The sequence below is a fragment of the Drosophila arizonae genome, chromosome X, assembly GCF_054131065.1.
Source record: "Drosophila arizonae isolate 15081-1271.41 chromosome X, UAZ_ARI_1.0, whole genome shotgun sequence".
NCBI classification, from domain to species: Eukaryota; Metazoa; Arthropoda; class Insecta; order Diptera; family Drosophilidae; genus Drosophila; species Drosophila arizonae.
In genome coordinates this window covers 34,067,064-34,193,230 of record NC_142927.1, presented here as the reverse complement: position 1 = coordinate 34,193,230, position 126,167 = coordinate 34,067,064, and the positions used below count along the sequence as shown (strand labels likewise).

The following is a 126,167-nucleotide window of genomic DNA, read 5'->3' as shown; positions in this document are numbered from 1 at the left end:
GATTAAACTCAGTGGGCAAAATGGGATGCGATTTTCGATCCCTATGGTCTCTCCAATAGCAGCAGCGCATAAAATTTGAAAATTGTTCGCGACGATCCCAGCTGTTTCCTTTTGAGTGAAGGGTATACCTATATCATAAAAGCGTTTGCCACACGCATGCAAACAAAATGTAAGCGCTTCGATGGTTATTCGTGGGAAGGGTATGAAAGTTTTAATAAACAATATGATTTCGCGACGGGCAATTAACGGTAAATTTTGGGCATTATAATTTTCTCAGGCAATTTTTGCCAAATCGCCTCAGAGAGTTAATTAAGATGAAGGGTTATCCCACTATATATTCAATTTGAAGTTTGAATATATAGTGCTTACGTATTGGTGGAATGCACAAATATGTGACATTCGCGGTAGGTCAACATTTTTCGAGAAACAATTAGCCGAACTATACAGTGTATGTTTAATTCAGGAAACGTTCCTTGTGGCATGGAAAATTCAGAACCTGGTATTGCTACCCAAGGCTAACAACCAGATGAGCCATCTTCATACAGACCGATCTGTCTCTTAGACACCATTGGAAAGATGTTTGAGAAATTGATCTGCTCTAGACTGGAGACTGCTATTGCTAGTGTTGGAGGCCTGTCATCAATCAATTTGGTTTCCGGAAGGCCCGGTCAACAACAGACGCGCTAAATAAAGTTGTTGGTCTGGCTACTTCCGCCATCCAGAGAACAAGATGGAACCACGGAACGAAGCAAGACTGCATTCTTGCGACTCTCGACGTTAAGAATGCCTTAAACACAGCTAGTTGGGATATGATATTGGATGCGCTGTCACAATATAATATCCCTAAATATCTAAATGAGACAACAAAGAACACAACACAAGTGAGGGTCCCCAAACTCATACAGTGTCAGCTGGAGTACCCCAAGGCTTAGTGCTGGGGCCTCTCCTATGGAATGTCATGTACGACGGCGTACTGCGCTTGGAACTGACCTGCTGGCAGGCGCACACCATTGGCTTTGCTGATGATGTAGCTGTCGTCGCCATAGGCAAGGATCTTAATGATACAGAGGATATGTGTAACGAAAGTATCAATCGCATACGAAACTGGTTGACAGGAGCTGGACTCGAGCTAGCGGCGCACAAAACAGAAATCGTCCTAGTAAGGAGTCGCAAAAAAGAACTACCAATATGAGGATGGGCAACGCCACCATCGCATCAAAGAGGCCGATAAAGTATCTTGGCGTCATGCTAGACACAAGATTAACTTTCCGCGAGCATTTAAAATATGTGCATAAAAAGGCAATAAAAAGCGCAATCAGAGTCAGCTGCGCTTTCAGGACTGTCTCCGATGACGCGGCGCTCGTCATAGCTGGCATGGTGCCACTGGAGGATTTGGTCGACGAAGCCGTGGAGTGGAATTCACACGCGCCTCCGCGAGGCAACGCTATTAGGGCGAACGCACGATGGAAAAGATGGTGGAATAGCTAAACTAAAGGGCGATGACACACACGCTCATCCCGGAGCTTGAGCCATGGGTAAACCGTAAACACGGCGAGGTTAATTTCTACCTTTCACAGATCCTCTCGGGACATAGATTGTAACGAACCTTCGGTTTATCCCGAGTCTAAGCTGGGCTAGTTTCAGCTGACTGTGGATTCGTTGCCAACAAATTTTATTTGTTGAAGCCCCTGCGATAATTAATTAGTCTTGTGGTTTAGGTTTTATAGCGCAATGGTATATTTTCTTAAATAAATATGATATGTACACGTCACTTATGTAAATGTATGCTGGCTCGCTGGTTTGCTTAGCGACGCACACCTACTGAGCGCTTGTTCAACGCACTCCGGCTGGGAGAGTGTTGTGCTAAACACGCTAGCTCACCGTAAGGATTTGAGAAACGCCAGGATCTGGATCTGTAAACTCTGGCGGTTCGCCAGCTATGCAGATCTCTTCTACTAACTCGCTCACTCACAGCACAACACTAGCTTCGTTCACTCACAAGCACTTCTCTTACGCACGGCTACGCGAACTCACCCAGGTGTGCAGGCCTCGCTTACGTTGTTGATATGCACCGATGTCCTGATCGGCGCCTGCTGATGATCTGCAAGGATTCCCACTGGATGTCCTTGTAGTTCCCACGATGTCCTTGCTGTTCCCACGATGTCCTGGGAGTCCTGTTTGCTACTCGCGTTGACTTGATTTCGATACTTTCTTCACTTTCACTGTGTATAACTTTCGACAGCAACACTCTCTCGTATCGTTTTTCGACCCTTTTTCCCTCCTTTTACTTATGGAGCCGCTGGTGGCCTTTTATACCCCAGCCACAGGCCCTGCTTCGTGTGGTAACGGAGCCTGTTCGGCTCTGGAGCGGGGCCTTTTTGCTGCTCGTGCCCATAAAAACGGTAAAGTGCCGTGATCTGGGTGACGCCACTTTCCCGCCAAATTGCGTGGCAGCCTCCCATTGGCCGAAGTACCGTTGTTGCCAAGCGAGTGAAAACGTCCACTGCTATCACCCGGCCCGAACGGCACCTCGACTAACGGTCACCGATGATCGTCGTGCGTGCGACGCGAACCCATTGCTGAATCTGTAGGAGCGAAAGAGCCCGCCTCTAACAGGACTTTGACCCCCTTTCCAGTGCGAGGGTCGCTCCTATAGTATTCGCGTCGCTTGTGTGGAGTAATATGTATATGCACGTATATACATATAAACGCACAGCAAATACGTACGTTCATATACACTCATACGTGCATACCTATATTGCTCCTCACAAGATGCTTTCGGAGTTATTTGACGCGCTTTGGTCACGACGAAACTAACGAATGCCCCTGGTGCGGATAAGGGCATGTTGAAGACGCCAGACACATTTTATTCGAATGTCGGCGGTTCCTGGAGGAGAGGCGTCCTCTAAAAGAGGCAGTGGGCCGCTCCATCAGAGCGGACAACATAGCCAATGTCATGCGTGATCCATCGTGGACAATAGCTTGTTTGTGTTTTTCCCTGTGAAAGTGGAAAGAACTGTAGACAACGTGTTTGCTGTTGGCGCGACGCACCCAGCGACGGCAAAAACTATCAAAGACTTACTTCGCGGCGGTCTCGCGGAGTACCATCCGGTGGTGCAAGAGAGGGGGGCAATAGCGTCACTGTTTTGGCGTCAGGGCTTTCCTCTTTCCCTTTCTTTTTTTAAGCGCGAAAAGATTTGTCACTTTAGGCGTCAGTCTTGTGCAAATAATAAAAATCATGTGCATTCAGTCTAATAGCTGTTAGTAATGCTGGAAATTGCAGCGGACAACCAGCCGCTCACTAACTTTGGTGAGTTGCTAAGTCTCAGCAAAGACAGCAACCTGCTGCTGGTGTGAGGTAGCAGGTATTAAAAGTAGTGCATACTTTCGGGCTCTCGCTGTAGTTAAGTTGGGTTTAAGTTACTGCGGGTTGTAAACTCAGATTATATTAGTAGCCATTGCCCACTACAGGCTTCACGCCGTGGTAGTCGGAGCAGAAATGGATGCCATGATGGAGGACGAGCTGCAAGCTTGCGCGCGCCGTTCCTCGTTGCAGCGATCGCCGCAGCAAAAACAGAGGGCGTTGCCGCAGCCGTCGACTTGTAATCAGTCTCCAGTGGCTGAGTGCCAGGCACCCAAGTCTTTAAAAGAAGCGTTAGCTCAAATAGGAGTTACGCTAGAGGGTTGGTCTGCCCTATTTGGGGGGCAGCGGCATATAAATGCACTAATGAGAGAGGAGGCTAGGCTGGTCAGGCTCCACAAGACGGCCGAAGCGTTCTGCAACTGACCGGTCAAAGACTGCGAGGTGCAGACCACGCTGGTCAAGAAAGTAGCTGAGAAGGCTAAGACAGCGAGCGTTAGTGCTACAGCAGGTAGTAATACGCCCAAGCGGTCGAGGAAAGTTGCCACTGAGCAGAGGAAAACTCCCTCGAAAAAGCCAAGGCACAATAAAAGCGCAGCAAACCCAATAGAGCCAATGGCTCTACGGGCTGCAGCCGCTAAAACCAACCAGGCAGGTCGACAGACGAGTTCGAACAGCTGGACGGTTGTTAAGGGATGCAAGCCGCTGCAAAAACGTTCCAGAAGTGACGCCATCGCGGTTTCAGGTGTAGGTGGTTGCAGCTATGCGGACATGCTTCGCGTAGTGAAGAGCGACCCAAATTTAAAGCATCTGAGCGGCGACGTCCAAGGTATTAGGAAGACAGCTAAGGGGGACCTTTTGTTGCAACTTAGTAGGAAGCCGGAGCATAGCGCTGAGGCTCTGCACGAAGCTGTAGGCAAAGCCTTGGGTGACCGAGCGGTAGTTAAAACACTTACCGAATCGGCTCAAATTGAGATTCGGGACCTAGATGAGTTAGCAAGCAAAGAAGAGATCTTGGAGGCAATTAGGGTGGAGTTGAAGGATAGCTCACTCCCCATTGAGGCTATCAAATCGCTTCGGCCAGCTTTTGGTGGACAGCAAAGAGCTACGGTTGCTCTTCCAATTGGGAAAGCTAAAACTCTGCTCGAGCTGTCCAAAATTAGAATAGGATGGGTAGTATGCCGGATCCGAGCCGTGGAACAGCCTAAACGCTGTTTCAAGTGCCTCGATTACGGTCATATGGCAGCAAACTGTCGCAGCGACTGTGACCTAAAGAGCGCCTGTTACAGGTGTGGAGAGATGGGTCACAGTGCAAAAGCATGCACCAAGCCGCCAAAATGTAGTCTCTGCATCCGGAAAGGTGAAAAGCAGACGGACCATTCAGCAGGCAGCTTCAAGTGCCGTGAAGCTGCTCGTAAAATGAAATGTTAAGGTTCTTGCAGCTTAACTTAAATCATTGTATTGCTGCCCAAGATCTTCTAGAGCAGACCATTAGGGAAAAATGTATAGACGTAGCTTTTCTCAGTGAGCCCCACCACTGTATAACCAGCTGCCCTAGGACATGGTCAAGAGACGTTCATGGCAAAGCTGCGTTGTGGGTATGCGGCAACTCAACGAACGTACTTTCGAATGTTAAGTCATTCAATGGGTTCGTACGCGGCCGATATGGTAACTTATGGCTTTACAGTTGCTATCTGGCCCCCAGCATGCAGCTCAGTGAATTCACGACGGTGCTCGACGAGCTTGCCGAGGATGCTAGGGGTCGGAAGGCCATTATAGCTGGAGATTTTAACTCCTGGGCGTTAGAATGGGGTAGCCCCACAACAAACGCCAGAGGTCGTATCCTACTGGAGATCTTCGCGACACTAGATGTTGCACTGCTCAACACTGGCCACGAGTACACCTTCAGTCGGGCGGGATACGGATCTGTTATCGACATTACTTTTGTCACTTCATCCCTCTTTCGGGGAGCAACATGGAGCCATTGCGATAGCTATACGGGCAGCGATCATACGGCACTTCTATTCACAATAGGTGAGCCACCTGCCAGAGCGTCAACCTTGTGGAGGGAGTCGTATCGACTAGATACTTTTGACCCCGCGGTTTTTTCAGAGGCCATTCAGTCTCTGGGCACAATTGGTAATGCTGAGGCCAGAGCATGCCAAATGGTAGCCCAAATACAGAGTGCTTGCAATAGCAGCATGTTACGCCGCAAGCAGCTCACGCGGCAACAAGAGCCTACGTATTGGTGGAATGCACAAATAGGTGGCATTCGACGCAAATGCATCCAGGCGAGAAGCAGCTACCAACGGGCTCGCGATAGGTCTACATTTTTTGAGAAACAATTAGCTTACCAGGCAGCTAGAAGACAGCTGAAGAGGGCCATTCGGGCCAGCAAAAGAGAATGCTTTTTAGAGTTGTGCGACTCAGCCGAATATGACCCTTGGGGCAGGGCATATAAGATAGTAGTTAAAAGACTATACGCAGGTAGACAGGTGCAGCCGACGGATCGTCTGGAGCTTAAATCGATTGTGGAAACACTCTTTCCAGAACGTTTAAGCTCCATTCACGCCCCTGGGACCGAGTCTGCTGATCAGGGCTCAACGAACACTGAAATTGTTTTAGTCACAGAGGAAGAAATCATAGTAACTCTCCGGGGTATTAGAACCAACACTGCTCCAGGGCCGGACGGGATCCCAAATCGTGCGCTAAAGCTAGCCCTCGCCTTGCACCCTAGTACGTTCGCTGAATTATTCAACGAATGTCTAATTCAAGAGACGTTCCCGGCAAAATGGAAAGCCCAGAACCTGGTGTTGCTACCCAAGGCTGGCAAACCACCAGATGAGCCATCTTCATACAGACCTATCTGTCTCTTAGACACCATGGGAAAGGTGTTTGAGAAATTGATCTGCTCTAGACTGGAGACTGCGATTACTAGCGCCGGAGGTCTGTCACCAAATCAATTTGGATTCCGGAAGGCCCGGTCAACAACGGATGCGCTTAACAAAGTTGTTGGTCTGGCCACTTCCGCCATCCATGGCACAAGATGGAAGCATGGGACGAAGCAGTACTGCATTATTGCGACCCTGGATGTAAAGAATGCCTTCAATACAGCTAGTTGGGATATGATACTGAATGCGCTGTCACAATATAATATCCCTAAATATCTTAAAGAAACAATAAAGAGTTACTTCAGAGGAAGAACACTGGTATATAATACGAGTGAGGGTCCCCAAACTCATACAGTGTCAGCTGGAGTACCCCAAGGCTCTGTGCTGGGGCCTCTCCTATGGAATATCATGTACGACGACGTACTGCGCTTGGAACTACCAGCAGGTGCGCACACCATTGGCTTTGCTGATGATTTGGCCGTCGTCGCCATAGGCAAGGAGCTTAAAGATACAGAGGATATGTGCAGCGAAAGTATCAATCGCATACGAAGCTGGTTGACTGGAGCTGGGCTCGAGCTAGCGGCACACAAAACTGAAGTTGTCCTAGTCAGCAGTCGCAAAAGAGTGGAAACTGTCAATATAAAGATCGGCAGCGTTACCATTGCGTCAGAGAGGGCGGTATCTTGGTGTCATGATAGACACAAGATTAACTTTCCGCGAGCACTTAGAATATGTGCATAAAAAGGCAGCTGATTCTTGTAGAGCTCTCTCGAGAATCATGCTTAACACGCGGGGACCTAAACAGCAACGACGTCTCCTTCTAATGAGCGTCATTAGGTCCGTCATCCTCTATGATGCGCCAATATGGGCAAGAGCGATGGCAACGTCGAGCTACAGCCGGGGCATTTGCGCGATCTACAGACTGAGCGCAATCAGAGTCAGCTGAGCTTTCAGGACTATCTCCGATGACGCGGCGCTCGTTATAGCTGGTATGGTGCCACTGGAGTATTTGATCGCCGAAGCCGTGGAGCGGAATTCGCACGCGCCTGCGCGACTCAACGCTATCAGGGTGAACAGCATTGCACGATGGCAAAGAAAGTGGAATAGCTCAGCTAAAGGGCGGTGGACGCACAAGCTCATCCCGGAGCTTGAACCATGGGTCAACCGTAAACATGGCGAGGTAAACTTCTACCTTACGCAGATCCTCTCTGAACATGGATGCTTTCGGAGCTATTTGAAGCGCTTTGGCCACGAGGAATCTGACGAGTGCCCCTGGTGCGAGCGAGGGCATGTGGAAGACGCCAGCCACATTCTTTTCGAATGTTGACGGTTCCTGGAGGAGAGGCGTCGTCTGGAAGAGGCAGTGGGCCGCTCCATCAGAGCGGACAACATAGTCAACGCCATGCTGGAATCGGAGGAAGCTTGGGAACTAACAAGCACCTTCGCGGCCACAGTGATGATGGAGCTCCGCAGAATCGAGCGAATGAGAAGACGAGCGATGCAATGCTTTACGGCCGTCCCGCAAGCATAACGCACTATCCAAGCCACCACGCAACTTGCAACTTGTATTATAAAGATTGTCAATAAACGAATATAAAAACAAGTAAGAAAGCTCTAGTCGAGACTACTCGACTACGAGAATCCCTGAACCCTTGGAGTAATAGCTATTTCAATAATTTTTCGCGCCTTTCAGCTTACACAAGAAACACGCACACACACACGCACATACATACACACACACGCATACAGACTCACATACACACACACACACACGCATACACACACAAACGCATACACAGACACACATACACACACACATACACAAACACATACACACACATACACAAACATTTACATACATATACACACACAAGCATAAACACGCATGGGCGGCAGTGAGCGCTTACTATGAGAACTTAATTGCTTAATAACTTTTTATGATTATAACATGGATATGCATGTAATTGCCAAAGCACAAGTCTCTCGTATTTGAAATACGCTTTTTACAAAAGTGAGGGTGTGGGGGTGAATTTAAGGGTGGGGGTAAGTTTTAACAAAAACCGAAATTGTATAAATTGCATATAAGCATACATTAAAAATTTGGAGACTCTAGCAATAAAGGTGTAGAAGATATAATTTTATAACTGGTTTTCGATAAGGTTTTTATCGATAAAAAAGATCGGGATGAGTTATCGATTTTTAATTATAAACTTGATATGCGCGCTGTAATTACGGACATTTAAGAAAAATTTGAAGTCTCTAGCTCTTATATCTTCTGAAATCGACGCGTTCATACATACGGACGGACGGACGGACGGACGGACGGACGGACGGACGGACGGACGGACGGACGGACGGACGGACAGACGGACGGACGGACAGACAGACGGACTTAAGGGAACAGCCCCGCAAATTGAGACTTATACGGAAATACAAATAGTACCAAGCACCAAGTGCGATGAGCCTCTAAACATTGTAAAGTCCATTCCGGAATTTGACGGGAAGCAGGAGGGCTACGTTTCATGGAGACAGGCCGCCAGCGCAGCCTACAGGGTATTCGAGCCTTATGATGGCAGCTCTAGACATTATCAGGCAGTTGCTATAAAGACTCACACTCCTAACAAATAAAACTTTAATGACTCTTGATCCAGCAGCAGCGGCTGTTTTAAATGCAAAATTCATGAGCGATGCTCTACATACTTTTGTCTCGGGACTAAGAAAGTCATTAAGATGGGCTCTGGCACAAGAAGCCGAGTCAAGCAATGAAAGAGGCATTTTTGCAGCCAATTTCGCAAAATACCTCGAAGAAAAGCCACAGAAAAATAGTAGCCAAAGGACCCAAAACTGGCGTCAAAACGGCCAACAAGAAAATGACTGCGGTTTTCAGAGAAAGAACCCCCATTTTCAAAAAACTCAGAAAAATCAAAGTCAACAGAAACCAAACAGTTCAAAGCAACGCTTTCAATTTCAGAAACCACAGGGGCGTGGCCCCGAACCAATGGAGGTAGATACCTCGTCCCGCTTCAGACAACCCATACAGGGTTATCCGGGTAATGCAAACTATGTGGATCAGTCCATGAGGACCCAGCAAAACATTAACCACTTGCCCCAAGAAGAAAGTAGCGAAGGTAGTTATGAGTCATGCTCACAACATGAAGTAGAGGAGGTCGAGGACGACCTGTCAAATGCAGAAAGTTGCAATTTTTTAAGTGGAAAGTCCCTTCTACCGTTTGTAAGACGCACGGTTGCAGGGCGGGAAATAAGGCTTCTCATAGACACAGGAGCATCTAAGAATTACATAAAACCCCTTCCCGAACTAGCACATTGGAGGTCAGTCGATAGCCCATTTCAGGTCAAATCGATCCACGGGCACACAAAAATTTAACAGAAATGTCCTATATATCTTTTCAATACAAAATCACATTTCTTTATGCTAGACTCATTAAGGGACTTCGATGGTATAATCGGCCCCGACTTGTTAAAAAAAAGTCAACGCCCAAATAGACTTAAACAACAATATTATTAAATATGACCTGGGAATGGAAAAAAGAAAGTTCACGGCATGCCAACAAGTGAATCACTTCCAAATAGATGACGTGGATATTCCCGCCGCGATCAGACCCACTTTCAATCGTATGATTGACCGGATGATTAACGCAGACGTTAACAAATCCCTTCCTTATAACATTAACACTATCGCCACAATCCGAACGGATGGCGAACCAGTATATTCTAAATTATACCCATACCCAATGGGTGTGTCGGAGTTTGACAATGCAGAGGTTAAACAACTTCTGGCAGACAGCATAATTAGACCATCAAAATCTCCGTATAACAACCCGATATGGGTTGTGGATAAGAAAGGTGTTGACAACTCCGGTCATAGAAAGAACCGTCTTATAATTGATTTTCGAAGGTTAAATAAAACAAGTAATAAAGCTCTAGTCGAGACTGCTCGACTACGAGATCCCCTGAACCCTTGGAGCAATAGATATTTCAATAATTTTTCGCGTCTTTTAGCTTACAGAAGAAACACGCACACACACGCACATACGCACACACAGGCATACAGACACACATACACACACACACACGCATACACAAATTGCATATAAGCATACATTAAAAATTTGGAGACTCTAGCAATAAAGGTGTAGAAGATATAATTTTATAACTGGTTTTCGATAAGGTCTTTTATCGATAAAAAGATCGATCAAGCAAAGAAGACCACGTAAAACATATTGAATGGGTCTTAAAAAGTCTTAGAGACGCAGGCATGCGGGTTTCCCAAGAAAAATCTAAGTTCTTTAAAAAAAGCGTAGAATATTTAGGATTCACTGTATGCAGAGGTGGAATCCAGACGTCGGCCGATAAAGTACAAGCCATAAAGGATTTCCAACCGCCTAAAACATTGTTTAGCCTTCGATCATTTCTCGGGCTACCAAGCTACTATAGGTGCTTTATTGCGGGTTTCGCCAACATCGCAAGACCTCTAACGGATATATTGAAAGGTGAAAACGGGAAAATAAGCGCCAACCATTCGAGAAAAGTTACACTCGAGCTCACCCCAGAGCAATTAAATGCCTTTAACAGACTAAAAGAAATGCTAGCGCCAGAGGATGTGATGTTGTCCTATCCCGACTTCAAAAAACCATTTGATCTTACAGCAGACGCGTCAGGTCACGGGCTCGGAGCGGTGCTGTCCCAAGGCGGCCGTCCGATTACAATGATCTCGCGCACATTGCGAGATAATTAAATTAATTTCGCCACAAATGAGCCAGAGCTTCTTGCCATTGTGTGGGCACTAAAGAATCTCAGAAACTACCTGTATGGAGTAAAAAATTTGAACACCTATACAGATCATAAACCTTTAACCTTTGCCGTATCGGAAAAGAATACGAACGCTAAGATAAAACGTTGGAAGGCTTTCATTGATGAGCATAACGCTAACATCATTTACAAGCCTGGCAAAGAGAATTTTGTGGAAGATGCCCTGTCTCGCCAAAGTATCAAGTGAGCAGTCTATTACTTACACAATTGAGACGACAGACAAGCCAGTCAATTGCTTCCGAATCCAGATAGTACTGGAGGAAAGCCCCATTCCACAGCATAGTGTAGTATGTCCACTTTATTAAATGTTCACTGTATTCAAGACATATATATATTTACATACACAAAGAATGTCACAAATACATTGTTACAATTAAATATACATAAATAAGAAGTAATATGATCACTCTCAAGTGCATTGGCCTCAACAGTGCACTAACTCCGCTGAGTCGGCATATTTTGCATGCGCGACTGTTTCGTAAACAAGTGGACACATTACCCCCCTCTCCGTCTGCGACTCTCGCCAGACCATTAAGCTAATATATAAACACTTATACTTAAGCATATATGTATATGAACGAAGCCGCTCTGCTGCTGGCGTAACCGGCAGCACAGCTATGCGGCTCTAGCTATAAGAATATAATATACATTCTGTAAATTCATTATAAAACGAAGTCTAAGAAGGCACGGACGTGCCATCATAAATAAATGCTTTTATCAAACAAAACAATTCGACTAATAATTTCTCAACATGGCGACCGTGACAGGACCTTTTAAGGACTAACCGGATCAGCAACAACAGCAGCAGCAGGCCCAGAAGTACAGCAGCAACGTCGACAAGGACGACAAGTAGCCGCGCACATCCAGCGAGGAGGACTACAGCGAGAAGGCCAAGAATGCCAACAGCCGCATCAACTGAGTGAGTAGAGGCTCTGAGCTATGCCTAAAAATAGGCGCAGTGGAGTTAAAAGAAGGCTTAAGAATAAAAAAGCCGAACTCCTAAAGCTGTTATTTGCCACCAACACGAAAATAAGTTGGGAAAGAGGCAATAACATACAAGCTGAAATCGACAATATCGAGTCGATTCAGCAAAAACATAAAAGCTCAACCTCTACAAACGAAAATAAAACCAAGAAAATAAAAGTTATTAATGAAATTAAATTTCAAGATGTACCACAAAAAAAGCAACTAAAAACAAAACCGGAAGAGACATGCCCTGCTGACTGCGCTGGACCACTAGAGAGCCCTCACTGCGTATATACATGCATGAGAAGGACCAGCACCGGCGCCCCAACAGCCTGTGCGGAACCAGCACCGGCGCCCCAACAGACCAAGTACTATAGGGCCGGCAGCGCTACATAGAGCGCGCAACATATTTCTATATATATATAAAAATAAATTTAAATTTAAAAGAAAAATTGTTAAACTAAGAATTAAATTAAGTCATGAAATGTAAAGATATGTTTGTAATACTGAGCGATAATTGCGTTGCTCGTAATAGAGTGTGGCCTGACAGCCATACGAAACATTAGACAGGAGATCACTGCGCTGATCGAATAGGGAAACTATATTAGAATGAAAATATGACGAAGTGAAAAAAATTTATTTTATATTATAAAAAAAATTTAAGTTGATTATGAATTTAAAAAAAATATATATATATATATAATAAATATATAAGAAATTTATCGAGAATTATTATATTATCGTTTCATACTTCTATGCGAAGTAATAGCATAAGTAAATTTGAAGAGATATCAGAAAAATTAGTCGAATTAGGAGTAGCACCCAAAATGGGACTCGTAGACACAAAGGTAGTGGATTCCACTGCTAACGTAATAAACAAAATTGAGTCAAATAATATGGACTCTAAAATAACAAATATATTGCTGTTTATAATCGTCATTATTATGAGTGCATATGTAATTTATAAAGCATATTTGCTGCATAACAAATGCATTACAAAGAGGGCCTTAAGCCAAGCTAATGATCTAGACAAGATCTAAATAAATGCACAGACGGTCTAAACAGGAATAAGTTTAAAAAAAAAAAAAAAAAGAGAGAAAACTTTTATATATGTCTAATAATAAAAACACACTCAAAACACAAATATTTGTCTAATATATAGGAAACAACTAAAATGTCAAACGCACGTATTAGAGACCTATGTCAGCAAGTCCTCAGCAGAGAGCCAGAATACCTAGTGAGATCATTAAATGTGTTTCAAAAGCACAAAAAATTTATAAGCGTATATGAATTCTCAGGAGAATATATGGAAATGTTCGGTGGTGTTACATGTCCATTATATGGTCTGACCCAAATCGAGCAAGGTCTTGTCTTAGCGACAACAATTCCTTATTTACAGGCTAAAATGGTAACTGAATATAACCCCATTCTAGGACAATCCAATAAAGTTATGGTGCGATTGCATCGCTAAAAAGCTTTTAAATCCTAAGAATGAATTGGGAACAACTCAGCCTCCATATACGCGAAATAAAAGAAAAATTTAGTAAGTCTTATAAATGTGTAACACAGAATAGGACAATACAAAAAGAAACATTATATAAGCATGCGAAAATTCTCGTTGATTCATTCAACGACGCACGAACGTTAGTAAATGACAATAGAGAAATAATAGACAAATCAAATTGGACAAAGATTTCAAAACTATTGATCAAACTACGTTCGAACCTTATAAACGTAAAAGAAAAATATAAGTTAGATATATTCATACCAACCGTATTGAACACACCTCTAGCTATATTCACTAACATAGAATCAGCTGACGAAAATTCCGATTCTGAGTCCGAAACTCAGATAAAAGAAAAAGATCTAAACGATCTAACAATACCAGCCCTATTTACATTATCGGAACCCGATAATGAAATAGAAGAATATTCAGACATAGATTCTAATACAAGTATAGTAGATAGAAAAATAAACATAATGGCAAATATAAACGAACAAAGAGCCTATATAAAGGACATTTCAAATGCCATTCCGGAATTCAACGGACAAAGAATACATCTTCAAAGATTCATAAGAGCTTTGAAGTTAGTAGATCTTACAAAAGGCACATTTGAAGATATAGCTGTTGAAGTAATAAAATCAAAAATTGTTGGCTCAACACTATATAAAGTCCAAGACGAAACAACTATAAAGGCTATAATAAAGAAACTTCAAGATACTATAGTTGGTGAAACATCCGACGTAGTAAAGGCCAAACTATCTAAAACTATAAAAAAAGGAAAAACGGCCGAAAAATTCACGACCGAAATAGACAATTTACGAAGGCTTCTTGAGGCTTCGTATATTGATGAAGGTTTACCAGTAGAACATGCTGATAAATTCAGTACCAAGGAAGCCATTGACGCAATGATTAAAAATTGCGAACAGAGTAAATTAAAAACAATCCTTGAGGCTGGCAACTTCAAAACAATGAACGATGCCATAGCCAAATATGTACAATGTAGTACAGAAATGACCGGAAATCCCAACACGGTGTTCTACACCCAAAGGGGTCGAGGTAATTTCAATAACAGAGGTCGTGGTAGAGGCAATGGCCGCGGTTATTATAATAATAATAATGATCGCTACAGCTACCAAAACACCAATCAAAATAACTATAGAGGAAACAATAGAGGAAATTATAATAATAGAAGTAATAGAGGAAACAGTAGAGGAAATAACCAGCAGAACAGCGGTTATAACCGATACAATAACAACAATAATAACAACAATGTTAGGGTGGCCCAAAACACATCGGGAAACTCACAAAACCCTTTAGAAAATCAGCAGTAAAGATATCGGAAATTCACACTATCAATCTCAGCAAAAATATATATGTAAAATTCACAAACGCTAGTACAGGAAATGAATTAGTCTTTTTAGTCGACACCGGCGCAGACATCTCAATATTAAAAGAAAATTCGGATGTTTATCAAAACATCCAAACAAACAATATAATTAACATACAAGGAATAAGTAAGGAAGTTACTAAATCCAAAGGATTTACGTCTATAGAAATACAAACTTCAAAATATATAATTCCACACGATTTTCACATCGTGAATACAAACTTCGCTATTCCATGTGATGGAATACTAGGAATAGATTTCATAAAGAAATATAACTGCGTATTGGATTTCAATCCAACTGAAGACTGGCTAATAATTAGACCAAACAATTTAAAATATCCCATTTATGTTCAAATAACATACAGTTCTGGCAACAACTCCTTAATTCTGCCAGCAAGATCTCAAGTAATCAGAAACATTAAAATAAACTCAGAAGAAGAAAGTATACTTATTCCAAATCAAGAAATTCAGCATGGTGTTTACATAGCAAATACCATAGTAAATTCTCAAAACGCATTCTTAAGAATACTAAATACAACTAACGAAGACCAATTAATTAGCATAAATAGTTTAAAACATGAACCACTTTCAAACTACGAAGTAGTTACAACAACTCCAGAAAAAAGAGAAAAAATTGTACTAAGCCAGCTATCAAAAAATTTTCCGCCATTATTCCATAAACAGCTAACGTCACTGTGCGTACAATATAGTGATGTGTTTGGTTTAGAAACCGAACCAATGACCACAAATAATTTCTATAAGCAAAAACTGAGATTGAAAGATGATGAACCGATATATATAAAAAATTATAGAAATCCTCACAGCCAAAAAGAAGAAATTCAGAAACAAGTCAAAAAACTAATTGACGACAAAATAGTCGAACCGTCCGTATCTCCCTATAATAGCCCACTTTTATTAGTTCCCAAAAAGGCCCTTCCGGGCACTGAAGAAAAAAAATGGCGATTAGTAATTGACTATCGCCAAATAAATAAAAAATTGTTGTCCGATAAATTTCCACTCCCTAGAATTGATGATATTTTAGATCAACTAGGTAGAGCGAAATTCTTTTCATGCCTAGATTTAATGTCAGGTTTTCACCAAATAGAACTCGAAGAAAGATCAAGAGATATTACTTCATTTTCAACAACCAACGGTTCATATCGCTTCACGCGGTTACCATTCGGTTTAAAAATAGCGCCAAATTCGTTTCAGAGAATGATGACTGTAGCATTCTCTGGACTTGAACCCTCTCAAGCATTCCTTTATATGGATGACTTAATAGTCATTGGTTGCTCCGAAAAACATATGCTCAAAAACTTAACTGATGTTTTTGAGAAATGTAGGCAGCACAACCTAAAGTTACATCCAGAAAAATGTTCATTTTTCATGCATGAAGTCACTTTCTTAGGACATAAATGCACAGATAAAGGAATCTTACCCGACGACAAAAAATACGACGTCATTCAAAATTACCCAGTCCCACATGATGCGGACAGCGCTAGACGATTTATAGCTTTTTGTAATTACTACAGACGATTCATTAAAAACTTCGCCGACTATTCTCGTCACATAACAAAGCTATGCAAAAAGGATGTCAAATTCGAATGGACGGCGGATTGCCAAAACGCCTTCGAACATCTAAAATCGGCATTAATGAATCCAACACTCCTCCAATACCCAGACTTCAGCAAAGAATTTTGCATTATAACGGATGCTAGTAAGCAAGCTTGTGGAGCAGTCCTGACACAAAACAAAGATGGACTTCAACTCCCGGTAGCATACGCATCAAGATCTTTTACTAAAGGAGAAAGTAATAAAAGCACAACAGAACAGGAACTAACAGCCATACATTGGGCAATAACGTACTTCAGGCCATACATTTATGGTAGACACTTCACTGTCAAAACAGATCACAGGCCACTCACATATCTATTTTCAATGATAAATCCGAGCTCCAAACTCACCAGAATAAGACTTGAACTAGAGGAATATAATTTTACGGTAGAATTTCTAAAGGGAAAAGACAACTACGTAGCCGATGCGCTATCTAGAATAACAATAACAGATTTGAAAAATATACAGACAAATAATAAAATTCTGAAAGTCACTACCAGAAATCAAATTAAACAGTTAAATTCCTGCGCAGGAAAAGAAAAAGAAAAGGAGGTCTTGCAAAAGCAGACTCCAAATGCTTCTAAGCCCAACGTATACGAAGTCATTGTAAATGACGAAGTACGAAAAGTAGTGACCTTGCGAATAACAAATTCTTTATGTTTATTAAAACAAGGAAAGAGTGTTATCGCAAGAATTGATGTTAGCAATATGTACACCAATGAAACTTTTGACTTAGGTCAGTTCTTTCAAAGGCTTGAATCAGAAGCCGGTATACTTAATATTAGCAAACTCAAAGTGGCACCGAGCGAAAAGATCTTTGAGATTATCTCAATAGAATCTTTTAAATTAATGGGCAATAAATATTTAAAATCTTTAAGAGTAGCGCTACTCAAGCCGGTGACCCTATTATCAAACGATAATAATAAAGAAAAAGAAGCAATACTGTTTACGTTCCATGACGACCCAATACAAGGAGGTCATACTGGAATAGCCAGAACGATAGCCAAAATAAAAAGGCATTATCACTGGAATAAAATGACAAAAGATATATCGAATTATATAAAAAAATGTGAGAAGTGTCAAAAGTCTAAAACGACTAAACACACAAAGACTCCATTAACTATTACCGAAACTCCACAGAGAGCTTTCGACAGGGTAATTGTAGACACGATCGGTCCTTTACCCAAATCAGAATACAGAAACGAATATGCAGTAACTTTAATCTGCGATCTAACAAAATACCTTGTAGCAATCCCAATTAAAGACAAAAGTGCGAAAACAGTAGCAAAAGCTATATTTGAAAATTTTATTCTGGTATACGGTCCAATGAAGACGTTCATTACGGACATGGGTACAGAATATAAAAATTCAATAATTGAAGACTTATGTAAAAATCTTAAAATTAAAAACATAACTTCAACCGCACACCATCACCAGACAGTAGGTACCGTGGAACGAAGCCACAGAACACTTAACGAATTCATACGATCTTATATATCAGTCGATAAGACAGATTGGGACGTATGGTTAAGATACTTCGTATATTGTTTTAACACAACACCCTCTATGGCACATGACTATTGTCCATATGAGCTCGTGTTCGGCAAAACGTCAAACTTGCCAAAAGATTTTAATAGCATAGATAGAATTAAGCCACTATATAATGTAGAAGACTATGCTAAGGAATCAAAATTCAGACTAGAACAGGCATATAAGAGAGCTAGGCTAATGCTAGAAACAAATAAGAAAAAACAAAAAATTTATTACGATAGCAATAGTTTAGATTTTGAATTAAAAATAGGCGATAGAGTTCTACTAAATAACGAAACAGGTCATAAGTTAGATTTCAAATATACAGGACCATACAAAGTAGAAAGCATAGGAAACAAGTAAGAAAGCTCCAGTCGAGACTGCTCGACTAGGAGATACCCTGAACCCTCCAAGCTGATATTCTAATCATTCTGCACTTCTTTTATGCACACATACATACACATGCATCCACACGCACGCATAAGCCTGCGCTCTGCTAACTGCGCAGTAAGCAGCGACTGCGCTTGGGCTGCGCTGCAGTGTGGTCAATATTATGAGAATTTATTTGTTAAATAATTTCTTTTGTAGACATACGATCTTAATGAAACTTTTAGAGCGTAATCATATGGTGAATATGTGTGTATATTCCAAAGCCCAAGTCTCTAGTATTTGAAATACGCTTTTTACAAAAGTGTGGGTGAGGGGGTGAATTTAAGGGTGGGGGGTAAATTTTAACAAAAACCGAAATTGGATAAATTGCATATAAGCATATATTAAAAATTTGGAGACTCTAGCAATAAAGGTGTAGAAGATATAATTTTATAACCGGTTTTCGATAAGGTTTTTTATCGATAAAAAAAGATCGGGATGAGTTATCGATTTTTAATGATAAACTTGATATGCGCGCTGTAATTACGGACATTTTAAAAAAAATTTGAAGTCTCTAGCTGTTATATCTTCTGAAATCGACGCGTTCATACATACGGACGGACGGACGGACGGACGGACGGACGGACGGACGGACGGACGGACAGACAGACAGACGGACAGGGCCAAATCAACTCAGCTCGTCGCCCTGATCAAGAATATATATACTTTGTGGGGTCTGCCACGCCTCCTTCTGCCTGTTACATACTTTTAACAAAACCATTATACCCTGATTTCCCATTTTCAATGGGTTCAGGGTATAAAAACGATAATATAACAAGTAAGAAAGCTCTAGTCGAGACTGCTCGACTACGAGATCCCCTGAACCCTTGGAGCAATAGATATTTTGTTGATATGGCAATTCTCATATTAGTGGCAACGCTATCATGTACTTAGCTATTAAGAAGCATAATAAAATCAGTCTCACTTGAACAACCAAACGTTGCGGTTCTTCTCATCCACTCGCGCACAAATACTCGCCAACAGGTTATGGGCCCAGGGCTTATGTATGTGTGCAAAGAAACAGTGTAAAGCAGAGAGAAGAAAGTGAGCTCGAGAAGTTTCTGTGCATAACGGACATTGCAAGCAGAAAAGTAAAACTGAAAATGAGTTCCATGTACAATATAGAAAAGCTGGATGACACCAACTATGACTGTTGGAGTGTCATGGTAGAAAGTGTTTTGGTTCATCAAAACTTATGGGCCGTGGTTTCAAATGAGTTTGTGAAGCCAGAAGATGAAACGAGTGAAGCGTTCAAGACATGGAAACGAGAGAACGACAAAGCAAAAGCAGTGCTAATTTTGTCGATGAGTGCATCGCAAGTAAACTACGTGAAGAGATGCATTTACGCAAAAGATGTATGGAATGAACTGAAAATGTTACATCAATCATCTGGACCTGTGCGTAGGGTAACATTGTTTAAACAGCTTTTAAACAAGAAAATGGCAGAAGGAGAAAATTTGCAAACGTACATCATGGAGTTTTCAAATATTGTTGAAAATCTATCAGCAATTGGAATTACGTTGCAAGAAGAGTTAATCGTCATCATGCTACTGGCAAGTCTTCCATCATCGTTCGAGAACTTTGTGGTTGCATTAGAAGCTCGTGATGAGTTACCGAATTTCAGCAGCATAAAATGCAAGTTGACAGAGGAGAGTGAGAGGCGAAAAATCAGCGATCAAAAAGAAGCTACGCAATCATTTTCGGCAAGGCAGACGGGACAAAGAGCCAAAGAACGGGGAAGAAATGAGACGACAGACAGACGCCGGTATTTCAAATGCTATAAGTGTGGTCAGCAAGGCCATTACGCAGCGAATTGTACGACGAAAGAGGCAAACGAAAAATACGGCAAGGAACGGCGCGGGAAAAGCGAAAGTGTAAATGGAAAGAATAAAGATGCGCATTCAAATCAACGATCGTTTGCTGGCATGATGGGAAACTATTGTATGAGTCAAGATGCTTGGGTTATCGATAGCGGAGCAACATCGCATATGTGCGCACGTCGTGATTTATTCGATAACTTTGAGCAACACAACGAAAGTATCGAATTGGCTGGAAATAATTTTACGACGGCTTGTGGCAGAGGCACAGTAGTTATCAATAGTCTGTGTGGCTTTGAAATTACTCTAAAAGACGTGTTATTTGTACCAGGGCTGCAGTGTAATTTCATATCAGTTGGAAAGGCAGTCGCAAATGGATGCTCTGTTGAATTTAATTCAGGTTTTTGCAAAGTTTTTGACAGCGAAAATATAGTCATATTAATTGCCAAAAGAATCAGCGGACTGTTTCTGTGTGAAACAAAAAATAATGAAAAGTTGTGTTTATCAAAAGGTGCTGATGATATCAAGAAATGGCATGCACGATACGGCCATTTAAATGTGCAGAGCCTTCGTGAACTGAAAAGTAAAGATATGGTGCGTGGACTGGCAGTAAGCTCTGACATAGATCATTTTGATTGTATAAATTGCTTGAAAAGTAAATGTCACGCTAGACCATTTGAAGATTCAGAGAATAGATCAAAACAAATATGTGAGTTGATACATAGTGACGTGTGTGGACCTATAAGGCAAGTATCGAATGGCGGCGCCAGATACTTTCTCACAATGATTGACGATAAGAGCCGTTACATCCATGTTTACTTTATAAAACAAAAGTCTGAGGTGACCAAGATATTTAAAGAACATGTAACGATGCTAGAGCGTCAGAAAGGTCTGAAAGTGAAAATCATTAGAAGCGATAATGGTACAGAATATGTCAACAAAGACTTTGACGAATATATTAAATTGGCTGGTATTAAACGGCAGCTGAGTGCACCGTATACCCCGCAACAAAATGGTGTTGCTGAGCGCTGCAATCGGACACTGGTGGAGATGGCAAGAGTAATGCTTAATAGTGCTGCATTAAACGAGAGTTTCTGGGCGGAGGCAGTCGCGTGCGCTGCATATCTAAGAAACCGATCACCAACGAAAGCTCTGGATGGTATAACACCTTTTGAGGCGTTTACAGGGCTGAAGCCAGTTGTCAAGCACTTGAGAGTGTTTGGATGTACAGCAATTGCACTGGAAAAGGGTCCAAAGAAGAAGTTCCAGGAAAGAGGAAGAGAGTATACTATGGTCGGATACTCTGAGTCGTCAAAGGCATATCGACTGTTCGACAAGAACACAGGTGACGTGAAGATCAGCAGAGACGTTTATTTCATCGAGGATAGCGTACGTGAGTCAACCGAGAAAGCTAGCGCTACGATAATGGTTGAAGATGATAATGATGATCAGGAAGGTATACAAGAGGATCATTCTAATACAGAGGAGCAACCTGACGATGATGCTGACGAAGCTGAACAGCCAAGAAGAGGGCCAGGCAGGCCTAAAATAATCAGAACGGGCTTGAAGGGACGGCCAACTAAACAATACAACGTGGCAAATGTAATGTTAAGCAATAACATTAAAGTTCCTTTAACCGTGCAGCAAGCACAATCGAGTCCACAAGCAGATGAATGGAAAGCGGCAATGCAGGAAGAGTATAACGCATTGATGCGTAATGACACATGGGACGTGGTTCAGTTACCACATGGTCAGAAGCCCATAGGCTGCAAATGGGTGTTTACTTTAAAGACGAATTCATCTGGAGAAGTTGAGCGCTACAAAGCGCGCTTGGTTGCAAAAGGATGCGGCCAAAGGTATGGCATAGACTTCAAAGAGACGTATTCTCCAGTAGTGCGCTATAGTACAATACGTATGATCCTGGCTATGGCTGCAGAATACGAGCTTTATGTACATCAACTTGATGTTTCGACGGCATACCTAAACGGCATTCTGGAAGAAGATATCTACATGCAACAGCCAGAACTCTACGACGACCATTCTGGATGTGTGTTGAAGCTTAAAAGGTCGCTGTACGGCCTGAAGCAAGCTGGTCGGGTTTGGAACACTAAGTTGGATGGCGTTCTAACCAAAATGGGATACAGGGCATGCGAGAGCGAGCCATGTCTGTATACCAAGTGCTCAGATGACCAGACGATAAACCTGATTGCAGTATATGTAGATGATATGTTACTGGCGTGTTCAAGCATGGGTGAGATGCGAGCTACTAAAAAGGCTATATCTTCTGAATTTCAGGTAGTAGACAAGGGTCAAGTGACGAACTTCTTGGGCCTTGAAATCCAACGAGAAGGAAGGACTGGTGCGATACGCGTGAGCCAGAGGAAGCATATAGTGGGTCTGCTCAATGAGATGGGCATGTCCAACTGCCGCACCACGTCAACGCCATTGGAAGCTAACTTCCAAGTGAACTGCGAGAGAGAGTCGTGTAAGCGTGTTGATATCACAGAATATCAGTCTGTGATTGGTTCGCTAATGTATATTGCGCTATGCACACGGCCGGACATCTTACATTCGGTGTGCAAGCTGGCACAAAGGAATTCGAATCCACATAGCGAACATCTTGCAGCAGCAAAGCAAGTTTTGAGGTATCTGCACACCACAGCAGATCTAGCGTTAGTCTACGAGAAGACAGGAGAGGAAATTGCTGGCTATGCAGATGCAGATTGGGCTGGAGACTCAACTGATAGGAAGTCTTTCACAGGATATGCCTTCATGTGGGGAGGTTCGGCATTTTCATGGACCTCGAAGAAACAGAAGTCGGTGGCGCTGAGCAGTACTGAGGCGGAGTATATGGCGCTCTCTGATGCTGCAAAGGAGGCGATTTATTTAAGAAAGCTAATAAGCGAAATGAATCCGTATTTTAAGAGAAATTGTATAAGAATTTATGAAGATAATGTAAGCGCGTTAAATCTTGTGAAGAATCCTATATATCATGCACGAAGCAAACATATAGATACTAAATATCACCATATACGAAATTGTTATGAGAATAAGTTAATCGATTTATCTTATTGTCCATCAAATGAAATGATTGCCGATGTATTAACTAAGAATTTGTCAAGAGTAAAACATATGAAATGTATAGCGTTGATCGGCCTAATGAAAATATAAGAATTGAGGAAGAGTGTTGATATGGCAATTCTCATATTAGTGGCAACGCTATCATGTACTTAGCTATTAAGAAGCATAATAAAATCAGTCTCACTTGAACAACCAAACGTTGCGGTTCTTCTCATCCACTCGCGCACAAATACTCGCCAACATATTTCAATAATTTTTCGCGTCTTTCAGCTTACACAAGAAACACGCACACACACACACACAGGCACGTACGCACACACAGGCATACATACACACACACGCATACAGACACACACACACACGCATACATACACAAACGCATACACACACACATACACATACACACACACATACACAAACACATACACACACAAGCACCCACGCATAAACACGCATGGGCTGCAGTGTGCGCTTACTATGAGAACTTAATTGTTTAATAACTTTTTTTGTGGACGTACGATCTTCATGAAACTTTTAGATTATGATTATAACATGAATATGCATGTAATTGCCAAAGCACAAGTCTCTAGTATTTGAAATACGCTTTTTACAAAAGTGAGGGTGAGGGGGTGAATTTAAGGGTGGGGGGTAAATTTTAACAAAAACCGAAATTGTATAAATTGCATGTAAGCATACATTAAAAATTTGGAGACTCTAGCAATAAAGGTGTAGAAGATATAATTTTATAACTGGTTTTCGATAAGGTTTTTTATCGATAAAAAAAGATGGGGATGAGTTATCGAATTTTAATGACAAACTTGATATGCGCGCTGTAATTACGGACATTTTAAAAAAAATTTGAAGTCTCTAGCTCTTATATCTTCGGAAATCGACGCGTTCATACATACGGACAGACGGACAGACGGACAGACGGACAGACGGACAGACGGACAGACAGACGGACAGGGCCAAATCAACTCAGCTCGTCACCCTGATCAAGAATATATATACTTTGTGGGGTCTGCCACGCCTCCTTCTCCCTGTTACATACATTTCAACAAAACCATTATACCCTGATTTCCCATTGAAAATGGGTTCAGGGTATAACAATTTCAAATAATAAAAATAAAAAACAAGTAGTACATAAAGATAGATTAAAAATGTTTAATTCATAATCAATTAATTGCAAAAAAAAAAGGGAACAAAAATAAAAATATAAATAATTAAACTAGTAAAAAAAAAAAAAAAAAAAAAAAAAATCAAGAACAGGAATGATCAACCTGCTTGAAACAAAACACAAAAAAAATATATTTGGATAAGTAATATAACTAAGAAAATAACTCCATTAAAATTACGTTATTTTTCAAAAGGAGGGAGATGTAGTATGTCCACTTTATTAAATGTTCACTGTATTCAAGACATATATATATTTACATACACAAAGAATGTCACAAATACATTGTTACAATTAAATATACATAAATAAGAAGTAATATGATCACTCTCAAGTGCATTGGCCTCAACAGTGCACTAACTCCGCTGAGTCGGCATATTTTGCATGCGCGACTGTTTCGTAAACAAGTGGACACATTACCCCCTCTCCGTCTGCGACTCTCGCCAGACCATTAAGCTAATATATAAACACTTATACTTAAGCATATATGTATATGAACGAAGCCGCTCTGCTGCTGGCGTAACCGGCAGCACAGCTATGCGGCTCTAGCTATAAGAATATAATATACATTCTGTAAATTCATTATAAAACGAAGTCTAAGAAGGCACGGACGTGCCATCATAAATAAATGCTTTTATCAAACAAAACAATTCGACTAATAATTTCTCAACAATAGGACATACATCCTGTTCAAAACAAAAACCAGACATGTCATACAGTTTTCCGATCGGAACTCACTGTTCCGAACTCTGCGAGAAGCTGTGAACTCAGAAGTGACCAACGCAATATTTTGCGAGCTTCCCATTTTGGCCCTCATACAGCACAAATTGGTCGAAGAATTCCCCTCTGCTACTTTTCGACACTCCAAAAGTATGGTCATAAACATCTCAGACACAACAGAACAAAGAGAAATTGCTATAGTTGAGCATAATCGTGCTCACCGCGCGGAGCAAGAGAATGCGCAACAAATACTTCGAGACTATTTTTTCCCAAAAATTGGTGGTCTTTCAACAGAAATAGCGGAAAACTGTCGGATGTGCACGATGAACAAACACAATCGTCACCCAATTAAACAAGAAATAGGGAAGATCCCAATACCATTTATTCCACTGACCAGAAATACTTTTTGACTTGCATTGACAAATTTTCAAAATTTGCAATCGTCCAACCCATTCATTCACGTGCGATCGTCGACATAAAGGCTCCACTGCTACAACTCCAGAACGTCCTCCCAAAAACAAAGATGATTTACTGTGTCAACGAAAGGTCTCTAAATTTAGAGACCATTAAATCAATGTTGTCAAATAACTTTGACATCGCGATTGTAAATGCTCCGCCCCCACATAGCACGTCGAACGGGCAAGTAGAGCGTTTCCACGGTACTTTAGGGGACATAAGTAGTTGTCTTAAAAACGGGAACCATATTGAAGACACTGTCGACAATATCCTCCTCGCGACGATAAAATATAATAGGTCGATTCACTCGGTTACGAAAAAGAAGCCGATATAAATTATCCATTCAATCCCTATTGAAGCTGCTGTGAAAATAAAAGAAAAAATCACGGCAGCTCAAGAAAAATCTTTGGAGCACCAGAACAAGAACAGGGTCCAGAAAAATTATAAAGTAGGTGAGAAAGTATGGTTAAAAACGAACAGAAGATTGGGAAATAAACTTTCGCCCCTATTCACTGAAGCAACAGTGGAGGCGGACCTGGGTACGACAGTTCTAATTAAAGGGAGGGTGGTTCATAAGGACTGCCTTAAGTAGAAAAAAACTTTTTCCTCAGAAGTTAAACTTTTAGACGAATAAGTTTTAAATACATCTTACTTTAGGTTACGATACTTTTTAGCTCTGATAATGACAACGCTGACTGTGACCGAAGCGACACTAAGACTTAATGACTATTCACACGCGGACTACATTCCCATAGCTGACGGAGACGTGACAATCTGGGACGAATACAGGTACTTGGGACACACGACGAACTTAACATCATTCAAAGCTTACGTTGACGAAACAAGACAGCTAATAGACAGCCTACCCAAAGACCACATGAAACAGGCACTGAAGACCGACATTCAACATATAACCACATTAATTACAACTTTAAATGTTCACCATAGGCAATCGTCGTCAGGAATCGTCGCACAATGCGCCACACGCCCCGGGCATTTAGAGCCGATCGAGGATGGCATCATTATCATCAACAGCGCAACAGTAAACGTGGTGGACAATACTGGAACAAGTTACGGGAACCTTCCTGGCCACTTTTGACGATTAGATCTCGCTGAACGGCACCCATTATGACAATCATCGAGACATCATAAAAAAGAAATCCGTTTCTACGTCGGCCATAGTAAACATCACCCTTTTCAGGGAACATTTAAGCCTTCCATTCCTGCACGACCTCAGTCTGAGAAATCTCAAATCTCAACTCAGACATATCATCAAGGTCGTTTGGCTGCTCTTCTCCTCCTTCTCTTAAGCGTATGGAAACTATACCACCGCAAAACATTCAAAGAGAAACCCGAGGACAGTTTCAGCCTACCCGGGGAGAAGCTAATACGCGCACGGCCGGAGTTGCTGAAGGAGCAATTGCACCGGATGCCGTTGCGAAAGAATCGTAAGCAGAACTTGACACTACCACGCCTAGATGGTTTGATCGTAGCCAACACGCGCACGGCTGGAGTTGCTGATGAAGCAATTGGGCCGGATACCGTGTGAAAGAATCGCGAACCTGATATCACCACGCCTAAGTGGCCTGATCGTCGATGGGAAGCGTCGACTTAGCGGTCTGCCGGTCGGTCTGCCAGCAATGGCAGCTATATAAATCCATTTACTTTAAGCTTTAGTTTTCATTATAACAATAATGTGATTTAGTTTTAACTACTGTTGGTCGAAGCGACATGGTGGTGCTGTAGGCTGAAGCGCCGGCGATCTTTATATTAGTTATTTTGACAAACATGCTATTTGGCTTGGGTGCGAGTTCAAATCCCGCGGAAAACTCTTTTTTGTAAATAGCAAATTTTTGTTATTTTAGCTTCTTTTATATTTTTTAGCTTCTTTTATATATATTTTTAATTTCATAAAAATGTTTCTTTCCGTATTATGAATATCTATTAAGCTTATTTATATGTACAAATACATAAATAGAGTCTAGTGGCCGTAGACTCCTCATTTTTGGCCAGTTCTTAGATCGAGCAACCGGTAACCTAAATGCAAAATTTGAATTCTTACGCTCAAAAAATATGAAAATTACAGGGTATTTTTCGATATGCCACGCCCCTAAAGAGGCTTAAAAATTATTTTTGGGGCATCGATAGAGGAGGTATCAGTAACTCAACTATCCAAATTTTAAACTGTAGGAGATATAAACTTTAGAGGTTTGCCATGCCCCCTATGGGGCATAGCTCGTGATCTCGTGATCTTCGGTGGTCGACGCGGACCTACATACCAAATTTCAGCATTCTAGTTCTTCCACTAACATGATTTCTCGTATATCGAAAAATGCATTTTCGGATTTGCCACGCCTCTAGTGGGCGGATCAGAAAAATTTTAACATTTTATAAAGCGGATATATACACGATTATGTGTTATAAATTTCAAGTCTCTAGCTTCAATAGCACCGAAATAGATTGCGTTCGGACTGACAGCAAGACGGACATTGCACAGTACCAATATACTCATTTCACTTTCGTGAATGAGTATAAAAATTAAAAATTATTCACAATTAGCTATAGTGGCATCTGATTTGAACTTTAATGTTTTTATTCGATAAAAACATAACATCCGCGCTGTATATACGGTCATTTTAAAAGTCTCTAGCTTTTATATCTTCTGAAATCAACACGTTCAAATATACGGACAGACGGACAGACAGACAGATGGACAGGGCCAAATCAACACAGCTCGTCGCCCTGATCAAGAATATATATACTTTGTTGGGTCTGCCACGCCTGCTTCTGCCTGTTACATACATTTCAACAAATCCATTATACCCGGATTTCCCATTTTCAATGGGTTCAGGGTATACAAAAAAATAAATAAATGTAAATAAATGAATAAAAGTGAAAATGAAAAGAAACTAAAATAAAATAATATAAAAGCAAAGAAAAAGAAAATCAATTGGAATAAGAGAAAAAAAGCGAATGAATAAAAATAAAGAAACGGATATAGATAGAATAAGCAAGTAAATAAAATAAGCTATAATAAGATAAGACTAGAATAAGCGGATAAGAGTAAAGACACCATCGAGACACCAAAATGGAAGATGCCGAGTACCATAACCCAGGATTAAGCGTCTCTTGGATCTACCTGCGGTGCAAGGAGGAGTTGATCGCGATAGCTTGAGAGCTCGGGATAGACAGCGAAGGACCAGTAGAAGATTTGAGGAAGAGGCTCTCAGCATTTGTTCAGAGCAACAACTACTCGACGGAGACTAAGGCGAGATTGGCCGAGATTGAAGAGCGTTTCTCAGAGGGGTCCGAACTCGCTCTGGGAGGCGCCGCGCCAAACATGGGCAGCCGCGCCAAACATGGGCAGCCGCGCCAAGCATGCCCGCGGCGAGCAGCATGGTAGTCCGGCGGTGCGGAAAGCAGAAGGAGTTCAACGATGGGTGAGCTGGGGCTATCGAGCCATCGCGGGGCCCCCACAGTGCGCCCATTGTCTTAGAAATGAAAAAGACCGGAGATTGTAGCTTATGTGTGGACTACCGGCAGCTAAATGCACACTCGATCCCGGACGCCTACCCCGTTAGCGGATTAATCACATCCTTGAGAAGTTGCCAGGGAGAGGGTTATTCCAATGGCGATTGATGCCATTCGGCTTACGTTCTGCAGGCGCTACGTTTCAGAGAGCGTTAGATACAGTCATAGGGCCGGATATGAAGCCGCACGCTTTTGCATATCTGGATGACATCGTGGTGATCGGCGCCACAAAGGCGCAGCATGTGGCGAATCTAAGGGAGGTCTTCCTCCTGTTGAGGGATACAAACCTCCGAATGAAATGGAAGAAATTCAGTTTCTTCAGAGAAAAGTTAGCTTATCTCGGATATGTCATAAGAGTAGAGGGGATTTGCATTGATCCTGCAAAGGTCGAGGCGATCCGGAGTTTCCCGGCGCCCACGAATCTCAAGGAGTTACGGCAGTGCCTGGAGATGGCGTCGTGGTATAGTGCTGCTGCAGGTGGCGTTTGGAGAGCGCATCTTGAGTCGATTCGGGGTGCCCAAGACGTTCGTCTGCGGTCAGAGAACCTTGCCTGCCGTCCGCAGACGTCAAAGGACCAGGGCAGGTAGTATAACCTACGTCGGCGCGAATGGACGCCCGCGCTGGGGTCAATGGTCCTTCTACAACAGCACCAGTTGTCCAGCGCGGCGGAGGGTTCTGCGGTGAAATTGGCACCCAAATTCGATGGTCCCTACAGAGTCACCCACTTCCTTTCTCCCAATGTAGTTCGACTTGCCCGAGCGGGCGAACGGAAAAGGAAATTGGCCAATCTCTCTCAGCTTAAGCCTTTTTACGTAGAGGAGGAAGAGACTGGCGGGACGGCTACGAAGCTCGTTACAGAGGAGGGGGGAGGACCTGGTTAGCCCGGATCGGCCGCGAACGCGTCCGAAACTAGGCTGCGGAACCATTCGGTTTTGGCGGCTTCAAATCTCGTTTTTTCCTTTTTTCCTTGTAGAGAAGCCCCACTAATCTCAATACTAACGCACTAATCAGAGAAACCCATTTTGGTCAGGAGGAGATTCGAGAAAGAATGATTATTAATGTTCTGATTTGCAAAGAGAGTGAAATGGAGGAGGAGACGATAATTGTCAGTAGCAACGAAGAGTGGGAGGAACCGCAGACCGCATCGGCGCGCATAGAGGACGCCAGTAGCGATGAGGCAGTGACGTTTTCCCAAGGACCGTCGCTGGGAGAGCAACCGCACGCTCACCTCTTCCGCACTATTCACCATTCCACGGTGCGCATCGTTGCAGCACTGGGGGACATGCTCATGGTGATGAAGTCACATTATACAACAATGTACATGCGAGTGCCCGTGTTGCGGCGGACTACGCCGTATGTGGAAGAGTCACCTTCCCCTCTCGGCTCACCGACCCCATCGGAGTCGGGGGGCCGCGCTAGCTCGGCGGAGGGGGAATCGTAGAGGTGGGCCAGCCCGATACCGTGGACCGCCAGTGAAGAGGAGGTCGCCGAGTGGCGACCCAAGAGGCGGAGACCGGACACTTCTCGTGTAGGCGGAACAGACCCCAGGAGGGAACTGTATGATGTCCTCAAAGGATGGCCATCTGACAAGTCGTCCCGGCGGAGCAAGCGATGTTCCCGCTCATCCCACGAACCTGGAGAGTGCACCCGGCGCGGTGTTGACGAAAGAGGTCGTCGAATTACTAAAAAAAGAAGGTTGACGCCTGCGATCGGCGGCATCGCCGCACCCGTTTCAAACTATTGGCCGCCGGCGTTGCCTACAACATCACAGTGGCGGCCACAGGAGCCGTGGTCGTCTCCCTACTAGGTAAGAGGGGTGTAAGGCGGCTCGCCGATCGCCACCTCACAAAGCACTAGACGTAGTAAATTAATTTAAACAAGTTGATCAAAGCTTGTAATTTACCTCATAATATCAATTAGAAAAATTCTAAAATATGTAACAAATATTTCGAACGGAGGTATTTTGGTAAATTTAAATTAAAAGTCAATGTAGTCCTAACTTTAAAATTGTGCATATTGTAACGAACCTTCGGTTTATCCCGAGTCTAAGCTGGGCTAATTTCAGCTGACTGTGGATTCGTGCCAACAAATTTATTTTGTTGAAGCTCCTGCGATATTAATTAGTCACTTGTGATTTAGGTTTTATAGCGTAAATGTATATTTTTCTGAATAAGTTTGATATGTACACGTCACTTAAATTTATGCTGGTTCGCTGGTTGGCTTTAGCGAAGCACACCTACTGAGCGCTGGTTCAACGCACTCCGGCTGGGAGAGTGTTGTGCTAAAACACGCGAATTTACCGGGACGATTCAGGAAACGCCAGGATTTCGATCTGTAAACTCTGGCGGTTCGCTCAGATATACAGGCCTCTCCTACTATCCCACTCGTTCACAGCGCAACACTAGCTACGTTTCACTCACAAACACTTTTCTTGCGTACGGCTACGTGAACTTACTCAGATGTGCAAGCGTCGCTTAAGCCGCTGATATGCACCGATGTCCTGATCGGTGCCGCTGATGATCCGCAAGGATTCCCTCTGGATGTCCTTGCTGTTCCCACGGTGTCCTTGCTGTTCCCACGATGTCCTTGCTGCTCCCACGATGTCCTGGGAGTCCTGATTTACAACTCGCGTTGACTTCACTTGACTTTGGCACTTTCTTCACGCACTTCGACTTTCACTTTAAATCTTCTCTTCACTATAGTTTCGACCCCCAGTATGGAGCTGCTGGTGGCCTTTTATACCCCAGCCCCAGGCCCTGCTTCGTGTGGTAACGGGGCCTGGTCGGCTCTGGAGCGGGGCCTTTCTGTTGCTCGTGCCCATAAAAACGGTAAAGTGGCGTGATCTGGGTGACGCCACTTTCCCGCCAAATTGCGAGGCAGCCTCCCATTGGCCGAAATACCGTTGTTGTCATGCGAGTGAAAACGTCCACTGCTATCACCCGGCCCGAACGGCACCTCGGCTAACGGTCACCGATGATCGTCGTGCGTGCGACGCGAACCCATTGCTGAATCTGTAGGAGCGAAAGAGCCCGCCTCTAACAGGACTTTGACTCCCTTTCCAGTGCGAGGGTCGCTCCTATAGTATTCGCGTCGCTTGTGTGGAGTAATATGTATATGCACGTATATGCATATAAACGCACAGCAAATACGTACGTTCATATACATAAATACGTGCATACCTATATTGCTCCTCACAATATCAAATTTTCATTCATATAATATTGCTGGCTCCAATGATGAGACTTGCTCAATAGATATTCATGAAGAGTATATTGGTCCTTATAGATACCAAAAGAATAAATAAGATAAAGAAAAGAATAATAGTAATGATAATAATGTACATGAGTTTGTTAAGTTATGTTCCACAGAAAAGCAGAATAAAATCATTTAGAGTGAAAGTGACAAGGAAATAAATTTGAAAATCTTTTGAGCATCGACAGCAATTTAAACAAGTAAGAAACGAGATCCCCTGAGCCCTTCCAGCAACTGATATTTCAATAATTATTCACACATGCACACACATGCAAACACACAGGCATACGCACGCACGTATTAACGCATAATCAGAGATATGATAGTCACGCGTTTTCGAGGAGTACGGTTGACGTCATCGTGATCCATCGTGGACAATAGCTTGATCTGTGTTTTTCCCTGTGAAAGTGAAGAGAACTGTAGACAACGTGTTTGCTGTTGGCGCGACGCACCCAGCGACGGCAAAAACTATCAAAGACTTACTTCGCGGCGGTCTCGCGGAGTACCATCCGGTGGTGCAAGAGAGGGGGGCAATAGCGTCACTGTTTTGGCGTCAGGGCTTTCCTCTTTCCCTTTCTTTTTTTAAGCGCGAAAAGATTTGTCACTTTAGGCGTCACTCTTGTGCAAATAATAAAAATCATGTGCATTCAGTCTAATAGCTGTTAGTAATGCTGGAAATTGCAGCGGACAACCAGCCGCTCACTAACTTTGGTGAGTTGCTAAGTCTCAGCAAAGACAGCAACCTAGCTGCTGGTGTGAGGTAGCAGGTACTAAAAGTTGTAAGGTTACAATTCTACAGGTTATGTTTTTCAGCCGGGGTCAGAGTCTCAGTCTGCCCAGGGCCACAACTTACAAGACATTTGTAAATTAATACGGGACTACACGTGGTTAGAGAAATGGGAGAGGGTGGGGGAGTCATTATGTATTAAATGGCCGCGCAGCCCGAACTCGCCGACCACGCCCGCACACGCTTGCACGTGGGATGGCTGCAGCGATCGAGTGGCGCGATCAAGCGCACTCTAGATTGCTGGGGTCGGGGCTACAAAGGCATATTGCGGGGTGTTAGTGGGGCTACTATCATTGGCGGATCGCAGATCGAGGAACGCCCAGCGTTGTCGCCGGCGTTCACTCCAGACCATGCGATTTTGTGTGCCAGAGTTTTGGCCTTCTGGCGAACAGGATTGCCCTCGTTCTAACCACCAGTTAGTGTTGTTATTATTAGTAGGTTAGTGTTGCCAAATCAACTACAAATGAGTACGCAATCATTTCTATAGATACATTTAACATTTTTATTCCATGTTACCTTACGCTCTTTACCCCTCGTCTATCTGTTTCTTATTTTTCTCCGATATCAACTGCTCACATCGAGAGCTCAAAACTCACTAAATACTGCTCGCAGCTTTCAAGCCTCTTCTGCCGCTGTGCAGATTTTACCACGCGACCAGCAATGCAATTCACCACCGCGAGCTTTCGAGCTGCACGGTTGCATTGCTGATCGCGTGCCCGCCTACTAATTTGAATTTTGCCTACTATCTAAAGCTAACGACTATGACACCTATATCTACTTAACTATCTAACACTTAGCCTACTTACTATCTACCAAAATAATCAATGACTCCAGAATGTAAACTTAATGGCTACAAAACTACAGATATAAACTTAATGACTATAATCCAATTCATTTCTTTTCACTATCTTACATGCTACGAATATAACTCACTAACCAACTTACTTACTACAAATATAACTTACTACTAACTTACTCACTACAAATATAACCTACTACTAACTTACTCACTACAAACTCCAGTAAACTCGACAGCTAGAATGCAATATGTAAGGTGGGCAAAAAGGCCACCTTACACCCCCCCCCCCCTTACTTCGACAGAGCGACTGTGACGCCCCCCGACGAATTGATGGTCACCGTGTATGACCGTTCCCCCGCCGCAACCCGGAAACGGGTTCTCCTGTGCTGCCGTCTGCGGTTTCTTCATCTTCTTGATGGAATGGCTTCAACTGCGCGATGTTGGCCACCCTCCTCTTGCGTTCGCCCTCCTTCGTCAGGCGCACCACGTTGGGGGACAAGAACTTAACGACCTTGTAGGGGCCGTCGAATTTGGGCGCCAGTTTCGCCGCGAATCCTTCCCCCGCGTTCGACAGTTGATGTTGCCGTAACAGCACCGCCGAACCCAACGCTGGTCTCCAGTCACGCCGTCTCAAGTTGTATTGCCTGCCTTGATCCTTTGACGCTCGCTGCAAGTTACTGCGCACTATGTCGAAAATCTCCTTCATTTTGACTCCTTTGGCCTCGGGCCGGGTCTCTCTAGTCGCCGAACCGGGAGTGACTTCCTCGTACAAAGCGGCGGGTAGGCGTGGCTCCCGCCCCAACATCAAAAACGCTGGAGTGAAGCCCGTGGAGTCGGCCACGCTCGAATTGACCGCCAGCGTTATCTCCGGCAACAGCTCGTCCCACGAGCTCTGGTGGCCTTCGATGTATTGGGCGATCATGGTCTTCACCGTGCGATTCGTTCTCTCCGTCGGGTTCTCTTGTGGTGAATAAGGCGCTGTGTACTGGAGTGTCACCCCCAGGGATTCCATGAACGCCTTGAAACTTCTGCTCGCAAATTGTACGCCGTTGTCGCAAACGAATGTCCTGGGTATTCCAAATCTGCTGAATATACGTTCCCGGAACGCCAGTTGCAACAGAGCGGTAGTCGCTTTCCTCAATGGCACCAGCTCCACCCATTTGGCAAAAGCGTCGTGGAACACCAACAACATTGTGTTCCCACGCTTGGAACGAGGCAAAGGTCCCACGAAGTCTGCGCACAAGACCGCCATTGGCTCCGCCACCTGCCTGGTGAGCATATGCCCGGCCGGCTTTTGTTGCTCGCATTTGAATTTTTGGCACGTTTCGCAACACCTCACGTACTTGGCGGCATCTCGGAACATGCCCGGCCAATAGTACCTTTGCGCAAGTCGTGCTGCCGTCTTCCTCACTCCTTGATGTCCGGCCGTGGGAGCGTCGTGACACTCCCTCATCACTCTGCCCCTCAAGCCGCTTGGGACGCAGAGCTTCCATGGGATAAAGTCCTCCTCGTCTATCCTATGGCCTAAATTCCGGTATAACTGCCCGTTCTCCTCCACGTAATCCTGGAACTTCTCGGGCTCCTTCACGATCCTCTCACGCATCCTCTTTATCCACCCGCAAGGGGGATTTTCTTCCACGGCCTGCTCGCAACTGTCTATGGGCTGCCGGGACAATGCGTCTGCCACTACGTTTAAGCTTCCTCGACGATAACGTATGTCGAACTGGTATTGCTGCAACTCTAGCGCCCACCGAGCGATCCTGCCCGTGGGACTCTCTATGGAGTTGAGCCATTTCAGCGCTAGGTGATCCGTAACCACGTCGAATCTGTAGCCTTCCAGGTAGCATCGCATCTTTCGGATCGCCCAGACGATCGCGAGGCACTCCTTCTCCGTGGCCGAGTAGTTTAGCTCCGCCTTCAGTAACTTCCGGCTGGCGTATGCTATCACCCGCTCCTGCCCCTCGACTTCTTGCGTCAGCACTGCGCCGAGGCCGTAGTCGCTGGCGTCGGTTTGCAGCACGAACTTGGCCGAGAAGTCGGGACAGGCCAGAATAGGTGCGGTTGTCAAACTCTCCTTAAGCTTCTGCAACGCCTCCTCCTGCTCCTCGCTCCAGATCCACTTCTGGCCCTTCTTTAGCAGCTTCGTCATCGATTGTACCAGTGACGCGAAGTTTGGTACAAAGCGTCGATACCACGATGCCATCCCTAGGCACTGCCGCAGCTCCTTGAGATTCGAAGGTGATGGGAGGCTCTGGATCGCCTCGACCTTCGCGGGATCAGTACAAATCCCCTCTCCGCTTATCACGTGGCCAAGGTATGCCAACTTCTCCCGAAAGAAACTACATTTCTTTCTGTTGAGTCTGAGATTGGCCTCTCGCAACCGCCGGAAAACTTCCTTCAGGTTGGCCACGTGTTGCTCCTTCGTCTCTCCGATGACCACTATGTCGTCTAGATACGCAAACGCGTGAGGCTCCATGTCGGGCCCGATGACCGTATCCAATGCCCTCTGGAATGTCGCCCCCGCCGAATGCAAACCGAATGGCATCACTCGCCATTGGAACAATCCTCTGCCTGGTACGGTGAACGCCGTGTATTCCTTGCTATCCGCCGCCATTGGGATCTGCCAGTAACCGCTCTTTAGATCCAGCGTGGATATGAATCGTGCGTGTCTTAACTTCTCCAGAATGTGAAGAATCCGCGGAACAGGGTACGCATCCGGGACCGAGTGAGCGTTGAGCTGTCGATAATCTACGCACATGCGCCAATCCCCAGTCTTTTTCTTGACCAAGACTATGAGTGCGCTGTGTGGGCTCTTCGACGGTTCAATCGCTCCAGCTTGAAGCAGCTCGTCCACCTGTTCGTCGATCACCTTTTGCATAGCCGGATTTTTAGGGTAGTACCTTTGCTTCAAAGGCTTGTCGTCCTTCATCCGGATGCTATGCTCAGCGATGTGCGTCACGCCTCTGAGATCCTCGAACAATGCCAACTCTGCCTCAAGGAATTCTTGCAACTCTTTCTCTAACTCGTCCGGCCACTCCTTGCTATTGGGCGCGGATCGTTCATGTCCTCCGTATTCGCTCTCTGCTGCCTCTCTTGTCAGTGGGCCGCCCTCGGGCTCACCTTCCCTCTCCAACTCGACTGATTTAAACTCCGGCGACCGCTCCTCGGGTCCGCTCCTCAAGTCCTCGCTCTGCTTCACAGCTCTCGCGGGAGGCTCAGCTCCCCTTTTGTCCTCCATTATCTCGCTTCTGTCCTTTTTATCTCTCCTTGTCGCTGGGAGACTCCCTCTAAGTCTCTCCTCCGGCGTTCCCTTTTCCATTCTTTTCCTCTTGTCTCTGCTTTTCTTCCCCTGTTTCCTCTCTCCTCTTTTCTTGTCGGGCGGTGCGCCTTGGCTCGACGATTCCTGAAAGCCGACTGTCGACACCGTGATTGCCGACCTCGGATCCTCCTTCGACGTCGCGGCCTCGCGCGACACCTCTGGGCCCGACTCCTTCACATATCCTTTGGTGAGCTGGCCTTGCTCTCCAAAGCCGCTGCTGCCTTTCTCTCCTCTTCGTTCACTCGGTGGCGACGCCCCTTCTCCCACGTCGTCCACCATCCTCATTTCCAGCTCCGCGTTGCCACAACGCACCGTAGTGCCGATGGCGCATAGGAAATCCATGCCGAGGATGACATGGTCCAGCATGGTCGGCATTATCAGCAAATTTACTTCCGCCGTTTTTCCTGCCAGGCTCACATCTGTCCTCACCATCTCCGTCACGTTCAGTGCTGATCCATCGGCCAACCTGATCCGCGACTCGATCTGGCAACGCTCGCCTCCTATCGTCCGCCGGCGCGCGCAGCCTTCACTGACAAAACTGCGCGTGGCCCCGGTGTCGATCGTGGCGGTCATCCTTTGACCCCCGACCGTCACCGTCGCGACGATCTTCCACTCCTTCACTCGGAGCGGGTTTTCTTCCTCATCTCTCGTGTTTAATTGGCGCCGCTCCGCTCTCTTGGAGGGCGCCCCTGGCCGTTTCCCGAGCCGTCTCGTTCGCAGCACTCCCTCGCAGTCCGGCCTCGCTGACCACAGTGTCGACAAAACAACACCTGTGCGTTATGACACTCTCGCGCGAAATGTCCGGGTTGTGCACATCGATAACAAACTCGGCTTGGCCTAGATCCAGCGTCCTGGGCCATCATCCGGCTAGTTGCCTCCGCCGGCTGTGTCGCCGCCGGCGTCTCTGTCCGCCCCTCGGCTTGTCCTCCGGATCGGGGATCAGATGTCTTTGCGCGGAAGGGATTACTCTGCCGCACCTCCACCGGCTTGGGCCAGCTGGTCTCCACCGTAGCCTTCCTTCCTTGTTCTCTTTGTTGACTCCTCACGTTCTCGAACTCCGCGGCCATCTGGGTAAGCTGCGTTAGAGATGAGAAATCGTGCCTCCGTACGTACAATCTGTATTCTGGGGATGCGTTCTCGTAGGCCCTATTCAATTCTTGGGCCGGGCTGTATCTAGCCTGACGCATCAATAGACGCAGCTCAATCAAGTAGTCCTTGAAGGGTTCGCCTTCCCGCTGCCGGCGCGCCCGGATCTGATCCTCCAAACGCTCGAGGTATTGGGGAGGTAAGAAAAAGTCCAAGAACTCCTTCTTAAATTCCAACCAGGGCACATCTCTTAGCCCGCTGGTCAGGAACCACTTGGCTGCCTTGTCTACCAACACCTCGCTCAGTGCCCTCGGCATCCTGTCCAGCTCGATTCCATAAGTTATGGCTCGCTCCTCCAAGATCTCGACGAAGCCGAGGGGATCCGACCGACCGTCGTACTTCATTCCCCACTTCCTGACTTGCTCGGCGATATTCCAAGGCGGGTGCCTCTCTGGTGGCGGTGAGAGCGCTGGAGTCCGACGCTCAATACTCATCTCGCCTCCATTGCCGGACCCCTTCGACTTTTCGTCCCTCCGGCTCCCAGCCATGCTGCTCGCCGTCGGTACGCTAAGCCTCAGCGGCGCCGTCGAACTAGAACCACTCTCCTGGATCTTTCGCAGATCGGGTTCTGACTTTTGGTATGCGCGGCCGCCCATGCTCGACATCGCACCTCCCGAAGAGAATCGTGCCTCCCATTCGGTCAGTCGCCCTTTGACCTCCGCTGAATAGCTACCGCCCTGGATGTAGGACGACAATCTCTTTCTTAAATCCTCCACGCGGCCCTCGTCGTCAAGGCCGAGATCTCGTGCAACCGCTATCAATTCTTCTTTGCAGCGCTGGTAAACCCAGCCGACGTTCAGTCCCGAACTGTGGGATGCCGCTCCTTCCATCCTTGATGCCTGGGCGCTCTGTGTTACTTCGGTTACTTATACTAACGATCTCCAGTCGTTTAGCTCTTCTTCTCTTTTTTTTTCTCTCTTTCCCCCTTATTTATTTATTTTTTTTTCTTTTTTTTTTCCTCTTTTTTTTCCCTTTATTCTTTCTTTTCTTCTTTTTCTCCTTTATTGTTATTATTTATTTATTTATTTACCTTTTTTTTTTTTTTTTTTTTCCTTAATTCTTCATTTATTATTATATATTTTTTCCCCAAATTTTCTTATCTTATACAATTCTGGTTGCTTTCACTGTCTTAATCTATCTTATATTACACTTATTCTAGTTATGGTTTACTTTCTTTATTCGTCTTAACCTATTTCGTTCTCTTTAGTTTTATTCTCTTTTTTCTTTTAATCCCCCTTTTTTTTTTTTTTTTTTTTTTTTTTTTTTTTTTTTTTATTTATTTATTTTTTTTTTCAATCTATCTTGCTTTATTTCGTTTTCTTTATTTTTCTTAGTATATTTTGTTTTATTTCGTTTTCTTTATTTTTCTTAGTATATTTTGTTTTATTTCGTTTTCTTCATTCTTTCTTAACCTAGTTTAGATTATTTTACTTTGTTTCATTTCCTTTTTTTTCCCAATTTTACTTCTTAATTGATCTTATTTTATTTTATATATATATTTTTTTTTTTTTTTTTTTTTTTATTAGTTCTTTTGCTTTTCTCTTCTAATTTTTCGTTCTTATTTTAATTTCCGTTAGTTTATCCAACTCAACTTTATCCCTTTATCCTAGTTTGTTCGCTTCACTTGCTTTGCTTTCACTACCGTTTACTTGACTTACTCCTCTTCTCTTTACTCTAGTCTTTATTACTCCGCTTTTATTCTGTTTCACCCCGCTTCAGCTCTCCTTGTTGCATTTTCTCTTCACCTTATCTCATATCGCCTCACTTCATCTTCCCTTGACTTGGCTTCGCTTTATCTTCTTAACCTTGCTGTGTTCCGCTTCGCTCCGTTCCAGTGCGTTTTTATTTTATTTTATTTTATTTTATTTTATTTTATTTTATTTTCCCTGCTCGGGCGCCACTAAACTAATGTAAGGTTACAATTTTACAGGTTATGTTTTCCAGCCGGGGTCAGAGTCTCAGTCTGCCCAGGGCCACAACTTACAAGACATTTGTAAATTAATACGGGACTGCACGTGGTTAGAGAAATGGGAGAGGGTGGGGGAGTCATTATGTATTAAATGGCCGCGCAGCCCGAACTCGCCGACCACGCCCGCACACGCTTGCACGTGGGATGGCTGCAGCGATCGAGTGGCGCGATCAAGCGCACTCTAGATTGCTGGGGTCGGGGCTACAAAGGCATATTGCGGGGTGTTAGTGGGGCTACTATCATTGGTGGATCGCAGATCGAGGAACGCCCAGCGTTGTCGCCGGTTAAGGTTACAATTTTACAGGTTATGTTTTTCAGCCGGGGTCAGAGTCTCAGTCTGCCCAGGGCCACAACTTACAAGACATTTGTAAATTAATACGGGACTACACGTGGTTAGAGAAATGGGAGAGGGTGGGGAGTCATTATGTATTAAATGGCCACGCAGCCCGTACTCGCCGACCACGCCCGCACACGCTTGCACGTGGGATGGCTGCAGCGATCGAGTGGCGCGATCAAGCGCACTCTAGATTGCTGGGGTCGGGGTTACAAAGGCATATCCCTGCTCGGGCGCCACTTGTAAGGTTACAATTCTACAGGTTATGTTTTTCAGCCGGGGTCAGAGTCTCAGTCTGCCCAGGGCCACAACTTACAAGACATTTGTAAATTAATACGGGACTACACGTGGTTAGAGAAATGGGAGAGGGTGGGGGAGTCATTATGTATTAAATGGCCGCGCAGCCCGAACTCGCCGACCACGCCCGCACACGCTTGCACGTGGGATGGCTGCAGCGATCGAGTGGCGCGATCAAGCGCACTCTAGATTGCTGGGGTCGGGGCTACAAAGGCATATTGCGGGGTGTTAGTGGGGCTACTATCATTGGCGGATCGCAGATCGAGGAACGCCCAGCGTTGTCGCCGGCGTTCACTCCAGACCACGCGATTTTGTGTGCCAGAGTTTTGGCCTTCTGGCGAACAGGATTGCCCTCGTTCTAACCACCAGTTAGTGTTGTTATTATTAGTAGGTTAGTGTTGCCAAATCAACTACAAATGAGTACGCAATCATTTCTATAGATACATTTAACATTTTTATTCCATGTTACCTTACGCTCTTTACCCCTCGTCTATCTGTTTCTTATTTTTCTCCGATATCAACTGCTCACATCGAGAGCTCAAAACTCACTAAATACTGCACGCAGCTTTCAAGCCTCTTCTGCCGCTGTGCAGATTTTACCACGCGACCAGCAATGCAATTCACCACCGCGCGCTTTCGAGCTGCACGGTTGCATTGCTGATCGCGTGCCCGCCTACTAATTTGAATTTTGCCTACTATCTAAAGCTAACGACTATGACACCTATATCTACTTAACTATCTAACACTTAGCCTACTTACTATCTACCAAAATAATCAATGACTCCAGAATGTAAACTTAATGGCTACAAAACTACAGATATAAACTTAATGACTATAATCCAATTCATTTCTTTTCACTATCTTACATGCTACGAATATAACTCACTAACCAACTTACTTACTACAAATATAACTTACTACTAACTTACTCACTACAAATATAACCTACTACTAACTTACTCACTACAAACTCCAGTAAACTCGACAGCTAGAATGCAATATGTAAGGTGGGCAAAAAGGCCACCTTACAAAGTAGTGCATACTTTCGGCCTCTCGCTGTAGTTAAGTTGAGTTTAAGTTACTGCGGTCTCTAAACTCAAATTATATTAGTAGGCAGTGCCCACTACAGGCTTCACGCCGTGGTAGTCGGAGCAAAATGGATGCCATGATGGAGGATGAGCTGCAAGCTTGCGTGCGCCGTTCTTCGATGCAGCGATCGATGAGAGAGAAGCTGGCTAGGCTGGTCAGTAGGGCTGCAAATCTATCGATGAATGTTACCGATCTATCGATGGATATTAAATATCCCGATAGATCGATGTTTTTTTTGCACCATGGATATATATTTTTCCTTGTGACATTTGATTGTAGGATTGTAATATGGATAAATTCCTAAAACCGTCAAGTAGGTAATAATAAAAGCAATGGATAGTAGTCGCCTCAACTTTATTAATAATTATTAAATATGAAAGATAAGAGAGATGCGACCGGTGATCCGATGTCTGATGCTGATGAGGCGAAAAAACGAAAAAAAGACATCGCAGGTTTGAACACATTTTGACAAGTGACAAAACAAAATGTTTGCCAAGTGTCGCCTTTGCGGTAAAGAATACAGAACAAGTGGCAATACGTGCGATTTGCTAGAGCATCTCAAACGTGCTCATCCAATGAGATCAAATGATTCATCTAATTTAAACAAAATTAATTTGTAAAATGCCATGACACATATGAAATGTCATCATCAAATGAAATTAATATCAACAGAGCGGTTGCTCGAATGGTAACTCGAGATGTACCACCGTACAGTATCGTGGAAGACGAAGGCTTAAAATATTTAATAAATTTATTGCATCCACGCATACCGAGGAAGTACTTACTTCCAAGCCGCACAACGCTACAAAATGTGCATATTCAAAATATGTATGATGAGCTGAAAACTAAAGTGAAGACTCAGCTTAAGCAAGTAAATTATTGCTCTGTCAAAACGGATAGCTAGACTTCCCAAAGTGGCATCAAGTGTTTTATGCTAATAAGAATGATGTTTGAGAAAATCAGCTAAATATAATATTGTTAAAAAAAACACGAAAATACAAAATTTTTAAAATTCAAATACAATATAAATTGCGAAATATTTAAATGTAAATAATATAAACGGTTGAATAGCTAAGTACTCAAACTTCAAAAAATGTTCTCTTACAGCTTCTTAAATTTTCTATGGAACCATCGATATACTCGATAGTTTTTTCCATCGATGGAGAAATTACCGAGTGGAGCCACCATCGATGGATTTGCAGCCCTACTGGTCAGTCTTCACAAGGCGGCCGAAGCGTTCTGTAACCGATCGGTTAAAAACTGTGAGGTGCAGACCACGCCACTCAAAAAAGTAGGCGAGAATGTTAAGGCAGCGAGCATTAGTGTTCCAGTAGGTAGTAATACTCCCAAGCGGTCGAGGGAAGTTGCCTCCGAACAGAGGAAAACTCCCTCAAAAAAGCCGAGGCCAATAGAAGTGCAGCGAACCTAAAAGAACCAATGGCTCTACGGGCTACAGCTGAAACTTCAAACCAGGCCGGTCGTCAGACAAACCAGAGCAGCTGGACAGTCGTTAAAGGACAAAAGCCTATGCAAAAACGTTCCAGGACTGACGCGATTGCTATTTCAGGCGTAGGTGGTTGCAGCTACGGGGACATGCTTCGTGTAGTTAAGAGCGACCCAAAGTTGAAGCATCTGAACATCGACGTTCAAGGCATTAGGAAGACAGCTAAGGGGAACCTTTTGTTGCAACTGAGCAGAAAGCTGGAGGAGGCCCTGGAGGAGGCCCTTCACGAAGCTGTAGGCAAGGCCTTGGGTGACCGAGCGGTTGTTGAAACACTTACCGAATCGGCTCAAATTGAGATTCGTGACCTAGATGAGTTAGTGAGCAAAGAGGAGATCTTGGAGGCAATAAGGACGGAGTTGGTGGCTTTTGGTGGACAGCAAAGAGCTACAGTTGCTCTTCCAATTGGAAAAGCCAAAACTCTGCTCGAGCTGTCTAAAATCTGAATTGGATGGGTTGTATGCCGTATCCGCGCCGTGGATCAGCCTAAACGCGGTTTCAAGTGCCTCGATTACGGTCATATGGCAGCAAGCTGCGGCAGCGACTGTGACCTAAGGCCGCCTGTTTCAGGTGTGGAGAGATGGGTCACAGTACAAAAGCATGCACTAAGCCACCAAAATGTAGCCTCTGCATCCGGAAAGGTGAAAAGCAGATGGACCACTCAGGACATGGACATGGGCAACAGATGCTAATGGCAAAGCGGTGTTGTGGGTGTAGCAGGCTAGTATAAGATTTAAGGGAACAGCACTATGGTTAACCATAGATAGATACACATCTATCGATAGTTAACCATACCAGCTGGGAAGGTCGTCGATACGTAACGTGCCTTTTTGAGTAATGGAAGAAGAAGAAGAAAGTGACCGGTAGATTTAAGCTTGATTGGAAGTAGAGAAGACGTTTGTGTGGAAATAAGAAACTTAGAAAATAAATAAAAGGCCTCTTACAATCTCAGAAGTGGGATAAGGAAAAAATTTTTTCAAGTAAAACAAAATGAATTTAGACATAAACGAAGTATCTGTAAAGCAGTTAAAAAATTGGCTATATGCTTTGGGCCTGTCGACCCAAGGGTGCAACACTGAACGTCGCTCGCCTTAATGGCGTGCCTGCAAATTTACGCGGCGGCGCCCCCGAATTGGAACAGAGTGAGGAGGAGTCAGCTCAAACTGATGAATCTCAGACATGGCTGATTCAACAGGAGAGAAAAGACAACAACGAAGAAATTTTACGAGAGCGAATCAAGCAGATCGAGGTAGCAAAAAAGCAGCTAAATAATTTTCACACACGGCAGTCAGACAGAGACAGCAACAGCAAGCGTGACGAAATTAACTCAGATGACGACGATGCAGACACCGAATTCGCAGAACGCGTTACTGACGCGCGCCAAAAGGGCGCCGGTGAAAATTGCGAAATAAAAGAAGCGAACAATGATGAACAAATTAAAAGGGAAAGCCATGCAGTGGATACATGCAGATCCATCGAGGATTGTACAACCGTTGGGCAAACTGCTGGACGGATTGGCAGCAGCAGGCTGAAATCCGTCGCAAGTTTGGGGCACGCATATGGAACGTCGACGAGAAGTTTGCCCTGTACTATGAAGATAAGACACGTTTAGCAAGAGAAATCCATTTAGAAGTAGACGAGCTATTGGACGGTCTTATCGAAGGAATCCCGTATGCAGTCTTACGCGCACAAGCCAGGATACAGTGCTTTGAAGACCCCAGCAAAATGGCAAGGGCCTTCACAGAGGTGCGTCTGCCACAGCAACACTCTAATGGAGGAAAAGGGACAACATCAGTTGAGCCAGGGCCCAACACCGTAATGAAGGAGACGCGTTGCTTCAACTGCAACTACAAGGGACATTGGGCAAGAGATTGTCGAAAGCCTAAGAGGGAGAAGGGTACGTGCTACCACTGCGGCGCTAAGGACCATATGGTGCCACAATGCACTAAGAGGAAGGTCGATACTGAAAACAATAATCGTAAGACTAATTAAGATATATTTTAAGAGCAGAGATAAAACTTCAATCATTGTAGAATGCCTCATAGATTCAGGAAATCCCATTTATTTTATTAAAAAATCATGTGTACCATTTGGAATAGAATTTGAGGCACACGCAGAAAAATACTTTGAGCTGAATGAAAGCCAGCTAAATGTCATTGGAAAAACATTTGTTCATATTTTCAAGAAGTCTACTATAATAAATTTTTGGTTAATAGTGGTGGCTGATGAATCTATGAGGTGGGGAGTAATATTAGGAAGGGATTTCATGGAAGCTTGTAGCTTGTATGTTGACCCAAGCGCTCTGAAGGTGATTTCAGTGGAAAAAACAGCCAGCACGATGGTCGAATCGAAGCCTATTATTGCAAAACTTAGAGAAAACAACTATGCGGAAAAAGGAAAATTAAGTACGTTAGAGAGTAAATTGTTAGAAAATACATCGTTAGGAAACACATCATTAGATAAATTGTTAGATACTAAAGAATTAGAAGAGAAACTGTTAGATAAATTGTTAGATATTAAAGAATTAGAAGAGAAACTGTTAGATAATAAAGAGTTAGAAGAAAAATTGTTAAGCAAAAAAGAGAACGATTGTTCAAAAGAGTGTTTAGAAAAGCCAATGGAAATAAATAGCAAAAGCGTTTTCGACGATAATTTTGAGAACAGCATGCTTCAAATCGATATGGTAGAAGAACACAATGAAAAAGAGACATATAATAACGGTGAAAACATTAGTTATGACATACATATGTAGATGCCGACTATTATGGACCAGTGGATAATGGCAGATCGAAGAAATACATTTTTGCAGTAGTAGATGGGCAAAGTTTGTCAGATTATTCACTACTAAAACAACAAGCACCAAGGAAGTAGTAAAGGCATTGGGAGAATATTTTAGAACATACAGTAAGCCCGAATGTATTGTATCGGATAGAGGAAGTTGTTTTACATCAACGGAATTCGACCAATTTCTAGTAGAAGCAAAGGTAAAACATATTAGGATTGCAACAGGATCGCCACAAGCAAATGGTCAGGTGGAGCGAATAAACAGAAGTTTAGGTCCGATGATTGCTAAACTAAGAGAAGTTGATAATGGACAGCATTGGGATACGATAATTGAAAGTGTGGAGTACGTTTTGAATAACACTCAACTCTGTAGCACCAAGCAATTTCCAAGCGTAATGTTATTTGGAATAGCGCAAAAAGGGGAAATTAGTGATAGTTTGGGAGGACAATTAGAGAAAATAACAGGATTAGATACATCCAGTTCACAGAATTTAGAAAATATTAGAGAACAAGCACAACATTATCAATCTGCATCACAAGCACGAAACGAAGAGAACTTCAATAATACTAGAAAAGCTGAAAACGTATACAAGCCAGGAGACTACGTAATGGTTAAAAAATTTGGCAGCACAGTGAGGAATATCAAGAAAGTTGATACCGAAATCTAAAGGACCGTATGACATCCTTATCAGGGCGTTTGGAGTGCAAACTATCGATGGTGGGCCCCATCGATTGAGGACGATAGTAATTTTCAAACTATCAATAGCGGTCGATATTACCATCGATGGTGGTCGATAGTAGTTATGTTTTTTATGTCAGTGTTTATGACTCACACAATAAAAAAGACTCAGACAGAAATTGTTTTTGTCGCGTATGGTTTAGCTCGCTCGCGCTGTGAGCGAGACAGTTATTTCAGTTTTCGTTTCGCTCAAGTCAAGCACTTATCGTTAGCTTGAGTTAAATGAATTGTCTTTTGCGTAAGTATGGGTAATCACACGCGATTTTTGCGTTCTGTTATATATGTACAATGGAGGACAAAAGTATTTTGACAACATATTGCAAAAATAAACCGCTTATTTCTGCGTGCTGACACGGAAATACCGGCATTATTCTTCGTGACTGATTGATTTTTTAAAGATTTCACTTAATCACGTATTTGCCTATCATTTACCGATAAGTATGATCAAATAATGATCAAATAATAACTTAAAAAAATAAAAATACGTATTTTTTAATCCAAGCGAATTATCGAAAATGAATTTGAAAAGGAATGTCAAAATACTTCTGTCCACCCAAATAATTATAATCCGCAATGCAAATAATTATAGAAAAATAATGAATTATGAGGTATTTTGGTCACTTATAGCTTTTTATACCCTGACCCCATCTTCAATGGGAAATCAAGGTATAATGGTTTTGTTGAAATGTATGTAACAGGCAGAAGGAGGCGTGGCAGAACCCACAAAGTATATATATTCTTGATCAGGGCGACGAGCTGAGTCGATTTGGCCCTGTCTGTCCGTCCGTCCGTATGTATGAACGCTTCGATCTCAGAAGATAAGAGACTTGAAATTTTTTCCTAAGTCCGTGTATATCACGCGCATATCAAGTTTTTCTTTATATATCGATAACTACTTCCGATATTTTATTATCGATCAAAAACTTTATCGAAAGCTAGTTATTTAATTATATCTCCTACATCTTTAGAGCTAGAGCTCGCAATTTTACATGTAGACTTTTATGTATTTTGTTTTTGGTTTTTGTTGTAATTTACCCCCCACCTCTATATACACCCCCTCACCATCACCTTTGTAAAAGGCGTATTTCAAGTATGGAATGTACATACATTTTCACCATATGATTACGCGCTCAAAGTATCATTAAGATTGTACGTCTAGAAATTGAATTATTCAACAAATAAATTCTTATAATGTTGACCACACTACAGCGCAGTCCAAGCGCAGTCGCTGCTTACTGCGCAGTTAGCAGAGCGCGTTCTAATACGTGCGTGTGTATGTATGAGTGTCGAAAAGAAGTGCAGACTGATTAGAATATCAGTTAAGAGGGTTCAGGGTATCTCCTAGTCGAGCAGTCTCGACTAGTCTTCTTACTTGTTTTAAATGTAGTACCTCATTAATCCCAGTGAGGCGAAGAATCCCCTTTCAGTGGAGGAGGGGAAGATCGTAGCGGCGGTGGTGATTGGGGGTCGGGCGATGGACATCTTGTGCGCCATAGACACCACGGTATATTGTGGCAACGCAGCGCTCACCATGAGGATGAAGGAGGAGTCGAACGAGGGGACGTCCCTGAGAAGCGGGTCAAATATATCGAAAGAGAGCGACCGGTCTGGGGGGCCACAACCGCTTGCTCGATCAGGGATTCGCGGATAAGAACGGAAGAGAGGCCCCGAGGCACCGTGTGGTTCCCCGACGCAGAAGGGGGGCGCGGCGTCGGCGGGCGGAGGATTGCCGGCAGGGCACGTCAAAGAGTGGCGGGCTACCTGCCCAGTCGATCAAAAGAGGTCGCCGGACGCCGAAGGAAGAACTCAGGAAGTGTCCTCAGCTAGCGAGGACGAAGGATCTGGAGGAAGAGCCGAAGGAGTGGCCCCCGGAAGTTAAGTTGGCGGGAGGACGTAGGCGAAATTCGGAGTAGCCAGTCACCGGGGGGCTCAATAGGCCGAGAAGACGATGAGGAGACTACGGAGTTTTCCCCTGACGGCGCAGGGTGGCCGGAGGACCTGGAGGACGAGTTGAAGGAGTTCTTGGAAGCAGAGTTGGCGCTTTTCGAGGGGCTCGACGGAGTCTCAAATATCGCCGAGCATAGCATAAGGATGCGGGATGATAAGCCTCTTAAGCAAAGATATTACCCCAAGAAACCGGCTATGAGGAAGGTGATTGACGAACAGGTAGACGAATTGATTCGAGCTGGAGCTGTCGAGCCGTCGCGTAGTCCGCATAGTGCACCCATCGTCTTAGTAAAAAAGAAGACCGGAGATTGGCGAATGTGTGTGGACTACAGACAGCTAAATGCACATTCAATCCCAGACGCCTACCCCGTTCCACGGATCGATCACATCCTCGAGAGGCTGAGACACGCACGATACATATCCACCCTGGATTTGAAGAGCGGATACTGGCAGATCCCCATGGCGGCGGACAGCAGGGAATGCACGGCATTCACGGTGCCAGGGAGAGGATTATTTCAATGGCGAGTGATGCTACGTTCCAGAGAGCGCTGGACACAGTAATAGGACCGGACATGGAGCCGCACGCATTTGCATATTTAGATGACATCGTGGTGATCGGCGCCACGAAAGCGCAGCATGTGGAGAACTTGAGGGAGGTCCTCCGCCGGTTGAGGAAAGCCAACCTTCGAATAAACCGGAAGAAGTGCAATTTCTTCAGGAAAAGGTTGGTCTATCTTGGACATGTCATCAGTGAAGAAGGTATATGCACGGATCCCGCAAAGGTCGAGGCGATTCGCCGTTTTCCGGCACCCTCGACCCTCAAGGAGTTACGACAGTGTTTAAGAATGGCGTCGTGGTACAGGCGATTTGTGCCGAACTTTGCGTCGATGGTGGAACCGATGACGAGACTCCTCAAGAAGGGCCAGAAATGGGAATGGAGCGACGAGCAGGAGGAATCATTGAAGAAACCCAAAGAAAGTCTCACGACCGCGCCAGTGTTGGCGTGTCCCGACTTTTCGGCGAGGTTCGTGCTGCAGACGGATGCCAGCGATTACGGCTTGGTCGCGGTGCTCACGCAAGAGGTCGAGGGCGAGGAGAAGGTGATTGCATACGCTATTCGGAAGATGTTGAAAGGGAGCTCGATGACGTTCTCGAGGGTTGGCAGTCGGACGAGGCGTCCCGGTCAAGCACGGAGGATGACACAGAACGGGGGGCGTTCCAATCCATCCGGCGAAATCGGACAGTGCGTCCGGATGGCACGGATTTGGCGGAGGAGGTTGTGGAGCTAGTGAAGAGGGAAACTGACGCCTGCAGTCGGCGACACCACCGCACGCGCTTCAAAGTGTCGTCGGAGAACGGCGTGTATAATGTCACGGTGGCGGCCACAGGAGCCGTGGTCGTCTCCTTGTTAAGTAAGGGGGGGGTGTGAGGCGGCTCGCCGATCACCGCCTCACGATGATTAACAAATTGGAGTTGTAGTTCTTAGTTTAGTTGAATTAATGAGTGAATTGAATTGCTAGTTTTAAGTTGGATTAATACGATTATCAAGTTGGAGTTGTAGTTCTTAGTTTAGTTGAATTAATGAGCGAGGAAAAATGAACCATTAAATTGAATTTCTAGTTTTAAGTTGGATTAATATGATTATCAAGTTGAAGTTGTAGTTTTTTTAGTTTAGTCGAAGTAATGAGAGAGAAAAAATGAAGTATCAAATTGGAATTTTGGTTATAGAAAAAGTTGCTTACGTTAAATTAGAGTCATAGAATTTCTTTTAAGTTTAGTTTGTTAAGATCTAGACGTAGTAATTAGAGATTAAGCTAGTGAATTAAGTAGTGTTAGTATTAGTATTAGTATTGTTAATAGTATTAGTAGTATTATTGCGTTTAAATCTGCATTTGAAAAGGCCATCCAAAGCGCTGAGGGTTTATCGGCGATCGGCGGCGCAACCCTGCGCGGAGAGTTTTGAGCGGAGAGTTGCGTCGCCGATGCCGAGCGTTGTGGGCAGGGCAGAAAGAAAAGCGAGAGTTAGTCGAGATTGAGCAGCGAAGGTCGTCGGACGGGGAGTCGGGATCGAGCAGCAGAAGTCGTCGGATGAAAGAAAACTAAACTAAATTGTGCGAGTAATTTTCCTTTAAGTGCGGTTAAGTTAGTCAAAAGTGTAAAATAAAATAACTTGGCGGAAAACGAATAAAACAAAGATGAGTTTTCATTGAGAGAGGCGACGGCGAAGCTAGCAGTGGATCGGACGGCGGCGAGGCGACGGCGAGTGCAAGGCTGGATTATAACGCAAGCGGTGCACGTGAGTGGCGGTTCCCATACTGAATTTCTTTCCCCCCCCCCCCCCCCCTCTTTCCCTGTTCACGGTCATATTACTAAACATCCCCCCCTGGTGTCTCACGATTCAAATAAATTTCTTGTGAGTACACCCTGGGCAGACTGAGTCTATCCCAGCTGGAAAATTTACTACTTTACAACATATGTATGTGAGGACTTCACAAGATGGACCAAATGCAAATGCTGGACTGTAAAATTGCTACAGGCGGCAAGAGCTTCGCACACAGGCATACAAATGCTCATAGTACATGTAACAAGCGAGAGTGTGTGTGTGCATACTCATCGCGAAAACATTTTCATTATGCGCACCAACGCTTTCATACCCTTCCCACAAATAATAACGAAAACGCAAATATTTTCTACGAGCTTGGTAAACGGTTTGAAGAGTTCGGAATACTCTTCCCACGTAAGGGTAGAACCGGCAGTCTAACCCGAAGAAATTTCAATTTTCGTGAGCTGCTGCTTGTGCTCACATGCATACATACATATACATATTTGAGAGAGCAGAGAGCAGAGAGAGCGAGAGAGCAAGAACAAAAATTTAGCATAGAGGTAGGGCTGCAAATCCATCGATGGTGGCTCCACTCGGTAATTTCTCCATCGATGGAAAAAACTATCGAGTATATCGATGGTTCCATCGAAAATTTAAGAAGCTGTAAGAGAACATTTTTTGAAGTTTGAGTACTTAGCTATTCAACTGTTTATATTATTTACATTTAAATATTTCGCAATTTATATTGTATTTGAATTTTAAAAATGTTGTATTTTCGTGTTTTTTTAACAATATTATATTTAGCTGATTTTCTCAAACATCATTCTTATTAGCATAAAACAAAAACAATATCATATCGCATATCGCAACACATAATGGCACGTCGCAGTCAAATAATTGATGCCACTTTGGGAAGTCTAGCTATCCGTTTTGACAGAGCAATAATTTACTTGCTTAAGCTGAGTCTTCACTTTAGTTTTCAGCTCATCATACATATTTTGAATATGCACATTTTGTAGCGTAGGAAGTAAGTACTTCCACGGTATGCGTGGATGCAATAAATTTATTAAATATTTTAAGCCTTCGTCTTCCACGATACTGTACGGTGGTACATCTCGAGCTACCATTCGAGCAACCGCTCTGTTGATATTAATTTCATTTGATGATGACATTTCATATGTGTCATGGCATTTTACAAATTAATTTTGTTTAAATTAGATGAATCATTTGATCTCATTGGATGAGCACGTTTGAGATGCTCTAGCAAATCGCACGTATTGCCACTTGTTCTGTATTCTTTACCGCAAAGGCGACACTTGGCAAACATTTTGTTTTGTCACTTGTCAAAATGTGTTCAAACCTGCGATGTCTTTTTTTCGTTTTTTCGCCTCATCAGCATCAGACATCGGATCACCGGTCGCATCTCTCTTATCTTTCATATTTAATAATTATTAATAAAGTTGAGGCGACTACTATCCATTGCTTTTATTATTACCTACTTGACGGTTTTAGGAATTTATCCATATTACAATCCTACAATCAAATGTCATAAAGAAAAAATATATCGATGGTGCAAAAAAGCCATCGATCTATCGGGATATTCAATATCCATCGATAGATCGGTAACATCCATCGATAGATTTGCAGCCCACATAGAGGCATCTTTTATTCAACATTTGACCATCTCGGTTGAGCGCATGAAGCGAACCTAAAAAGTGAAGAGCCGAGCAAATACGAAATTGATAGGCCCTAGGAGACAGATTTTTCGGTGTTGAAAAACTTTGTACTACATGTCTAGTCTATGTGTTCTCTGGTCAGTGCCAATATAAAGCCAGTAAATTTAGTGGAGGTAACATTTTTACAAAACATCGAGCGTCGAACAAAAAAATCGATATTTCTCATTATATTTGAAACGTCGATGTTGCGCCACTAACCAGAGTCACTGACCAGAGAACACATAGACTAGACATGTAGAACAAATTTTTCTACAGCAGAAAATGTTAAGTTGGTCGACCACTTTACTTCGTATTTGCTCGGCTCGGTCGCTGGAGGTTCGAGCAGTGAAAATATTGGTCGACAAAAACAGTGCGCTGTGAGCGCTCAGACGAAATGGTCGTGATTATGTATGAAGCACATCTATGTGCCATTTGTCCTACTCTCTCTCTCTCAGTTCCTCTCTCTCGCTCTCTATGGTCGCTGAAATCATCACTCTCAGCGGCGCACAAAAATTGAAATATTTGTTCGCGACGATCCCAGCTTTTTCCTTTTGAACGAAGGGTATACCTAAATCATAAAAGCGTTTGTAAGGCTCATGCAAACAAAATGTAGCGTTTAGATGTATATTCGTGGGAAGGGTATGAAAGCGTTGATACGCATAAAGAATATGATTTCGCGACGGGCAAGCACACACACACTTGCAGTCTCTGGAAACATGTGTGAGCATTTGTGGCCTGCGTGCGTAACTCTTGCTGCCTGAGCAAATTGTAATGCCCAAAATTTACCGTTGATTGGCCTTTGAGGGAGCACATACATTTGCATACATATGTGTATGTATGTCTGAGATGGGATAATAATTGTCTGGCGATTCAGTAGTTTGTCAATTTTGTATTGTTTGAATTGTAGAGTGACTGTCAAATGAGCCTTTATGACTTAATCAGTAATTTTGGCAGTAAAGATCATTGTGCCACTGGTTGGTTGGTGTTACGGATATTTATAGTCCACTAGCCAATATATTGTAAAGCATTTAATAAACATATATGTAAGTGTACCCCGATAAAATTTTTTCGGTTGAAATTTGAATAAAATATTTAATTATAATTATATATATGTATATATATATGATTAGATAAATTAGTATATAAATGTACGTAAATACATATGTACATATACATTTGCGTGAAGTGGATATCCAACCAGTTAATATTAAGTTAAGAAAATAATTATAATAATTAATAACTGAAGTGTCAATGGAATGTATAGGAGCATAAACATTTAATTGTTGATTCTCTTATTTTAGGTTAGTAACCATGTGCTATTATCTTTTCGTTGTAATAAAAAAAACTCTTATTTTAGATGAATCAAATTGTGTCGTTGCTCTAATTGAGTTCCAACATATTATATATATATTCTTGATCAGGGTGACGAGCTGAGTTGATTTGGCCCTGTCCGTCCGTCTGTCCGTCTGTCCGTATGTATGAACGCGTCGATTTCAGAAGATATAAGAGCTAGAGACTTCAAATTTTTTTTAAAATGTCCGTAATTACAGCGCGCATATCAAGTTTTTCATTAAAAATCGATAATTCGTCCCGATCTTCTTTTATCGATAAAAAACCTTATCGAAAACCAGTTATAAAATTATATCTTCTACACCTTTATTGCTAGAGTCTCCAAATTTTTAATGTATGCTTATATGCAATTTATACAATTTCAGTTTTTGTTAAAATTTACCCCCCACCCTTAAATTCACCCCTACCCCTCACTTTTGTAAATACCGTATTTCAAATACTAGAGACTTGTGCTTTGGCAATTACATGCATATTCATGTTATAATCATAATCTAAAAGTTTCATGAAGATCGTACGTCCATAAAAAAAGTTATTAAACAATTAAGTTCTCATAGTAAGCGCACACTGCAGCCCATGTGTGTTTATGAGTGGGTGCTTGTGTGTGTATGTGTTTGTGTATGTGTGTGTATGTGTTTGTGTATGTGTGTGTGTATGTGTGTGTGTGTATGCGTTTGTGTGTATGCGTGTGTGTGTGTGTGTGTGTGTGTGTCTGTATGCGTGTGTGTGTATGTGTGCCTGTGAAATATCTATTGCTCCAAGGGTTCAGGGGATCTCGTAGTCGAGCAGTCTCGACTAGAGCTTTCTTACTTGTTTCATACATATTTCGTTTTTTATACCCAATCAATGGGAAATCAGGCTATAATGGTTTTGTTGAAATGTATGTAACAGGCAGAAGGAGGCGTGTCAGTATATATATTCTTGATCAGGGCGACGAGCTGAGTTGATTTGGCCCTGTCCGTCTGTCTGTCCGTCTGTTCGTATGTATGAACGCGTCGATTTCAGAAGATATAAGAGCTAGAGACTTCAAATTTTTCTTAAATGTCCGTAATTACAGCGCGCATATCAAGTTTATAATTAAAAATCGATAACTCATCCCGATCTTTTTTATCGATAAAAACCTTATCGAAAACCAGTTATAAAATTATATCTTCTACACCTTTATTGCTAGAGTCTCCAAATTTTTAATGTATGCTTATATGCAATTTATACAATTTCGGTTTTTGTTATAACTTACCCCCACCCTTAAATTCACCCCATCACCATCACTTTTGTAAAAAGCGTATTTCAAATACTAGAGACTTGTGCTTTGGCAATTACATGCATATCCATGTTATAATCATAATCTGACATGAAGATCGTACGTCCACAAAAAAAGTTATTAAGCGATTAAGTTCTCATAGTAAGCGCTCACTGTCGCCCATGCGCGTTTATGCTTGTGTGTGTATATGTATGTAATTGTTTGTGTATGTGTGTGTGTTTTTTTTTTTTTATACCCTGAACCCATTTTCAATGGGAAATCAGGGTATAATGGTTTTGTTGAAATGTATGTAACAGGGAGAAGGAGGCGTGGCAGACCCCACAAAGTATATATGTAAGCTTTGTGTACATGTACATTTACATTTCTCTAATCATATGTTTTGATCTAATCATATGTTTGTGAGCTTTCACATGCATATCTGGGCCACATATCGATGAATAAGATGAAAGAGTGAGATTTGTGACAAAGTGAAGTTAATAAACTTAATAATAAATTAATATTAAACTACATTAAAAATAATTAAATTAATATTAAGTTAAGAAAATAATTATAATAATTAATAACTGAAGTGTCAATGGAATGTATAGGAGCATAAACATTTAATTGTTGATTCTCTTATTTTAGGTTAGTAACCATGTGCTATTATCTTTTCGTTGTAATAAAAAAAACTCTTATTTTAGATGAATCAAATTGTGTCGTTGCTCTAATTGAGTTCCAACATATTATAAATCAACAATTATTACGTTTATGGGCAAATAAAAAAAAAAAAAAAAAAAAAAAAAAAAAAAAAAAAACACTATGGCAAAGCTACAATTTGGATTTGAATTGGCTGCTGACGAAGATCAAAAATCAAACATTATACTAATAAAATCCATAACAGACGAAGATGGGAAGATATACAGCGTTCCACAAAATTACCAATCATGCAAAGCTCACCCTGAACTTATGTAGCTACCAGAATTCCGGAACGTTGCAAAATCATTGCAAAAACGGGGACAATACAGGAATGTGTGGATGAAACTAAATGACGAGACTTTACAGCTATACAGAGATGGAAGTGGTAATATGATAATCAATAACTATCTGCTACAAGACATTTCTGGCATGGAACAGAGCAAAGCAAACACCTCTGCAAATCAAATAGATACAACTTTAATAAAGCTTCTTGAAAAATTATGTGAAAGAGAAAGTGAATCTATGAAAGATTGTAAAAGCACAAATTTGAACAGAGTATGTGACAAATTTGTGCTTGATAGATTTGAAGGTAAAAAAATGAATTCAAACCAATGGTTACAGACATATGAAAGTGAGTGTAATAGGTTAGGTATTAGCAAAGATGTAGAAAAAATTGAAGCTTTAAGACTATTCTTAGATGAAGCAGCAGAGGAGTGGTTTAATTCTATGTTAATTAAACATACAATAACTTCTGAGTGGGTAACATGGAAAGACAATTTTTTACAAACTTTTGCAGATAGAGGTTGGTCTTCTGTCACCTATGCGTTGAATTACAAATATATCTCTGGCTCACTTCTTGATTATGCATTAAAAAAAGAACGTTTATTACTTGAAAATGATAAAAATATGAATAACGTAACTTTAATAAACCTAATTGTCCACGGACTTCCACAGTTTATTAGAAACAAAATTGACAGACAAGATGTCACAGCCCCAGTTGCTTTATTTAGTGAACTAAGAAAATTTGAGGACATTCTCGAAACAAAATATGTCAAAGCAAATGATAATAAATCTAAAATATTTAAGACAAAAGTGAAACCCAAGTTTAAACAACCTTGTACGATTTGTGAAAACAGAGGGAATAAGAATAGATATCACCCTGTAGACATGTGTTGGTTCAACGTCAGGAAAAACAAAAACACTGAATCAAATAAAAGAATAAACTCAGTATTGGAAATTGACACTACTGAAGACCAAAAAAACTAAATATTCCCCCACTAATTGAAGTTAAAGTAGTACTAAATGGAAAAACTGAATGCAGGGGTATTTATGATCCTGGCTCAAATGTCACACTTATAAATTCTAATTTAGTGAAGATTAAAGATTTGTCAGAAGATAACCATAAAAGTACAATAAAAACAATTAGTGGCAGGGGTAAGACTGATGGCTTGATAGCATTAAATGCAAGAATACTCGATACGGAAGATAGAATCAATGCGTTTGTATACAACAATATTGATTTCAATTATGATATGATCCTCGGATTAGACACTATAAAAAGATTTGGATTGACCCACGACTCAAATTTAAACATCCATATACATAAAGAATTAAAATCGGAAGAAAATAATAAAAATAAGTTGAGAGATATCAAAATAACTAATAATAATAATAATAACAAGAGTCAAAAGGAAAAAGAAATTAAGATTGAAAATGCATTTAATAAAATTCAAGTAAATTTCAATGAAGGCATTAATGTAAATGATTTCAATATTAATATTAATCATTTGAATAGTGACCAAAGAAGTAAAATAAATTCCTTGTTAAATAATTATAAACATATTTTTGCCAAAGATAAGTACGATGTCGGCAAAGTAAGGAACTACGAAGCGTTTATAGACCTACAGCTAGAAAAATACTGTTACAAAAGACCCTACAGATGCTCGTTAGATGATAAAGTTGAAATCGAAAAGCAAGTGGCTCAATTATTAAAACATAACCTAATTGAGGAATCCTATAGTCCATTTGCAGCACCAGTCACATTGGCTTATAAAAAGGATGAAGGGAAGAAGAGTAGACTATGTATTGATTTTAGAGATTTAAATAAACTAATTGTACCTCAATCACAACCATTCCCTTTAATTGAAGATTTAATGGTTAAGACAGTTGATTGTAAATTTTTCACAACGCTGGACATAAACTCAGCCTTCTGGTCTATACCATTGAGAATTCAAGATAGACCAAGGACTGGATTTGTGACACAAGAAGGTCATTATCAGTGGACATGCCTCCCTTTTGGATTGAAAACATCTCCTGCAACATTTCAAAGAATTCTGGTGAATATAATTAGAAAGTACAACTTATCAAATTTTGTTGTAAACTACATAGATGATATCATGATATTCTCAAAGACGTTCGATGAACATTTAATTCACTTGAGACAATTGTTAGATGCTATAGTAAAGGAAGGATTCCGCTTAAAGTTAACAAAATGCAATTTTGCGGCAAGTTCAGTCAGATATTTGGGTCATTTTATCGCAGAGAATTTAGTGACTCCTCTAAGAGATAATTTAAAATCGATAATAGACTTTCCTTTACCACAAAATAAGAAAAACATACGACAGTTCTTAGGTAAAGTGAATTTTTATGGGAAATACATTCCTAACGTCTCAATTTTGCTCAATCCCCTACACAACTTGCTCAGGAAAGATGTAAGGTTTGTTTGGTCAACTGATTGTGAAATAGCCTTTAGTAAAGTAAAACAATACTTGTGCTCGAAACCAATTCTGGCCATCTACAATCCAAAAGCTAAAACTTTTATATACACAGACGCAAGCACAAAAGGTATAGGAGCGATCTTAAAACAACAGCAAAACGATGGTACGCAAAAACCAATAGCCTATTTTTCAAAAAAATTGAATGATTCGCAAAAAAAGAAGAAAGCAATTTTTTTAGAATGCTTGGCCATTAAAGAATGCTTAAAATTCTGGCAACATTGGCTGATTGGAATCGAATTCATTGTTTACACAGACCACAAACCACTAGAGCGCTTGAACATAAAAAACAGAACAGACGATGAGTTGGGTGATATGACCCACTACCTTTCTCAATACAATTTCAAAATAATATATAATCCCGGAAAGAATAATACCGAAGCTGACTGCCTTAGCAGAAACCCTGTTTACGAATTTTATGAAAATAATGATGACAAATTACAAACAGTAAATATAATAAGTATGAATGATATAAAAAATGACCAAAAACAAAACGCAGATTTAAAAGACAAGAAACATATTATTATTGAAAATGATATCTATTACAAGCAGAATGGAAAGAATAAGAAAAAAATAGTTTTGAGTGAAGAATACAGTAAAATACTTATAAAGAGAATACATAACGAATTCTGCCACATTGGAGTAAGTCAAATAGAAGCGAAAATGACACCATTTTATACAGCACCAAATTTATTAAATAATATAAAAATGATCTGCAAAATATGTGAAACTTGTATAAAAAACAAGACAAGACTAAACAAGAAGTTTGGATGTTTGTCATATTTAGGTCCTGCAGAGAGACCATTACAAATAATGTCTTTAGATACAATTGGAGGCTTTGGTGGACAACGATCGACAAAAAGATATTTACATTTATTGGTAGATCATTTTACTAGATTCGCATATATATCATGTTCGAAAAACCAACTCGCATGCGACTTCGTAAAACTAATTGAAAAAATACCGAAGGCGAATTCGATTGAAATCTTGCTTGCAGATCAGTATCCGGCCATAAATTCAAATGAATTCAAAAGATACCTAAAAGAGAAAAATATAGATTTAGTTCTAACCGCAGTAGATGCCCCTTTTTCTAACGGTCTGAACGAAAGATTAAACCAGACCTTGGTAAATAAGATAAGATGTATGCTCAATGATAATGGTGCAACAAAAAAGGCGTGGTCGAAAATCGCAGAAGAATGCGTAAAAAAATATAATAGAACGGTGCATACAGTAACAGGATTTTCTCCTATCTATCTGATGGACGGAGAGGTCACTGACTTACTACCTCTGGAACTAAAAAATATGAACAACTATTCGAGAAATTTAGAACAAGATCGGAATTTAGCACTGCTCAGATCAAAAAAATCGCATGAATATAATAAAGCACTATTTGATAAGAATAGAAAAAAACATGATTTTCAAAAAGGCGATATGGTCTATATAACCAACGGCAATAAGCTAAACAGGAGAAAAATGGATGAAATAAGAATTGGTCCTTTTGAAATAGAAGAAAAAATTTCTGATTCGATTTGTAAAATAAACACTGGTCGTGGAAAAAAATCTATATCTCTTTACCACGTCACAAAGCTCATTCCCATGGCTGATTAATCCATAAGTTCTAGGCTTAATTCATACTTCATAGGAAATTAAGCAACTCGGGGGCGGAGATGTAAGCTTTGTGTACATGTACATTTACATTTCTCTAATCATATGTTTTGATCTAATCATATGTTTGTGAGCTTTCACATGCATATCTGGGCCACATATCGATGAATAAGATGAAAGAGTGAGATTTGTGACAAAGTGAAGTTAATAAACTTAATAATAAATTAATATTAAACTACATTAAAAATAATTAAATTAATATTAAGTTAAGAAAATAATTATAATAATTAATAACTGAAGTGTCAATGGAATGTATAGGAGCATAAACATTTAATTGTTGATTCTCTTATTTTAGGTTAGTAACCATGTGCTATTATCTTTTCGTTGTAATAAAAAAAACTCTTATTTTAGATGAATCAAATTGTGTCGTTGCTCTAATTGAGTTCCAACATATTATAAATCAACAATTATTACGTTTATGGGCAAATAAAAAAAAAAAAAAAAAAAAAAAAAAAAAAAAAAAAAACACTATGGCAAAGCTACAATTTGGATTTGAATTGGCTGCTGACGAAGATCAAAAATCAAACATTATACTAATAAAATCCATAACAGACGAAGATGGGAAGATATACAGCGTTCCACAAAATTACCAATCATGCAAAGCTCACCCTGAACTTATGTAGCTACCAGAATTCCGGAACGTTGCAAAATCATTGCAAAAACGGGGACAATACAGGAATGTGTGGATGAAACTAAATGACGAGACTTTACAGCTATACAGAGATGGAAGTGGTAATATGATAATCAATAACTATCTGCTACAAGACATTTCTGGCATGGAACAGAGCAAAGCAAACACCTCTGCAAATCAAATAGATACAACTTTAATAAAGCTTCTTGAAAAATTATGTGAAAGAGAAAGTGAATCTATGAAAGATTGTAAAAGCACAAATTTGAACAGAGTATGTGACAAATTTGTGCTTGATAGATTTGAAGGTAAAAAAATGAATTCAAACCAATGGTTACAGACATATGAAAGTGAGTGTAATAGGTTAGGTATTAGCAAAGATGTAGAAAAAATTGAAGCTTTAAGACTATTCTTAGATGAAGCAGCAGAGGAGTGGTTTAATTCTATGTTAATTAAACATACAATAACTTCTGAGTGGGTAACATGGAAAGACAATTTTTTACAAACTTTTGCAGATAGAGGTTGGTCTTCTGTCACCTATGCGTTGAATTACAAATATATCTCTGGCTCACTTCTTGATTATGCATTAAAAAAAGAACGTTTATTACTTGAAAATGATAAAAATATGAATAACGTAACTTTAATAAACCTAATTGTCCACGGACTTCCACAGTTTATTAGAAACAAAATTGACAGACAAGATGTCACAGCCCCAGTTGCTTTATTTAGTGAACTAAGAAAATTTGAGGACATTCTCGAAACAAAATATGTCAAAGCAAATGATAATAAATCTAAAATATTTAAGACAAAAGTGAAACCCAAGTTTAAACAACCTTGTACGATTTGTGAAAACAGAGGGAATAAGAATAGATATCACCCTGTAGACATGTGTTGGTTCAACGTCAGGAAAAACAAAAACACTGAATCAAATAAAAGAATAAACTCAGTATTGGAAATTGACACTACTGAAGATCCAAAAAACTAAATATTCCCCCACTAATTGAAGTTAAAGTAGTACTAAATGGAAAAACTGAATGCAGGGGTATTTATGATCCTGGCTCAAATGTCACACTTATAAATTCTAATTTAGTGAAGATTAAAGATTTGTCAGAAGATAACCATAAAAGTACAATAAAAACAATTAGTGGCAGGGGTAAGACTGATGGCTTGATAGCATTAAATGCAAGAATACTCGATACGGAAGATAGAATCAATGCGTTTGTATACAACAATATTGATTTCAATTATGATATGATCCTCGGATTAGACACTATAAAAAGATTTGGATTGACCCACGACTCAAATTTAAACATCCATATACATAAAGAATTAAAATCGGAAGAAAATAATAAAAATAAGTTGAGAGATATCAAAATAACTAATAATAATAATAATAACAAGAGTCAAAAGGAAAAAGAAATTAAGATTGAAAATGCATTTAATAAAATTCAAGTAAATTTCAATGAAGGCATTAATGTAAATGATTTCAATATTAATATTAATCATTTGAATAGTGACCAAAGAAGTAAAATAAATTCCTTGTTAAATAATTATAAACATATTTTTGCCAAAGATAAGTACGATGTCGGCAAAGTAAGGAACTACGAAGCGTTTATAGACCTACAGCTAGAAAAATACTGTTACAAAAGACCCTACAGATGCTCGTTAGATGATAAAGTTGAAATCGAAAAGCAAGTGGCTCAATTATTAAAACATAACCTAATTGAGGAATCCTATAGTCCATTTGCAGCACCAGTCACATTGGCTTATAAAAAGGATGAAGGGAAGAAGAGTAGACTATGTATTGATTTTAGAGATTTAAATAAACTAATTGTACCTCAATCACAACCATTCCCTTTAATTGAAGATTTAATGGTTAAGACAGTTGATTGTAAATTTTTCACAACGCTGGACATAAACTCAGCCTTCTGGTCTATACCATTGAGAATTCAAGATAGACCAAGGACTGGATTTGTGACACAAGAAGGTCATTATCAGTGGACATGCCTCCCTTTTGGATTGAAAACATCTCCTGCAACATTTCAAAGAATTCTGGTGAATATAATTAGAAAGTACAACTTATCAAATTTTGTTGTAAACTACATAGATGATATCATGATATTCTCAAAGACGTTCGATGAACATTTAATTCACTTGAGACAATTGTTAGATGCTATAGTAAAGGAAGGATTCCGCTTAAAGTTAACAAAATGCAATTTTGCGGCAAGTTCAGTCAGATATTTGGGTCATTTTATCGCAGAGAATTTAGTGACTCCTCTAAGAGATAATTTAAAATCGATAATAGACTTTCCTTTACCACAAAATAAGAAAAACATACGACAGTTCTTAGGTAAAGTGAATTTTTATGGGAAATACATTCCTAACGTCTCAATTTTGCTCAATCCCCTACACAACTTGCTCAGGAAAGATGTAAGGTTTGTTTGGTCAACTGATTGTGAAATAGCCTTTAGTAAAGTAAAACAATACTTGTGCTCGAAACCAATTCTGGCCATCTACAATCCAAAAGCTAAAACTTTTATATACACAGACGCAAGCACAAAAGGTATAGGAGCGATCTTAAAACAACAGCAAAACGATGGTACGCAAAAACCAATAGCCTATTTTTCAAAAAAATTGAATGATTCGCAAAAAAAGAAGAAAGCAATTTTTTTAGAATGCTTGGCCATTAAAGAATGCTTAAAATTCTGGCAACATTGGCTGATTGGAATCGAATTCATTGTTTACACAGACCACAAACCACTAGAGCGCTTGAACATAAAAAACAGAACAGACGATGAGTTGGGTGATATGACCCACTACCTTTCTCAATACAATTTCAAAATAATATATAATCCCGGAAAGAATAATACCGAAGCTGACTGCCTTAGCAGAAACCCTGTTTACGAATTTTATGAAAATAATGATGACAAATTACAAACAGTAAATATAATAAGTATGAATGATATAAAAAATGACCAAAAACAAAACGCAGATTTAAAAGACAAGAAACATATTATTATTGAAAATGATATCTATTACAAGCAGAATGGAAAGAATAAGAAAAAAATAGTTTTGAGTGAAGAATACAGTAAAATACTTATAAAGAGAATACATAACGAATTCTGCCACATTGGAGTAAGTCAAATAGAAGCGAAAATGACACCATTTTATACAGCACCAAATTTATTAAATAATATAAAAATGATCTGCAAAATATGTGAAACTTGTATAAAAAACAAGACAAGACTAAACAAGAAGTTTGGATGTTTGTCATATTTAGGTCCTGCAGAGAGACCATTACAAATAATGTCTTTAGATACAATTGGAGGCTTTGGTGGACAACGATCGACAAAAAGATATTTACATTTATTGGTAGATCATTTTACTAGATTCGCATATATATCATGTTCGAAAAACCAACTCGCATGCGACTTCGTAAAACTAATTGAAAAAATACCGAAGGCGAATTCGATTGAAATCTTGCTTGCAGATCAGTATCCGGCCATAAATTCAAATGAATTCAAAAGATACCTAAAAGAGAAAAATATAGATTTAGTTCTAACCGCAGTAGATGCCCCTTTTTCTAACGGTCTGAACGAAAGATTAAACCAGACCTTGGTAAATAAGATAAGATGTATGCTCAATGATAATGGTGCAACAAAAAAGGCGTGGTCGAAAATCGCAGAAGAATGCGTAAAAAAATATAATAGAACGGTGCATACAGTAACAGGATTTTCTCCTATCTATCTGATGGACGGAGAGGTCACTGACTTACTACCTCTGGAACTAAAAAATATGAACAACTATTCGAGAAATTTAGAACAAGATCGGAATTTAGCACTGCTCAGATCAAAAAAATCGCATGAATATAATAAAGCACTATTTGATAAGAATAGAAAAAAACATGATTTTCAAAAAGGCGATATGGTCTATATAACCAACGGCAATAAGCTAAACAGGAGAAAAATGGATGAAATAAGAATTGGTCCTTTTGAAATAGAAGAAAAAATTTCTGATTCGATTTGTAAAATAAACACTGGTCGTGGAAAAAAATCTATATCTCTTTACCACGTCACAAAGCTCATTCCCATGGCTGATTAATCCATAAGTTCTAGGCTTAATTCATACTTCATAGGAAATTAAGCAACTCGGGGGCGGAGATGTAAGCTTTGTGTACATGTACATTTACATTTCTCTAATCATATGTTTTGATCTAATCATATGTTTGTGAGCTTTCACATGCATATCTGGGCCACATATCGATGAATAAGATGAAAGAGTGAGATTTGTGACAAAGTGAAGTTAATAAACTTAATAATAAATTAATATTAAACTACATTAAAAATAATTAAATTAATATTAAGTTAAGAAAATAATTATAATAATTAATAACTGAAGTGTCAATGGAATGTATAGGAGCATAAACATTTAATTGTTGATTCTCTTATTTTAGGTTAGTAACCATGTGCTATTATCTTTTCGTTGTAATAAAAAAAACTCTTATTTTAGATGAATCAAATTGTGTCGTTGCTCTAATTGAGTTCCAACATATTATATATATATTCTTGATCAGGGTGACGAGCTGAGTTGATTTGGCCCTGTCCGTCTGTCTGTCCGTCTGTCCGCCTGTCCGTCTGTCCGTATGTATGAACGCGTCGATTTTAGAAGATATAAGAGCTAGAGACTTCAAATTTTTTTTAGAATGTCCGTAATTACAGCGCGCATATCAAGTTTATCATTAAAATTCGATAACTCATCCCGATCTTTTTTTATCGATAAAAAACCTTATCGAAAACCAGTTATAAAATTATATCTTCTACACCTTTATTGCTAGAGTCTCCAAATTTTTAATGTATGCTTATATGCAATTTATACAATTTCGGTTTTTGTTAAAATTTACCCCCCACCCTTAAATTCACCCCCTACCCCTCACTTTTGTAAAAAGCGTATTTCAAATACTAGAGACTTGTGCTTTGGCAATTACATGCATATCCATGTTATAATCATAATCTGAAAGTTTCATGAAGATCGTACGTCCATAAACAATTATTAAAGTTATTAAACAATTAAGTTCTCATAGTAAGCGCACACTGCAGCCCATGCGTGTTTATGCGTGGGTGCTTGTGTGTGTATGTGTTTGTGTATGTGTGTGTATGTGTTTGTGTATGTGTGTGTATGTGTATGTGTGTGTGTATGCGCTTGTGTATTGTAACGAGTTACATTATAAAGCGCTGATGGTGGAGTAGGAGGCTTGGAGCAGTGCACGCGCTGGATCCGGCCAATGGGTCATCGGGAGAAGGGAAGGGGTAAGAGGAGGGGAACTGCGACTCCTAGCGCTGCCAAAATATATTTATTAATAAAAATCGCGTGCGAACGATTGTCTTCGGCCACTTACTTCGAAGAGAGGAAAGAAGAGAGAGAGAGAGAGAGAGAGAGAGATAGAACAGATTTATACACACACAAACATACCCGTCCAAGCTGGGTCTCGCTTCGCAAGCAAATATGTGCTTGCTCAGCGAACGTCGGCCTTTGATATTTAAGGCGACCGACCGTGCCCACCCTACCTTGGTCGCTGGCTACCTGCATATATTAACAGCGACCCCATACCCAGCTTGGAGAGCTAAAAACCTACAGAGACGCGCCGCATGGCCCCAAAATAATTAGACTTAATTAACCTTCATTGGATATATTATTTACAAAATAATCGTACATTGGTAAATAGTGGCTATGGGCATAGAGAATGCGAGATTATAAACAGATCAAAAAGAAAGCTTTCGGGGAGCTTTTTCTCTCAGCTGATCGAAATGAGGTAGAAGGGATAGAGAGGTTAAAATTTATGCATTATGTTCTTTCTTTTTTAATGCAGCGGGTGTAAAAAAAAACGCTGACGGATACGAACAAATAATAAATATTGAATTTGTTAAATTTATAATGCAGCTCCACTTACTGTGCTGTCCCGCGATGAAAGCGCTTCCATTTCGGTTGGGCGACAGGCTGTGCTAACAAAAAAAATTTATATGCAACTGCAAAAAAATATAATGCATAAACTACGAATGGGGAAAATATTCATCGGGAGGAGGTTAAACTTAATGACTAAAGTTATATTTAAATTATTCTACTATTTAACTATTATATTATATTCATGGTGAAATAAAAAAAGAAAAAAAAATGAACTCGGTGCCTATAATACAAATTAGTACATCAATATTCGCCAAAAGTGGGACTTCTTAAATAAAAAAGGCAATGATTATTGTGCAACAGGTGCAGGTGCGGAGATATATGTATGATGCGGTATTCTGCAGCACTGCTTATATTTGGTTGTGCGCAGATGCAAAGATTTAGTTGTGCGCCGATGCAAAGATTTAGTTGTGCGCCGATGCAAAGATTTAGTTGTGCGCCGATGCAAAGATTTGGTTGTGCGCCGATGTAAAGATTTAGTTGTGCGCCGCCATAGCACTTTGGCAAAAAAAATTAAAATTTTTTGCTGGGTGCCAAACCTGCAAAGAGGTTTGTGCGAGATTATTTTAGGCATATGTTCTGCCCTTTGGAAATGCCACTACTTTCTTCTTACCGAATAGTTTGGCACTTGCACAAAAGAAATAGCACTTGAATTTAAAAAAACTTTTTTTTCTTTAAGTTTCAAAGTCCCTTTTCACTATTCACAGCGTGATTTAGCAACAACCTTTTCAGTCGGTGGTTGGGATCGGAAAAAGAAAGAGGAAAATATGGCCGATCCCATGAAGCGGCAAGTCATCGCTTGGGAACAGTTTTTTATGGCCTAGGTGAGAGTGACAATTTCTCCTGTTATTGATCCAGATTTGGGATTGCCACATCCGTGATCGCGTGATCAAATTTTCTAAGCCACTCCAAGCTCAGCGGATTGCCTACTTTTAGGCTGCTTCCTTTTTTTCTCTATTCCAGCGCCACTACAGTATGTATGCGTGTGTGTGTGTGTATGTGTGTCTGTATGCGTGTGTGTTTATGTATGCCTGTGTGTGTGTGTGTGCGTGTTTCTTGTGTAAGCTGAAAGACGCGAAAAATATTGAAATATCTATTGCTCCAAGGGTTCAGGGGATCTCGTAGTCGAGCAGTCTCGACCAGAGCTTTCTTACTTGTTTTTTTTTTTTTTTTTTTTTTTTTTATATTCATTTATTGACAAAATTATACAAATTGTAAGTTGCGTGGTGGCTAGGATAGCGCGCGGTGCTTGCGGGACGGCCGTAAAGCATTGCTTCGCAAGCACTATGCGCTGCCTTAGCCTGGGACAGCTCGTCTTCTCGATCGCTCGACTCTGCGGAGCTCCATCATCACCGTGGCCGCGAAGGTGCTTGTTAGTTCCCAAGCTTTCTCCGATTCCAGCATGGCGTTGACTAAGTTGTCCGCTCTGATGGAGCGGCCCACTGCCTCTTCCAGACGACGCCTCTCCTCCAGGAACCGTCCACATTCGAAAAGGTGTGTATGTGTGTGTGTGTGTGTGTGTGTGTGTGTGTGTGTGCATGTAAGTGTGTGTATGTATGCCTGTGTGTGCGTGCGTGCGTGTGTGTGTGTGTGTGTGTGTGTATATATATGTATGTGTGTGTATGTATGCCTGTGTGTGCGTGCGTGTGTGTGTGTGCGTCTTTCTTGTGTAAGCTGAAAGACGCGAAAATTTATTGAAATAGCTATTACTCCAAGGGTTCAGGGGATCTCGTAGTCGAGTAGTCTCGACTAGAGCTTTCTTACTTGTTATAAAATAGATATTTTATTGGGAAGGTGCGAGCTTGACTGAATGGCACTTAATACTTTTCATTTTCTTAGTCGAATAATTTTATAAGTTTAAATTTGTTTCTTCTTAAATACATATACGCAAATACATACATATGTATATATAATTATATATGTAAGCCTGCACGCATAGCATCAAGCATTCCAGCCTTATACACGCGCTCATTTGTATGTGTGTATGTATGTACACATATATGCGTGCTCTAGCATATTCTAAGGATCCCGTTGCGATTGATTTGTCTTTGCATTGGTTTTGAATTTCCAGGCGCTACACTGGCTTTTCTTTGCTATGCGGCGTCATAACAATAATGTGATTTCGTTTTAACTACCCCTGATCGAAACGACGCGGTGGTGCTGTAGGCTGAAGCGCCGACGATCTTTATTTTAGCTATTTTGACAAACATGTTGTTTGGGTTGGGTGCGAGTTCAAACCCCGCTGAAAACACTTTTTTGTTAATTGCAAATTTTTGTTATTTTAGCTTTTTTATATTTTATTAATTTTATAAAAATGTTTCCTTCCGTGCTATCAATGCCTATTAAGCCTACTTATGTACATATACATAAATAGATGGCTGACGCATATAAATGTCGCAATTCGGGCACTGTAAATGCCGATTGCCACGCCCCTAGTGGCCGTAGACTCCTCAATTTTAGCCAGTTTTTAGAACGAGCAACCGGTTACCTAAATGCAAAATTTGAATTCTTACGCTCAAAAAATGTGAAAATGACAGGTTATTTTTCGATATGCCACGCCCCTAAAGAGGCTTAAAAATTATTTTTAGGGTATCGATAGAGAAGGCCACCAGTAACTTAACTATCCAAATTTGAAGCTTCTAGCTCTTAAACTGTAGGAGATATCAACTTTTGCGGTTTGCCACGCCCCCTATAGGCGGACATATATCTACCATAGCTCGTTGGACGTGGGTGGTCATTTCAGGTCTCTAGCATCAATAGTGCCTAAAATATAGCAGAATTCGAAAAATCACAATATCTTCAGGTCTAATTTGCCACGCCCCTAGTGGGCGAAGATATATAATTTTTTCACCTATCTTCATAGAATTAAAACATCAGCTTACATGCAAAATTTCAACATTCTAGGTTTATAACTTTAGGAGATACCGTTTTATCCGATTTGCCACGCCCCTAATGGGCGGAGATATATCCGCCATAGCTTGTGATCTTGGGTGATCGGTGCGGGCCTACAAACCAAATTTCAGCTTTCAAGCTCTTCAACAAACATGATTTCTGGTATATCGGAAAATGCATTTTCCGATTTGCCACGTCCCTAGTGGGCGGATCGGGAAAATTTTAACACTTTATAAATCGGAGATATACACGAGTATGTGTTCCAAATTTCAAGTCTCTAGCGTCAATAGCGCCGAAATAGATTGCGTTCATACGGACAGACGGACGGACGGACGGACAGCAAGACGGACATTGCACAAAACCAATATACTCATTTCACTTTCGTGAATGAGTCTAAAAAAGAAGAAAGAGAACATAAAGGAAACGCGGCCTACCAATTGGAAGAAAAGTGAGGTTAAATACGAATCTACCCATCCAGCGCTCCACAGAGCACCGCCATAAACAAAAAAAAAACAAGTAAGAAAGCTCTAGTCGAGACTGCTCGACTACGGGATCCCCTGAACCCTTGGAGCAATAGATATTTCAATAATTTTTCGCGTCTTTCAGCTTACACAAGAAACACGCACACACACACGCACGTACGCACACACAGGCATACATACACACGCACGCATACAGACACAAACGCATACACACACTCACATACACACACACATACACATACACAAACACATACACACACATACACACATAAGCACCCACGCATAAACACGCATGGGCTGCAGCGTGCGCTTACTATGATACTTAATTGTTTAATAACTTTTTTTATGGACGTACGATCTTCATGAAACTTTCAGATTATGATTATAACATGATATGCATGTAATTGCCAAAGCACAAGTCTCTAGTATTTGAAATACGCTTTTTACAAAAGTGATGGTGAGGGGGTGAATTTTGAGGGGGGGGGGGGGGGGTACATTTTAACAAAAACCGAAAGCATACATTAAAAATTTGGAGACCAGCAATAAAGGTGTAAAAGATATCATTTTATAACTGGTTTTCGATAAGGCCTTTTATCGATAAAAAAAAAGATCGGGATGAGTTATCGATTTTTAATGATAAACTTGATATGCGCGCTGTAATTACGGACATTTTAAAAAATTGAAAGTCTTTAGCTCTTATATCTTCTGAAATCGACGCGTTCATACATACGGACAGACGGACAGACGGACAGACGGACGGACGGACAGACGGACAGACGGACAGACAGACGGACAGGGCCAAATCAACTCAGCTCGTCGCCCTGATCAAGAATATATATACTTTGTGGGGTCTGCCACGCCTCCTTCTGCCTGTTACATACATTTCAACAAAACCATTATACCCTGATTTCCCATTGAAAATGGGTTCAGGGTATAAAAAGAGGAAAAAAAACAAGATAAATAAAAAAAAATAATAATCAAAATCATTGTAATAATAATACGTGCATACGTAGGCTGAGTTGAGAGAGTGCAAAGGCGACTCTAAGACAAGCCAAAAAGAGAAACAAGTAAGAAAACTCTAGTCGAGAGTGCTCGACTAGATACTACCCTGAACCCAACAAATAAAAATGCTCATTTAGTATGGCTGAAATTTCAATTTCGATGTATTTAAAAATATAAATATAATATAAAACTCATTTAATAAAATATGAAAATATTTTGCAAATTTACGCGGGCGCGAATCGGAACAGAGTGAGGAGGAGTCAGCTCAAACTGATGAATCTCAGACATGGGTGATTCAACAGGAGAGAAAAGACAACAACGAAGAAATTTTACGAGAGCGAATCAAGCAGATCGAGGTAGCAAAAAAGCAGCTAAATAATTTTCACACACGGCAGTCAGACAGAGACAGCAACAGCAATCGTGACGAAATTAACTCAGATGACGACGATGCAGACACCGAATTCGCAGAACGCGTTACTGACGCGCGCCAAAAGGGCGCCGGTGAAAATTGCGAAATAAAAGAAGCGAACAATGATGAACAAATTAAAAGGGAAAGCCATGCAGTGGATACATGCAGATCCATCGAGGATTGTACAACCATTGGGCAAACTGCTGGACGGATTGGCAGCAGCATTCGAGAGCAAAATATCCAAGGCTGAAATCCGTCGCAAGTTTGGGGCACGCATATAGAACGTCGACGAGAAGTTTGCCCTGTACTATGAAGATAAGACACGTTTAGCAAGAGAAATCCATTTAGAAGTAGACGAGCTATTGGACGGTCTTATCGAAGGAATCCCGTATGCAGTCTTACGCGCACAAGCCAGGATACAGTGCTTTGAAGACCCCAGCAAAATGGCAAGGGCCTTCACAGAGGTGCGTCTGCCACAGCAACACTCTAATGGAGGAAAAGGGACAACATCAGTTGAGCCAGGGCCCAACACCGTAATGAAGGAGACGCGTTGCTTCAACTGCAACTACAAGGGACATTGGGCAAGAGATTGTCGAAAGCCTAAGAGGGAGAAGGGTACGTGCTACCACTGCGGCGCTAAGGACCATATGGTGCCACAATGCACTAAGAGGAAGGTCGATACTGAAAACAATAATCGTAAGACTAATTAAGATATATTTTAAGAGCAGAGATAAAACTTCAATTATTGTAGAATGCCTCATAGATTCAGGAAGTCCCATTTATTTTATTAAAAAATCATGTGTACCATTTGGAATAGAATTTGAAGCACACGCAGAAAAATACTTTGAGCTGAATGAAAGCCAGCTAAATGTCATTGGAAAAACATTTGTTCATATTTTCAAGAAGTCTACTATAATAAATTTTTGGTTAATAGTGGTGGCTGATGAATCTATGAGGTGGGGAGTAATATTAGGAAGGGATTTCATGGAAGCATGTAGCTTGTATGTTGACCCAAGCGCTCTGAAGGTGATTTCAATGGAAAAAACAGCCAGCACGATGGTCGAATCGAAGCCTATTATAGCAAAACTTAGAGAAAACAACTATGCGGAAAAAGGAAAATTAAGTACGTTAGAGAGTAAATTGTTAGAAAATACATCGTTAGGAAACACATCATTAGATAAATGGTTAGATAAATTGTTAGATACTAAAGAATTAGAAGAGAAACTGTTAGATAAATTGTTAGATATTAAAGAATTAGAAGAGAAAGTGTTAGATAATAAAGAGTTAGACGAAAAATTGTTAAGCAAAAAAGAGAACGATTGTTCAAAAGAGTGTTTAGAAAAGCCAATGGAAATAAATAGCAAAAGCGTTTTCGACGATAATTTTGAGAACAGCATGCTTCAAATCGATATGGTAGAAGAACACAATGAAAAAGAGACATATAATATCGGTGAAAACATTACTTATGACATACATATGTAGATGCCGACTATTATGGACCAGTGGATAATGGCAGATCGAAGAAATACATTTTTGCAGTAGTAGATGGGCAAAGTTTGTCAGATTATTCACTACTAAAACAACAAGCACCAAGGAAGTAGTAAAGGCATTGGGAGAATATTTTAGAACATACAGTAAGCCCGAATGTATTGTATCGGATAGAGGAAGTTGTTTTACATCAACGGAATTCGACCAATTTCTAGTAGAAGCAAAGGTAAAACATATTAGGATTGCAACAGGATCGCCACAAGCAAATGGTCAGGTGGAGCGAATAAACAGAAGTTTAGGTCCGATGATTGCTAAACTAAGAGAAGTTGATAATGGACAGCATTGGGATACGATAATTGAAAGTGTGGAGTACGTTTTGAATAACACTCAACTCTGTAGCACCAAGCAATTTCCAAGCGTAATGTTATTTGGAATAGCGCAAAAAGGGGAAATTAGTGATAGTTTGGGAGGACAATTAGAGAAAATAACAGGATTAGATACATCCAGTTCACAGAATTTAGAAAATATTAGAGAACAAGCACAACATTATCAATCTGCATCACAAGCACGAAACGAAGAGAACTTCAATAATACTAGAAAAGCTGCAAACGTATACAAGCCAGGAGACTACATAATGGTTAAAAAATTTGGCAGCACTGTGGGAATATCAAGAAAGTTGATACCGAAATCTAAAGGACCGTATGACATAGATAAAGTACTGAAGAACGACAGGTATTTGATAAACGGCTTCCAACTATCCAGGAATCCTTATCAGGGCGTTTGGAGTGCAAACTAGAGGTGGCAAACTATCGATGGTGGGCCCCATCGATTGAGGACGATAGTAATTTTCAAACTATCGATAGCGGTCGATATTACCATCGATGGTGGTCGATAGTAGTTATGTTTTTTATGTCAGTGTTTATTACTCACACAATAAAAAAGACTCAGACAGAAATTGTTTTTGTCGCGTATGGTTTAGCTCGCTCGCGCTGTGAGCGAGACAGTTATTTCAGTTTTCGTTTCGCTCAAGTCAAGTACTTATCGTTTGCTTGAGTTAAATGAATTGTCTTTTGCATATGGGTAATCATACGCGATTTTTGCGTTCTGTTATATATGTACAATGGAGGACAAAAGTATTTTGACAACATATTGCAAAAATAAACCGCTTATTTCTGCGTGCTGACACGGAAATACCGGCATTATTCTTCGTGACTGATTGATTTTTTAAAGATTTCACTTAATCACGTATTTGCCTATCATTTACCGATAAGTATGATCAAATAATGATCAAATAATAACTTAAAAAAATAAAAATACGTATTTTTTAATCCAAGCGAATTATCGAAAATGAATTTCAAAAGGAATGTCAAAATACTTCTGTCCACCCAAATAATTATAATCCGCCATACAAATAATTATAGAAAAATAATGATTTATGAGGTATTTTGGTCACTTATAGCTTTTTATACCCTGACCCCATCTTCAATGGGAAATCAGGGTATAATGGTTTTGTTGAAATGTATGTAACAGGCAGAAGGAGGCGTGGCAGAACCCACGTCTTGATCAGAGCGACGAGCTGAGTCGATTTGGCCATGTCTGTCTGTCTGTCCGTATGTATGAACGCTTCGATCCCAGAAGATATAAAAGGTAGAGACTTGAAATTTTTTCCTAAGTCCGTGTATATCACGCGCATATCAAGTTTTTCTTTATATATCGATAACTACTTCCGATATTTTATTATCGATCAAAAACTTTATCGAAAGCTAGTTATTTAATTATATCTCCTACATCTTTAGAGCTAGAGCTCGCAATTTTAAATGTAGACTTATATGTATTTTGTTTTCGATTTTTCTTGTAATTTACCCCCACCTCTATATCCACCCCCTCACCATCACCTTTGTAAAAGGCGTATTTCAAGTATGGAATGTACATACATTTTCACCATATGATTACGCGCTCAAAGTATCATTAAGATTGTACGTCTAGAAATTGAATTATTCAACAAATAAATTCTTATAATGTTGACCACACTACAGCGCAGTACAAGCGCAGTCGCTGCTTACTGCGCAGTTAGCAGAGCGCGTTCTAATACGTGCGTGTGTATGTATGAGTGTCGAAAAGAAGTGCAGACTGATTAGAATATCAGTTAAGAGGGTTCAGGGTATCTCCTAGTCGAGCAGTCTCGACTAGTCTTCTTACTTGTTTTAAATGTAGTACCTCATTAATCCCAGTGAGGCGAAGAATCCCCTTTCAGTGGAGGAGGGGAAGATCGTAGCGGCGGTGGTGATTGGGGGTCAGGCGATGGACTTCTTGTGCGCCATAGACACCACGGTATATTGTGGCAACGCAGCGCTCACCATGAGGGCGAAGGAGGAGTCGAACGAGGGGACGTCCCTCAGAAGCGGGTCAAATGTATCGAAAGAGAGCGACCGGTCTGGGGGGCCACAACCGCTTGCTCGATCAGGGATTTGCGGACAAGAACGGAAGGCCCCGAGGCACCGTGTGGTTCCCCGTCGCAGAAGGGGGGCGCGGCGTCGGCGGGCGGAGGATTGCCGGTCGATGGGCAGGGCACGTCAAAGAGTGGCGGGCTACCTGCCCAGTCGATCAAAAGAGGTCGCCGGACGCCGAAGGAAGAACTCAGGAAGTGTCCTCAGCTAGCGAGGACGAAGGATCTGGAGGAAGAGCCGAAGGAGTGGCCCCCGGAAGTTAAGTTGGCGGGAGGACGTAGGCGAAATTCGGAGTAGCCAGTCACCGGGGGGCTCAATAGGCCGAGAAGACGATGAGGAGACTACGGAGTTTTCCCCTGACGGCGCAGGGTGGCCGGAGGACCTGGAGGACGAGTTGAAGGAGTTCTTGGAAGCAGAGCTTTTCGAGGGGCTCGACGGAGTCTCAAATATCGCCGAGCATAGCATAAGGATGCGGGATGATAAGCCTCTTAAGCAAAGATATTACCCCAAGAATCCGGCTATGAGGAAGGTGATTGACGAACAGGTAGACGAATTGATTCGAGCTGGAGCTATCGAGTCGTCGCGTAGTCCGCATAGTGCACCCATCGTCTTAGTAAAAAAGAAGACCGGAGATTGGCGAATGTGTGTGGACTACAGACAGCTAAATGCACATTCAATCCCAGACGCCTACCCCGTTCCACGGATCAATCACATCCTCGAGAGGCTGAGACACGCACGATACATATCCACCCTGGATTTGAAGAGCGGATACTGGCAGATCCCCATGGCGGCGGACAGCAGGGAATGCACGGCATTCACGGTGCCAGGGAGAGGATTATTTCAATGGCGAGTGATGCTACGTTCCGGAGAGCGCTGGACACAGTAATAGGACAGGACATGGAGCCGCACGCATTTGCATATTTAGATGACATCGTGGTGATCGGCGCCACGAAAGCGCAGCATGTGGAGAACTTGAGGGAGGTCCTCCGCCGGTTGAGGAAAGCCAACCTTCGAATAAACCGGAAGAAGTGCAATTTCTTCAGGAAAAGGTTGGTCTATCTTGGACATGTCATCAGTGAAGAAGCTATATGCACGGATCCCGCAAAGGTCGAGGCGATTCGCCGTTTTCCGGCACCCTCGACCCTCAAGGAGTTACGACAGTGTTTGGGAATGGCGTCGTGGTACAGGCGATTTGTGCCGAACTTTGCGTCGATGGTGGAACCGATGACGAGACTCCCAAGAAGGGCCAGAAATGGGAATGGAGCGACGAGCAGAAGGAATCATTGAAGAAACCCAAAGAAAGTCTCACGACCGCGCCAGTGTTGGCGTGTCCCGACTTTTCGGCGAGGTTCGTGCTGCAGACGGATGCCAGCGATTACGGCTTGGGCGCGGTGCTTACGCAAGAGGTCGAGGGCGAGGAGAAGGTGATTGCATACGCTAGTCGGAAGATGTTGAAAGGGAGCTCGATGACGTTCTCGAGGGTTGGCAGTCGGACGAGGCGTCCCGGTCAAGCACGGAGGATGGCACAGAACGGGGGGCGTTCCAATCCATCCGGCGGAATCGGACAGTGCGTCCGGATGGCACGGATTTGGCGGAGGAGGTTGTGGAGCTAGTGAAGAGGGAAACTGACGCCTGCAGTCGGCGACACCGCCGCACGCGCTTCAAAGTGTCGTCGGAGAACGGCGTGTATAATGTCACGGTGGCGGCCACAGGAGCCGTGGTCGTCTCCTTGTTAAGTAAGGGGGGGGGGGGGGGGGGGGGGGGGGTGTGAGGCGGCTCGCCGATCACCGCCTCACGATGATTAACAAGTTGGAGTTGTAGTTCTTAGTTTAGTTGAATTAATGAGTAAATTGAATTGAAATAAAATAATTTTAATTATATATAATTATTTACGGATATAAACACATTTATAAACATGATTAGCAATAATAATATATAAATGTACTTATGTACATACATATGTATGTATGTTCATACATAGTACATCTGTTTAAAGTGGTTATGACAGTCCGTAAGACCGACCAAATGCAAATGCTGGGCTTTAAAATTGCTACAAGCAGCAAGAGTAACGCACGCAGGTCACAAATGCTCATACATGTAGCAAGGGACTACAAGTGTGTGTGTACTTGCCCGTCGCGAAATCATATTCTTTATGCGTATCAACGCTTTCATACCCTTCCCACGAATAACCATCGAAACGCTTACATTTTGTTTGCATGAGCGTGACAAATGCTTTTATGATTTCGGTATACCCTTCACTCAAGAGGAAAGAGCTGGGATCGTCGCGAACAATATTCAATTTTTGTGCGCTGCTGAGTTCGGTGATTTGAGAGACCAAAGAGAGAGATAGAGTGAGAGAGAGAGAGAGAGTAGGACAAATAGCGCATAGCCTTGCTTCATATAAGAATGGGACCATTTCGTTTCAGCGCTCGCAACGAACTGACTTTGTAGTGTTGTATTTTCACTGCTCGAGCCGTAAGAGACGGAGCCGAGCAACTACGAAGGTGAGTAGTCCCTAATGCACATTTTTTCGGTGGTGAAAAAGTTTGTTCTACATGTCTCATCTATGTGTTCTTTGGTCAGTGATTCAACATTTGACCATCTCGGTCGAGCGCATGAAGGGGAATGATTGTGCTTTCGCATATTTTCGTAGCCCGAACCTAAAAAGTGAAGAGCCGAGCAAATGCGAAATTGATAGGCCCTAGGAGTTAGATTTTTCGGTGTTGAAAAACTTTGTACTACATGTCTAGTCTATGTGTTCTCTGGTCAGTGATTTAACAAAAATTGTTAAAAGAGCGAAGAACTTGTCGTGCAGATGCAACCCTGCATTGAGCTTGAAGTTAAAAGAAAAAGTAAAAGGGTCAATATAAACAAATATTTTAGTAAAACGATTGAAATCAAAATGAATATTGGAAAGAAAGGTATGTTATTTTATTATACGTGTTTAAAAACGTGTTTTAAAACATTATATTTTTTAATAAATCGTTTGTTTTGTCAGTGTCTCCATATGTGTTTTGTCGTATATATTAATGATTTTCAGGTAAAGTTTCAATTGTGATCCCCCCTTCACCCCCTCTAGCGACTTTTTTTTGTGGTATTTATTGATCTTTTAAGATTATAAAACTTTTAAATTTAGCTGCCAGAATCTGCCAGGCTTCGTGGTAAAATTCGCAGAACATAGCCTCAAATTTAGACATTTTGAAGGTTATGTGAATGCTTTGTTGTTTTGATTGTGCTGTTGAGTTATAAATGTTTGTAGATATGTGCCGTACTGTCCATTTTGTATTATTTTAACGATATAGATTATAGAGAATGCTTTATTATCGATTGGCGAGCTTTCGGAGGAAGCTGCTGAATCTAATAATAAAGAAATTTGGAAATGTAGTTTTCAGCACAGTCGAAAGGTCTCACGCGCTTTAACAAACACAGATGTTATGAATACGTTACTCTTAAGATCAGATCCATTTATAACAAAGACAGCTCCCCAAGAGAGATAAGTCGATTTTATCATCTGTGCATGAATTATTAGACAATTCATTTTAATTTGACACATATAGGCACGCACGCATAAGCACGAATGGACTACAATGTCGGCTTATTAGGGGAACTTAATTGTTTAAAAACTTTTCTTGTGGATGAACTTGCTTCGTGAAACTTTTAGATCGTGATTATAACATTAAAGTGAGGTCCTAGGCAGCGTTTGAAAATGCTACGCTACTCCGTAGTTTTTCGTTTTGCTCTCGCTACCGCTCTCGTTTTTGTCGAGAGCCGTAGCAGAGCCATAGCCTAACAAAAAAAAGTTTGTGCTCTGCTCTGCTCTCGTAGTTTGTTGTGTTAAAATCTGTAGCGATAGCAATAGCACAAAACAAAATGATGTGCTACGATCTGCCGTAGCGGTAGCTGAAAACGGATAGCGAAAGCGATAGCTGAAAACAGAGAGCGAGATGAAATCATAGCAAGATGAGAACAGAGCCAGATGAGAACATAGCGAGATGATAACAGAGCGAGATGAGAGTAAAACAATTGTGCTAGAGCGGTATGAGCAGCAGCAGATCTTTTTTGGGTTTGTTTTTACTGCAATTGCAATATTAATTGAATTAAGCACATGGAATGGAACGCTTTCTTCAGTTACAAGACCAATATATGACCGAATTAAGGTTTTTCTGTTGATTTTCACTTTTACTAGTTGATGTTTTAAATTTTTAGAAGTGGCAACAGAATCACTAATCTCACTTCCTTTATCATCGATTTGAAATTCGTGCAACAATAAATGCTTTTTAAAATTAAAAACGCGATCTTTTTTTAAAAGTCTTTCGCATTTTTTGCAGTTAATATAATCGTCATCACTTGCATCGAAATATTTATTAATAGTAAAATTCTTTTTGTGCGGTGGCATGTTTGCACATTGAATCAATACTTTGAAGTGCCACATTTTCAGTCTACTACAAAGTAATATGAAACAAGTAAGAAAACTCTAGTCGAGAGTGCTCGACTAGATACTACCCTGAACCCAACAAATAACAAGTAAGAAAGCTCTAGTCGAGACTGCTCGACTACGAGATCCCCTGAACCCTTGGAGTGTTAGCTATTTCAATCATTTTTCGTGTCTCAGCTTACACAAGAAACACGCACACACACACACGCACGCACGCACACACAGGCATACATACACACACTTACACACACACACACACACACACACACACACACACACACACACACACACACACATACACAAACAATTACATACATATACACACACAAGCATAAACGCGCATGGGCGGCAGTGAGCGCTTACTATGAGAACTTAATCGCTTAATAACTTTTTTTGTGGACGTACGATCTTCATGTCAGATTATGATTATAACATGGATATGCATGCAATTGCCAAAGCACAAGTCTCTAGTATTTGAAATACGCTTTTTACAAAAGTGAGGGTGAGGGGGTGAATTTAAGGGTGGGGGTAAGTTTTAACAAAAACCGAAATTGTAAAAATTGCATGTAAGCATACATTAAAAATTTGGAGACTCTAGCAATAAAGGTGTAGAAGATATAATTTTATAACTGGTTTTCGATAAGGGTTTTTATCGATAAAAAAAAGATCGGGATGAGTTATCGATTTTTAATAATAAACTTGATATGCGCGCTGTAATTACGGACATTTTAAAAAAAGTCCGTCTCTAGCTCTTATATCTTCTTAAATCGACGCGTTGATACATACGGACAGACGGACAGACGGACGGACGGACAGACAGACGGACAGGGCCAAATCAACTCAGCTCGTCGCCCTGATCAAGAATATATATACTTTGTGGGGTCTGCCACGCCTCCTTCTCCCTGTTACATACATTTCAACAAAACCATTATACCCTGATTTCCCATTGAAAATGGGTTCAGGGTATAAAAACATAAAAATGAACAAATTTGATAATTACCATTATTAACATTGGGTATGTATCCTTAAAACTTTAATAATGGCTAATAATAGGTTTGGCATCGAACAAAATTATTTTTAAATGACGTCTTCACTAATTTTTTGCATTCCTCAATAAGAGCTTGATTTAGGTCGGCTTGTTTTGTTATTACCAGAGCTTGCAAATGAGAGTTGAGCGTTTTTTCGTTTATTCTCTTCCTCGCATCATAAGCAAAAAAAAAGTGCAGACACGTCTCACTCTGAGCGTCATTCTCTGTTTTCTTTAGCATCTGTTTCGCTCAGACGCAATGCGATGACTCATTCGTGTGACGCTCTCACGATTTTCCCTCACACAAAGGCTCTCAGCAAAAAACACTTTGACTAAAAAACTCAGCAGAAATTGCTTTTGCCTTCGTGTGCATGTAAATACACGCATACATACATACAAAAAGAACGCAGCAATCGCGCATGATTACCCATAGAAACGCAACTTACCGTTTGCTTCATTTAACTCAAGCAAACGATCAGTGTTTGACTTGAGGAAACGAAAACAGAAACAACTGTCTCCCTCAGAGCGCGAGAGAGCTAAGCCAGACGCGACAAAAACAGTTTCTGTCTTAGTTTTTTTGACTGTGTCAGTGAAAGACACTTTTTTGCAGACAACGAAAAAGTGTTAACAGTTATTTGCGAGCTATGGTTATTACCCGTTTTGAGATGCGCCTATCCAATTTTTTCCACGAGTATTCAATCCTATTTAGGTCTGGAGATAGTGGTGGGTGCGGTAACACATGGGCGGTAGCCATATTTTGACGATATGGGCAGAATGCTTGGGGTCATTGTCATGCTGAAATGTGAACGAGCTTGGTAGTTGTAGCTTTTCAAAATTTTTTCAAAGGTTGTCACTCAAAATATTTAGATACAAATGTTTGTCCATTATCCCGTCTACAAATACCAATTCGGGCACACCTGCAGTAGATATGCAACCCCAGACCATCACCCCACAACCACCATGCTTAAAGCTTGGTGTAATTTTGATTTTGTGAAACGAGGTATTCGGCATTCTCTTAGCAGTTTAACGCCCATCCGATCGAAATATATAGATTTTCCACTCATCACAGATGCACGGTTTTCGACTAGCCATACGCACTTTGTATTTGGCCATGTGCAGTACTCTTCGTATCGTAATCGGGTGCATATCGTTCCACATTTCTTTTGTAACTTCAGCAGAAATCTGTGTAGATGTTATTTTGGGATTCACATGCACCTTTCGAACGATTTTCCAGCAGTCATGACTGTTCAACAACTTAAGGCGACATATATGTATTTTTATGAACTTTGCAGATTGCGGGCTTCCTTGGAGCGCTGCACGTAGCTTCGAATAGAAAATCGGCTTCTTTCTATTATCTCTCTAGTTTATGCATAAAATTTTCATTGATCATCCAAATGCAGGATCATTTTCCTCTGTGCTATCGATGCCTCTTTTAGCTTAGGTGCCATTATTAAGAAAAGTAAAAAAATATGCTGAATTCTTACAAAATTTTCTATATTATAATTAAAATTGGCGAAGCTTTAAATAAAAAAACATAACATTTAGTAAATTTGGGTTTTAATTGAAAAGGCGCGCTTATGTACCTGATTTCATACAATGATCGTGGGTTTGCCTATCAGAATGAATGTTTTTTAAACATGTGGTACCTGATTAATCCCAATTTTTAAAAAAATTTTTTTAAATTAAATTAATCAATTATTTATAAAAATTTAGCAAAATTAAAGAAATGCGCTTCTTACCCAGTTAAAGCCAACGCCAAGAATAACCCTTTTTTTCGATATATCGATACTAAGAAAATTCGAAAATATCGTTTACATGATTCCGATCCGATATTTTTGCAGCATTGTATCACTGACCAGAGAACACATAGACTAGACATGTAGAACAAATATTTCTACAGCAGAAAATGTTAAGTTGGTCGACCACTTTACTTCGTATTTGTTCGGCTCGGTCGCTGGAGGTTCGAGCAGTGAAAATATTGCACGACAAAGTCAGTGCGCTGCCACGATTGAGTGATGGTGGGCGCGCGTTTGAATTTGTATGAAAATCAAGCAACTTTGACACTGTTATTTGTCTTAAAACTAGTAGACTAAATAAAATGAGCTGGGCGGCTAATCACATGTTCTATATAGATTCACGAATCGGAAAATATAAAGGTTTTTGCTAATTTTTATACTCTAACCCGTTTTCTAAGCAGTTATTGATCATGCTATCTCTTGACCACTTTTACTTTTGCATATAATGGATTAAATCTTACTATCTAAGGCTTGAATTTGTAAAACTAAAGAGTTACTACTAAGTATCATGCATTTCCCATTAATCCGCATCATTATATGTACTAATTTCATTCTTTATATTACAAATCCGATGGCCATTGATGATACGCCGCATTGTTAGCTTCTGTCCAGGTTTTAAGAGCTGATTCAGACAGATTATGTGTTTCTTTAGGTTTCAATACTCATAATCATACAAGTTTTCGACTTGACAATTAATACACAAATTTTATTTCATTCCACTGGATGCTTCTGACATGACAGCAGGTGTGAGCAGCACCTTTATTGATGCAGCTTCAGAGTGTACTATATTTGAATGTGTAGGTAAATTGTCATAAATAAACAATACTGATGGCTAGAATCCGCTTAACTATGTCCGTCAACAATTCCTGCTGACTTATTGGCCATTTTGGCCATATCATTGCTGCATTCAAGAGGCTTTCCAGTTCATTCCATTGTATACTTAATTTCTTTATTTTATGGTAATAAAGTTAATGATTGGCCATTTTTAAGTTATTGAAATTTTAGGCTATTGAAATTTCCTTATATATACTTAATTTTGGTTGTTTTCGACCACTTAGCCGATCTGTGCTGAAGTGCCTGCCAAGCTTCAGCCTGGACAACATAGGAAAATCTGATAATATGACGTCACAAGAGTGCTGTTAGTTAACATTAAAAGTAACGGGACTGCTCTTTGCGCAACCTACTGTGTCCAGTGCTGCCATTTTAGCCATTAAGTTGCTAGATCTAGCAATTTTGAATTTGAGTTTGCAATTTTTTTTTTAAATTGCTATTAGCCACAAATATAGCTATTTTTAAAAAAAAATTATGCAACTTTTAGCAATTTTGTGATTTTTGTGATCTCACAATAACATCATCTTAAAAAGAACTCAACTTGTTCAAAATCATAACAATATCGATAAATGCACAAACTTGTGAACAATAGTTCAATAGTTGTGAACAATAAGTAGTTTACAAATTCATCGAAAGTGATCGAGTGTCATTAGTGCGCTGAGCTTTAAATTGTATGCCTTTTTGTTAGATTCATTAAAAGTTTTATAAAATACGCCAAAAACGTATACCCAAAAATTTCGCGATGTGTGGTTGAGTGGCGAGTTTAAAGAGTGGATTCGCAAGGATGACACAGACTCAACAAGGGCCTATTGCGCCTATTGCAAGTGCACTATTGGCGCGAAGCTTTATGATGTGCGCCACCACGCTGCCACAAAAAAATGTATAAGAGCGATGGGTGCGTGTACACAAAAAAAAAACAAGTTGCCTTTTGTTGTAAAAAGTGACAAGACGGAGGAGCATGAGGCTGCACTGTGCCTATACATACATTGCAAAACACGCAGCAATAGTGACAAGCGATCATTTGTCGCAATTATGTGCGCACCAATTTGCAGCTTGCCAATCGGCAGCAAACATAAAATTGGGCAGAACAAAGAGAAGTCATATAATAAAAAATGTTCTTGCCGAGCACTTTGCGGAAAATTTGCGGGCTGATATTGGTGATTCAGTCTTTTGCTAGATGAATTGTTTAAATTTTCTTAAATCTTTAGGAGTTGCTATTAACTATTTCAGCAATAGTAAAGGCACAATTGTCTCAACATTTCTAAGCCTTGAGCTTATTGAAGTGGGCGACGCGATATGCATAGCAGATGCAGCTCCAAATATGCTATTAATGATGAAGAAAGTATATTGGAACAATTGGACGACATTTTAACTATCATTTAAAAACTTAATCATAAATAAAAGTAATAAATTTAACATATAAAATTTTAACAAAATTTGGCCATTTCTTTTAGCAATTTTAATAAATTTTTTAGCAATTTTAGCAACTTTTTTTTGAAATTCTAGCAATTCTTGCCTTCAAAATTCTGGCAGCACTGACTGTGTCTTTTAACAGTGGTGCGCTGCAAGCGCTCAAACGAAATGGTGCTATTCTTATATGAAGCACGACTATGCGCTTTTGTCCTACTCTCTCTCTCTATCTCTCTCTATGGTCGCTCAAATCACCGAACTCAGCAGCGCACAAAAATTGAAATTTGTTGGCGACGATCCCAGCTCTTTCCTTTTGAGTGAAGAGTATACCCAAATCATAAAAGATTTTGTCACGCTCATGCAATGAAAATGTAAGCGTTTCGATGGTTATTCGTGGGAAGGGTAGGAAAGCGTTGATACGCATAAAGAATATGATTTCGCGACGGGCAAGCATACACACACTTGCAGTCTCTGGAAACATGTGTGAGCATTTGTGGCCTGTGTGCGTAACTCTTGCTGCCTGAGCAAATTGTAATACCCAAAATTTACCGTTGATTGGCCTTTGAGGGAGCACATACATTTGCATACATATGTGTATGTATGTATGAGATGGGATAATAATTGTCTGGCGATTCAGTAGTTTGTCATTTTTGTATTGTTTGAATTGTAGAGTGACTGCCAAATGAGCCTTTATGACTTAATCAGTAATTTCGACATGCGTATTTCATTTCAAGTTTTTATAGTCCACTAGCCAATATATTGTAAAGCATTTAATAAACATATAAGTGTACCCCGATAAAATTTTTAGACTCATTCACGAAAGTGAAATGAGTATATTGGTTTTGTGCAATGTCCGTCTTGATGTCCGTCCGTCTGTCCGTATGAACGCAATCTATTTCGGCGCTATTGAAGCTAGAGACTTGAAATTTGGAACACATACTCGTGTATATCTCCGATTTATAAAGTGTTCAAATTTTCCCGATCCGCCCACTAGGGGCATGGCAAATCGGAAAATTCATTTTCCGATATACCAGAAATCATGTTTGTTGAAGAGCTAGAAAGCTGAAATTTGGTATGTATGTCCGCGCCGATCACCCAAGATCACAAGCTATGGCGGATATATCTCCGCCCATAGGGGGCGTGGCAAACCGCAAAAGTTGATATCTCCTACAGTTTAAGAGCTAGAAGCTTCAAATTTGGATAGTTAAGTTACTGGTGGCCTCCTCTCTCGATGCCCCAAAAATAATTTTTAAGCCTCTTTAGAGGCGTGGCATATCGAAAAATACCCTGTAATTTTCACATTTTTTGAGCATAAGAATTCAAATTTTGCATTTAGGTAACCGGTTGCTCATTCTAAAAACTGGCTAAAATTGAGGAGTCTGCGGCTACTAGGGGCGTGGCAATCGGCATTTACAGTGCCCGAATTGCGACATTTCTATGCGTCAGCCATCTATTTATGTATATGTACACATAAGTAGGCTTAATAGGCATTGATAGCACGGAAGGAAACATTTTTATAAAATTAATAAAATATAAAAAAGCTAAAATAACAAAAATTTGCAATTTACAAAAAAGTGTTTTCAGCGGAATTTGAACTCGCCCCCAACCCAAACAGCATGTTTGTCAAAATAGCTAAAATAAAGATCGTCGGCGCTTCAGCCTACAGCACCACCGCGTCGTTTCGATCAAGAGTAGTTAAAACGAAATCACATTATTGTTATGACGCCGCATAGCACAGAAAAGCCAGTGTAGCGGCTGGAAATTCAAAAACAATGCAATGACAAATCAATCGCAACGGGATTCTTAGAATATGCTAGAGCACGCATTTATGTGTACATACACACATACAAATGAGCGCGTGTATAAGGCTGGAATGCTTGATACTATGCGTGCAGGCTTACATATACAATTATATATACATATGTATGTATGTATTTGCGTATATGTACATATGTATTTGAGGGCTATTTAAGAAGAAACAAATTTAAACTTATAAAACTATTCGACTAAGAAAATGAAAAGTATTAAGTGCCATTCAGTCAAGCTCGCACCTTCCCAATAAAATATCTATTTTATAAAAAACGAAATATGTAGAAATATGTAAACGAAATAGTAGATGATTAACTAAAGTAACAAGTGCACTTCCTATTACTTTTAAAGGTATTTTTTAATTGCATGATTTTTATGACATCTAACGGATGCACTCTTTAAAATGGGTCCATTTAGCCAGAATATGTATGTATGTACATACACATGCTTCTTATTAAAAAGGTAAATTTCACCTGTATATGTGCAGGTACAAGGGATCGAAAATCGCATTCCAATTTGGCCACTGGGATTGATCAGGTACTACATTTCTAGCAAAAATCATTCTGATAGGCAAACCCACGATCATTGAAATAAAATCATCTACTTAAATATAAGCGCGCCTCTTCCGGTCAAACCCAAAATCGTTCACACAATTCTAAGTTGTCGTAGGCACACGTCAATGCTCATGTCGCATGCATACACTTATAAACATACACACACGCACATACATATAAAGGCACTGAACTGCTTCCACAATGATTACCCCATCATTTGTGAGCATCGCGGCCCCTGCGTACACACAATCAAATATATTTATGTAAGTGTGAGCACTTCACAAGATCGACCAAATGCAAATGCTAGGATTTCAAATTGCTATAGCCAGCAGTGTTGCCGAATCAGCTATTTTGTAGCTAGATCTGGCTACTTTTTAAGGCCGATTGCTACACAAATTTTCAAACAGCTATTAGCTACAAATCTGGCTATTTTCAAATATTACATTTAGCTAAAATACAAGCGAACTTATAACAAAATTGGATTCGATACTTTTTAAATGTAAATGATTTAAATGTACTAAGTTTTGTGTAGAATTAATACTTCAACTGAAGAATAGGTAGACTTTCTAATATGTTATGCAAAATTCATTTCTTATCAATTAATCAGAAAATGGGAAATCAGGGTATAATTTTGGATACCACACCCTCTTCGCCGCCATTTTGTAAAAAACGCATTTCAAGTACTAGAGACTTGTGCTTTGGAATGTACACACATTTTAACTATATGATCACGTTTTGAAAGTTTCATTAAGATTGTATGTCTACAAAAGATATGGATTACGCCGACATGGCAAATGTTGCTATGAGTATAGCGCTCCACTCAACTACCTTAAAAAGGCAAATTATAAAAGCGACAATGGTGAAAATTACCAGTTGGTGGTCATAGATGAGATATTATCGGAATTAAATTAATAAAGTTGACTTTTTATGAAAAAAACAGCACTGTTTTCTTATTTGCTACTTTTTCAGCTATTTTAGAAGAAAGTTGGCTACTTCTAGCTACTTTCAGCCCTTGGTTTTGCTACTTTTACTGAAAAAGTTTCGGTAACACTGATAGCCAGCAAGGGCTTTGCACACAGGCATACAAATGCTCATAGTACATGTAGCATACTGCAAGTGTGTGTGTGCATGCTTGTCGCGAAAACATTTTCATTATGCGCACCAACGCTTTCATACTCTTCCCACAAATAATAACGCAAACGCATGGCAAACGGTTTGAAAAGTTCGGTATACTCTTCACTCAGAAGGGAAGACATGGGTTCTTGCTGCGAAATTTCAATTTTCGTGAGCTGCTGCTTGTGCTCACAATGGGAGCCTCACATGTATACATACATATACACATTCGAGAGAGCAGAGAGCATCGAGAGAGAGAGAGAGAGCAAGGGAAACATTGAGCATAGAGGGATCTTTTGTTCAAAAGTTGACCATCTCGGTCGAGCGCATGAAGCGAAATGATTGTGCGTTCGTATTTTTTCGTAGCTCGAACCTAAAAGTAAGGAGCCGAGCGAGTCCAAAGTTGTCTGGGGTGTTAAAGCCTCAAAAAAAGCGTGCAAAAAGCTTTCCACTAGTTGTCTAGTCTATGTGTTCTCTGGTTAGTGATTCGATTCATTAAGTCTTAAAGTGTGACCAAGCTGAAAATACCATATAATACCATAAAATCTAAGAAAAATGCTTCTAAATACCTATATACCATTGAAATACTTTTGAGCAAAATTAGAGCTGATAAAATACCAAAAAGTATTTAAAATACCATATTCGGTCACCCTGGTAAAGAAACCAGTAAATTTAGTGGTGGGAACATTTATACAAAACATCGATCATCGAAAAACAAACATCGATGTATCGATGTTACATCGATGTTGCGCCCAGCACTAATTTGCGGTATTTGTGACTAATAAAGACAACACTAAATGTACTAGATGGACTTGGAAAAGAAATTACGTTTTTTATGCTAAACTAAAATGTTGACTGCTTAAATTTCGGGAAGCGATACTGTATAATATTGTTCAATAAAATATATTACTAGAGAAAACAAAATAACACGAGTATCATCAAGAGGCACAGATATAGCTAACGACCTCAATTTGGGCATTATCAGCATGAACAATTAAAAAAAAAAAGATTTCAAATCAGTAATGCCATATACATATGTAAGTATTTTTGCAATAAATAATTGCTATGAATACGTTTCAAAAGCAAGAACTTAACATACTTGTAAAAATGTGTACGTACATACATGCACATTTCGAAGTAAACACGCAGTTGATTAATTTATCTATACATATGTATAGAATCCTTACTTTTTTTTTTACAAATATAATAAAAAGATTCTTCATTAATATTAATCGCATCAATGATTAGCGCTGTATTTAGGCAATGCCAATTTATAAACACGAGCTAGTGTATATGTATGTATATGCATGCATGTATATGCATGTACATACATACATACATACTTTTTATACCCTGAACCCATTTTCAATGGGAAAAAATCAGGGTATAATGGTTTTGTTGAAATGTATGTAACAGGCAGAAGGAGGCGTGGCAGACCCCACAAAGTATATATATTCTTGATCAGGGTGACGAGCTGAGTTGATTTGGCCCTGTCCGTCTGTCTGTCCGTCTGTCCGTATGTATGAACGCGTCGATTTCAGAAAATATAAGAGCTAGAGACTTCAAATTTTTTTAAAATGTCCGTAATTACAGCGCGCATATCAAGTTTATCATTAAAATTCGATAACTCATCCCGATCTTTTTTATCGATAAAAAACCTTATCGAAAACTAGTTATAAAATTATATCTTCTACACCTTTATTGCTAGAGTCTCCAAATTTTTAATGTATGCTTACATGCAATTTATACAATTTCGGTTTTTGTTAAAATTTACCCCCCACCCTTAAATTCACCCCCTCACCCTCACTTTTGTAAAAAGCGTATTTCAAATACTAGAGACTTGTGCTTTGGCAATTACATGCATATCCATGTTATAATCATAATCTGAAGATTATATGCATATCCATCCATCCATCCCATGCGTGTTTATGCGTGGGTGCTTGTGTGTGTATGTGTGTGTATGTGTTTGTGTATGTGTGTGTGTATGTGAGTGTGTGTATGCGTTTGTGTCTGTATGCGTTTGTGTGTATGTATGCCTGTGCGTGCGTTCGTGCGTGTGCGTGTTTCTTGTGTAAGCTGAAAGACACGAAAAATGATTGAAATAGCTAACACTCCAAGGGTTCAGGGGATCTCGTAGTCGAGCAGTCTCGACTAGAGCTTTCTTACTTGTTATTTGTTGGGTTCAGGGTAGTATCTAGTCGAGCACTCTCGACTAGAGTTTTCTTACTTGTTTCATATTACTTTGTAGTAGACTGAAAATGTGGCACTTCAAAGTATTGATTCAATGTGCAAACATGCCACCGCACAAAAAGAATTTTACTATTAATAAATATTTCGATGCAAGTGATGACGATTATATTAACTGCAAAAAATGCGAAAGACTTTTAAAAAAAGATCGCGTTTTTAATTTTAAAAAGCATTTATTGTTGCACGAATTTCAAATCGATGATAAAGGAAGTGAGATTAGTGATTCTGTTGCCACTTCTAAAAGTTTAAAACATCAACTAGTAAAAGTGAAAATCAACAGAAAAACCTTAATTCGGTCATATATTGGTCTTGTAACTGAAGAAAGCGTTCCATTCCATGTGCTTAATTCAATTAATATTGCAATTGCAGTAAAAACAAACCCAAAAAAGATCTGCTGCTGCTCATACCGCTCTAGCACAATTGTTTTACTCTCATCTCGCTCTGTTATCATCTCGCTATGTTCTCATCTGGCTCTGTTCTCATCTTGCTATGATTTCATCTCGCTTTCTGTTTTCAGCTATCGCTTTCGCTATCCGTTTTCAGCTACCGCTGCGGCAGATCGTAGCACATCATTTTGTTTTGTGCTATTGCTATCGCTACAGATTTTAACACAACAAACTACGAGAGCAGAGCAGAGCACACTAGAGCACACACTAGCAAAACTACGGAGTAGCGTAGCATTTTCAAACGCTGCCTAGGACCTCACTTTAATGTTATAATCACGATCTAAAAGTTTCACGAAGCAAGTACATCCACAAGAAAAGTTTTTAAACAATTAAGTTCCCCTAATAAGCCGACATTGTAGTCCATTCGTGCTTATGCGTGCGTGCCTATATGTGTCTGTGTGCGTGTGTGTGCGTGTGTATTTCTTGTGTAAGCAGAGACGTAAAGAATTATTAAAATATCAGTTGCGTAGTGGAGCTGTCTCAACTACAGCTTTCTTACATGTTCTCAATCGGATTATTATCCGGGCTCTGAGGTCGGCTATCAATAGCTTTCCTGCAGCTATAAGCAGTCAAATGCGACGCAGCAGCGACTTGTGTTTTAGATCATTGCACACTGGTTCTGCTTGTATGAAGCAACGGCCATAATTACTTTTTACAGAGATAGAGGGCTGAAATTTTGCAGCAATGCTAATATAAAGTAATGTTTATATCTGGCGTTGATTCCCAGCAAAAAAAAAAAAAAAAATAATAATAATAATATAAATAATAATAATAATAATAATATAAATAATAATAATAATAATATAAAAAATATATATATATATATAAAAAATGCTGGTATCAGTTTATTAAATATTTTAATGATTACAAATTAAAAATATATACTTAAAAAAATAATAACAATTGGATAATACAAAATAAATAATAATAACATCAAATTAAAATGAATTGTCTAATAATTCATGCACAGATGATAAAATCGACTTATCTCTCTTGGGGAGCTGTCTTTGTTATAAATGGATCTGATCTTAAGAGTAACGTATTCATAACATCTGTGTTTGTTAAAGTGCGTGAGACCTTTCGACTGTGCTGAAGTCTACATTTCCAAATTTCTTTATTATTAGATTCAGCAGCTTCCTCCGAAAGCTCGCCAATCGATAATAAAGCATTCTCTATAATCTATATCGTTAAAATAATACAAAATGGACAGTACGGCACATATCTACAAACATTTATAACTCAACAGCACAATCAAAACAACAAAGCATTCACATAACCTTAAAAATGTCTAAATTTGAGGCTATGTTCTGCGAATTTTACCACGAAGCCTGGCAGATTCTGGCAGCTAAATTTAAAAGTTTTATAATCTTAAAAGTTTAATAAATACCACAAAAAAAGTCGCTAGAGGGGGTGAAGGGGGGATCACAATTGAAACTTTACCTGAAAATCATTAATATATACGACAAAACACATATGGAGACACTGACAAAACAAACGATTTATTAGTAAATATAATGTTTTAAAACACGTTTTTAAACACGTATAATAAAATAACATACCTTTCTTTCCAATATTCATTTTGATTTCAATCGTTTTACTAAAATATTTGTTTATATTGACTCTTTTACTTTTTCTTTTAACTTCAAGCTCAATGCAGAGTTGCATCTGCACGACAAGTTCTTCGCTCTTTTAACAATTTTTGTTGAATCACTGACCAGAGAACACATAGACTAGACATGTAGTACAAAGTTTTTCAACACCGAAAAATCTAACTCCTAGGGCCTATCAATTTCGCATTTGCTCGGCTCTTCACTTTTTAGGTTCGGGCTACGAAAATATGCGAAGGTACAATCATTCCGCTTCATGCGCTCGACCGAGATGGTCAAATGTTGAATAAAAGATGCCTCTATGCTCAATTTTTGTTCTTGCTCTCTCGCTCTCTCTGCTCTCTCAATATATATATGTAAGTTAAGTAATGTGTTGTCGTTCTCATAAAGGACACTCACATTCCTGGGTTCGTTTGAGTTGTTCGCATGGGCGACAACCACGTATCTTGGAATACTTACTAAAGGATGCTGGTTGTGATGGACATGATCAAGTAAATGAGAACCCCAAGGGTTTTAATCAAACGTTATAAGTTTATTAATAAAGTATTCGTTAGTCTTTCTTGATTAGAGATAGAATGATCTTGATAACTCGGCGTGTCGTCTGGAACTGGCGTTTTTGTTGGCCAGTGGCCAGCTCCCCAGTTCTTCTTCCAGGCCTGGCGAGCTCGTCGCAGTCGCAGTCGCAGAGCCGCAGAAGCGGAGCAGCGGCGTATGCAACGTCAGCGTCCTATTTCAGCTGGCGTCATAGCGGAGCAACAACGGCGTCAGCGGTTCTTAGCCGTTGAACTCTTGGCAGCATAAGCGGTTTCCAATAGGCACCGCTGAAGCATTGGCTTCCGGTGTCGACTCGCCGCTTCAAGCGTCAGCGTAATCGCAACTGTGTTGCAATAGCTGGGTCGAAGTGGCGCAGCCGCTTAGATGTCAGCATAAGTAGTTGTCAAGTGGGTAATTAAAGCGTAGGCGCGGTGGTATTAGGTTTGAGTGGTTGAGGGTAGGGGAAGAGAGGCAGTGCTGCGCACTGGATGGTGTTAACTCCTCCCCCCTTAAATATCTGCGTCCCGCAGATTAAACGTCTTTATGATCGGTTGCAGTGATGTCCTCCGTTTGAGTAGCATTGGATTCCACGTCTTTGTCGGTTTCTGGAGATGCTTGCTGATGAGTGACCTTCCTCCAAAACATGAAGATAGCAAATATCACTACAAAAATCGTAACGATTTCCGTAGTAGAAGATATTGTTAACCTTCTTCGCATTGTTTGGAGTAGATTCAAGTTCTTTGTGCTTAACCCGTGTATCAGCTCCAGGTTGAGGTGGTAGCCCAAACTTGTCAGATTCGTGACCACGGTGGGCATGGCTATCAGGCGCGTGTGCGAATGGCTTCTGAAAGTTTTGTTGTCCGCAGTTACCGTCTCGTTCGCGAACTGTATAAGGTATGTCCCATTGAGGCTGTAGCTCTGTCCCTCTGTGTATATAGTTCCATTGTAGTTTGTAAAGAACAGGGTTCCGTCTTCCAGTAGCTCCACCACGCGTCGACTGGATGTCACGTAATGGCACTCGGCGTTTCCTCCCTTCAATATTCTAGGGATACAGTCCGTTTCGCTCAACGGCGTCAGGTGCTCCTCCGCACAAACGCTGGTGTTGCCAGGCAGTCTTTGGTTATAGCGAACGTCTCGTCCGGGGCCACCAGCAACTTTCCGAAGTTAACGTCGATGTGCCTGTTAGCGCGGATCGTTGGCCGGATGACCAACATCTGGTACTCCTTAGCGGCCACCTTTGGCAGCGCCAATACATAAAGTAATGCGGTGCCATTTGTTACGATGATAGGCTTCGCGAACTCCGTGGCTTCCACGGCACTCTGATACGGCAAAGAGTCCATTTCCTTGAGTAGCGCTCGTATCTCAGCCTCGTCTAGTAAATTACTGTTTACTAGGCCCGCCTTCGCAAACTGGCAAGCTCTGCTCAGTTCACCCACTTGACTCTCCAGCAACATGGCCTTATGTAAAACAATCATGGCAGCCTGATCGTTGTTGTCAATTGTGTTGACCCTCTCAATCATTGTATTGAGCGCCTCCAGGGATTTCCGTGATGTCTCGAAGAGCTTGTCGTTGATTTTATATTGTTGATTGTTGTTTTCCACGAGACTATCCCGCACGTTGAGGATAGCGTTCCAGTCTGAAGCGTCCGGCGATCCTGCAATCCATTTCCACACCGATCCAAGCCAGTCAATTGACCGGGTTTTCCTCACTCTCGATAGCTTCGAGAGCATCTGTTGTGCCTGCTCCATATGGTGGAACGCTAGGACTCGGATCTGTCCCGCGTTCAGTTCCCGCGCTTCATTCCTTGTTGCTTCTATAGCAGCTTCTATCTCCTCTAAATTTACCATGTGGATCAAGTTGAAATACCCATCAACTCTCCACCCGCTGCCTTGTTTTAGCGTCACCAGTGGGCCGTCGTATTTAAACATTCGAATCGCTCGAGTTGAAGTTAGTAATGATAGCAATGAGATGCTAATGTTGAATATTGTGTTAGTAATACGAAGTTAGTAGTACAATAAAAGTTTTCGCTTAATGCTAACAATTTTGTTTAAATCTAAATGAAATTGACAATTAAACAATATAGCTTTTATTTGGAAAAAGGCAAGCATGCGTATATGATCCGTGTGGGTGTGAGTGTTTGATAAGGACACAGTGTCCTCCACTTGGCATAAGAACAGAAGAATACGTTACTTTTATAAGAGTCCTCACTTTTTCACGTGGGACTTGTGAAAAAATTTACCCGTTCGCGTCTTTACCGTAACCCTGTTATCTTTTTCGACTACCTCCTTGTTAAAACGATTTTTATCCTTGCTTTTTATCTGATTGTTTCTTACAAATATCTCTTGTCCAGGCTGGTACTGAACTGGTGTGGACCTATTCTTGTTCTTGTTGCTATTAGATATCTCTTGCTTATGTTGTAGCAAACCCCGGATATCCTCATACTCCCTATGCTTTATTTCTACAAGTTTCTGTAGGTCCATAGTAGCGGCTCGATTGAAAAAAACGTCAGTAGGTTTCCTCTGAGTGACAGAGTGAATTGAGTTATTATATCTATCGACCGAAATATCAGCAAGTTCACTGATCGTACAGGTTGGGTATTCTTGCTTAAGGCAACGATAGATCTCCAGGAATGTGGAATGAAATCTTTCTACTTGACCGTTAACCTCACTTTTTTGTGAAGGTGCGTAGTAGACTTGGATGCCCAAGATTTTGAGGAAATTCAGGACTGTAGGGCATAGCAGACCCCGCTCATTGTCGGACAATTCCCTTTCGGACACGGACATTATTACTTTTTTCGAATGAAGATCAAGACAACAAGGATACAACAATATGATGAGAAAATACTAATTTGCTTTATCTGTTTTCTTTTTTATTTTTTTTATCTTGTTCTTTTTTTGTTTTTAGCCAAGAGGAGACAGTGCGTCGCTTACCCAGTGTTGTTGTGGTCTTAATTCTTAAATGTGCGTGTGTCTGCTTGTGTATATATTCTCAGATCTGTTGAAGATATAAAGTTCGATTAGTGAAATACCAAAATAAGGTTGCAATTGAAATTATTATTATTATATTATTATATTATTTTCTTCAACTTTATTTATTTACTTTTTCGTAGTATTTTTATTTTTTTTCTTATAGGGTATTTTTTAGTGTCATACACTTTTAGACAAAAACTTTATTCGTGCACAAGTGTGGGTTGCATTGTGCGCGCGTCAAAGTGGGGTGAGTTTGCACTTAACGGGAGGCCCTTATTATCCTTTTTAGCCTGTTACAGCCTACTGGGGTAAGGACGATTCCACGAACCGTTGGGCAGCCAAACGCAATGTCTCTTTTTAATTTCATTTTTCTTATTGCAAGGCCTTTCCAACGGCACACAGCACATCACCACACACTTTTATTCACATGAAACACAATTGCACTCACAGCACTTTGTTTTTGTTGCTTTGTTTCCCTTATGTTTTTTTTATTAAAATGCCACTTGCAGCTCGCAGCTGCCACAGTGGTTATCTCTTATTACTACAAATGCCACTTGCAGGTCGAAGCTGCCACAGTGGTTATCTCTTATACTAAAACTGAGACCACTATCGATCGCAAGATGTGTCGTTTTTATCAGTTTTTTTTTTATCAGGCCGCGAAGGGAATCGAACCCACGCATCTCTTAGTATAGAGAATGCATACACATTTATCACAGCCTCTTTCATTTTTTATAACGACAGCACTCACAAATTCTCTTAATTATTTTAACATTTGAATTTACTTTATATAAGTGGAAAAAAAATTCTTCACTTCATTGCGTCATATTACACTTGTTGTTATGCAGCTCTTCTTGTTTTTGTTTTTTTTTTTTTTATTCTTTTTCGCTGCAATTATTTACTTGCATGCAGCGCTAGCGCAAAAGAGGGCAGCGAAAAAGAAAAAAAAAAAACGAATGACACTATCACATTTCATTACTTGATATTTTGTTTTTGTTTCGTGTTTTTGCGTTTTTTTTCTTTTTCTTCATCACTCTTTTGTTGCAATTACGAAGAAAAAATTTTGATTTTATTTGATTTGTCTTGTATTTTAACTGCATAACAGTGGCACAATGAGAAATAAAAATTTTCCACTTTTTAATTTTCACTTTTTAATTTAATTTCATTCAGAGAATTGTGGCACTAATTACATTGTTTTATGACACATCACACAATCGAAGTGGTCCCTGCTCGGGCGCCAGTTAAGTAATGTGTTGTCGTTCTCATAAAGGACACTCACATTCCTGGGTTCGTTTGAGTTGTTCGCATGGGCGACAACCACGTATCTTGGAATACTTACTAAAGGATGCTGGTTGTGATGGACATGATCAAGTAAATGAGAACCCCAAGGGTTTTAATCAAACGTTATAAGTTTATTAATAAAGTATTCGTTAGTCTTTCTTGATTAGAGATAGAATGATCTTGATAACTCGGCGTGTCGTCTGGAACTGGCGTTTTTGTTGGCCAGTGGCCAGCTCCCCAGTTCTTCTTCCAGGCCTGGCGAGCTCGTCGCAGTCGCAGTCGCAGAGCCGCAGAAGCGGAGCAGCGGCGTATGCAACGTCAGCGTCCTATTTCAGCTGGCGTCATAGCGGAGCAACAACGGCGTCAGCGGTTCTTAGCCGTTGAACTCTTGGCAGCATAAGCGGTTTCCAATAGGCACCGCTGAAGTTGCGCATTGGCTTCCGGTGTCGACTCGCCGCTTCAAGCGTCAGCGTAATCGCAACTGTGTTGCAATAGCTGGGTCGAAGTGGCGCAGCCGCTTAGATGTCAGCATAAGTAGTTGTCAAGTGGGTAATTAAAGCGTAGGCGCGGTGATATTAGGTTTGAGAGGTTGAGGGTAGGGGAAGAGAGGCAGTGCTGCGCACTGGATGGTGTTAACTTGTATGTATGCATGTGAGCACAAGCAGCAGCTCACGAAAATTGAAATTTCTTCGCGTTAGACTGCCGTTTCGTCCCTTACGTGAAGTGTATTCCGAACTCTTCAAGCCATTTGCCATGCGTTTTCGTTATTATTTGTGGAAAGGGTATGAAAGCGTTGGTGCGCATAATGAAAATGTTTTCGCGATTAGCATGCATACACACTCTCGCTTGCTACATGTACTATGAGCATTTGTATGCCTGTGTGCGAAGCTCTTGCCGCCTGTAGCAATTTTACAGGCCAGCATTTGCATTTGGTCGATCTTGTGAAGTCCTCACATACATATGTATGTATGTATGTATATACATTTGATTGTGTGTACGCATGGGACATGAACATTGGTGCCTACCTGGGTGAACGATTTTGGGTTTTAATTGAAGAGGCGTGCTTATATTTAAATAGCGGACTGTACCCGTTCATATATGTACATACATATACAGGTGCATGCAAGTAAAAAAACGTATCTAAAGTAATGGGAAGTGCACCTGTCACTTTAGTTAGTCCGCTATTTGTAATTTTGGCCTCTGGCGGAACCACTGTGCATTGTCCCGAAACAGATTATATTTAATCACTAGCCAATAGTGTGACCACTTTCTGTCAATTCTTTCTTTAAAATATCCAAATAAAATTCCTTTGTCATGATATCGTTGAATATCCGCAGCTCTACCCCACCTCTCGCAGAAATACAGCCCCGCACCATGACTGAAACCTTGCCAAACTTAACAGTCGAAGCAATGTTTATAGCCTAGAGAGCTGTTTTTGTGTTGCGATTGACTTTTCCAGGGCCATCAATATAGAATAACATTATCTTCGTCTCGTCGCATAAGATTACATTAATCCAATAGTCAGGAGGATAGTTCTGAGTTCTCAGTTCTGAGTTCTTGCGAAGTGTAGGCGATTTTCAATATTCCCAGCAGAGATCAAGAGCTTCTTCCACATATGAGGAGTATTTGTGTAAATTAAGTACATTTCTCACAGTCTCAGGACACACTGTCTTCTGAAGATTTACCTATGAGGCTTGTCTGTGGTTTGTTTTCCACTGTGTTTACAATTTGCTGGTCTGCCTTTAGAGCTGTTTAGTTCCAGTCTATTTTATTTTTCTGCCCATTTAATAATATTTTAAAGTGTTCTAAGCTTAATATTAAACATTTCAGTTAACTCCTTGCTGGTCTTGTCTTTGATATAAATAAAATACTCTAAGGTAAATCAAAATTGTCATCGGAGCACTGCTAACTGCGCAGTAAGCAGCGACTGCGCTTGGGCTGCGCTGCACTGTAGGTAATATTATGTGAGTTTATTGTTAAATAATTTCTTTTGTAGTGAGACTTCTTCACGAAACTTTCAGAGCGTGAGCATATGGTTTAAATGCGTGTACATTCCAAAGCAGAAGTCTATAGTACATGAAATACGTTGTTTTCAAATTGGGGGCGAAGGGTTCGTGGTATCCTAAATCTGTAAATTACAAAACCGTATTCATTAAATGTATATACACAGTAAATCTGAAGTAGTAAGGTCTAATTTTGTTTAAATTGCACTGAAAAAACCGTGAATGATATATACGAATATGCATGCCAAATTTTAAGTCTCTAGCTCTTATAACTTCTATGTTCTAAGCGTTCACACGGAAAGATAGACGGACGAACGGACGGACGGATAGACATACCGACGAAGGAACAGACGGATGGATGGACAGACAGACGGACGGACGGATAAAGAATATATATACATTATGGTGTCTGCGATGCTTCCTTCTACCTGTTACATACTTTTCACAAAACCATTATACTCTGATTTCCCATGTTCAATGGGTTCAATGGCATAAAAATCACTTTACTGTATTATCTAAAGTATAGTAGGTGTTAACTATCCGTCCGTTTGTCTATAAACTCACGTGTTAGCGATTGCATATTGACTTATACGTGTAATAATAATAATAATAATAATAAAAAATAATAATTGTAAATTTACGAAATATTTTGTCTATTATGTTTTGTCAGTTCTTTCTGCTGATAACAAATGCCAAAAGCCAACGATTTTTGTAGCGGCATACGTCTTTTGACATTGCGTGATTTCGTTGTTTCTAGCGGACTTTAAGGTGTTTATAAAGAAATTTTTGAGAAGTTCTCTTTTGATTTAATAGATCCTTATATTTATTTAATATTATAGGGTTTTTAGACTTATTCACGAAAGTGAAAGAGTATATTAGTTTTGTGAAATGTCCGTCTTGCTGTCCGTCCATCTGTCCGTCTGTCCGTATGAACGCAATCTCGCAATCTCGGCGCTATTGAAGCTAGAGAATTTGGAACACATACTCGCGTATATCTCCGATTTAGATCCGCGTCGACCACCCAAGATCACAATCTATGGCGGATATATCTACGTCCATTGGGGGCGTGGCAAATCGGACCAAACTGTATCTCCTAAAGTTATAAACCTAGAACGCTGAAATTTTGCACGTAAGCTGATGTTTGTTGAAAAATTATAAATCGGACCTGATGATATAGTGATTTTTCGAATTGGGCTATATTTTAGACACTATTGATGCTTGAGACCTGAAATTTGGTATATATACGCGGGTTGACCACCCAAGTCCAACGAGCTATGGTAGATATATGTCCGCCCATAGGGGGCGCGGCAAACCGCAAAAGTTTATATCTCTTATCTTATCTCAAAAGTTTATATATCTTATCGATGCCCTAAAAATAATTTTTAAGCCTCTTTAGGGGCGTCGCATATCGAAAAATACCCTGTAATTTTCACATTTTTTGAGCGTAAGAATTCAAATTTTGCATTTAGGTTACCGGTTGCTCGTTTTAAGAACTGGCCAAAAATGAGGAGTCTACGGCCACTAGGGGCGTGGCAATCGGCATTTATAGTGCCCATATTGCGGCATTTATATGCGCCAGTCATCCATTTATGTATTTGTTCACATAAATAGGCTTAATAGGCATTGATAGCACGAAAGGAAACATTTTTATAAAATTAATAAAATATAAAAAAGCTAAAATACCAAACAAGTAAGAACGTTGCAATCGGGCGATACCGATAGCAGAAGACTCATTCACAGCCCAAACGCTGTCAACCAGAGTTTATAGTGCAATTTTGAAGTCTAGTGCGCAGCAAAAAACACGGCATGATGCCATTAAAATTGGAAAATCATCGATAGCTATTGCATTAAAATTACATACATATATAATTTATATAATTTTGATTTTTATTATATATTTATATCCATACATTGGATACCGGCTTCAAGCTAACAGCAGATCAGCGCGATTTTCCTATGCTTGTGCACACACTCATCGTCTATTCTATGCGTACACACAGAAGCGCGCCTTTTCTCACATTCTTAGAATTTCGATTGATTTCTGGATTTTCTAGCCGTTACTGTAGTTTTGTCTGTTGACACTCTCTTATTAAGCTATTCTATTTTAGCAACTGAGTGCTCGAGTAAAGCAGTGGCGCGGGTGCTAAGGGCGACGCAAGTAATGTTAGAGTAGGGGAGGTTCGAACCTTTACTGCGTTATTTTTTTTATTTTTTCATACATATTTCGTTTTTTATAAAATAGATATTTTATTGGGAAGGTGCGAGATTGACTGAATGGCACTTAATACTTTTCATTTTCTTAGTCGAATAATTTTATAAGTGTAAATTTGTTTCTTCTTAAATACATATACGCAAATACATACATATGTATGTATATATAATTATATATGTAAGCCTGTACGCATAGCATCAAGCATTCCAGCCTTATACACGCGCTCATTTGTATGTGTGTATGTATGTACACATAAATGCGTGCTCTAGCATATTCTAAGAATCCCGTTGCGATTGATTTGTCTTTTCATTGTTTTTGAATTTCCAGCCGCTACTCTGGCTTTTCTTTGCTATGCGGCGTCATAACAATAATGTGATTTTGTTTTAACTACTGTTGATCGAAACGACGCGGTGGTGCTGCAGGCTGAAGCGCCGACGATCTTTATTTTAGCTATTTTGACAAACATGCTATTTGGGTTGGGTGCGAGTTCAAATCCCGCTGAAAACACTTTTTTGTAAATTGCAAATTTTTGTTATTTTAGTTTTTTTTATATTTTATTAATTTTATAAAAATGTTTCCTTCCGTGCTATTAATGCCTATTAAGCCTACTTATGTACATATACATAAATAGATGGCTGACGCATAGAAATGTCGCAATTCGGGCACTGTAAATGCCGATTGCCCCGCCCCTAGTAGCCGCAGACTCCTCAATTTTAGCCAGTTTTTAGAACGAGCAACCGGTTACCTAAATGCAAAATTTGAATTCTTACGCTCAAAAAATGTGAAAATTACAGGGTATTTTTCGATATGCCACCCCCCTTAAAGAGGCTTAAAAATTATTTTTGGGGCATCGAGAGAGGAGGCCACCAGTAACTTAACTATCCAAATTTGAAGCTTCTAGCTCTTAAACTGTAGGAGATATCAACTTTTGCGGTTTGCCACGCCCCCTATGGGCGGACATATATCTACCATAGCTCGTTGGACGTGGGTGGTCAACCCGCGTATATATGCAAAGTTTCAGGTCTCTAGCATTAATAGTGCCTAAAATATAGCAGAATTCGAAAAATCACTATATCTTCAGGTCCTATTTGCCACGCCCCTAGTGGGCGTAGATATATAATTTTTTCACCTATCTTCATAGAATTAAAACTTCAGCTTACATGCAAAATTTCAGCATTCTAGGTTTATAACTTTAGGAGATACAGTTTTATCCGATTTGCCACGCCCCCAATGGGCGGAGATATATCCGCCATAGCTTGTGATCTTGGGTGATCGGCGCGGACCTACATACCAAATTTCAGCTTTCTAGCTCTTCAACAAACATGATTTCTGGTATATCGGAAAATGAATTTTCCGATTTGCCACGCCCCTAGTGGGCGGATCGGGAAAATTTGAACACTTTATAAATCGGAGATATACACGAGTATGTGTTCAAAATTTCAAGTCTCTAGCTTCAATAGCGCCGAAATAGATTGCGTTCATACGGACAGACGGACGGACATCAAGACGGACATTGCACAAAACCAATATACTCATTTCACTTTCGTGAATGAGTGTAAAAAATTTTCAGTTTACAAAAACGAGTTTTCCGCGGGATTTGAGCTCGCACCCAAGCCCAAAACCATGTTTATGTCAAATTATCTAAAATAAAGATCGCCGGCGCTTCAGCGTACAGCACCATCGCGTCGTTTCGATCAACAGTAGTTAAAACGAAATCACATTAGTGTTATGACGCCGCATAGCAAAGAAAAGCCAGTGTAGCGGCTGGAAATTCAAAAACAATGCAAAGACAAATCAATCGCAACGGGATTCTTAGAATATGCTAGAGCACGCATTTATGTGTACATACATACACACATACAAATGAGCGCGTGTATAAGGCTGGAATGCTTGATGCTATGCGTGCAGACTTACATATATATATACATACATATATACAATGTATTTACAATATTTGCATATATGTATTTGAGAAGAAACAAATTTAAACTGATAAAATTATTCGACTAAGAAAACTTAAGACTAAGACTTAAGTGCCATTCATTCAAGCTCGCACATTCCCAATAAAATATCTATTTTATAAAAAACGAAAGATGTATAACATTACTTGCGTCGCCTTTAGCACCCGCGCCACTGCTTAACTTGACCAGCCAGTTGCTAAAATAGAATAGCTTATTAAGAGAGCGTCATCAGACAAAACTACAGTAACGGCTAGAAAGTCCAGAAGTCAATCGAAATTCTAAGAATGTGAGAAAGGGCGCGCTTCTGTCTGTACGCATAGAATAAACGAAGAAAGTGTGCACATGTATAGGAAAATCGCGCTAATCTGCTGCTAGCTTGAAGCCGGTATCCAATATATGGATATAAATATATATTATGAAAAGTCAAAATTGTATAAATTATATATGTATGTAATTTGAATGCAATGAATGCAATGATCATAGCAATAGCTATCGATGATTTTCCAATTTTAATGGGATCATGCCGTGTTTTTTGTTGCGCACTAGAATTGAAAATTGCACTATATACTCTGGTTGGCAGCGTTTGGGCTGTGAATGAGTCTTCTGCAATCGGTATCACCCGACTGCAACGTTTTTACTTGTTTATATTAAAAGTGGTTAAAATATCTGAGTTAAGCCAACAAACAAGAATTGAAATTGTGACAAAACATAGCTTGGGTATTTCGAACTATTTATTATCAGATTTATAAATATAAAAAATTAAGTGAATTAACCAATGAGCAGAAGTGCACCCAAAGTCCAGATTTGAATACTATTGAAAATGTTTGGTCGCTTATTAAGCGAAATAGAGCCGCCGATCTGACAAGGACAAGAATTGAAACGATCGCTGAGGTCACAAAGGAATGGAAAAGGATTCCATTAAAACATCTTCAAACTTTGGTGGATTCCCGAACCGCCTCCAAATGGTCAGAAATGCCAAAGGAGGGTATATTTTCCATTAATTTAAAAGCTAGAACGCTGAAATTTCGCACGTGGCTAATGTTATGATTCGATAAGGATTAATGAAAAAATTATATATCCACGCTTATTAAAAGCGTGGCAAATCGGATGTGAAGATATAGTGATATTTTTAATTAGCTATACAGTAGAATCCGGTTATAACGACTCCGCTTAAATAATTTTTCGCGTCTTTCAGCTTTCACAAGAAACACGCACACACACACACACACACACGCACGCACGCACGGGCACACAGGCATACATACACACACATACATACACACACATACACAAACAATTACATATACACACACAAGAATAAACACGCATGGGCGGCAGTGAGCGCTTACTATGAGAACTTAATTGCTTAATAACTTTTTTTGTGGACGTACGATCTTCATAAAACTTTCAGATTATGATTATAACATGGATATGCATGTAATTGCCAAAGCACAAGTCTCTAGTATTTGAAATACGCTTTTTGCAAAAGTGAGGGTGAGGGGGTGAATTTAAGAGTGGGGGGTAAATTTTAACAAAAACCGAAATTGTATAAATTGCATATAAGCATACATTAAAAATTTGGAGACTAGCAATAAAGGTGTAGAAGATATAATTTTATAACTGGTTTTCGATAAGGTTTTTTTATCAATAAAAAAAGATCGGGATGAGTTATCGATTTTTAATGATAAACTTGATATGCGCGCTTTAATTACGGACATTCTAAAAAAAATTTGAAGTCTCTAGCTCTTATATCTTCTGAAATCGACGCGTTCATACATACGGACAGACGGACAGACGGACAGACAGACGGACAGGGCCAAATCAACTCAGCTCGTCACCCTGATCAAGAATATATATACTTTGTGGGGTCTGCCACGCCTCCTTCTCCCTGTTACATACATTTCAACAAAACCATTATACCCTGATTTCCCATTGAAAATGGGTTCAGGGTATAAAAAAAAAAACACACACACATACACAAACAATTACATACATATACACACACAAGCATAAACGCGCATGGGCGACAGTGAGCGCTTACTATGAGAACTTAATCGCTTAATAACTTTTTTTGTGGACGTACGATCTTCATAAAACTTTCAGATTTTCAGACATATACATAAATAGATGGCTGACGCATAGAAATGTCGCAATTCGGGCACTGTAAATGCCGATTGCCCCGCCCCTAGTAGCCGCAGACTCCTCAATTTTAGCCAGTTTTTAGAACGAGCAACCGGTTACCTAAATGCAAAATTTGAATTCTTACGCTCAAAAAATGTGAAAATTACAGGGTATTTTTCGATATGCCACCCCCCTTAAAGAGGCTTAAAAATTATTTTTGGGGCATCGAGAGAGGAGGCCACCAGTAACTTAACTATCCAAATTTGAAGCTTCTAGCTCTTAAACTGTAGGAGATATCAACTTTTGCGGTTTGCCACGCCCCCTATGGGCGGACATATATCTACCATAGCTCGTTGGACGTGGGTGGTCAACCCGCGTATATATGCAAAGTTTCAGGTCTCTAGCATTAATAGTGCCTAAAATATAGCAGAATTCGAAAAATCACTATATCTTCAGGTCCTATTTGCCACGCCCCTAGTGGGCGTAGATATATAATTTTTTCACCTATCTTCATAGAATTAAAACTTCAGCTTACATGCAAAATTTCAGCATTCTAGGTTTATAACTTTAGGAGATACAGTTTTATCCGATTTGCCACGCCCCCAATGGGCGGAGATATGTCCGCCATAGCTTGTGATCTTGGGTGATCGGCGCGGACCTACATACCAAATTTCAGCTTTCTAGCTCTTCAACAAACATGATTTCTGGTATATCGGAAAATGAATTTTCCGATTTGCCACGCCCCTAGTGGGCGGATCGGGAAAATTTGAACACTTTATAAATCGGAGATATACACGAGTATGTGTTCAAAATTTCAAGTCTCTAGCTTCAATAGCGCCGAAATAGATTGCGTTCATACGGACAGACGGACGGACATCAAGACGGACATTGCACAAAACCAATATACTCATTTCACTTTCGTGAATGAGTGTAAAAAATTTTCAGTTTACAAAAACGAGTTTTCCGCGGGATTTGAGCTCGCACCCAAGCCCAAAACCATGTTTATGTCAAATTATCTAAAATAAAGATCGCCGGCGCTTCAGCGTACAGCACCATCGCGTCGTTTCGATCAACAGTAGTTAAAACGAAATCACATTATTGTTATGACGCCGCATAGCAAAGAAAAGCCAGTGTAGCGGCTGGAAATTCAAAAACAATGCAAAGACAAATCAATCGCAACGGGATTCTTAGAATATGCTAGAGCACGCATTTATGTGTACATACATACACACATACAAATGAGCGCGTGTATAAGGCTGGAATGCTTGATGCTATGCGTGCAGACTTACATATATATACATACATATATACAATGTATTTACAATATTTGCATATATGTATTTGAGAAGAAACAAATTTAAACTGATAAAATTATTCGACTAAGAAAACTTAAGACTAAGACTTAAGTGCCATTCATTCAAGCTCGCACATTCCCAATAAAATATCTATTTTATAAAAAACGAAAGATGTATAACATTACTTGCGTCGCCTTTAGCACCCGCGCCACTGCTTAACTTGACCAGCCAGTTGCTAAAATAGAATAGCTTATTAAGAGAGCGTCATCAGACAAAACTACAGTAACGGCTAGAAAGTCCAGAAGTCAATCGAAATTCTAAGAATGTGAGAAAGGGCGCGCTTCTGTCTGTACGCATAGAATAAACGAAGAAAGTGTGCACATGTATAGGAAAATCGCGCTAATCTGCTGCTAGCTTGAAGCCGGTATCCAATATATGGATATAAATATATATTATGAAAAGTCAAAATTGTATAAATTATATATGTATGTAATTTGAATGCAATGAATGCAATGATCATAGCAATAGCTATCGATGATTTTCCAATTTTAATGGGATCATGCCGTGTTTTTTGTTGCGCACTAGACTTGAAAATTGCACTATATACTCTGGTTGGCAGCGTTTGGGCTGTGAATGAGTCTTCTGCAATCGGTATCACCCGACTGCAACGTTTTTACTTGTTTATATTAAAAGTGGTTAAAATATCTGAGTTAAGCCAACAAACAAGAATTGAAATTGTGACAAAACATAGCTTGGGTATTTCGAACTATTTATTATCAGATTTATAAATATAAAAAATTAAGTGAATTAACCAATGAGCAGAAGTGCACCCAAAGTCCAGATTTGAATACTATTGAAAATGTTTGGTCGCTTATTAAGCGAAATAGAGCCGCCGATCTGACAAGGACAAGAATTGAAACGATCGCTGAGGTCACAAAGGAATGGAAAAGGATTCCATTAAAACATCTTCAAACTTTGGTGGATTCCCGAACCGCCTCCAAATGGTCAGAAATGCCAAAGGAGGGTATATTTTCCATTAATTTAAAAGCTAGAACGCTGAAATTTCGCACGTGGCTAATGTTATGATTCGATAAGGATTAATGAAAAAATTATATATCCACGCTTATTAAAAGCGTGGCAAATCGGATGTGAAGATATAGTGATATTTTTAATTAGCTATACAGTAGAATCCGGTTATAACGACTCCGCTTAAATAATTTTTCGCGTCTTTCAGCTTTCACAAGAAACACGCACACACACACACACACACACGCACGCACGCACGGGCACACAGGCATACATACACACACATACATACACACACATACACAAACAATTACATATACACACACAAGAATAAACACGCATGGGCGGCAGTGAGCGCTTACTATGAGAACTTAATTGCTTAATAACTTTTTTTGTGGACGTACGATCTTCATAAAACTTTCAGATTATGATTATAACATGGATATGCATGTAATTGCCAAAGCACAAGTCTCTAGTATTTGAAATACGCTTTTTGCAAAAGTGAGGGTGAGGGGGTGAATTTAAGAGTGGGGGGTAAATTTTAACAAAAACCGAAATTGTATAAATTGCATATAAGCATACATTAAAAATTTGGAGACTAGCAATAAAGGTGTAGAAGATATAATTTTATAACTGGTTTTCGATAAGGTTTTTTTATCGATAAAAAAAGATCGGGATGAGTTATCGATTTTTAATGATAAACTTGATATGCGCGCTTTAATTACGGACATTCTAAAAAAAATTAGAAGTCTCTAGCTCTTATATTTTCTAAAATCGACGCGTTCATACATACGGACAGACAGACGGACAGGGCCAAATCAACTCAGCTCTGTTACATACATTTCAACAAAACCATTATACCCTGATTTCCCAATGAAAATGGGTTCAGGGTATAAAAATCGCGAAATTATTACAAAAAATTTCTGCATAAAATACTCTGTTAGAAATGTATACATATGATATTTAAGAAATATAAATTAAATTATAATTACATAAATTTTGAATTACCAAAAAAAAGTTTTTCTCGGGATTTGAACTTGCACCATAACCAATAGCATGTTTGTCAAAATAACTAAAATGTAGACCACCGTCTCGCTTTCAAATAATAGTAACTAAAATTAAATCACATGATTGTTATGACGTATGTATGAAAGAAAAGCTTGTGTAACGGCTAGAAACTCAAAATCAATGCGAACTCAGAATCAATGCAAATCAATTGGAATTGAGATTCTTAAAATATGCTAGAGTACACATACAAATGACCGCGTGCATAAGAGAGGCTCTTATGGTTCATGTTACGTGTGCAGACTTATGTACAGTATGCGTCATTGAAAATCGTACAGCTAATATGAATTTAAAATTTAGATCATAGCTTATAAAGTAAACAACATATTTGTACAAAATATTTTTTAAAAGGTAGGTTGTACAAATAGTTTTAATATATAATATAATAGTTTTAATATTATGTTATGCTACTCCCATTTTTTCTTAAAATGGGGCAACACCTCAAACTGTACAAAAATATGGTGTCACTGAAAATCGTACAGCTGGCTATTTTCCATCATAATAATGGAAAAAGTTATACTGAGATAGTTGAAATCGTTAATAGACCTCGAAGTACCATTACAAACAGTACAGTCCAAAATAAATTAAAAGTTCAGGCTAATACCAAGTTAACAGAAAACAATGCAAGCTGGATAGTTCGCCAAATAAAACAAATTCCCTTTAAGTCAGTCCCAAAAATTAACAACGAGCTTAAATTATATTTAAACAAGTAAGAAGGCTCCAGTCGAGACTGGACTGGGAGATACCCTGAACCCCCTAAGCTGATATTCTACTCATTCTGCACTTCCTTCATGCACACATGCGTACACACGCATCCACACGCAGTTATCAGCGACTGCGCTTGGGCTGCACTGCATTATGGGCAAAAGTATGAGAATTTACTTGTTGAATAATTCTTCTTGAACCAGGACTATCTTTATGAAAATACAAAGACGAAACGAACACAAATATTTAATAAAATAACACATTTCTTATAAATATACCATTAATAGGTAAAATATAATATTATTTTTTAAAAACTTACACTTTCATTCGCATTTATTGCGTTTGGTGTACAACATGTGGGAAAGAGACAAAAATTGTACTCATTTAAAAAAAGTACAGCTATTACTGTCAGTCACTGTAAGTGTGTACAGTATAAAAGTTGTATAAAATTTTTTTGACAGTTGAATATATTGTACAGCAAGGTTTTGGAAATGAATACATTCATGCAGACCTCTAACTCACACGCACGCTCTGCTGACTGCGCATTTAGCAGCGATTGCGTGTGGGCAATATTATGAGAATTTATTAGTTGAATAATTTCTTTTATAGTGAGACCATCTTTCACAGCGTGATCATATGGGTAAAATGTGTGTACATTCCAAAGCACAAGTCTCTAGTACCTGAAATGCGTTTTTTACAAATTAGGGGCAAATGGGGCGTGGTGTCCAAGATCTGTAAATTACAAGTCGATTTTTCGATTATTCTCGATAAAAGTGTTATCGGACGAGTTATCGGAAAAATAAGATAAACTTGTACTGCCTATGGTATTCACGAGTATGCATGCCAAATTTCAGCTCTCTAGCTCTTATATCTTCTGAGAACGGCTTGCTCATACGGACGGACGGATAGGGCTATATCGACTCAGCTCGTCGTCCTGATCAAGAATATATACACTTTATGGGGTCTGCCACGCCTCCTGCCTGTTACATACAATACAACAAAACCATTACACCCAATATCAATGGGTTCAGGGTATAACAAGTAAGAAAGTTCAAGTCGAGACTGCTCGACTACGAGATCCCCTGAACCCTTCGAGCAATAGCTATTTCAATCATTTTTCGCATCTTTCTGTTTACACACACACCCACATACTCACACACAAACACATATACACACAAGCTTACTATGAGAAATTATTTGTGTGATAACTTCTTGTGGACATACGATCTTCGTGAAACTTTTGGATCGCAATTATAACAATAATATGCGTGCACCTGCCAAAGCACAAGTCTCTAGTATTTGAAATACGCCTTTTACAAATGTGGGTGAGGGGGTGTATGGATATAAAGTGAATTTTAACAAAAACCGAAATTGTATAAAATGCATATAAATATACACTCAATATTTGGAGACTGTAGCTCTTAAGATGTAGGGCCAAATTGACTCAGCTCGTCGCCATGATCAAGAATATATTTTATTATGGGGTCTGCCACGCCCATTTTCAATCGGTTCAGGGTATAAAAAAAATTAAATGTGTTTGTATCAAGCTTGATCAATTAAACAGTTGAAATTACAGGTAGGGAGCTATAAAAGGCAGTGTCGGATAAGATTGTGAAATCAGTCTGTAGCATTTATTCGGATGGAAGTGGTAGAAAATGTTTTAAATGCGGTGCTGATTCGCATAGCTTGGAGAATTGTCCAAAAAATGAGTTTTGCTGTTTTAAATGAGGTAAGCCCGGACACCATGCTGTGCAATGCAAAGGTGAAGTCTATGATGAGCAAAAGAAATCAGGAAATGTTGCTATTGAGGATAAGTCGATAAAGAAGATATGAATAATGGTTTTGTGAAAAAGTATGTAACGGGCAGAAGGAATTATTGCAGACCTAATAGATTGAATATATTCTTGATTAGGATGACGAGGTGAATCGATATAGCTCTATCCGTCTGTCCGTCCGTCCGTCCGTATGAGTGCGTCGATCTCAGAAGTTATAAGAGCTAGAGAGCTAGCTAGAGAGCATACTCGTGTGTACCATACGCAGTACAAGTTTAGCATATTTTTTCGATAACTCATCCGATAACTTTTTTATCGAGAATATTCGAAAAATATATTTGATATTTTTCAGCCTAATTTGAACACTTTTATACTTGGAGACTTCAGTTTTACTGTGTATATAAAGTTATGGGATACAAAGATTTTGGAATTTACAGATTTTGGATACCACGCCCCCTTTGCCCCCAATTTGTAACAAAAGCATTTCAAGTACTAGAAACTTGTGCGGAACTTACACACAATCTAGTCATATGATCATGTTCTGAAAGTTTCATTAAGATTGTCTGTCTACAAAAGAAATTTTCAACAAGTAAATTCTCATAATATTGCCCACACTGCAGCGCAGTCCTAGCGCAGTCTACTTACTGCGCAGTTAGCAGAGCACATGCTTATACGTACGTGTGGATGCATGTGTATGTCTGTGCGCATAAAAGAAGTGCAGAATGATTTGAATATCAGCTTTGAGCGTTCAGGGTATCTCCTAGTAGAGCAGTCTCGACTGGAGCCTTCTTACTTGTTTATACCCTAAACCCATTGAAAATGGGATATCAGGGTATAATGTTTTTGTGTAACAGGTAGAAGGAAGCATCGCAGACCCCATAAAGATGTATATTCTTGAGCAGGGCGACGAGCTGAGTCGATATAGCCCTGTCAGTCCGTCCGTCTGTCCGTATGAACGCCTAGATTTTAGAAGATATGGCATGTATACTCGTGTGTGCCATACGCAGTACAAGTTTATCATATTTTTTCGATAACTCATCCGATAACTTTTTTATCAAGAATATTCGAAAAATATATTTGATTTCTACTGTGTATATAAAGTTATGGGATACAAAGATTTTGTAATTTAAAGATTTTGGATACCACGCCCCCTTCGCCTTTCTCTTAATTGCCCACTGCAGCGCAGCCCAAGCGCTGTCGCTGCTAGCTCCGCAGAGCGCGGTATTATACGTGCGTGTGTATGCATAAGATAAGTGCAGAATGATTAGAATATCAGCTTAGAGGATTGTTTTTCGATAACTTATCATATTTCTTTTTTATCGAGAATAATCGATTATTTGATATTGTTTTCTTAGCCTAATTTAAACACTTTTGGGCCTGGAGTATATTATGAATACGAAGATTTTGTAATTTACAAATTTTGGATACCACGCCCCTTTCGCCACCAATTCGTAAAACACGTATTTGAAGTATTACAGACAAGTGCACAATGATTACAATATCAGCTTGGAGGGTGCATAGTATCTCAGCAGTCTCGACTAGAGCCTTCTTACGTGTTTTACTTAAATTACTTACGAATTTCACTTCCGACATGTGCTTGTGAAGAAATAACATTTGCTCAGGAGATCTCGTAGTTGAGCAGTCTCGACTAGAGCTTTCATACTTGTTTTGTTTATAACTTTTGAAAAGACAATTGCTTTCAAAATTTACTTATTTTTACTAAGATGTACCTAATACAGAAGCATGCGTTACAAATTTTATGATTAGGGCAGTAGAAACATGTCTTGCTAAAGTAAACACAATAGAGTTCATTTTTAAGGGGTGTGCCTATTATTCTCATCATGAGTGTATATCAACGTATACCGGGAGAACTTATAAATTCTATAGATGTATATTATTGCAAATTGTGAGTCTTTGTTATCCTCTTTTGATGTACCATAAATTGAAAACGGAAAAGCAGATTCAAATTTAAAATGTATTATTATTTAATTAATTTAATATTTAATTTTTTTTTTATCGTGACTGAGTATTATCACTTACACATCACTTGGATTGGAAATTTGGTATAGTTTTTGTAAAGTGTGTGTGTGTGTGTGGGTAATTGAAAACGTATGTATAGCGTTTATTTTTTGAAAAACTTTGTATTAGATGTCCCATCTATGTAATGTATGGTTGATATGGTGAAATTCTGCATTATATACATAGTTATAATCAGTCTTTAACATTTCTAACTTAGTTTTATATATAAATTTAATGGCCATTAAGTTGTCCTGTAGAGATTTATAATTCTTAAAATATTTTATTGCGTTTGTATTTTTAGCATAATAACATACATTATTCAATTTTTACATATTTTTAGAGCCTGAGTATACGTTCAATACAAGCAGATAAAGTCACAACCCTAGAATTTGGGGTACAAATTGCCAAAATTGTTATTGGTGAGTATTATATACACTAGTCGGCACTATTATTATACCCTAAGCCCATTTTCAATGGGAAATCAGGGTATAATGGTTTTGTTAAATGTATGTAACAGGCAGAAGGAGGCGTGGCAGACCCCATAAAGTATATATATTCTTTATCAGGGCGACGAGCTGAGTCGATTTAGCTCTGTCCGTCTGTCCGTATGTTTGAACGCGTCGATCTCAGAAGATATAAGAGCTAGAGACTTGAAAATTTTTTTTCCTAGGTCCGTGTTATAGCACGCGCATATCGAGTTTTGCTTTAAATGTCGATAAATTGCCCCGTTATTTTGTCATCGATGAAAAATATCGAAAACCAGTAAGAAATTTATATCTCCTACATCTTTAAAGCTAGAGTCTCCAAAATTTTTATGCATACTTATATTCATTTTATTATTTTATTCATTTTTGTCAAAATTTGTGTGTGTGTGTTCATCTTCGTCTCAGCGCGCACTGTTTGCAGCCTAACGCTAGTTTAACAGAAAAATCAAGAATTACAAGAGGTTACGAAACGAAATTACGAATTATAAGAGGTTTCGAAACGATTCATAAGAGGCAAGATCATGGCCGAGTAGGCGAATTAACGAGGGGACTAAAATGTATGGGATTTTTACGAATTAACGAAGTTTTTTCAAGGGACCAGCAATTTCTTACGAATTATTGAGGTTTTCGATTTAGCGGGGTACGAATTATCGAGACTCGACTGTATTTTAAATACGCCTTTTACAAATGTGATGGTAAGGGGGTGAATTAGAGGTGGGGGGTAAATTTTGCCAAAAACCGAAATTGTATAAAATGCATATAAGCTGAGCTGAGCTGAGTCGATATAGCCTTATCCGTCCGTCCTTCCGTCCGTCCGTCCGTATAAGCAAGCCGATCTCAGAAGATATAAGAATTAGAAACATGAAATTTTTTTCCTAGCTCCGTGTATAGCACGCGCATATCGAGTTTTATTTAAATATCGATAACTTGGCCCGGTATTTTGTTGTCGATTAAAAACATTATCTTTAAAGCTAGAGTCTCCAAATTTTTTATGTATACTTATATAGATTTTATACAATTTCGGGTTTTGTCCAAATTTACCCCCCACCTCTAATTCACCCCCTCACCCACACATTTGTAAAAGGCGTATTTCAAATACTAGGGACTTGTGCTTTGGCAAATACATGCATATCTATGTTATAAAAATAAAAATTTAAAATAAGAGTTATGATTTGATTAATGTATATAAAAATTGATCTATAATGAATATTTTTGATTTTTATCATATAAATTATTTATAATAGTTTAAACAAATTTTTGTTAAAAAAAATTGCAAATAAAAGTTTATATTTTTTTTAATTTGCCGTAAAAAAATAACTTATGTGAAATTTTCTCTCCCTTCTTGGGGCTTATTTTGAGCCACAATTTTTATATTTTATTATATTCATAACTCTTATTTGCGGTCCCTGTTTTATACAATTTAGGACACTGTTAAAATTTATCTCCACCCCTATATCCACCCCCTCACCATCACCTTTGTAAAATGCGTATTTCGAATACTTGGGACATGTGCTTTGGCAAATACATGTAAATCCATGTTATATGTTATATGTTATATTATATATGTAATATTATATATGTTTTATTATACAAGATTATGATCATAATCTGAAAGTTTCATGAAGATCGTATGTCCACAAAAAAAAGTTATTAAACAATTAAGTTCTCATAGTAAGCGCACACTGCAGCCCATGCGTGTTTATTCGTGGATACTTGTGTGTGGATGTGTTTGTGTTTTTTTTTTTTTTTTTTTTATACCCTGAACCCATTTTCAATGTGAAATCAGGGTATAATGGTTTTGTTGAAATGTATGTAACAGGCAGAAGGAGGCGTGGCAGACCCCACAAAGTATATATATTCTTGATCAGGGCGACGAGCTGAGTCGATTTGGCCCTGTCCGTCTGTCCGTATGTTTGAACGCGTCGATTTCCGAAGATATAAGAGCTAGAGACTTCAATTTAAAATGACCGTATATACAGCGCGGACGTCGAGTTTGCTTTTAAAATTCGATAAATCATTCCGTTATGTTTTTATCGAGTAAAAACATTCAAGTTCAAATCAGATGCCACTATAGCTAATTGTGAATAATTTTTAATTTTTTTTAATTTCTAAAATATTCAATATTATATGTAGATCATATGCTGAAAGTTTCATTAAATTCCGTTCAGTCAAAAATTAATAAAAAATCATAAAATATTTGGCCAATTAACAAACGCACGTGCAGCAGCTACAACAGCATCGTATGCGTGTGCACACATACATTCAAACTTCTTCTAGAAACTTTCGTTGAATCACATCAGCTGTTAGTTTCGTTTAGTTTTGGTAGATGGCGCAACAGCAGTTAATCTATTTGAGTTTTGCCAGCGCCACTTGCTGAAGTGAGGTGAGGTAGTGTGTTAGCGGCATAACGCTCGATCGAGAAGTCGCGGTTCGAATCCCGATCGGTGCAGCTGGTGTTAATTTTTTTTAATTGTTTCAAAATATTTTTATATTTTCATAAATGAGTTTTCTATTTAATTTATATTTTTAAATACACCGAAATTGAAATTTTAACCATACTTAATGTGCGTTTTTAATAGTTTGGTTATTCTAACAGATTCTTAGAATCACATCAGCAGTTAGTTTGCTTTAGTTTTGCTGTATGGCGCTGCAGCAGTGAATCTATTTCAGTTTTGCCAACGCACATTTCAGAAGTGAGGTGGCGTAGTGAGTAGCTGCGTGACGCTCGATCGAGAGGTCGCGGTTTCGAATCCCGGGCGGTGCAACTGATGTTAATTCTTTTAATTGTTTCAAAATATTTTTATATTTTATTAAATGAGTTTTGTATTTTATTTATATTTTTAAATACATCGAAATTGAAATTTCAGCTATACTAAATAGGCATTTTTATTTGTTGGGTTCAGGGTAGTATCTAGTCGAGCACTCTCGACTAGAGTTTTCTTACTTATTAATATATATATATTTTTTTTTTAATGTACAAAAAAAATGTAGCTAAAATTTGCTCATCAGATTAGCGCCCCCTGCGATAAATTCAATTTACTTAAGTTATTGACCAAAATTAACACCTGCATATTAAGCTATTATTATTATACCCTGAAGCCATTTTCAATGGGAAATCAGGGTATAATGGTTTTGTTGAAATGTATGTAACAGGCAGAAGGAGGCGTGGCTGACCCCACAAAGTATATATATTCTTGATCAGGGTGACGAGCTGAGTTGATTTGGCCCTGTCCGTCTGTCCGTATGTTTGAACGCGTCGATTTCCGAAGATTCAAGAGCTAGAGACTTCAAAATTTTTTTAAATGTTCGTAATTACAGCGCGGATATTCTAGTTTATCATTAAAAATCGATAACTCATCCCGATTTTTTATCGATAAAAACCTTATCGAAATCCAGTTATAAAATAATATCTTCTACACCTTTATTGCTAGAGTCTCCAAATTTTTAATGTATGCTTTATGCTGTTAAAGATATTTGGCTTAAAGTTTGCGCTGCAATGCCAGCTAGAATAAAATCGTTGTGGTTCGGTTAAAGGTTTAATAAAGAGTAAAATATAAACAGAATAATGTTAATTACATTCTTCGTATGGTGTTGCCAGATTACATGTATGCTTATGTTAATGCAAATTTCAATTACATTTTCAACATAAGCAATTTATACAATTTCGGTTTTTGTTAAAACCACCCCTCTATCTACCCCCTCACCATGACTTTTGTAAAAAGCGTATTTCAAATACTAGAGACTTGTGCTTTGGAATACATACATTTGAACATTATGATTATGTTCTGAAAGTTTAATAAAGATTGACGTCTAGAAATTAAATTATTCAACAAATAAATGTTGCCCACACTGCAGCGCAGCCCAAGCGCAGTAGCTGCTTATTGCACAGTTAGCAGAGCGCGTTCTAATACGTGCGTGTGTATGTATGTGTGCCGAAAAGAAGTGCACAGTGATTAGAATATCAGATTGGAGGGTTCAGGGTATCTCCTAGTCGAGCAGTCTCGACTAGAGTCTTCTTACTTGTTTAACTACTATCTTGTATGCTCTGCCGCAGGGGTCATATTCAGCTGAGTCACACAACTCTAGGAAACATTCTCTTTTGCTTGCCCGCATGGCCTTCTTCAGTTTTTAAAAAAGCGTATATCAAATACTAGAGACTTGTGCTTTGGCAAATACATGCATATCCATGTTATAATCATAATCTGAAAGTTTCATGAAGATCGTCTGGATGCATTTGCGTCGAATATCACCTATTTGTGCATTCCACCAATACGTAGGCTCTTGTTGTCGCGTGAACTGTTTGCGACGTAACATGCTCCTATTGCAGGCACTTTTAATTTGGGCTACCATTTGGCATGCTCTGTCCACAGCATTACCAATTGTGCCCAGAGACTGAATGGCCTCTGAAAAGGCCGCGATATCAAAAGTATTCAGCCGATACGAGTCCCTCCACAAGGTTGGCGCCCTGGCAGGTGGTTCACCTATTGTGAACAGGAGTGCCGTATGATCGCTGCCCGTATAGCTATCGCAGTGGCTCCATGTTGCTTCCCGGAAGAGGGATGAAGTGACAAAAGTAATGTCAGTAACAGATCCGTATCCAGCCCGACTGAAGGTGAACTTGTGGCCAGTGTTGAGCAGTGCAACATCTAGTGTCGCGAAAATCTCCAGTAAGATACGGCCTCTGGCATTTGTTGTGTGGCTACCCCATTCTAACGCCCATGAGGTAAAATCTCCTGCAATAATGGCTTTTCGACCCCTAGCATCCTCGGCAAGCTCGTCAAGCACCGTTGTGAATTCACTGACCTGCATGTTGGGAGCCAGGTAGCAAATGTAGAGCCATAAGTTACGATGTCGGCCACGTACGAGCCCATTGAATGACTTAACATTCGAAAGTAAATTCGTTGTGTTGCCGCATACTCACAGCACAGCTTTGCCATTACTTGAAACAGCGCTTAGGCTAGTCCACGACTCGGATACAGCATACAACCTATCCTATTTTAATTTTGGACAGCTCGAGCAGAGTTTTGGCTTTCCCAACTGGAAGAGCAATCGTAACTCTTTGCTGTCCACCAAACGCAGGCCGTAGCGATTTGATGGCCTCAATGAGCTATCCTTCAACGCAACCTTGATTGCCTCCAAGATCTTCTCCTTAATAGCTAAGTCATCTAGATCACGGATCTCAATCTGAGCCGAGATCAGCCCCCTTAGCTGTCTTCCTAATGCCTTGATGCCTTGATCGCAGCTCAGATGTTTTAGATTTGGGTAGCTCTTAACTACGCGAAGCATGTCCGCATAGCTGCAACCACCTACGCCTGCGATCGCGATTGCATCACTTCTGGGTCGTTTTGGCAAAGGCTTGCGTGCTATGGCACTAGAGCTCACTGCTTGAGCTTTCTCGCCACCTTCTTAAGTGGCGTGGTCTGCACCTCGCAGTTTTTAACCGGTCGGTTACAGAACGCTTCGCCCGTCTTGTGGATATTGACCAGCCTTGCCAACTCCTCTCTCATTAGGGCATTTATATGCCGCTGACTTCCAAATAAAGCAGACAGACCCTCTAGGGTAACTCCTATTTGAGCTAACGCTTCTTTTAGTGAATTGGCTGCCTGGCATTCAGCAACTGGAGAGTGAGTAAAAGTCGACGGCTGCGGCAACGCCCTCTGTTGCTACTGCGATGATCGCTGCAACGTGGACCGACGCGCGAAGGCTTGCAGCTCGTCTTCCATCATGGCATCCATTTTTGCTCCGACTACAACGACGTGAAGCCTGTAGTGGGCAATGGCTACTAATATAATTTGAGTTTAGAGATCGTAGTAACTTTAACTCAGCTTAACTACGACGAGAGCCCGAAAGTATGCACTACTTTTAGTAACTGCGTCTTTCCTCCAGATGTTAGGTTGCTGTCTTTGCTAAGACTTAGCATGTATGTGTGTGTATATGTGTGTGTGTATGCGCGTGCGCGTGTGTGTGTGTGTATGTGTGTGCAGAAAGTCGCGAAAAAATTATTGAAATAGCTATTGCTCGAAGGGTTCAAAGGATCTCGTAGTGTACTTATTTTGTAAATGGACTATTTATGAGACTTTCAGATTTTGATTATAACCTTGGAATGTGCATAAGCACAAATGTCTAGTATTTGAAAGACGCCTTTTAGAAATTTAGAGAAAAAAAAACAGAAGTAGCTCTCGATTTTTAGAGAAAACTCGATATGCTTATATACTCTACTTGATATACACGGATCTAGAAAATAAATTCAAGTCTAGCTCTTATATCTTCTGAGATCGATCATACGGGCGAAAAGACAGATAAACAGATTTCGTCAAAATACTTATGCTATGTAAAAATTCGATGCTTGCATGCATTCCTATCAGCAGAAAAAGAATGCAACAGGTAAACAACAAGAAATTTTGCATGCATAGAGCTCTTCATAGATTCTGTGCTTTGATCATCATTTTCGCTATTTTATTTAACGTTACTGAGTAAAGCCAAATTCAATAGTCACAAAACGATTTCGTCAGAACACTTATGCCGACTAGTGTATGTATACAGTTGAATCCGATTATAGCGACGCTCAAGGGTCCGTCGTTACACCCGGAAGACGCTATAAACATATAAGTCTGCCAGTGGATTCATCGCAAAAGCCGTTCGGACGCTCTAAACAGAGTCGATAGAACCGGATTCTACTGTATATACATATATATTTATACATATATATAGATTTAAATAATTAAATATTTTTTCCTGTCCAGATTTTCTCTTCAAGACTGTTGCAATGAATTATGATTTCAAGCTGAGGAACGCAATAATTTTACATTAAGTCAATCAATTATGATTTAAACAGGTAGTGACATTTTCAAAAGTGTTATAAAGTAAGTGGTAACCACAACATTTGTTATTGAAATATTTTAGATCTTTAAAAGGAAAACAAAATATAACAATCGAGTTAAGAGTAGAAATAATGTTATCTTAGGAAAAATAATATATAATATATATAATACGGTGTATAGATCAAGAAGTATTTCCAGGGAGTGCTCCCGAAAAGATCTGCTCAGTAAAACCCCTTAAATATAAGAATTAATTGTAACATGAATGCACGTTCACAGATTTTTGATTTTACCATGGAAGGTCGGCAGGTGGATGAAGCGGTGGCTAGCATCTTTCATACAGTATTATTTCATCGCTGTTCTGGTAAATATATGTATACTGGAGATGCACAGTATTCTATAGGTACCGTGGGTTATTCCGATGTTGATTGTGACTTTATTGACTTTACCTATGTTTGTTGTACTTCGGAAAGCCTTACACGCAAAGTGAAGCGTGCCATCAATGTTTTTAGCGAAAAATTGCGCTCGAATGATAGCTGTGGCTCCGGTCAGATAAGTTTAGAATTTTTTCAGAAAAAGAAAAATCGCTGGCTTTTCACACAGGAGTCTATTCCCTGGGAAGTGTGGACAGTTCATTTGGATTTAATTAAACACGAGAACGAAGATGATCGGCAGCTTTCCCGCGAAAATATATCTGATCTACTTACTGAGAAAGTTATATACATTACAGAATTAATGAACCGTCACGATTATGTACCGAAGACTCCCAGTCAAAGCGAGCTAGATCTAATTTTTGATACCTCGTTTCCAGATATACAGCCATATTTGTTTAAATTTGATTATTCGACCTCTGGGTCGACAGCACCTTCAATGGGAAATGCAGTGAAAAAGATAATTAAAGAAACACTTGCAATGTGACTACTTACAAAATTATGGGTGGAATGTGTAAAACAAGATATAGCTTAGCAAAGAATGTAGGACTTACTTTTTAATGTGCTTGTTAATGTCCTGCATTACTGCTCATCATGCTTAACTGAAACTGATGACTTTTAAGCTTTTATTGGATTGTAAATAATGTTCATTACATTTGTAAGTGAAAATATGTAACAAATTATATGTACTTATAAAGCCGTAGGCCTTACCGTTTATATAAAACATCTGTATACATTAAATGATTTATTAATTTATTATTTTAAAGGTTATGGGGTCATATGCCTAAGTAGTCGAAATGGTTAATATAATTTGTTTCTTATACTTATGAATAAAATACAATTATTATATAGTCGAGTCTCGATAAATCATGTGTGACACCAATTTCATAGAATTTTTAAATATATTAACCAAACTATGTGTGTGAATTATATGTTAAATCGATGTTGAAAACCAAAAATATTCCGCTTGTACAAAAAACCAGGAAAGAAGATCGATATAGAAGGCTTTCGCAATATTTCTTGGAGAACACTATATTAGATTACGCAATGTAAATAAAAAATTATCATATATCTATATACTGAAATATATATAAGTTAATTGTATTATATATATGTTAATTGTAAGGGTAAGGTTGAATAAATCAATAAAATAATACAATTTATATATGAAAATTTTAAATAAATAAAATAAGAGCTTTGTTACCATATTGTGTTCTAGCAATATGATCGCTTAATCGTCCGCAGGACTCTTTCGCTTGGCAACAACAAAATATACTAACATTTAAAAACCGTATTCCCGTTAAATTAGTAAAGATATCCAAAAATTTAAATGGGGTTTTATTTATCAGTCAAAATTTGGGTATTTTAGTCGGGGTCTTCAGCTTTATCCTTTAAAATATATTTAAGCAAGTTATATTTCTAATTAATAGATAACTGTAGTGCACGAAAAAAACTTTGATATACAAAAAGCCAGTTATTTTAGTTTTAAATAATATTTATTAGAATAGAAATATAATGAAGTGCCTTAATGAATAATGAATATCTATATAATGAATATCTTTACTGGTTTAGCGGGAATACGGCTTTCAAGTTTTACTATACTGCTGCACGAAATAAGCAGTGAGCCTCTGTATATGGCTCTTATATCTTTTGAGATCTCGTTCCGGCAATCTATTTCGGCGCTATTGAAGCTAGAGACTTGAAATTTGGAACACACACTCGTGTATATCTCCGATTTATAAAGCTTTAAAATTTTCCTAATCCGCCCACTAGGGGCGTGGCAAATCGGAAAATGAACTTTCCGATATACCAGAAATCACGTTTGTTGAAGAGCTAGAAAGTTGAAATTTGGAAGTTAGATCTGCGTCGACCACCCAAGATCACAAGCTATGGCGGATATATCTACGCATATTGGGGGCGTGGAAAATCGGACACAGCTGTATTTCCTAAAGTTATAAACCTACTATTCTGAAATTTTGCAAGTAAGCTGATGTTTTAATTCTATAAAAGTGGGTGAAAAATTATAAATCGGACCTGATTTTTCGAATTCGGCTATATTTTGGACACTATTGATGCTAGAGACCTGAAATTTGGTATAACAACAAGCTATGGTAGATATATGTCCGCCCATAGGGGGCGTGGCAAACCGCAAAAGTGTATATCTCCTACAGTTTAAGAGCTAGAAGCTTCAAATTTGGATAGTTTAGTTACTGGTAGCCTCCTCTATCGACGCCCAAAAAAATAATTTTAACGCTTCTTTAGGGGCGTGGCATATCGAAAAATACCCTGTAATTTTCACATTTTTTGAGCGTAAGAATTCAAATTTTGCATTTAGGTTACCGGTTGCTCGTTCAAAGAACTGGCCAAAAATGAAGAGTATAGTGCCCGTATTGCGGCATTTATATGCGTCAGCCATCTTTTTATGTACAGTGACGAACTAAATTATTGGCACAGCAAGGTTTTTAAATTTTAAAGCAATTTTGTAATTGTTTGTTAACGTTTTTTTAGTGAAACCAAAAATTTACTAAATAGAATTGGGTATTGTTGGATGGAGACTCTTCTCTATCCAAGTTGCTGGAAGTTATCTATGTTTGAAATATAGAAATAATAAAATGCCGCGCTTGTGTGCTTTCGTAGCAAAGGTTTATTTGTTAGAGCTGGGAAACCATCGATGCAACCATCGATTATATCGATGGACTTTAATTTTTATGATATATCGATTGACTTTTGTCGATATCGATATATCGCCGCTTTGAGTAAACATGTGTCAAACATGTGAAATTTTCTTTTGAAACAAAATAAAATTTATTGTTTGCGTACTTGATCTATTTTTTGGAAATTTAATAAATAGTTGACAAGCATAGTATATGGACATTGTTAAACATTGGTAGTTTTTCTTCAACATGGACAAGTTTGTCGTTTCAAGTAAGTATTTTATACCCTGTGGAGGGGCACTTTACGTTAAAAAAAAGTGCTATTTTCTAGCCTCAACGTATTTTTCACATTTTAGATAAAACCTGCAATGCCTCCACTACAATTTCATCTTCAAATGCATTGACTGAATCCAATGAGCCTAGCACGAAACGAAAAAAAAAAAACATCAGAAGTTTGGTTACATTTTGAGAAACTGATGAACATGCTTGTCAAATGCCGTCATTGCGGAAAAGAGTACCGCCCGAGCGGCAACACTTCCAATATGATGGAATACTTAAGACGTGTACATCCCTTCATGGTAAGAGACCACGTTGAAACAACTGCTCCAAAATTGGATCAATGCGCCCCCAGCTCGGCGAAAAAAGCATGTCTTGCTAATTCACTGGCTGAAATGATTGCGCTTGATATATATATTTAAGTTATCTTTAAAATCGTTATGTTGAATTTGTGTTATGTTTTGGAACTGAAAATTCAATGAATTGAACCTTTATATTTTCTCTATATTTGTCTATATTCTTTATTCTTATTCTGTAAATATGTACAAGGAAAAGTATGAAAGTACAAGAGCATTACTTACATTTATTTCTATAATGAAAAGTACGACTTATATACAAAAAAAATGTTTAAAATTTGAAAGGAAAAAATGTTCGATGGAACCATCGATATAATCGATTATTTTTTCCATCGATGGGAAAACCATCGATGGAGCCTTCCATCGATGGTTTCCCAGCTCTATTATTTGTGACTAACTTACTTAGAGGTGGTACCTATCAGCTATATATGGTACACACGTTTATCGATATATCGTGTCGCATTGTAACAGATGATATTCATTAACACCCTTCCTCAATGCGATCATGATTACAAATTCAGTTTACATAATCCATTTCAAATTAACTTAACATTTAACATAATTCATTTCAAACTTAACATTTCAGTAAGTT

The 126,167-nt window shown here is 39.9% G+C and overlaps 1 protein-coding gene, 2 long non-coding RNA genes and 2 pseudogenes across 15 annotated transcripts; 4 read left to right on the top strand and 1 right to left on the bottom strand.

Annotated features, from left to right (window-relative positions):
* The first annotated feature begins 44,825 nt into the window (after nucleotides 1-44,825).
* Nucleotides 44,826-45,894, top strand: LOC149268245 (uncharacterized; annotated as a pseudogene).
* Nucleotides 45,895-55,813: 9,919 nt separating this feature from the next.
* Nucleotides 55,814-66,263, top strand: LOC149268244 (uncharacterized). Of its 3 annotated transcripts, none has more exons than XR_016271399.1 (4): nucleotides 55,814-55,828; nucleotides 56,197-56,524; nucleotides 56,581-61,309; nucleotides 61,366-66,161. It is a non-coding gene; the product is annotated as an uncharacterized LOC149268244 (long non-coding RNA). The 3 variants fall into 3 exon arrangements; XR_016271400.1 differs by lacking the exon at nucleotides 55,814-55,828 and having other exon boundaries at nucleotides 56,183-56,524; nucleotides 61,366-66,095; nucleotides 66,152-66,263; XR_016271398.1 differs by lacking the exon at nucleotides 55,814-55,828 and having other exon boundaries at nucleotides 56,183-56,524.
* Nucleotides 66,264-68,754: 2,491 nt separating this feature from the next.
* LOC149268242 (uncharacterized) lies at nucleotides 68,755-89,344 on the bottom strand. The gene is made up of 2 exons (XR_016271401.1): nucleotides 88,102-89,344; nucleotides 68,755-69,274 (listed from the first exon to the last, which is right to left on the bottom strand). It is a non-coding gene; the product is annotated as an uncharacterized LOC149268242 (long non-coding RNA).
* On the top strand, nucleotides 71,493-76,532 carry LOC149268243 (uncharacterized; annotated as a pseudogene).
* Nucleotides 89,345-90,036: 692 nt separating the features above from the next.
* Atg101 (autophagy-related protein 101) lies at nucleotides 90,037-125,726 on the top strand. 11 transcript variants are annotated; one of them, XM_089473671.1, is made up of 6 exons: nucleotides 90,037-90,332; nucleotides 114,896-114,974; nucleotides 121,584-121,719; nucleotides 121,784-121,875; nucleotides 121,944-125,214; nucleotides 125,300-125,726. In XM_089473671.1, exon 5 carries the CDS (start codon nucleotides 122,120-122,122, stop codon nucleotides 122,774-122,776), a length of 657 nt encoding a protein of 218 aa, XP_089329797.1. In that variant the 5' UTR covers nucleotides 90,037-90,332; nucleotides 114,896-114,974; nucleotides 121,584-121,719; nucleotides 121,784-121,875; nucleotides 121,944-122,119; the 3' UTR covers nucleotides 122,777-125,214; nucleotides 125,300-125,726. The 11 variants fall into 11 exon arrangements, with proteins under 11 accessions (XP_089329797.1, XP_089329793.1, XP_089329791.1 ...); XM_089473667.1 differs by lacking the exon at nucleotides 121,584-121,719; XM_089473665.1 differs by having other exon boundaries at nucleotides 121,600-121,719; nucleotides 121,784-125,214.
* The last annotated feature ends 441 nt before the right edge of the window (nucleotides 125,727-126,167 follow it).

Excerpts from the sequence above, each read along its gene's own strand:
- Atg101 (XM_089473673.1), top strand. The coding sequence starts at position 122,120 with ATGAATGCACGTTCACAGATTTTTGATTTTACCATGGAAGGTCGGCAG.